The sequence below is a fragment of the Benincasa hispida genome, chromosome 9, assembly GCF_027475165.1.
Source record: "Benincasa hispida cultivar pf3 chromosome 9, pf3_genome.v1.1, whole genome shotgun sequence".
NCBI lineage: Eukaryota > Viridiplantae > Streptophyta > Magnoliopsida > Cucurbitales > Cucurbitaceae > Benincasa > Benincasa hispida.
This window is the reverse complement of record NC_143486.1, coordinates 11,409,547-11,553,725: the sequence shown is the minus strand read 5'-3', so window position 1 is coordinate 11,553,725 and position 144,179 is coordinate 11,409,547. Positions and strand designations below refer to the sequence as shown.

The window sequence follows — 144,179 nt, the reverse complement described above, 5'->3', positions numbered from 1 at the left end:
ATATCATTTATGGGACATCAACGTTATCTTCCAAAGAATCATAGTTGGTGTCGAAGTATACAACATGATGGAAAAGTTGAACGTAGACATCCTCCAGTCGTAATGAATGGAGAAGAGATCTTACAACAAATAAACACATTAAACTTTTATGTGCTTAGTAAACATCCATTGAAGCAAGATAAAAAAAGAAAACGAATTCTAAACTGGACTAAGAAAAGTATTTTTTTACAACTTCCATATTGGTCCAGACTATTGTTATGACATAAATTGGATGTAATGCATATTGAAAAGAACATATGCGACAATTTGATGGGCACATTGTTAAATATTTAAGAAAAGACAAAAGATACAACGAACGCTTAATTAGACATACAAGATTTAAAGATAAGAAAAGACCTACACTTGATATAGGTCGATAACATATTTGTAAAACCACATATAGCGTACACATTAACTAATGGTAAACGGATTTCATTTTGTAAGTATTTGAAATAAGTGAAATTTCCTGATGGATTCATGTCTAACATATCACGATGTGTGAATGACAAAGATGGAAAAATATTGGGGCTGAAAACACAAGACTGTTATGTGTTGCTTCACAGACTACTCCCTATTGGTATTCGAGCATACCTACCGAAGAACGTATCCACTACTCTTGTTCAATTGCGTACATTCTTTCGCGACTTATGTGCAAAGACAATATGTGTAAGTGATTTGAACAGACTACAAGCAGACATCATAGTCATACTTTGTAAGTTGGAGAAAATATTTCTGCCTACCTTCTTTGATGTAATAGTACACCTTGCAGTTCATCTACCATATGAAACCAAAGTGGTGGGTCCAGTTAGTTACAGTTGGATGTATCCTATTGAAAGAAGTTTACGAACATTAAAACAATTTGTACGGAACAAAGCACGTCCCGAGGGGTCTATAGCGGAAGCATATACAATGAATGAATCATGGAACTTCTGCTCGCGATATCTAAGTGGGATTGAAACTAGATTCAATAGAGATGAACGAAATGATGATAACATTCCCGATCATGAGATATTTGGTGAATTTGAATTATTTAGGCAGAGGGTACGACCATTAGGGGCGTCAACCTTACGGACGCTATCAGCGGAGGAAAGACGTATCACACATTGGTACATTCTCAATAATTGTAAAGAAATAACAGACTATCACAAATACATTTCAAACTTTATAAATTTCTAAGTTCTAGGTAAATCCTTTGATATAATTTTCAAATGATCAATTTTGTAGGCAACACTTGAGATTAATTTGTCGTGAAGCTCAAAGCGCCTCTGACTTATATATAAGACATCAACACAAATTTCTCGATTGGTTTAGATCTCAGGTATACATAGTATTGAAAGTTGAGAGATGATTCATTTTTCGTAGTCATTTTAATGTATAATTAATTATCAGGTTCTACAACAGCGTGATAGAGAAGATATCTCCAATGATTTATTTTCACTTACAATGGGACCTTCGTCTGAGGTGCGCTCTTACAATAGATGCATTGTTAATAGGGTACTGTTTCACATTGTAGAGCGTGATAATCGTCGAGCTACACAAAATAGTGGAGTCTTAGTGGTCGGGGAGATCAGTGGAAACGGAAGTGAGAATAACAATTTCTACAGTGTTGTAGACAAAGTATTAGATTTCCAATATGCGAACAAAATACATGTTTTTTTTTTTGTTGAAGTGTAGATAGTTTGACATGAATAACAACAAAAGTAATAGGACACATGTGGATTTAGGATACAAATCAATCAATATACGTCACACTTTTGGTATGTCGATGAGCCTTTCATCTTTGCTATCCAAGCACAACAAGTCTTTTACATTGATGACATCAAATATGGTAGCAATTGGAAAGTTGTTCAAGTAGTCCAAAATAAGCGAATATGGGATGTACCAGAAGTGGATGATGTTGAAAATGCATAACTAGATATACTAGAAATTATCGGTGGAGTCCGAGTGGATGAAACCATTGAGGAGGTTACTTTATGCAGAGTTGACGTTGATCCTATAGTTGTGGAAAGACCAATTATTGGACATGACGATGATGATTTCATAAACGATGATGATGAAGAACAATTATCTCTCAATAACAGTTTCAAGTGCTGATGAATAATTTGATTTAGATTACGATGATGAGTAATAATGTATCTACTCAATTCTCTTTTTCTCTGTTTACACGTATTTCATATTAATTTAATATTGTTTTTTCTTTTTTGTATTTGTATAGATACAATGTCAACCCCTAATAGGCAACAGGAGGCTGATGAAGAATTCCAGGAGATATATCTAGGCAACACAGGATCTTCCGTGAGTGACACTTTAGGTTAGTATATTTTGAAATATATTCTGTTAACTGAAATACATCATAAACTGTTTTAAAATTTTTATTCCTCAGATAGTAACTCAGCATCCACTCAAAGGAAATGCGAGCATTCGCGGAACATCGAGTTGGAAAAATACATCAAAAAACATGGCAGAATTACAATCATGATAAATGAGGGGGAGACGAAGCCGATTTCTCAACATTCGGTACGATTTAGTAATGCGATTGGTGTCGCTGTAAGATCTACATTTCCAGTACGATGTTGTACTTTTGCTGAGGTTCCAAACAAGTTTATAGAATTGGCTAAGAGTCAATTGTTGGTAAGTGATTATAAGTTTATTCTTTTAGAGTGAATTGTAGACTAAGAGTCATGAAAATCATATATGCTAATTCTTCCTTCATTCTTTTGTAGCCTTATTTCGTAGTTGATCTGTTCAGTTAACAACTTAACCATTTTATAGAACATCAAATGCAAAACTCCTGCAAAGAATTTAGAGCAGATTTGCACAAACATTACAGGAAATGTGGAGATCCTCAACAAGCACGTGCCAACTTGCCTAGTTGGCTTAAAAATAGGCCAGAAGATTGGTACTTTTTGTGTGACCGCTTCAAGAGTGAAGCGTTTCAAGTTAAAATAATTTAGGGTGTGTATCATTTAGTGCATTTACTATTATAGAATATTTGTTATTTATTTTTTTGTTGAAATGTAGGAAATGTAGGAGACAAACAGGAAGAATATAGAGAAATTACCGTTCGACCACGTAGGCGGATCGAAGTCATTCCTACAAATTCATGCAGAGTTGCAGGCAAAGGAAGGTCGAGAAATAGGACGTGTTGACCTATTTAAGGAAACACACTCTAAAGGTGGCAAGTTTGTGAACAAGGTAGCTGAAAATGTACATGTAACATTTTCTGTTTTATTTTTGTGTTGTTTTTCATTTCTAACTTTAGTCGCTCATACTTACACATTTAATTAATATGTCTAAAATCAAATGTTAGAATTACAATCTAACCCCACTCTAGAAGGTTCTCAACTACTAACAGAAGATGAAATCTGTGAGACGATTTTGAGTAGACGACCCGGATATTCAAAAGGCCTAGGTTGGGGCCCTAAATCTAAGTTAAGAAGAGGAAGCAACTCATCAAGTTCGTCATCTACAGATGAGCTTGCCTATAATAACTCTGAGTTGTGTTTAATGGACAGTCATGCTCAGAGATGTACTTCTTAAGCATCCACAACTCACTGTTCTTATATCAAGATATCCTAACATACCATTTGCAGCCTTCTTACAAACATTTGAACTCAATAGACTTTGAATTTGATCTTGTAGTCCTAAATTAAAAATGATTTTTCACTGCATTTATGTAAATCACTTTGAAAGTGTTTCTTTACTTTCAAATACACTTTTTACCTTAAAATCACCATAAAATGAATAAGAAGAAGAACATAAATGTAAAATTCTATCACTATTGTTACCTACACTACTGATAGCAGTAGAAAACTCTTCCAAAGAACAAACACTTACATGAGCAACTAATGGATGTCTACTGATTGCATCTTTAGCCAAAGTCAGATACCAAAAAACATATTTGTCCTTTTTTATTGGAACCATAGTTTGAATACTATTTTTATCAAAATCCAATAAAATTGATAAATGTACCAACCCATTCAATTGAATCTCTTCATATATTAAACCAACTAAACTAAAGTCTATACAGTCATCTACCAAAATCCCACCAACCTCATAATTCTCATAGTAATGATAATCATTCCACTATCCTCCATAAAAAACAACTATAGGAATAGCCATGGTATTTTGCAAAATGAAATAAAGATTATATTGGAAACTCATAATGAAATTCTATCATCAAGATTTTGTAAGAAACTCATAATTAAAATATCCAATAGTGATAGATAAAAATAGAGTTATATCTCTATCTATAAGTGATAGACAAAGATACAAAGTAATGAGTTAAATTTCAAAACAAAACAGGGAAAAAAGAAAGAGATAGACAAAGATAGGTGTCTTTCTCTATTTATTAAGGATAGATAAAGATAAACATCTATCTCTATCTATCTGTGATAGACAAAAATAGACATCTATCTCTGTCTATATGTGATAGTTAGAGATAGAGTTCTATCTCTGTCTATCAATAATAGACAAAGATAAAATTCTATATCTATCTATTAGTGATAGACAAAGATAGACTTCTATCTCTGTCTATCCCTATGTCTCTTCAATAAACCTTTGAATTCATCAACTAAATATATAATGAAGATTTAAAGTTAATTTTGGGTTGAACCAAGCCAAAACAAATTGCAAATTTGTGTTTGTTAGTTTGTATTTTTTTACAAGTTTTTATAAACATATCATGTGCCTATTAATTAAAATTTGATTTACTCATAGGATTCTAATGCTAATTGGAACGAGGAGTTCATGTAAGCTGCATTATAGATATGCATATTTTCTTTCAGTTGATTAAGATGTTGATCATGTTCAAAATTTTAAGAATCTGATGTTCCAATCATATAAGCTATTATAAATCGAGTGAAGATCAATCAATGATAGAGTTCTATCTTTGTCTATCCCTGATAGACAAAGATGGGTGTCTATCTCTGTCTATCAGTGATAGACAAAGATAGAGTTCTATCTCTATCTATCACCATGTCTCTTTGGTAAATCTTTGAATTCGTCAACTAAATATTTAATGAAGATTTAGAGTTAATTTTAGGTTGAATCAAGCCAAAACAAATTGCAAATTATTGTCTATTTGTTTGTATTTTTTACAAGTTTTTATAAATATATCATGTGCCTTTTAATTAAAATTTGATTTACTCGTAGGATTTTGGTGTTGATTAGAACGGGGAGTTCATGTAAACCACGTTATAGATATGCACATCTTCTTTCAGTTGAATAAGATGTTGACTGTATCTAAATTTGTAAAAATCCGATGCTCCAATCACATATGCTATTATAAATCGAGTGAAGATCAATCAAAAGATAGAGTTCTATCTTTGTCTATCCCTGATAGATAGAGATAGGCATCTATATCTATCTATCTGAGATGGACAAATAATAATACAATTGATCATCAATCATTTATGCACTTTCGGTAATAAGATGGTGATCATGTTCAAAATTTTAAGAATTCGATGTTCCAATCATATAAGCTATTATAAATCGAGTGAAGATCAATCAAAGATCTATCTTTGTCTATTCGTGATAGACAAAGATAGGCGTCTATCTTTGTCTATTTGTGATAGACAAAGACTATCTTTGTTTATTTGTGATAGACAAAGACTATCTTTGTCTGTTTGTGATAGACAAAGATAAAGTTCTATATTTGTCTATCTGAGGTAGATAGAGATAGAGCACTATCTCTATCTATATCGACTCTTTTCGATCCAATCCTCCATAAGATGAACAACACGTACTAATTTCGAATTTTTGACGAACTGGCTTCCAAAATAACTTCACAATGTTGTATGTAACAATTTGTTGGAATTATGGAGCAAAAAATCAATAACTTGGTTGATGAATTGGGGCATACAAAACAGTTATTGTCCTCTGAGTTTTTATTCCTATTTTTTTAAATGTTTTTTTTTTTTGGCAGAATAAAGCATTAGAGTGAATAGAATACTATCAAATTCGAAGAAGAAGAACTGTTCTTCACTCAGCAATGCAGTGTGAGACATTATAAAGTAACAAAAGAAGAAGAAGAACTGTACCTGTGTGATCGATGGAATCGACGAAGAAGAATGAAAACCTCTGAGTTGTGTGGTGAAGAACAATGAAATCGATCAATGATGAAGAAGATGAATTGGAATTGAACGAAAATGAAGCATAATAAGAAGAAGAGCGCAAAATCGGCATAGAAAATCGTGAGGGTAGTTTGGAATTTTTTTTAAATTTTTTTTTGTTGATATTAAATTTTGCTATAGTATGTAAATAGTTTGTGTTTTTTTTTTTTTTTTTTTTTTCCATTTTTGATAATTTCCCATTACTTTTTTTGCCATATGTCCAAAGAACCCATTTATAAACTCCAGTAAGTGGGCCAAACCATGATTTAGACCAACAAGTTTTAACCCAGCCGAAGGCCCCAAAATATTGTTAAGCGTTGGGCTGTTTTGGGCTCATACATTCCTTAAGGAACAAGCCCATCAGGCCCACAAACAACTTCCAGATTGGTCGATCGGCGTAGCCACAGCCACAGATCGAGTGGCTTATCTTCTTCTCCGCCACTCACTGCATCATTCTGCTTATACAATCCCCACAACAATGTCTTCTTTACCTCACCTGGTTAATTTCCTTCTCAGCCATGGCCGCCGCAATTTCCTTCACAATCTCTAAACCTTCTCTCTGTTCTCAACTCTCTAAACCCGTTTCTAGATTTGGGGCTCGCCGTCTGAGAATCATGGCTGCGGCTACCGGAACTAAGGTGGTGCCCGCGGTGATTGTTGGAAGTGGCCGCGTTGGGAGGGCGCTGCTGGACATGGGAAACGGTGAAGATTTTTTGGTGAAGAGAGGCGAGTCCGTCCCCCTTGATTTTTCGGGTCCGATTCTTGTATGTACCAGGAATGATGATCTTGAGGCTGTTCTTGAAGCCACTCCTCGATCGAGATGGAACGGTATGATCACTTAATGGAGTCTGTTCTTTTGTTTTTTCTATTTTAATTTGAATCTAGTCTTTATAATTGAGATGGCAAGAATATGCTTCACTTCCCTTCCATTTCGTTTTGTGAGTATTTTAGGCCAACCATTTAGTTTTTGATTTTTAGTTTTTGAATAAAGCTCCTAAACACTTCAACTTAGTTTTTAAAAATTTGTTATTGTTTTTGAAATTTGGTTAAGAATTCAACTTTTGTACTTAAATACGAAATAGGCTTCATTTTTAAAAACCCAAAAAACGAAATGGTTATTAAAGGCTTTAATTTTGTTTTTGTTCGAAGTTTAAGCAACTTGGACTTTCTTGTTTAGAAGTTTTTCATTTCCTAGGCTATAAACTCGAATTCAGCTCAAGTTTTTGGTTCAGTGGTTATGGTTATATTGATAGTTCACATATTGACTTCGTGAATCAATTTAATATCCAACTGTACATGAAAGAACCTTGCATAACCTATACTATCAACTTTGGGATGGTGGTACTTCAACATTTCTAATACAACATTTGGATTTAGAATGAAATAAGGGTGTTCTCATTTGGAAAATGTCATTATATAATGGCTTGTGCTCTGTTTGTTCTTGGCAATGGATATCGACAATCTAGCAGATTTGGTTTTTTTCCAGAATGGAATGTTGGACCCTTGGTATGAAAGCAAAGGTCTGGATGATGCTAATCAAGTCTTAGCATATTTTGCTATCTCAAAGCTCGGAGAGGCTCCTGTGGATGGAATAACGGATACCAATCCTGAAGGACTGACAGCAGCGTACGGAAAATGGGCGTCTGCCGTAGCAGGAAGGCTCAATGCTGCTGGCCTCTCCTGCAAGGTAAATCCATAAAAGAAATGTGCTTCTTATGTATAAACTGCAAATTGTTGTGAAAGCTTCTTTCTCTGCTGTACGTGCATTTGTGCGAGTGGTGTAAGATTGAAGTTAACCTTGGCTGTTTGAATCTTGTCAATCTTGATTCATGTGGAAAATTATGCTTCCTTCTCAAATTTTTGGAAGAAACATAAACACTGAGTTGTTTCATGAATATTCTTTAGAGAAACTTATTTATGTTATTTAGGGTTTTGACTCTAAGGTTTAGTGGAATGTGCTATATATTCTCTAACTCTATTGGTGTCTCTAAATCTGTAATCTGATTTTCTCTCTAATAATAAAACTGGTCTCTCCCTCTATCTATGAACCTAACTTACACATTGTTAGTGAATCATATAAATCTTTGTGTTGATTTCTCTATTGTTCAAGTTTCCAATGTTTCTTTGATTGTTGATTTCTTACTAGAAACATGGGTCATTTTTAATATTTTTTTTATCCAATGTAGACAATAACTTTGAAGGTTATTTTCTAGGTTCTTGGCAAGGAAGCCTTTGAGAAACAAATGTTGGAGAAGCTGATTTGGATTTGTGCATTTATGCTTGTTGGAGCACGTCATCCAGGTGCGACAGTGGGTGCCGTGGAGAAGGATTATCGCTCTGAAGTAAGATGCCTTCTTCACACAATAAATTGACTGCAAAATTCTTCAACTATGTTTTTCCCCCTTCTGAAATAAAAACTGATTTTTTTCATTTAGAGAATGAAAAGAGACTAATGGCATGGATAACAAAGAATCAAAATCAAAAACAAAACTGTCTATTTAGTTCAATATATCTGTTAGATATTATACCAAAGAGGTCTTTCTTGGTCTATGTTCAAATTCCCAACTAATACAATTATACTGAATGATGAACTTTCCATCAGATGTAGTGCTTATTTCCTTGGAAATCTCTTTAATTCTTTTGCAACAAATGATTACTCAAATGATGATGACCGTTAAACTGGGGTGGAATGAACAATCTAATCCAAATTTATAATTGCAGGTTTCTAGCCTCATTGCAGAACTTGCATCTGCAGCTGCAGCTGAAAGGCAGTTGGTGTTCGAAGAAGGTATAGAGGAAAGATTATGTGCGTATTCTCGTGCTGTCGCACACTTTCCAACGGCAGTAAAAGAGGTAGATTAGAATCAAAAGGGAACTATTGGAGCTCCTGAATCCATTCTGTTTTTGAGGCTAAAAATTCTTTTATTTCCACAGTTCAAATGGCGAAACGGGTGGTTCTATTCTCTGTCTGAGAAAGCCATTGCTGCAGGAAAACCTGACCCTTGCCCTCTGCATAGTGCTTGGCTTAAGGAGCTGAAAGTTGTCGAGGAATGATCCAGTATTGCCGTTACATGGATTTCCTATTGCACAACCGTTCTCCAATCCAAAGTGTAAAACCTTCTTTTTGTTCTAAAAAGTAGATTTTGTGTATGTGTTGTTCATCATCTAGAAATCACCTCCAGTCACTTGTTTTAGGAGGGGATAACGTTAACTGAGCCCTACCCTCGATCATCTGTACCATCCTGAATTTGTTGACAATAAATAAAATGCATCGATAATGCTAAGAGATCACCTCACATCTATTATTTTTCTTTTAAAAAAGAAATGAAATTTAACTAACACCAGTATTAGAGCATGTGGAGGGAAATTGTAACACTGTGGTGAAGAAATATGGAGATTGGGTAGGAAATTTGAAAATAGAAATTTAAATGTCTTTTTGGATTGATTATTGAAAAAAGTGTTTTTTTAGTTTTCTTTTATTTAAATTCTTTTGATAAAAAGGATTTGAAACGAACACTATAATTTTTCTAAGATGATTTATTTTCAAAATTAAACACTTAAAAAATTAATATAAATATATCCTTATAAACTAGGAGTTGTAAATTTAGCAATTATATCCAAAATATTAATAAATATACAATTTAAAAGAATTTGTAAATATAACAAAATTTAGTTTAGCTCTTTGAATTTATTAATGATAGGTTATATCGTTGATATGAGTCTATTAATAGATTTTACTATATTTGTAATTCTAAAAATGTTGCTATACGTTTGATGATTAACTTTAAATATGTTATTCATAACAATTATCTTAAATTTGTATCTGACAAATTCCATTTGCTCCATGATGGGCAATGGAAATATTACTGCATTTTATTTAGAGAAATAGTTACTCAAAGATGGGAAGTACATACAAATTATTTATAATTATTACACACCACAACAATAATGATATTCCAAATTGCTTCGAGTAGTAAGCAATCCTTCAGCATAAAGGCCAATTCTTTTTCCCAATATTTCTTTGGCAATCGGAAATTCAGGAGCTATCTCCACATGTACCTGAAATTGCAAGGTTGATGAGCACTAGAGTTAGATAGTATAACATTGATACAATATTAAATTTACAATGACGTATTCGTTTAAGTTTTAAAGTTCAATGACGATTTATGAGAGTTGAGATAGAAGCTAGAGAATTTGGTCTCTTGTTCGTTTTCATATTTTCCATTGGACTTCAATTTCGAAGATATTTTGTAACTATTCTATAGACATGATTTTACATAGTTGGGGTCCCTTCCCATAGAGAGAATCTCTCTTTTTTGTGGGCTTGATTTTTGTCTCACTGTTCCGTGTATATTTTCATTTTTTTCTCAATGAAGGTTGTTAATTATTATATATATATAAAAAGTTCAATGGTGAATAGAAGGGTAAACTTCAAAATGACATGGTTCATATAATTCTACTCAATAATCTACATTCAATATTCAATAAATATTATAATATATTATGAGTAATCACCAACCACCATCTTGACATCAACTTGACAACTATTTAGTCAACTCGGTATACTAAATATCATAGTTTATCGAATAAATTCAAAACCATTTAATATTATTCAATAATTTATCAAGAGAAGTCGATAATTATAGAGGGTGTATTAATTTGCAAAAGATTAAGGTATATGGTCTTATGTAATTATTGGAATTTTCAAGCTTTGAATGTTATAATGCCTCTCATCTTTGTTTATACTGAATTTGTTCTTAAGCAGTCTCACTGTCTTTTCTCTAATGGGTCCAACCCTTTTCCTTTACATAACCAATCAAACTTAGAACCCTAATTATATATCCAGAAAAAGAAATGAGATAATAATCAAATATATCAAAATAGAAGATTTATGGTACTAACCAATCTCACGGTAGATTTCCTACGGGGTGGAGACGATGGAGCCTTTCGAGCGAGCGGGTTGCTTCTCCAGAGAAAGATGGGCTGGTTAGACTGACCAAAAGACGTAAAGAACGCGGAGCGTGAAGTGCAATTAGATCCATTTTGAGGACGAGTTTCAGGCAGAATGGAAGGTTCCTGCCCGGTTGTGGTCCGACATGTTGATGAGCTTGAAGCAAACAGGTTCCATACTTGTTAGAGAATCTGCCACATCAGCTATTAAGGAAGAGTCAAGAAAACACACAAAGAATGTCATGTCGTAAGTCATGAAGGATTATTCCCTTAGTGCTCCAGATTTCTGTTTGGACTGGGTGATAACAAACAAATATTCTTTCTCCATGTATTGGATCATGTGTCCTCATTTCATTAGTTATTCGTTATATAATTTTTTAATTCTTTATATCCCTAAAATAGGGAGTAGTGTATAAATTGGGTAGGTTGCCCCTTTCCATGTAAGGAAAGAATACGAAGAGGCAAGTGAAAAAGTTCTCTCTCTATCGTTTAGTATTTCAGTCCTATCGTGTATAACGAATAGCTAAACGATTCAATATTCCATTCATCGTTTAGTGTTGAGCATCCATCGTGTACAACGAAGAGGTAAACGATAGCCTCTATTGCGTAGCTCTCGAATTCTGTTGTGTACAACGAAGAGGTAAACGATCAACCGTTTCACTATCGTTTAGTTCTGAGACTCCATCGTATAGAACGACGAGGTAAACGATAAGATATACTTTCCATCGTTTAGCTTCCTGACTCTATCGTGCACAACGAAGAGGTAAACGATACCAATCCCATCCGTTTTTATTTTCGTAACTATTTTTTACCATCCGGACATGTTATGATATGAGGTCCAATGCCATGGCAACACTCATGGCAAATTGTATGAGTAAAGTAAGAATCGAAATCCAGAAACTTACGTTGCTCATTCGTAATACAAGCATCAGCAATAGGCTGAAGAATATGCTTGAACCTACAAAAATGTGTAATAAGTTTGTTTTCATATGCAATAATTTTCCATGAAAGTAACCCAAAGTTGGATAAAATGATGAAACTTAAAAAGAATGACCCATTTCATAATCAATTTATTTTTGGTTTTCTCATTCTTTTTAATTAAATTGTAGTAGTTCAAATTTAACTTAATTTTGGGTTTTTTTTAATTATTTAATTATTTTTTTATACTTAAAATCACTTGTAATGAGAATAACATAATATAGAAAAATACTCAATAAGAATAATTTTGTCCTAAAAAAAAGAGAGAAGAATAAATCAAATGCAGACCAATAATCAGATCAATCTTGACCATGGAAAACGTAGTCAAGTAAAGTGCTCAATTTTGTAAAATGACTATGAAAAATGTTTTTAATTATTATAAATCAATTTTGATGATATAAAAATTGTATTTAAAAATATAAAATTGAATATTAAATTAATTTCGAGTGATTAAAGACACATTGTGGAGTGATTTTGAACATGACAAAAATGATTTTAATCATTTTAAAATCATTTCTACATGCATAAAGTTGTCTACAAAAATCAAATTTGTCAATGAAACTATCAAATGCAAATTTTTTAGACCACGTTTGATAATCATTTTGTTTTTTTTTTAGTTTATGAAAATTAAGCATATTTTCTCTCAATTTCTTACAATGATTCGTATCTTTCTTAATTACAATAGTTGAGTTCTTTGCCAAATTCTAAATTTTTTTTTTAAAGCTATTTTTTTTTAGTTTTCAAATTTTAGCTTGGTTTTTAAGACCATTGGTAAAAAGTAGACAACAAAATAAAAAATTTAGAGTTGAAAATAATATCTATAGGCCTAATTTAAAAAAAAAATCCAAATAATTATCAAATGGGACTTACCTGTTTAAAGGCCATTTGATAATTAATTAGTTTTCTATTTTCTATTTATATTTTTAATTTTTTTAAAAATAATTTTGTTTGATAACCGGTTCATTTTTCTGTTTTTAGAATTTTAAAAGGTTTGAGAGAAGTTAGAAACGGAACTTTTGGTTTTTAGAAACGGTTTTTGGTTTTTAATTTCATGGATGCGTGGTGGTAGTGGGCGTAGGTGCGTCTTACTTTTTCCTTCGTTATTCTGTGATTTTTTTTTCTTTTGTAATTTGTTTGAATTTTTTTTTAAAATAATGTTTTTTTAATAAAACAAAAATAGAGTTGGGGAGAAAGTGTTCCAAAAAATAGGTGTTTAAATCTTGTACCGGGTACACGATTTCCTGGCCACCTGGCACGCCCACTCTGGCGTGGCAGTCATGCAGGTTTGACTAAGAAAATCGTGTATCGGATACACGATTACCCTAAGTCGTGTACCGGGTACACAACTTCCACGCCCTAAAAGCTCCGCCCCAACCCTTCTTCTTCCTCATCGAAACGCCTATTCATATTCTTTACCGCCGATTTCCCTCACTCAAACCGTCGATCCCTCACCAAATCATCGATCCCTCACCGAAACCATCGTTGATTTTCCTCACCGAAGCCTCTATTTCACCGAAATCTTTCAAAACTTTGATTTTGCTCGACTTTCAGTCCTCCATTTGATCTTCACCGAATCTAGCGATCGTGGTTCTCGATTTTCCTACATTTTTTGCTGTCGAATTTTGCTTGGTATATTTCTTTCTCTAGTTGGGCTGATCTGTATTTATATGTATGTTTTTGCATCTTTTTGGGCTGAATTTTGCTTGGTATATTCCTACATTTTTGTATAGTTTATGTATAGTTATAGTTTATGTATATATAAATAGTAGTTTATGTATGTATAAATAGTTATAGTTTAAGTATGTATAAATAGTTATAGTTTATGTATGTATAGTTTATGTATGTATAATTTATTTATGTATGTATGTATTTATGTATTTATAGTTTATGTATAGTTATGTATGTATAGTTTATGTATGTATAGTTTATGTATATATAGTTATAGTTTATGTATGTATGTATAGTTTATGTATGTATGTATGTATGTATAAATTTATTTATGTATGTATGTATAATTTATTTATGTATGTATAAACTATAGTTTATGTATAGTTTATGTTTATTTATGTATGTACAATTTATGTATATTTTATGTATGTATAATTTATGTATAGTTTATGTATGTATAATTTATGTATAGTTTATGTATAGTGTATTATATAGTTTATATATGATTGATTTAAATTTAGAAAACTTAGAAATTAGAGTTTGATGGGTTCACATATTAACATATTTTTTTTGTCAACTATAACAGTTGAAAAAAACTTAATAAATATGTTGATGCGTCCTGAAGATTTCGTAATTCTTGAACCTAGAAATGATGGAGATAGTGACATCGACGTTGAAGTGGATGAATTATTTGGAAACGACTGTAGTGGTGAACAAGATCTTGAGTTGGTACCGTTGGAAATGTTCAACCAAATAGATTGGAAAATGACAAATTCAACGTTTGAATTAGGGTCTACTTTGGAAGAAATGAATGTAGTAGTAGATAACTATAGTTTAATACGAAGGGAATGTTATTTAATACCAAAGAAGATTTACAGCTTGCTGTAAAAAAATATTGTGTGACGGAACACTATGAAATTGTCGTAGTGGAATCAAATCAGGACCTTTGGTATGTTAAATGTAAATCCTAGAGTGACATGTGTGCTTGGAGGCTACGGGCATGTCGGCGCAAAAGTCATGGGATGTTCGAAATCACAAAACTTCAAGGAGAACACTCATGTTTGTTTTCGGAGTTGACACAGGATTATTCACAGCTGGATTCAAATTTCATGAGTATTGAAATTCAGAATTTGGTTAGAGCTGATCTTGGAGTACCTGTGGCCCTACTTCAAGAAGCCATTAAAAGACAATATGGCTATAATGTCAATTATAGATGGGTGTGGCAAGCCAAGAGAAAAGTGTTAATTGCTGTGTTTGGTGACTGGAAGAAATCATATTCGGAGCTTCCGTATTGGCTAAGTGTTGTTGTTCATTACAACCCAGGAACACGAACAAACTGGTTTTTCCTTCCCTCTGATGTGCCAGATACGACTATTTTTGGATGAGTTTTTTGGTCTTTTGGTCCTGCAAGAGAAGGTTCAACCATTGTAGGCCATTAATCCAGATTGATGGAACTCATCTATACGTAAAGTATAAGGGGAAATTATTAACAGCTTTATCTATTGATGCAAACGGACATATATTTCCACTTGCTTTTGCTATCGTAGGAGGTGAGAGTTTGTCCAGTTGGTCATGGTTTTTGTGGGCATTTGTTACCAAAGAGAGGGTATTTGCTTGATTTCTGACAGAAATAAGGGCATTCTTGCTGCAATTAATAATGAAGAAATTGGTTGGAGTGAACCCAGAGCGTAACACTGATATTGTCTTCACCATGTTGCTAGTAATTTCAAAACAAAATAAAAATCGAAGCAACTAAAAAATTTGGTGTTTAAGGCCGAAAATCAACACCAAAGGCGTAAGTTCATTCGGTGCATGAAAGAATTGAAACAAATGCACCCTGAATATCTTGAATTTTTTTCAGACATTGACTTAGAAAAATGGACACAATCACATGACGGTGGGTACTGCTATGGGTGGATGACTAGCAATGCAGCTGAATGCATGAACGACATTTTTAAATGTGCTAGAATGTTACCCATTACTTCTTTGGCTAGGCTAACATTCTATCGCACAATATTGTATTTTGAACGCCAGAGACAAGAAATCAGTGAAGCACTTAATCGTGGGGATATATATACAGAATATGCCCTAAAGAAACTGAAGAGGTGGAAAAAAGGAGCATCGGCACATACGGTGACATCCATTGACAGGGAAAGTCAAACTGACATAAGTATGCTTACAAAGGACAACATACCCAAGTTTTAAGCTTGAAAGAAGGGACATGTTCTTGCAATAAGTGGCAATCATTCAAGATTCCATGCTCTCATGTAATTTCAGTTTGTAATTACATGCGTATAACATACCTACCACTTATTGATGAATGCTACAAATTGTCCAATTTCAAGCATTGTTACGAAGGCCGCTTCCATCCAATTCAACACCCAGATTATTGGCCGGAATTATCATTTACAAAAGTTCATCCAAATGCGAACTTACTTAGAGAACAAGGTCGGCCAAAAAGTATGCGAGTTTATAATGAAATGGATTGGAGAGAAGCGAACCAAAAAGTGCGATGTACAATTTATAAAAGAGAAGGACATAACAGACGCACTTGTCCACACCGTACACTGGGTGCTTCGTCGTCTTTGGGTCATTATTTATTAAAAAAAATTATTTTAAAAAAAATCAATTTGTTTACATATTTGTATTACATTATTTTAAATTTATCGAAGAATAAGTTTAAGTAGATTTTAAAATAGATATACTATAATATAATAAAGAGAATTATTTAGTAGTTGAATAGAAATCAAAATATTCCAATCTGGCCAAACAATTCTAAATTGAGTTTCTTCTCTAAAATTCACTTTTGTAACTTTTGTTTTTTATATACATATCCCTAAAAAGTAAAATTTGTAGAAACAAAAATTTTAGACAGTAATTATCTTATTATAACATAGAAGTTATAAAGGTCGAAATGCTAGAGAGAGAAGAAAATTACGCTTAACTTTACCCTCGGTAAAAATTTCTATTTTATTTACCTTTTTTCTCTCTAAAATCTATCCTTTTTTTTATTATTTTTTTTATGACTTGTATTTCTTTAATTTCTGTCTAACTAATATTCTCTTTTTAACGGTCTCTTTCTAAATATTTTTCTTTCATGTTTCTAAATTTATTATGTATAACTTTTCTCACTTAAAAATTTATATTTTACTTTTATGTCTCTACATATTTCTCTCTCTAAAGCATTTCTCCATCTCTTTAACTTTTAAAAAACTGAAAATAGAAAACAGTTGTAAAAACAATTTTTTTTTAATAAAAAAAATATTAAATGTTTTTGTTTAAAATAGAAAGCGAAAACAAAAACAAAAATAGAAAAAATGGGAAACTTTCACAAATAGAAAATAAGGAAAGCAATTTACACATAATTGTAAAATTTAATCATTTTAGACTTCTATCACTAATTGATGCCGATAAAAGCCTATCAATTCGTATTTTTTCTATTTTTGTAAATAGTTTGACATTTTTCTATATGTGTTTGGAAAATTTTCAAACAGTCTCAAAACCCATTTAAAACATTTTTCCAAACCTCAGAAACTTAGGCCCTGTTTAGTAACTATTTTGTTTTTTGTTTTTGTTTTTTAAAATTAAACCTAGGGACACTATTTCTACTTATAAATTTCTTTCTTAGTTATATATTTTTCATCTATGGTTTAAAAAACCAAGCCAAATTTTGAGAACTAAAAAAAGCAACTTTCAAAAAGTTGTTTTTGTTTTTTGAATTTGGTTAAGAATTCAATAAATCATGATAAGAAATGTGGATGATATAAACTTAATTTCTAAAAAAAAAAGTAAAATAGTTACCAAATGAGGTCTTGATGTGTCACTATTGAAACCACACGGATAAAAGTATATTTCTCCCAATAAAGTAATAAAAAATAATAATTATTGGAAACAAACTTCTATAATAACTTAATCTAACTAATTATAGTTTACTAATTAAATATATTTGAGATCTTTTAGTTAATTAATTAATAATTTATGTAAATAAGTAATTGCAATCCTTTATAAAAATAAATTAAGTAAATATTTTAATAAATTATTATCAATTTAACAAAACAAATAATTCTACTAATTTTGTCCAATTAACATCAATTAGTTAATTAATTAACTAATTATATCCAAAATAAAATTATATATAAAATGAAAAATAAAATTAAAGAAGAAAAGAGAAAATCCATAATTTTGGAAGGATAAAAAAATCTCTTGTTAGAAAAAAAGATGTTCGGAAATAATTTATCCCTAGGAGTGTTGAAAAATGTATAACAAACACGGGTTTAGCATGTTTGTATCAATTCACATTTAAAAAAATCCTTCAACAAAATTATCTTTCAAAGTTGTTTTTAATAATTCAAAATCATGTGAATTGTATTTAAAAATGTAAAATTAAATATCAAATTAATTTTGAGTAATTAAAAACATGTTTGAGAGTGATCTTAAATATAACAAAAATGATTTTAATTTTTCTAAAATCACTCGGAAATATTTACTTATTCATCGAGGGTTGTTTCACGATCATGGTAGATATATTGATTAAAGAACTTAGTCGTATATACTCTCTAATAAAGGGGAATAAATCAAATACAAAACAATAATCAAATCAAGACTTACCACTCAATAAGTAGTTATGTAGAATGATCAAATTTTGTAAAATATCTTGAACTCAGAGTTTAGCTTTGACAAAGTTGTCTAAAAACACCAAATTTGTCCATGAAATTATCAAACGCTAATCATGTAGGTCTAAGTTTTTAGTTTATAATTTTTATTTTTTGAAAATTAAATTTATTTTTTCTCAATTTTTAGAAGAAATTGAATTGCATACACTTTTTCTAAGTAAAATAATTGAATTCTTAATTTTCAAAAACAAAAAACAAGTTGTAAAAATATTATATTTTTATTTTCAACAAATAAAAATAAAAATAGATAAACAAAAAATTTAGAGGTGAAATCAATATTTATAGGATTAATTTTAAAAAACTAGAAATCAAATAGTTATCAAACATAACGATAATAATAATAATGTCTCATACCAATTTGCGAGTTCTTGCTATTTTTCAATATTCTTTCAAAATGCTAATAATTTTGATTTTAATTAATGGAAAATTATTTTAAATGGTAACACTATTGACAATATTTATAAGATAGATATTGATAGACTTTTATTAGTATCTATCAATATCACTTATAGAAGTCTATCCGTGTCTATTAACGTTTATCATTGATAATTCTAAAATTTTGTTATATTTTATAAATATTTTAATTTAATTTTCTATATTTAAAAAGGGTCCAAAAGAGAAATTCTGTTACGTCTATTGGTTGTAATAAAGATGGAAAATAAAGACCTTATAGCGACGCACATACTGTCAATAATTCAGCCCTTAATTATTCGCGGAATGTGCAATAAAGAAATTCTTTCATAAAGAATAAAGAAGAATAATTAAATACAAATCAATTATCAAATCTAAGACTTATCATGTAAAAGTAGTTATGCAAAATGCCTTTGAATTACAAAAGCTAATTTCGACGAACAAGCTGTCTCAATTTAAAACCAATTTGGTCAATGAAAAATTATCAAACCCCAATCATAACATGCTTATTGTCTTCTTGACAATGTATAAAGTGGGCTATTGTGTTGTTATTCTTCAATATTCTTCAAAATGGACTCTTTAGAGAGAGAATAAATAACTTATCACCACAAACACTCTTTAGTTTTCCTCTCAAATCTACACGTATAAGCTATATTTTTATTTTCCATATCACAAAATCTATTTTGAGTTTAATTGGAGAAGCCAGCAAATCTTTTTTTTTTTTTTTTTCATTTTTTTTCGGTTGATAACCATTTCGTTTTTAGTTTTTGATTTTTTAAAATTAAACCTATTTCTTTCTTATTTCTTACAATGATTTGCATCTTTTTTAAATACAGTGATTGAATTCTTAGCCAAATTCCAAAAACAAAAACAAGTTTTTAAAAGTTACTTTTTTAAGTTTTCAAATTTTTGCTTAGTTTTTTAAACCATTGATAAAAAGTAAATAACAAATGAAGAAATTTGAGTGTGGAAGTAGTGTCTATAAACTTAATTTTAAAAAAAAAAATGATTACCAAAACGAGCCTTAGAAACTAGGAATTGAAGCAAAAGTTTTTAAGCAATAAAAGCCACGTGAAAAAAATATCTATTGCTCGGGGACATCTTTTTAATATTTTAAGACAAGAACAAGGTTCTGGCTCACAAAAATCGGGATTCTTGTTGAGGATATTCATTTTGTTGGGAACTTTGTTAATATTGTCAATTTTTGTCACATTCTTAAAAAGAAAAACTAAGTTGCCCATGCATTAACAACTTTAACCTCTTCTCAAGGTTGTTCTTTGATCTAGAAAGATATTTTTTTAAATAGTACCCTCCTCCTCATTCATATTGATAAAGTTGGGGAATAGTAAAATGTTTCTTTGTATTGTTCACTTGTCTCAAAAAAAAAAAAAAAAAAGCAACAAGTGACGACCGTTTTTTCAAGAATACATCATATAAGGGAAATTTCAATTAGTATTCGGGTTTTTAATAATCCAAAATCAATTTTAGTGATATGAAAACTGTATAATTAAATATTAAATTAACTTTAAAACCAATTTTGGTGCTATGAAAAGTGTATAATTAAATATTAAATTAACTTTGAGTGATTAAATATATGTTTTAAAGTGATTTTCAATATGCCAAAAGTGATTTTAACAATTTCAAAATCACTCCCGAACGTGCACGTAATATTTTTTCATTAATTGATTTGTGGTGGAGTCCACTACCATTAAAAAGAATATGGTTAAATTACAAATTTGGTCCCTATAATTGGGAGAAAATTAAAATTTAATCCCTATATTCTTAAAAGTTACAGTTTAGTTCTTATGTTTTGATAAAATCTCACAAATAGTCCATATGATTTGATAAAATCCTTATAAATAGTCTTAAAACGTTAATAATTTATAAATAGTTATAGAACTTTATCAAACTATGAAGATGAAATTCTAATCATAAATCATAGGGACTACAAGTCAAAGTAGCTGAAAACAAAAAATGGTTGATGAAGGACAGGGAAAGAGGTGAGATAGAGGAGCTTTGCCGAGGAAGGTAATTTCTCTTCCTTGTTCTTTATATATGAATATGTGTTATTTCCTTCTCTTTTCTTGTATCATTTACAGAATGAATAGGAGAAATATATATATATCAATTGAATATGAGAAACGAAAAAATGGGAAGGAATCAAATTTAACAGCTTCTGTCCTTTTTTTGGTGTGCAGGTGATCGGGCAACAATTGGTTATACCAGAAACGGTTTGGGGAGAGAAAGACGCCACTGTGGTTGCTGAGGTAGCTCCAAGCTGGCCTTCTTCTTTTGTCAAAGGAGCTGATGTGTCATCCTTGTCATCCCCCTCAAGCGAGAGCTTAACTGAGTTAGGTCGAGCTTGCTTTGCAAATAAGAGAAGGTTTGAATTGGAAGTGCTTTGGTGAGGCAATCCGCAAGTTGCTCTGTTGTAGGAACATACCATACATGGAGTTGATCACTGAGAACGAGATCTCGAATGAAATGCACATCAATTTTAATGTATTTAGTTCGAGCATGGAAAACAGGGTTAGCGGCCAATGCACCTGCTCCCATATTATCACACCAGAGAACGGGAATGCCGGTTGGAGAAAAGCCTATTTCAGTGAGTAAGTTGCACACCCAAATGACTTTAGTGGCAGCATGAGCAAGAGCTCTGTATTCGGATTCTGTGCTAAAGTGTGCCATAGTTTCTTGTTTCTTAGAGGACCAAGATATCAGAGTGGAACCAAGATAAAGACAATAGGCAGCAGTGGACTTTCTATTATCAAGGCTTGAGGCCCAATCAACATCAGAATAGGCTGAAATGGTAAGGTGTGGATCAGAGTGGATGGTTAATCCAAGCTGTGTTGTTCCAGCTAGGTAGTGAAGTACTCTTTTGACAGCTGACCAATGTACATTAGTAGGAGCTTTGAGAAATTGGCTTAACTTGTTGACAATGAAGGCTATGTCTGGGCGGGGATTAGTTAGATATTGAAGAACACCAACTGTGCTTCGATAGAGAAAAGGATCAGGGAGAGGTTTGCCTATATTGATTGATAACAAGGTGCCAGGGGCAGCAGATGTTGGACAAGGCTTAACATGCTGAAGATTTAGCTTGGCTAATAGGTCAATGATGTATTAAGCTTGATGAAGGTGAAGACCAGTTGTTGTATAGCATATTTGAATGCCAAGGAATTTGCTAAGTGTGCCAAGATCTTTAAGGGAGAATTGTTTATGGAAGATGGATACAAGATGGTCAATATGAGCTGGATCACTGTCTGTGAGGATTAGGTCATCCACATAGACAAAAGCATGATAATGGATGATGAGGTTCGCATATAGTATAGGGAGGTGTCAAGGGAACTTACTTTAAAGCAGTGCGACAGAGGAAACCTTTTAGCTCATCATTCCAAGCTCGAGGGGCTTGTTTAAGGCCGTAAATAGCTCGATTGAGCTTACAGACATAGTGAGGGTGAGTTGCATTTTCAAAACCAGGAGGTTGAGACATGTAGACAGTCTTTTTGAGTGTGCCATTGAGGAAGGCATTGTTGAAGTCTATTTGACGAAGTGGCCAGTGATGTGAGACTGCAAGTGTGAGGATAATTCTGATGGTAGAGGGCTTGACAACAGGGCTGAAGGTATCGAAGTAATCAAAATCAGGATGCTGATGGAAGCCTTTGGCAACAAGACATGCTTTATACCGTTGAACTGATCCTTGTGCATCATGTTTTAACCTGTAAACCCATTTGCAGCCAACTATAGTGGTGGCAGAGGTAGGAGGGACTAGTGTCCAAGTGTTTGTACGCTGCAGGGCTGTAAGTTCTTCAACCATTGCTAGTTTTCATTGTGGAACTGACAGGGCTTGAGAAATAGTGTGTGGTTCAGCTTGAGTGAGATCCGTGACAAGCTCGGCAAACCAGACTTTGGGCTTGAAAACACCAGCCTTTCCCTTAGTGATCATAGGATGAGTGCCTAGTAAAGGCTGAGTAGAGATTGGTTGATATTGTAGAGAGGACTGTGGAGGAGAACTTGGTGGAGGTGAGTCTGTAGGAGAATTTAGTGAGTTGTGTAAGGCCTGAGGTGGAGACATGAGTGGAGAGCTTGGAGATGGTAAACCAGAATATGAGTGTGGGGTGATTGGAGTCAACAAAGGATCAGGACAGTGATGTTGGACCTGAGATGGATGAGGAGGGTGGGCAACTGGTGATTGACAGGGTGGAGGCAAGTTTATTGATGGTTGAGGGAACCAAGTAGTGATTGGAGGAGCTGAGGTGAGAGGGCTGGAGGGCTGGTTATTGGCAAAGCCAGTTTAAAATGGGAAGTCCTCTTCATTAAATACCACATGGCGTGAGATAATTATCTTTCCATCATCAGTGAGGCAACGGTACCCTTTGTGCATAGGTGAGGGACCAAGATACACACACTTTTTGCTGTGGAAGTCAAATTTGTGAGACTGATAGGGTCGAAGATGTGGGTAGTAGGCACATCCAAACACTCTGAAGGATGTCAGGTCCAGTTTCGCCTTAAGTAGTGCTTCCATTGGGCTGATGTTCTGAAGAACAAAAGAAGGAAAGCCATTAATAAGGAGCAAAGCATTTTGAAAAGCATACCACCATAGATGCAGGGGCATCCGAGCTTGAGCAAAGAGAGTTAAACCGGTCTCAACAATATGCCGATGTTTGCGCTCAGCACGACCATTTTGAGCTGATGTGTGAGGACAAGACAGTCTGATATGAATTCCCAGCTGTGTGCACATTTGAGCAACAGGTTGGTATTCTCCTCCTCCATCCATTTGCAAGGTTCCAATAATTCTATTAAACAGTGTGCGAGCAAGAGCTTAAAAGTTTTGGAAGGCAACTATTGTATCACTCTTTTGTTTTAGGGGGTAAAGCCAAGTGAACCTGCTAAAGTCATCCACAAATATTACTAGTATCTATAGCCATCTGCTGACAGTATTGAGGCTGGTCCCCAGATATCAGTATGAACTAACTCAAAAGGTTGTTTAGCACGAGAAAGAGAATCAGAGAATGGTAGATTATGCGACTTTTCGAATTGGCACGCTTCACAAAAGAACTTTTCATTAACAACATTTTCCAGATTACATCCACTAATTAGTTTAGACAAAATTTTAAGGGATGGATGGCCTAATCGCCTATGGAGGAGTAGTTTGGAGACAGTAGTACTGGTTGCAAGAGCAGAATGTGAGGAAAATTGGTTTGACCAAGTTGTCAAGTGAGCACATGAGAGTCCTGATGTGGAGGGTGCTTTATTTATCAGCTGGTTGACATTGTCCAAAAGGTAGAGTCCATCTTTAAGTCGTCTGGTCAGAAGTGCCACCCCCGAGTCCTTGTCCTTTACCACACAGAGATCAGCATGAAATTCAACCACAACATTATTATCATTGGCTAATTTGGATACACTGACTAGATTTTTGGTAATTGCAGGTACATATAGTATGTTTAGTAGGGACAAAATGTCATTCTTAGTATGTAGATTGGAGTGTCCAGACTGAGATATATTAAGAGGAGTACCATTACCAACAACAACTCTGTCATTACCTATGTAGCTGGAGGAAGATTGAAGGAAGGTTGGGCCACTGGTTACATGTGTTGAGGCTCCATTATCAACATACCAGTTGAGGTCAGCTACTATTTCAGGGGAGGCAGCTGTTGAGTGAGCAATTAAGGCTGAGGTAGGCTGTTCTTGGTGTCTATTTGATGGGAGCTGAGTGGATTCAGCTCGAGTGTGTGTCCGTCTAGGATTATTGAACTCTTTATTGTACCTGAAATAACAAATATCAACAGTGTGGCCTATTTTTCCACAAGTTTGGCAGGTAGGCCTGGTTGTAGAGGCATTGTTCCATCGACCGTGCCCTCTATTTCTTCCTCCTCTACCTCTGTAGTTTGAGGATTGATTGTATCCATAGGAATTTCGATGGGAGTTTGATGGAGTGTTGGGACTATTCTGTACTACATTTACTGATGGAGAGTTTGAGGAGATAGACATATTTGTCATACTAGTAACACCAGTCTTGATGGCCAGCTGATACTCAAGTCTCTTCTCATAAGATAATAGGTCAGATTGAAGATCGGACCACCTGGTTGTGCCTTTTCTTTGAACTACTACAACAACCGGATTGTACTCTTTATCCAGGCCAGCTAACATTTGGGATATAAGGTCAGAAGGAGACACTGGTGAACCTGCAAGAGCAAGACTGTCAACATATTTTTTCATCAGGGTTAAGTACTCACTCATCTTCATGGCAGCTTTGCGAGTTTGTTGGAACATTCTCTTCAGGTAGTTAGTTTCTACCCTCGATTGAACTCCAACAAGCTATTTGACATCTTCCCATAACTCCCTTGCTGTTTGGTATCCCATTACTTGTGTAGCAATGTCTTGGTTCATAGAGTTGTAAAGCCAACCTAAGAGTAGTTGGTCGACTGCTAACCATGCTTCATAAGCTAGATTGGGTTGTAGCTCAGCTCCTGCTGAAGTTCTAGGGCTCGGATCAACACTTGAATTTTTAACTGAATGTTCATTTGCTTGTTTGACAATGAAACGACTTGAGCAGGGGTTTTCTCCAGTTAGGAAGCCTTCCAGACGGTAGCTTCTTAGTATTGGCCATGCTAGGTTTTGTCAGAGGAGAAAGTTGGACCTATCCATCTTAATGGATGTCACCTGGTTTAGTAGCTGATTGAGGGGTGGATTTGTGATGTTTCCACTGTTAATGATTCCAGGAAAAGTAGGCTGAGAGGTAATTATTGGGTTTGCTATTTTAGGATCGGTTTACTTATCAAGAGAGCAAAGAGTAACTAGTAGCTCTGATACCAAGTTAGAATAGCTGAAAACAAAAAATGGTTGATGAAGGACAGGGAAAGAGGTGAGACAGAGGAGTTTTGCTGAGGAAGGTAATTTCTCTTCCTTGTTCTTTGTATATGAATATGTGTTATTTCCTTCTCTTTTCTTGTATCATTTACAGAATGAATAGGAGAAATATATACATCAATTGAATATGAGAAACGACAAAATGGGAAGGAATCAAATTTAACAGCTTCTATCCTTTTTTGGTGTGCAGGTGATCGGGCAGTAGTTGGTTATACCAGAAACGATTTGGGGAGAGAGAGACGCCATAGTGGTTGCTGAGGTAGCTCCAAGCTGGCCTTCTTCTTTTGTCAAAGGAGCTGATGTATCATCCTTATCGCTACATTCTAACATTCTTCAAACCATAAAGATCAAATTTGTAATTTAACCAATTAATATTCATCAAATAGAGTTTACTTTGTCAGCATCTGTTTTGAAAATGATATGAAATTTTGAGAAATTGGGTAACAAAAATTAGAAGTAAAAAATGGGAAACCAAAAAAATAAAAAATGAAAAAACAGGCTGATCAATTGGGAAAAATTTTCATTCTAACTTCATTGTTTGTCGTAAAAAAATCTTCAATGAGTATAAATGGAGAAATAAAATAATATATCTTTTAATGACAGTGTTAAATATTAACCAATGTACTAGAAATATCCTCAATAATTTGTTTTTGCCTCAGAAACTGGGCTCAATAAGGCCCCGTGATGGACAGTGGAAATATTATTAATGTATTTTATTAAAAGAAATGGTTACTCCTTAAAGATGGGAGCTACAGCCAAGCATTACCAAACAATAACATTCCAATTGCCCTATGCTGAGCAATGGAAATATTAATGCATTTCATTTATATAAATAGTTAATCCTAGGAGTGTACATGGTTCAAGATATTTCTTGAACCAATTCAGTTAGATGGGTTGTTGCATTATAACGTTTTTTTAATTAAAATATGTAAATTTATATACAACAGGACTAATAATTAAAATCTCATAAAATTCAAATGCTAAATACCAAACATCTATGATATTTATTGTAAACTTTAAACAAAGACAAATATCATAACAATTTAAAAAGAAAAATATTAAAAATTCATAAATTAATCAATACAAAGTAATCAAATTTCAAATAAAAGAAATAAATATATTTTTTTTATTAAATAGATAAAATTCAAATTGGGTTAAATCAAACCAATTTTTTTTAGCCAACACACGACCCAACTTAACCTTTACATTTTTGTTTGGGTAGTCCAGATTGCTCGGGTTGTCGGATTATTTGGACATCCCTAGTTAGTCCACAAAGATGGCAGATACATGCAATTTATTATTACAAACCACAACAATCATCATATTCCAAATTGCTTCTTCCCCAATATTTCTTTGGCAATTGGAAATTCAGGAGCTATATCCACAGGTACCTAAATTGGTTGAAGAAAATTACTTAGTATAATATTGATATAATATTAAATTTACGATCGTGAATTTTTGATCTCAATAGTGATATAACATCATATTCGAATGTGTTCTATCTTCAATTGTGCTTGCCCTAAAATCAACTTCTTTGAAAATTTCAAAATTTTCCTAATGGAATATAAGCGTGAAGGATTACATTAAAGTTTAACATAGTAAATTAAGAGCTCATTTGGGTTAACTTTTTAAATACTTAAAAACATTTTTTGTACTTTAAAATAAAAATATAAAGATAAAATCCACCCCTAAAATATGTTGGTTATTGCAATTATACCCTCAAACTTTTGAACTTTATACAGTGCTAAAATTGGAATCTCAAACTTACATAATTGTAGAACTTATAATTGTATAAGTTTGAAGGTTAAACTTTGATTCTACCACTATTATAAGTTTGAGAGTTCAATCTTAACACTTATATAAGTTTGAGGACTCAATTTTTACAATTGAAAGTTTAATGATGATCTTGCAACTACCATATACTTCAGGAATGTTTTTGTAACTTGCACAATACATTTTTAAACACTTAAAAAGTCAAATGGACAATAAATAAGAGATCAATTTCAAAAGGGCATAACTCATAGTTTATAAAAAATGGCAAAATCGCTTGTTAGATTAACTATTTGATTCTACTCAATAACCTATATTTAATAAGAAATAGAATCCAATAATACTATTACATAGCAACCAATTAAGGTGTTTAAATAGTAAGGGTGTGTTTAGTTTAACTTTTCATATGTTTAATTTTGAAATTAAGTTATTTGAAAAAAAAAGTGAAGTATTTGGCAATCACTCAAATATAGCTTTTGAAACACTTTTAAAACGCACTTTAAATATTTTTTTTAAATAAAAATAAATAAAAATGATTCTTTTAAAAAACATTTTTTCTGTCTAAATTCATGGTGTTTGTCAACATTTACCTGGATTCGTTCTAAATTATGCAATGCTAAATTCAATGGTTCTGACATGACACCGTATTTCTGAAGAAGCAGTTTTGCTGATTCCTTATCACCTCTTGCCTGAATGGTTAGTATCTCCCTACTCAGGCTTTCAACTGCATCTTCCACCTTAAAAACAAAAACAAAAGATTCGTAGAATTTAACTCACGAAAACCAACTCATTTGAAGATGAAATTTTGTCAATGTCTAGGGCTGTACCTTGTCAAAATTAACAGAAAAAGTTTCATCTGGATTTAAAACGAAGGCTTCTTTCTCGTATAGCCAATTGAACTGCAATGCCTGTCCTTTTCTGCCAACCGAAAGTCTAAGGTGCTAGGCAAGGAAACAAAAGTGGAAGAAACAATGTCGTATTGATAGCTTACCCATGAGCCTCTGATAAGCCGAATCGTACGGACCGGAAGCATCCTGCAAGGAAAGTAGCATACACGGACTTCAATGAAGCTCCTGGTAGCAGGCCCTGGTCGAGATTCCAACATATAAGATAAGTAAATAAATGATCAGAGAATACAAGAATTTCTTTTGTAAAATATTGTATTTAAGGTCGATTGACTCAAATATCAACTAACCTGGAGGGTAAGGAACCTCAGTGCCCAAAGGCCTACAATGTCTGCTTTTGCCTCCTCCAAAGCTGAGTGGAGTTCTTGCAGTTCCTGTAACAAAAGATAAATAGAAGATACTATTACCACTAGAAAGATCTCCAATAAAACCTGAAATAGAAAATAGAAGTCAGAGTCTGAAGCGAAATTTGTCCCTTCTTTCCCCCATTGACATTTAAGACAGTTTTATGTTCAACAGGATCAGGACCACAAGATTACTCAAATTAGAAAATAACTAAAGAATTGCACAGCTCCATTTATAAAGACAAGCCAAACGTATAGTCTTGGGAATCACAAGGCACACCAACAAAAGTAAACATGTAGGCTCCATCTCACCCAAATTCAACAACCAACAGCCCAACGTTCTCTTTCTATCTGAGCCAATAAATTCTCCATTCACAATACAGACTTCCAGAAGAATAAACCAAATTTCCCGTCTTAAGAATTACGAGATAGGCCAAGAAAGTTCGGAAACAAACATCTTGTTTTCGGAATGAACACTATATGAAAAGAATACCTAGCATATACATAGATGAGAGATATTACATTCTATCGTCATCTTTCAAAGTGTCCAACCCTTTTCCGTTACATAACTGATGAAATTTACAACCTAATTCCTCTATTAACCAAGTCTAAAATTTATAACCTTAACATATTTTTTTTGTAACTCAACCTTTAACACATGTATATATTGAAACAGAAAAACTCATCCTGTAACATATTCTTATAAACAAACGTCACTAGATGTAATTTAGGCAATTAGTATAGCTTTCAGAATAAGGGTGGCTCCATTCATTATTAGTATTTTATACTTCAAAAAAATGAGGGCAACATGTGAAACAGTGATTTTATCCTCAATATAAGAGCAACATTCACATCCAGAGTATAAAATAAAATATATTAAACAGAAAATTTTTAGAACTCAACTTACCAATCTAACCATGATTTTTGTCATGGTATAAGAGTAATATCCGTATCCAAAAATAGAGAAATAATAATCAAATATGTCAAAACAAAAACTCTATGGTACTCACCAATCTCACGGTAGATTTTTTACCATTCGGAAGAGTAATGGTATGAGGCCCAATACCGTGGCAACACTCATGGAAAATTGTATGAGTAAAGAATGAATCGAAATCCACAAATTCACGTTGCTCATTTGTAATACAAACATCAGCAATAGGCTGAAGAATATGCTTGAACCTAGAAAAATGTGAAAACAAGCATATTTTTAATGTTCAATAATTTCCCATCAGATAACTCAAAGTTAAGATAGAAATTAGTCCATGACAAGGAAAGATACAGTACTTGGCCTCTGAAACATTCTTAAGCATAACCATTGATGTTCCTCGGTCTTTTACAATTCGCTCGTCATTTGGCAAATTGAAAGCAACAGTCTGAGGACCCTTTACATCCTGATAAAATGTCAACAGATTAACCACAACTTCTTACAGATCTACTTTATAGATTATCATGGTTTGCCTCTCTAAAGGTATTGAACAATTCACGTAGATAGTAGAAACTACTGGTCTCCACGATAATCAACATCCAATTTCTTGTTGATGATAATTCTCAATTCAGCATAGTTAGCCTCTGTAAGAGTGAGAATAATTCATGTCTCGAACTACTGTTTCCTATGCTGAATAAACCATAATCCTGAGGTAAATTTTGAAAAATGAAAAAGGAAAAGGGAAATATTAGATAAACATGAGTTCTATCTCAATCAACTATCAATAAGATGAGTAACTCATGTATCTTAATAACATTGTGAGGTCGTTTCATAGTTCTAATATAGGATCCTCCTCAAAAATGGTGCCTATTTGGACCCACCATTCTTCGATCGAATCTTTTTTTTTTAATAACTAAATACTCGTTTTTATGAGCTCTGATACCATCTTAATTTTGAGACAATATCAATATCTTAATTATTTAATATGTGCAAATTAGTTCTTAGATAGGAAAAAGACATATTACAAATATGGGGGAAAAAGCCAAAAAAGACTATATTCCACAAACAATAGTAACACATAACCATTCATAAAAGTAGAAATTCCAACAAAAAAAAAAAACAAAAAGTTCTTGGAGGAAAAGGAAAAGGAAAAGAGCCGAACCAAGCAGTACAAAACAAATCCAAATTGTAACATGTTTGAATTCATCCAAAAAAAGAATAATTAATAGAAAATAAAAATCTTGGTTACATAAAGAAAATCATACCACATGAAGCTGCAATTTTTTCAGATGTTGTCCATCGGCAATCAATAAAAAATTGCCATTTTTTTTAAATGGAAACAAGTCTCTTCATTGAAAAAATGAGATGAGACTAATGCTCAAAGTACGATATCTAGAAACTAAGAGCAACAAGAATTAGAACAAATGATCAACATATGCACCCAGGCATCTCAACTAGGTTGACATCCCCATAGCACCCTCATCATATCCAATATCTATCCAAGTGGACAAGAAATTGCAACAAACACTCGAAGACCAATACAAAAAAGCCAAAAGCACCATTCATCGAAGCTACAGGGGAACTAAGCAAAAACAAAACAAAACAAACTAAAGCAAGAAGGATCACTAGAAGAATTAGGACTAGTAAACTGGTAATATAAATGCCCTCCAGTTTAAACTTATGTCTTGAACCGAGAAGTCTGCAAAGATCTTGGACAAGGTGCCCTAAGATGAAGCTTTAAGACTTGCTATCACAAACCGGTCCAGCCAGGAGTTGATCTTTGAATTTTTTCTAAACCAAGGATCAGCTAATAAAACTTTGACTTTGATACAATATTTTAGGGCCAGATTTCAGTAAAGGATCAACCAAAACCTACAAAAATGATCACGAAAGGCGAAAGGGGACAAGTTGAGGGAGCCATTCATGGAGAAGGAAGCTTTTGATGCGCTAAAGCCAATGCTGAACAATTATAGATTCTATGACTCATTAACCAATCCATGATAATAACTCGTCATGGACTCTTGGATTTCCAAAATGCTTTCTCCAACTCCTTTTCAAGAAACAATTTTCATTTCTGAATTATAGGTAGAAAAGTTCAAACAAATTCTGACAAGGAGGGTAGAGTCAACCGAAGACTAAACCCCATTCTTCCACAATAGACTCCAAATTTGATAGGAGTTCCAAAGTGTTATAATTCTATAGTTAGGGTTTTCCATTCTTGTAAATATTTTGTGATATTTTCCTTTTATATGCTTTGCACACTTGAATATATTCATATCTTTGGTGAATGAATAGAGTATTCTGATTCTTTCTCAAACCTAAGAGTTTTACATGGTATCAGAGCTCTCTAAATAAACTTAGGGTTTTTGTGAACCTTAGGGTTTGAGAATTTAGAACCCATTTGTGATACGTTTAGGGTTTTGTGGAGAGGTGAGTTTACACTTTTGCTCACAGTTGCCGTCTTCGGTTCATTCGCCATCGTTAGCCGCTGCCGCCGCAGTCATCAGCCGCCAACGCCGTCAGTCGCCGCAGACGCGGGAAAAAAAAAAGCTTTTTTTTCGACACCGCCCAGTCCAACGAGAAGCCCAGCTGCCGATCTATAAAACCCCAAAGTCTGGTTGCCATCTGACCAGTGCGTAAGGCTTACACGCCGATTGTTCCAGTTTGCTGTCCGTCCACGCGCCGGCGCGTGTAGGCGCGTGTGCCGCCGTTTTTCGTCCGTCTTCTGTGGGTTTCCTCAGTGTTGTTGGCTCTTCATGGTGGTATGTTTGTTTGGGATATATAGATATTCTCACTGCTTGTAAAGACATCTCTTCAGTAAATTAGGGTTTGATTCTCTGCTGTCCGATGTCTTTGTTTTTGAGGTAATGGCTGATAAGAAACCAGTAGTCATGTCTGAAATAGTTCCTATGGTGTCAAAAGTAACTGAACACAAGTTGAATGGATCCAACTACTATTCATGGAGATCAAATGTCCGCCACTTTATTAGGAGCATGGAGATAGATGATCACATCACAGAAGAGCCACCAATTGATGCTAATAAGAAGATTTGGTGGTGGAACGATTCAAGGATGCTTCTACAAATCAAGAATTCTATTGACCGTGAAATTGTTGAACTAGTAAATCACTGCGAATCAGTCAAGGAACTATTGGAATATCTGGATTTCCTTTATTCAGGGAAAGAGAATATTAATAGAGTGTTTGATGTTTGTAAGACTCTATATCAACATATCAACCTGATCAAGGAGAAAAATCTCTTACAGGCTACTTTATGGAGGTTAAAAATACATGCGCGGAATTCAATGCCTTGATGCCAATTAGCAAGGATCCAAAAGTTCTAATGGCTCAACGTGAAAAGTTGTTTATCATGAGTTTTTTAGTAGGTCTTGCACCTAAATATGAGATGGCCAAAGATCAAGTGTTGTCAAGCTCAAATATCTCATCGTTGGAAGAAGCTTACACTCGAATACTTCGTACTGAAAAGACACAAAGCAGTTACATCATCTGATTCTAGCGGTGCTTTGATTGGGCGCACAAATGATTATAGAGGTAATAAGGGGGTTGAATCAAATAGCTTCAAAGGTCATTCAAATAACCAAAGATCAAATTCAGGAGGTGTCATTTGCTATTATTGTCATAAACCTGGCCATATGAAGCGTGAATGCAGAAAATTGCTGAATAAGGGTCAGAGGATGCCATCACCCTCTACACATGTCGCCTCTACTTCTGATAATCTTGACAAGTCAATTACGATTTCTGCAGAGGAGTTTGCTAAATTTCAGCAGTATCAAGAGTCATTGAGGGCATCATCTTCTACTCCCATTACGGCCATCGCAGAGACAGGTAACATTTCTAAATGCCTTTTTTCCTCCACGTCAAAATCGGTCATTGACTCTGGTGCTACAGACCATATGACAGGTAACCCCAGTTTATTCTCTAACCTTTGTACATCTACCTCTTCACCTAATGTCACTATAGCTGATGGAACCTCCACTCCTGTTTTAGGATCAGGAACCGTCCATCTTACTGAATCAATTTCTTTGTCATCAGTTTTAAATTTACCACATTTCTTGTTTAATTTGATTTCGGTCAGTAAACTCACTCATGATTTTCATTATTATGTCTCATTTTTTCCTGGTTATTGCTTATTTCAGGATCTTATGACGAAACAGACTATTAGTAAAGGGCGTGAATTTGGAGGTCTTTACATCTTTGAACCACAAACACCGACGGCCATCACATGCTCAAGTGTGTCGTCTCCCTTTGAAGAGCATTGTCGTTTGGGTCATCCGTCTATCTCTGTGTTGAAGAGTCTTCGTCCAAAACTTCAACATTTGTCTTCTTTAGATTGTGAGTCATGTCAGTTTGCTAAATTTCATCATTTGAGTTTGTATCCTCGAGTCAATAAACGAGCTAGTGCTCCTTTTGAATTAGTCCATTCTGATGTTTGGGGTCCTTGTCCTATTGAGTCCAAAAGAGGGTTTAGGTATTTTGTTACATTTGTCGATGATTATTCTTGTAACGTGGTCATATTTAATGAAAATTCGTTCTGAGTTACTTTCTCATTTTCGTAACTTCCATGCTGAAATTCAAACTCAGTTTAGTGGTGCTTTTAAAATCCTACGAAATGATAATGCTAAGGAATATTTCTCTCATACACTCAAGTCTTATTTAGATGCCCATGGCATTCATCATCAATCTTCTTGTGTCGATACTCCATCTCAAAATGGGGTTGCAGAACGAAAGATTCGTCATCTCCTTGAGACAGCCAGAGCTTTGATGTTTCAGATGCATGTTCCAAAATCCTTTTGGGCTGATGCTGTTTTCACAGCTTGTTTCTTAATAAATCGCATGCCTTCTTCCATTCTTAAGGGTGAGATACCTTTTCATACTTTATGCCCCAAGCAAAATTTGTTTCCCATTCCACCCAAAATATTTGGTTGTACCTGCTTTGTTCGGGATGTTCGGCCTCAGCATACCAAGTTGGATCCAAAGTCCTTAAAATGTATTTTTCTTGGTTATTCCCATGTCCAAAAGGGGTATTGGTGTTATTGTCCTAGTCTAAATAAATATTTAGTCTCTCCTGATATCACGTTTTTTGAACATACCCCATTTTTTTCATCACCATCATTCTCTCCGAATTAGAGGATGATTTCCTTGTCTACACAGTTATTTCTCCCCTCGATCCTCTTCCTGATTCATCTCTATCTGTGGCTACCTCTACTCTTCCACCCATTGTTAAGGTCTATACTCGACGACAACCTCCTTCAGTTCCATGCCCTGTACCAGAGTCTTCTTCGTCAGTGGATCCAGAAACGAGTGATGATCTCCTTATTGCTCTTCGTAAAGGTAAACGTATATGTGCTCATCCTATTTCCTCTTTTGTTTCATATAACCATTTGTCGCCTTCCACATGTTCATTCATTGGATCCTTAGAGTCAGTATCCATCCCTAAAACTGTTCATGAGGCTTTGTCTCATCCTGGTTGGTGTGCCGCAATGGTGGAGGAGATGACTGCCTTAGATGATAATTGTACTTGGGATTTAGTTTCTCTCCCTGCAGGAAAGAAGGTTATCGGTTGTAAATGGGTGTTTGCAGTTAAAGTCACTCCTGATGGTTCTGTTGCTCGGTTAAAATCGCGCCTTGTAGCGAAAGGCTACGCACAAACTTATGGCATTGACTATGCTGATATTTTTTCTCCTGTAGCAAAAATGGCATTTGTGCGGTTGTTTATTTCATTAGCTTCAATCAATCATTGGCCTTTACATCAACTTGATATAAAAAATGCATTTCTTCATGGTGATCTTCAAGAAGAGGTGTATATCGAGCAACCACCAGGGTTTGTTGCTCAGGGGAGAATGGAATGGTGTGTCGCCTTCGTAAATCCTTGTATGGATTAAAGCAGAGCCCACGAGCTTGGTTTGGTAAATTTAGTCAGGTGATTGAAAGCTTTGGAATGCGGAAGAGCAGGTCAGATCATTCAGTCTTTTTTAAGAGATCTGAGGGTGGTGTCATCTTGTTAGTTGTATATGTGGATGATATTGTGATTACTGGTGATAATGCTTTAGGTATCCAGCCTCTAAAGACCTTTCTTCATAGTCAATTCCATACAAAAGATTTGGGCATGTTGAAATACTTCTTAAGAATTGAGGTAATACCCGAATGATGCCCAACTTACAGCTCACAAAAGATGGAGAATTGCTAAAAGATCCTGAAAGATATAGGAGGTTAATGGGAAAACTTAATTACCTTACAGTGACTCGACCCGACATAGCCTATTCAGTAAGTATTGTGAGTCAATACATGTCATGCCCTACGGTTGATCATTGGGCTGCATTGGAACAGATTCTTTGTTATTTGAAGGCTGCTCCCGGACGTGGTTTATTATATAAGGATTATGGTCATACTAATATAGAATTTTTCTCAGACGCTGATTGGGCAGGATCTAAAGAAGACAGAAGATCAACTTCAGGGTATTGTGTTTTTGTTGGTGGTAATTTGATTTCTTGGAAGAGTAAGAAGCAAAATGTGGTGTCACGTTCAAATGCAGAATCAGAATATAGAGCAATGACACAATCTGTGTGTGAATTGATTTGGATATATGAACTTCTTGTTGAGTTGGGATTTGAAATTAACGCATCGACAAAGTTGTGGTGTGATAATCAAGCAGTACTTCATATTGCGACTAATCCAGTATTTCATGAAAGAACTAAACATATTGAAGTTGATTGCCATTTTGTATGTGAGAAAATTCAACAAGGGTTGGTATCTACAAGATATGTGAAGACTGGAGAACAACTAGGAGATATCTTCACGAAAGCATTGGATGGAAGACGTATAGATTATCTATGTAACAAGTTGGGCATGATTAACATATATGCTCCAACATGAGGGGGAGTGTTATAATTCTATAGTTAGGGTTCTCCATTCTTGTAAATATTTTGTGATATTTTCCTTTTGTATGCTTTGTACACTTGTATATATTCATATCTTTGGTGAATGAATAGAATATTCTGATTCTTTCTCAAACATAAGAGTTTTACATGAAGGATGTAGTGGAGAGAAACAAGCAGCAACATTCATCATATTATCTTCCAAATCAACTTCATTCTGAAACAAAGCATTGAGATCCATCCCAAAATTATCCTCTTGACTAGTTCATCATGATCAACTCCATTCTCATAGTCATTTGAATCTTCACTAATAGAAGATTCATTATCTGATTCAAATTTCCCTTTTTGAGAAGAATCTGAAGGAAGGCATGGCATACCTCTCAAAAATTGAACCTTCAAATTAGGAAAGGAGAAAACAGTGTGTTTAAACTGTTGGGTTGGTGAGGAAAGACTTACTGACCTCTTGGATAGAGCAGGGACTTGAGCTTGGGCACAACACACTTCTAACAAATCCGGATTGCTGTCTGAAACACTTGACTTGAGGATGGGTCTTTTCTTTTTGCTAGCAATGGGTAGAATCTGTGCTCTCACACAACAATTCTTCAACAATGCTGAATTTTTAATCACTACACTTACCTTGAAAATAGGTCTCTTCTTCCTCGAGCATGGGCTTGAACTCGAGAACAACAAACTTCCAACTTATCATTATTGTTTTCTATTGCCCTTGGCCTGAATAAGAATCTTTCTTCCTTGAGAAGTGCTTAGGGAATGGCTTCAGGAGTGTCGAGAACTTTTGCGAAACCGACGGAAGCTTTGGGGCAATGTCTGAAGAAATAGACGTTGAAGACAGATGGTTAAGCGCACGACCGTTCATGTTAATGTTTTCGCCTGTATTGGCTAAGTTTTCCTTAGAGGAGAATACCAACGGTTCCTTGTTAGTCGTGGAATTTGAGACATCCAAAGTAAGAGCAGGGGACCGTTGGATTATTACCATTGGAATATCAACGGCCTTAGATTGAGAAGCTTTCAAAATTGCATCGTCAGGGGAATTATTACAAGGCGCGTCATTGGGCCCAATAGAAAAACCGCCGACTAAATTCTCTCTCCTCATTAAACCTAACTCTTCTGATTCCATTGTTGTGTTCACACCTTTCTGATTGATCTTCATCTTCAATTTTGAATTTTGATGGTCGGCCGGTGAAGGATTGTTGCTGTTCTTTGGTGAAGAAGACTTAGTCTCTGATTGGATTTTTTATTTTTGTAAAACATCTTGCTTGAGTGCCGCGAAAGGGGTTTCTTGAGAGCTCTGGCTTGGACTATGATGATGTAAGGAAAAACCATTTCGATTTTAATATGCAGACATTAAAGCCTTCATCCTGTAACACTTGATTCAAATGGACTAGATCGATTGGATTTGTAAAATCTTTGATAAATAAATTACCACGACTTATGCTTGGAGCTTCAACTGATTCTATGTCCCCATAATTTAAAAAAATGCTGTTGCGCTTTTCATCCCTGATTTCTATGGTCGCAAAATGAATTCACATAAGTTTTTCCTCACCTGAATTTTGGCTTCCGAACACTTTAAAAGATTCAACGTTTCAATTGCAATACTTTCAAGACCTCCAAAATGAGCTCCAATTGCTTCAAATGTGCTATGAGACAAGTAATCCAATGGAAGTTTTTTAATTGAAAGCCAACCCCCATATCCTTTCACAAAAGGTCTGCTATGACTGAATTTATTCTATTTTTCAAAGAGCAAGTGAAATGGACCAAATGCCTACCATTTGCCTGGGACCTCAAGTAGATCTTCTAACTTGCCCTGAAAAATTTTGATCAAAGCCTTAAATAGAGGATTGATGATTACTCTAGTTTGAAAGAAGTCCTCAAAGTACTTTAGCAATCTCTATCCACTCACTAAACACAAACAACCTTGATATAATCCATAGATTGCTAAAATCTTCCTCGAACACTTCGAAATTCTTTTGAACCCAACATAAATTCGTACTTTGCTCTGCTGTCACTAAAATAGAGGACTGTGACTTTTTGCTCAAGTTCTCAATTGTCAAAGAGGAAGCATTGGACTATGTGTTCCTTTTCACCTTTAGTATTTCCACATAGCTCTGGTTATGGCTTTTTGATTTAAATTCCATAACAACCAAGTTGGAAGGGGTATCTTTCGGAGCCTGACTCTTCAAAGTCTGCCGATCAGCAAGCTCGGTCTTGCTCAAAAAACCTTTAAGCATTCCAAGAAATGAATACCATCCTTTTTTAGATGAACCCATCAGAACGTGGATGAAAAAACGACTGCCGGTAGTTGGCCAGACCACACACCTCATAACCCAACCTGTAATATCTCTGAATTTGGAAAACCTCATTACCCCCGAATCATCTCTGTTCCTTTTGAGAAAGAAACGGCTGCTTGGGCCCTGAAGTAGTTCTGAAATTTGCTCCACAAGCCACTGAAGGTGAGCCTTGGCCAGAGGGAGGAGCTTGTTGATTTCCATATCCTCAACGTAGAACCATTCGGATTCGAACTAGATGCAGAAGAAGGAACCATTCACCTTGCAACTTTCTACTTCCACGATTCGTCTTGCCGAAATCGGACTGACGATGGCTAGAACCGAGACCCACGGCAGCAACAACCCACAAAAGAAGTCGGAGGAGCAGTCGCGGCTGAGGAACACCGCCGATGATGGGTAGCGACATCTTCCGATCGGCAGCAGCAATGTGAGAATGCCGGCGGCAGTGACAGCTGGACGATCTGCAATGTGGTGGCCGACGGCGGACGAGTGGTGATTAAAAATAACCTTCCATTAAGGATATTTGTCTTAATTGGAACGTTTTTATCTTTTCCTTACAATTCACTTTTATCTAGTTGTGTTAAAAAAATTGCCATCTTCAAAACAGGATTTATTATGATTCATTACCAACCATGGTTTGATGTAACGATATTTAACAGCGAGGAGAGAAAAAGTTTTGAACATGTATGAATAATAAGTTAAAAAAAAAAACCATGTATATAAGAATTCAAGGAAATTCATAAAGCAAGGTCATAGAATGCCTCAGGTATAATGCTTACTGAAAATGAGAATAACAGCTGAGACATTAAGCTAAAAATGCGAAACAATGAAACTCAAGCAAATTGATTCAACCCAACCAGCTGTTAACAGTGACAAGTTGACTAATAGAGAAAAAAAAAGTCCCCCAGAATTCCGAAAGAGAAGGACATAATGATCTCATTATTAAAGGAAGCCAAAGATGTACAATTCAGGTGAACTATATGGTATTTAATGAAGATTTAAAGTTACTTTAAGGCCATAAACCACTTTATTTAACATAAATAACAATACTATCGGTGAACAAAACAACATAATAGATGCATATACAGCCAAAGTTTTGTTTCAGAAGTTTTAAAATTTCTCCTAATGTGAGGATTAAGTAATGCAAAAACCACTTTATGAGACATTTTGAAACAGATAAAACTAAGGTTCTTGTCAGAGATCATTTTAAATTTAACCAGAAAGAAAAGGTTAGAGAAATAGCAAAATCCTCTAACTCACCAAAATTAACAAACCAAGGAAAGTGACAAAAACTCTTAGGTATTAGATGTTCAGAGGCGAGACTTTCGAAAGACTTTTCAATATAGGTTTGATTGACATTATCTTGTGCATATGATAGGTGCTTCATCTCGTCCTTTGGTAGTGATATAAGAGTTTCAATACTTTCATAAATCTGAGTTGCTATCAATTAAGTCCCTGCTCAACTTTCTTTCTAAAGTTCATTGGAAGGTTGTTTTATCAAACGATTTTTTTTTAGTACTACAACTATAGGGATGAAGGATCAAACCTTCAGCCTTTAGGGAAGAAGGCCATGTCAATTACCATTGAGCTAAGTTCACTTTGGTTGTTTTAAGGTTTAGGGTATAGGGTTTTGGATTATTACTAGCAAATATGGTCCTCTTCCTTTTGAGTGATTGTCATGTGGGGTTAAAAGCACATACCAAAATTTGTGGAAAAATATCTCTTATGAGCTCCTTTCCTTCTCTTACATTGTCCATTTTGTGATGAGGGAAGGAAAGGAAACGTATTTTTGGGTGGATCCGTGGGTGTGGGATAGACCACTCTGCTCTACGTTTTCTCATCTTTATCATTTGTCTTCCTTTAAAAATCATTTGGTGGCTGATTTTTTTGGTCTGGTTGATGAGCTTTTTCTCCTTTTCTTTTGGCTTTTAGGTCCTTGTCTGATCGAGAAGTGGTGGACATTTGCTTTCTCAGTCTTAGATAAGAGCAATTTAATTTTAGGATTGAGAGAAGAGATATTCATGTCTGGAATCCTAACCTTTTGGGAGGCTTTTCTTGTTATCCTTCTTTCATTGCTTGATAGACTCTTCTTCCATTAGAGAGATTGTTTTGTCTGCTGTTTGGAGGATTAAGATTCCAAAGAAGGCTAGTGACATCAGAGTTTTAATACTTTCATAATCTGAATTCCTCTTGAGGTCTTGTCTTTTTTTGTATGTCATTGTATTCTATGTCAGAAATTTCGGTTCCTTTTGAGGGTATGTCCTTGTATTCTAGGTCATAAATTTTGTTAAGCAATGGGAAGCCATCAGCCTTTCTATCTTCGTTTGAGTTTCTTAAATCTAAGATCTTTTGTAATTGTTCTCTCAACACTCAATCCCAATCATCTCCTCTATATAAACATCATTTTTACGAGTGCACATTTTTGCTAGTGATGGAATCGAGCTGCCACTTATCTTTCCCTTAGAGTTAGGACATGTAAAACACACAAGATATCCATCTCTATCCAATTTTTCTAGTAAATAATTTATGTACAAGTTTTTTTTCATAGAAGCAATTGCTTTCATTGAAAAAAAATAAATAAAAGAATACAAGGGCATACAAAAAAAACCAAACCCATGAGAAAAACCTCACTAGATAAAGGATGTCCAACTAAGTAAAATGTTGCCTAATGAATAATTACAAAATAAATATATAGTGTATAAGATAAATGTTCCCTAGTGTACAAAATTTATGTACATAAAACTACGGAAAGCACGACTTATAATATAAATGGACATAATATTTATGAGAACCTGTGAAAATTGTGAAAAGTTAACTTACCCCAGCATTGTAGAGAAGCTGAACAACACGAATGGGAGCAGCACTAACATCTTTTGATTTGTATGCATTGTCCATAGGAAGATTTTGTTCCAAGACCTATAATAAGAACTTCATTAGAACCATCTCCCAATAGGGAAAAAACTTCTCTCTTTCCTAAGAAAAGATCAGAAAATCATCCTTTTTTTTTTTTAGACAAATATCAATTTATACCCTTGAACTTTAGGGATTATATAATTTAAACCCTAAACTAATAACTGTATCAATTTAAACTCTAAACTTTCATAAATATATCAATTTAAACCTCAAATATTTATAAGTATCAATTTGAACCTTGAACTTTCATAAGTGTATCCAAATAAAACATAATGTTGGTTTAAATTGATTACATTTTTTAAAGTTCGGAGTTTAAATTGATACAACTATTAGTTTATGGTTTAAATTGATACAACCCCATAGTTCAGGGTTTAGATTGATACAATTATTAGTTTAGGGTTTAAATTGATATAATCCCTAAAGTTCAAGGGTATAAATTGATATTTACCCTTTTTTTCTTTTGGATAAGGAACTTGGATGTGTATTATAACAGCAATAAAACCAATATGAATAGATACATGTCGTGACTTGGACGGTTCAAAAAACATTACCTGCAAATTATCACCAAAAAATTTTACTTGAGCAGTTCCTTTATCATCCCGAATTCCAATGAAAGCTTCAAATGTAGCCTAATGCAATCCAAAAAATTGGTTTCATTAACATATGAAGGTTGTAAATTGACAAGAACTGTTACTTTTATAAAACCAGTAGATTCAAGTTTCATATATAAATTAGTAACAATCAAAATACTAATTAATCCCCATTTTACGGAAGGTATTGCACCAATCAATAAATTCAAGTCCGATATCAAACCTGGTGCTAAATAGAATACACACTATGGGACGTATCCCAACACCATGCTTTCATTTTAAAGGAAAAAATAGTTTGTTAAAGGAAAAGGAAGTTCTCGAAGGAATGTCAAGCCACCAAACAAAGACATGGCTGGCTGAATCCGGCTTATTCTTTTCATTTTATTTTTAAATTTCAAACAAGAGACATTTCATTGATGCATGAAATTTACGGGGGGAAAAAAAAAAGCCAAAAAGCCAAAACCATAAAAGTTACAATAAGCTACTTCTCCGGCTTATTCTAGTAAGGTAAAAGCAATAAATGTCTAAGCAAAATAAACAGCTGAGTTAATAAGTACCTTATACCCAAAAAGTGTATCTTCATAGGTCTCATACGGACCAATGGTTACATCCAGCTTAGAATCCTAAAATCAAAGACACCAAGATTTGGAATGAAGTATCAATTAGAAATTTGTGGGTCAGTTTTTGTAGCGGGGAGAAACACAATGTGAGAGAAAAGGAACAGGAAGTTCAAATGGTCTACTACTTGCATATACACATTGTTAATATTGAAAACATGCAATCTATTGCAAAACTCGAAGACTCATATTTATACAAAGAATACTAAAACAAATCTAAATCTAGGTGTGGTGCTGATAATACTCGGTTACATTCATTATTAAATTCTAATAATTAGATAGATCAGATGTGGCAATGATAAAATTGATATAGCTATATTTCAAGCTAAACAATTCATCAATAAGAAAAAGAAAAATGTACAAAAACTATAGGAGAAACATGCTTTGGTATAAACATTCATTTTTACATTGAAGAATGTGGAATATGCTTTTAACTTTGCAAACTATTGAAAAAAAAAGTAGAAGAGAGAAAAGACACAGAGTTACGTGGAAACCCTAGATCAGGGTGAAAAACCACGATAAGAGATTTTTATTCTTAATTTTCTGATACATAGTACTCAACACAGGAGAGGTATAAATAACCCAAATGAGAGAAACCCTAGACAGTAGACGCTAAATAAAAGACTAAAATGTCTTTAGGGCTAAATAACAATTTCAACACTTCCCCTCAAGTTGGGACGTAAATATCAATGAGGCAAATGCTACCGTTGTCTAGGTAACCCCTTGGTCAGGACATCCACAATCTGTTGATTGGACGGGACATAGGGGATACAAATGCTACCGTTGTCTAGTTTCTCTTTGATGAAATGTCGATCTATCTCAACATGTTTGGTTCTGTCATGTTGAACAAGGTTATTAGCAATATTAATGGCAGACTTGTTGTCACAGTAGAGTCTCATCGGGTCATGACTCTCTTGATGAAGATCTACTAATACCTTCTTCAACCAAATTTCCCCACAAATGCCCAAGCTCATAGCTCTGTATTCAGCTTCGGCACTACTTCTAGCCACGACACCCTGTTTCTTACTCCTCCATGTGACTAGATTTCCCCATACGAAGGTACAATACCTCAAGGTTGACTTCCTATCAATAATGGAACCGGCCTAGTCTGAGTCTGTGTAGGCTTCAATGCATCTCTTATCATTTTTCCTGAACACCAAGCCCTTTCCAGGTGTCGATTTTAGATATCTTAGAATCCGAGTAACAGCCTCCATGTGTCTCACATACGAGGCCTGCATAAACTAGCTCACCAAACTCACTACATATGAAATATCAGGTCTGGTGTGTGAGAGATATATCAGCTTCCCTACAAGTCATTGATATCTTTCCTTGTTCACCAGAATGTCGTCTACCGATTCTACCAGATTGCTGTTAACCTCTACAGGCATATCTGCAGGTTTACATCTAGTCATCCCAGTCTCTCGTAACAGGTCTAATGTATATTTCATCTGAGACACTAAGATCCCTTCCTCTGATCTCGTTACCTCCATGCCAAGGAAATGTCTCAAATTACCGAGATTTTAATCTCAAACTCTTCTGCCATCTTCTGCTTCAACTTGTCAATTTCTACAGAACCATTCCCTGATAGAATGATATCGTCAACATATACAATTAACACAACTACTTTCCTTGGTACTGATTTCTTAATGAACAGGGTGTGATCAGAATGCCCCTGAATGTATTCCTGGGTTTTGACAAAGGTAGTGAACCGATCGAACCAGGCTCTAGGGGACTGTTTCAGACCATATAGGGACTTCTTTAACTTGCAAACCTGACTCCCAAACTGCGCTTCAAAACCTGGAGAAGGAGTCATATATACTTCTTATTCCAGCTCACTATTCAAAAATGCATTTTTCACGTCCAACTGATGTAGGGGCCAGTCTAGGTTCACGGCAACGGAGAGGAGAACCCGAATAGTGTTGAGTTTTTCCACCTACGAGAAGGTTTCTGAGTAATCCACCCTATACGTCTGAGTGAATTCTTTCGCAACCAATCTGGCCTTATATCTATCGAGAGTCCCATCGGACTTGTATTTGACGGTGAACACCCATTTGCACCCGACTTTTCTGTGACCTTTCGGAGGAGCAACTAGATCCTATGTTTTGTTGGTCTTGAGGGCTCGCATCTCCTCCATAACTGCAGCTCGCCATTCAAGGATTTCCAGAGCCTTGTACACATTCCTTGGAATTATCACGGTGTCCAAACTAGTGGTGAAGGCCTTGAATCTTGTTGACAAGCTATTGTAAGATAAGAAGTTTTTCATAGAATACTTGGTGCATGACCTCGTGCCCTTTCGTAGAGCAATCGGTAAGTCCAGGGTAGCATCAATCTCACTGGTCCTGTCAACCTTTTCCTTCGCATTCATCTGCTGCACATTTTCAGTTTCCTGTGCATCATCAGGTGGAAATTCATTGCTCTCATCCTCCCTAACTTCACCAAAGTTCGTTGCATCGCCAGAGTTCACTGCATTACTTTCAACATATTTATTATCATCAAGAGTATGGTTTCCTTGAGTTGACTCTGGTTCCGACTATTGAACACCTTCCGGCGGAGAAACAGGGGAACTATTTCGGGGACTATTTCCTTTCGGAGATTCTTCCGATAGTAGGTTATCCAAGGAACTTGTTTTGTAGGAAGAACAGGATCATTAGTGTCTAGAATGGGTTTAAGAAACAGGTCTACGGGAATGGAATAAACGGACGATGTGTTAGCCTCTTCACTCGGAGTCTCCCCCTGAAGAGGACTAACGGGAAGAAAGGTTTGTCTTCTTGAAAGGTGGCATCCATGGTGACAAAGTACTTTCGAGAAGAAGGTTGGTAACACTTGTAGCCCCGTTGATAGAGCGGATACCCAACAAAGACACATTTTTGGGCCCTAGGAGCGAACTTACTATGGGTACCGTGATTATGGACAAAAACCGTGCACCCAAACACCCGAAGAGGAACATCTGGGAAAAGATGGGTAGAAGAGGACTCTTTGAAATAAACTAAGGGAGTTTGGAACTTGAGCACACGGGAAGGCATCCGATTTATGAGATGGGCTGCAGTGAGTACCGCATCTCCCCATAGGTACGAGGGTAGGGACGCAGGGACCATGAGGGCCCGAGCAACCTCAATAAGATGACGATTTTTCCGTTCGGCCACCCCATTCTGTTGTGGTGGATAGGCACAGGAGTTCTAGTGAATGATACCTTTAGAGACTAGAAAATCACAGAAGGACTGGTTAACAAACTCACGACCATTGTCACTCCGAAGGATAGTAATTTTGGCATTGAATTGGGTTTCGATGGTGGTGTAAAATTGTTGAAAGACTGTAGTCACTTCGAACTTATCCGCACCCATGTAAGACGGGTGTGATCATCTATGAAGGTAACAAACCACTGTTTACCCGACACGGTTGTGATATTAGATGGGCCCCACACGTCACTATGTATTAGGTGGAAAGGCCGGGAAGATTTGTAAGGTTGTGAAGTAAAGGACACCTGAGGTTGTTTTGCACGAATACACACATCGCAAGATAAAGATGAAACATTAACATTACGAAACAAATGAGGAAACAGACACTTCATATAATGAAAATTTGGATGTTCAAGATAAAATGCCATAATAAGAAATCAGTTTCAGAAATAATAAGAGAAGACAATAAACAAGTGCTAGATGAACTTCTAGAGGAAGCATCCTCCGAGAGGAAGCAGAGCCCCCTATTGTGTCAGCTGTCGAGCAGTGCCAATCGTCTTCCCTGAGCTCAAGTTCTGAAATAAAACATTGTCAGGTGAGAAAACGACATTGCAATTCAGATCTCTGGTTATTTTATTGATGGACAACAGGTTATAAGATATCTTTGGCACATGCAAGACATTTTGTAAAATTAACCCTTGAATTGGAGATAAGTGACTCTTCACAGCAACGGAGGCAAAGGACCCATCTGCAATTCGTATTCTCTCGTTCCCCGCACTTGGATAATAAGAGAGGAATTGATCAGATGATCCAGTTAGATGGTCTGTTGCTCCTGAGTCAAGAATCCAGGATTCATCTCCTTCAACCAAGAAGCTAAACGACTGATAAGTACCTGATTGTGCGACATTGCCGGTTCCAATCGTACCTGACTCCACCTGGCTGGTGACTGGTGATGTACCATCCCCTATTTCACTGACAAGGGCTCGACCAGTTTTAAACTTATCATTTGGAGGGCGTCGCTTGCCATTCGGTGGACGACCGTGTAACTTCCAGTACTGATCTTTGGTGTGCCACGGTTTCTTACAGTGCTCATAGATTGGTGGTGATTTTCCGATCTGTTTGTCACTCTCTGATCCAGAGGACTTGGTCCCAAACGCAGCAGTCTAAGTGGGTGGTGCTAGTACCACTCATAGCACTGGTTCTGTCCTCTTCTAATCTGACTTCTGAGTACACTTCCATCAGAGACAATATTGGTCTTTGTCCCAAAATTCGACTTCGGACACTATCAAATTTAGGGTTTAAGCCAGCTAGAAAATCATATACGCGGTCCGCCTTCTCAATCTTTGAGTACTGAACCTCGTCGACTGAACAATTCCACACGACTTTGCGGCATAAATCCATTTTTTGCCACAACAAGGACAGTTTATTGAAATAAGACATTACGTCAAGAGTCCCTTGTTTGCACTCGTGTACATGTTTCCTCAAGGTATAAAGACGTGAGGCATTTTGCCTCTTCAAATATAGCTTCTGGACAGCTTCCCAAATATCCCGAGCGAAAGCTGAGTACAGAAGCAGCTTCCCAATCTGGGGTTCCATGCTGTTTATCAGAATCAAGAGAAGAAAGGAATCCTCCCCTTTCCATATACGTTCTTGGGGATCCCAAGGGTTCGGTCTTGGTATCTCTCTAGTTAGATACCTGAACTTGTGTTGTTCCTCAAGGACCATTTTCACCGATTGAGACCAAGAGAAGTAATTTTGGTTGTTAAGTTTCTCGCCAATAGAAATACCTACAGAGTTTCCCCACAGAACCAGACATAATATTTGCTAAAGGTAAAGTAGAGTAAGCATTTACCGGTATTTCTGAGCATAAAGGGAAGTCTTAATGTGTATGTGGATGAAAGCCAGTCGAAGGTGTCGTGGATCTAACAGCTGTCCCAAGTGCCGATATCTGTTGCTGTAAGTTTGCCAGTTATTGTTGAAAACCAAAGGTTCCACCAAAATTTGCCGTAGGTTGGTTTTGCCCATATATCCCCCAAAAAATAGTCTCATTTTGGCTGGAGGATGGATCAAAGGAGGGGCTAGGCTGGAATGGCACGGTCTGAATATGCTAGTTTGGCTGGACCGGGTGGTTTGGTTGGACCAGCTGGACCGGTCTTGGCTGGACCGGCTGAGACGGCAAGAAGGTCTGGGTCATCCACGTGGCGAAGGATCAGTCCGACAGGAGGGCTGTGGCTGGCGGTTGATTCGCGAACAGGGGGTGCAGATCAGAGATTGACAGCTAGGTTGCGAACAAGGGCTGCGAGGAAACACCCATGGCTAGCAGCTGCATCGTGATCGATGGCTCCGTGGTGGAGTTTCCCTGCACCGGTTGGATCTGAGGAGAACAGACGCGCGAGGGATCGGCTGGGTCGCGGGCGAAGAAGTCGCGATCGACGACTGCGTAAGGGAGGGACAGCGGCGACTGGATCGCGGCGCTGGAGCTCAAATCCGTGCGACTGGAGCTTCGATCGGCTCTGTGGGTTTGACCGGTCGGATCGGCTAAGGATGCCCAACGGCTAGAGCTCGGATCTGACATTGATTGGATGATTTGAGGCAGCGCGGCATGGAAATAATGCTCAACGGCTTCTCGTATGGCTGCGGCAACTTCGGTGTTCATGGCTCCACCCATTCCAACGGAGATTGCTGTCGGAGTCTCTGGTTTGTTCTCATCGATGACGGCCAGGGTTTCGTCGCCATGCTCTGATACCATATTGAAAAAAAGGTAGAAGAGAGAAAAGATACAGAGTTACGTGAAAACCCTAGATCAGGGAGAAAAACCACGATGAGAGATTTTTATTCTTAATTTGGGGGGACTATGTAGAGGGTGAACAGGGAAGAGAACCCTAACAAGTCAAACGCAATGTAGGATCTCACATTTTGAGATATTTATTGTCATGCAGATTGGAAAATCAGACAAGTTCATGCTTTTTGACGATTCAAAGTATTCAACCCAAAAAAGAAAAACAAAGCAAAACAAAACTCACTAAAAAAATCAAGGAATATTTGAAAATAAGTTGAAACATCAAAATTTTTCGTAATAGCGTATAATTAACAATATACATCTTCTTGGTATTGTTCAAATAATAGGAAATTCTTCTATATTTCCAGTCTTTTAATGAACTGATACATTAGAAATGAGAACTGTACCTAGAAATTCATATACATTCACTTTCAGGATCGCCAAGTGCAAGCAATCCATGTCAAAAAATCAAGGAATATTTGAGAATAAGTTGACAGATCAAAATTCTTTGTTATAGCGTACAATATACATCTTCTTGGAATTGTTCAAATCATAGGAAATTCTTCTAAATTTCTAGTCTTTTAATTAACTGATACATTGGAAATGAGAATTGTAGCTAGAAATTCCTATACATTCACGTCCAGGATCCCAATTGCAAGCAATACATGTCTAACAAATTAACTAAATATATAATGCATTCACAGCATCACTTTGCAAATGTAACGGACTTGCTAAACTAACCAATTCCATCCATGCTATATCTGATTCATAGTAATCATTTGAGAGGAATGCGTCAGCCTTGCTATGCAGTAACCTCTGCAAACTATAGAAAGGAAATAGATTTCAGAAAACATTGTAAGCATAATGGTATAGATTCAGATATTAAGAAAATAAAAGTGAAATGTAAAATTATGAAAACTCTTACCTGGGAGAGCTAGTTATATCTCCTGCTTTATGTAATAACTCAGCAGCTTCTGATAGAAAAGAATTATATTCTTGGGAAAAAGGTACATTATACAAATTATATGTAGAACCCTCCAAACGATTTATGCTACCAAGACTACTACTGCCAATAGACAAATCTGAACTAGATTCACTATGTCTTCTAATGACGCTGAAGAATCCTGCAACAACATTTTGCTGGTCCTCCGTCAGACTGTCCTTCCATCGTATGAATTCCTACAAGATTGTAACAAGAAGTTGCACTCACTGCATCTTTTTTTTTTCTTTTCTTTTATATGAATGCATATCAATTTAAGTCCTAATCAAGCTAAGTATAATCATTGCATACCATCTTGTCCATGTCAGGAGGGTAGAAGTTTGCACCAGGAGGTTTCTGAGATGGAAATGCCGCTTTATATTCCAGACCCTTCCAACCATTAACTGGCCTAGTGGCTTCAGAAAGCAACTTTATTGCTGAATCTGCAGTAGTCAGATATGCCTCATTTTCATCAAGGCATGACCTGTTGAAAATGGAACGTATTCATAGGGGAGAAATCAATCCATACACAGCATTTAAGAAAGCAAAATAGCTAAAGAAGACTTATCATGAATTTTTTTTTAAACAAATTAAGATTTAGCACAGTGCAGAATACAGAAAGCAGCAACTTTCAACAAGCCCAACCCTGACTCCACATTAGTACACGCATAAGCAGAAAGAGCATAGACGTTCAAAAACTATAACTAATCTGCAGAAGACATACCATGGAGTCTTATTAATCAGATAATAGGCCCACTTCAGTTTGTCCAACTGTGATGCAGCAGCATGCTTCTCCAACCAATCTCTTAAATATGGATTACTGTACCAAACCTGGAAATAATAATATGAAACCAAAAATTCTAGACAAAGTCATCACCATCAATCAACAATTTAAAGAACAAAACAGCTTCATTTACAGCTTTCTTATTTAGGAAGGTCCGATGAAAAAGATAGAAACAAGGAAAGGATAAAGTCGATCTTCTCTTTACAGTGAAAAGAGAAAGATGGAACGGAGCATTCTCCCACATTCTCGTTCCTATAGTTTACTAAATTCATGAAAGAATGAAAAATGATTTCCAATTGGTGAGTTCCGCAATAAAATTGAATGGAAAATGGAAATATTTCCATTAACCATTCAATTTGGCAGATGCTACCACTCTGCAATAAATATTATATAGGTTATTCTTCAGCTTTTTAGTTGTACAAGCTGTTATGTGGTTAGGATTGTTTACGTGGCCTTTGTTATTGCCCCTCTCTTGTAAATTTTAGGGTATTTATACCCATTCGCTGTAACACAAAATCATCAAGCATTTACAGTCAACTGTTGCTTCTCATTTGCTCTCTGTCACTTTAAGTTATCGTCTTAATCCTTGGTTTTTAAGTCTAGTGGAGCCAAAAAGTCTTAGGACAGTATTTAATAATCTTTGGAAAAGTTTTTCACAAAACGGGGAGCCTTAGCCTTTGGCTCTTTATACATGGGGTAATAGGCTTTAATTACAAAGGTGGTTAAATAAAAGACACATGTTAGATTACAATGATAACCCTAAATGATCTAACCAACCTACATCAATCCCATACCAATTTAAATGTGGTTCTATTGATTAAAATTAGAAAACAATAAAGTACTCTCCATTCAAACTTCAACTTCAAAATAATTTTAGTAAGTGTGATATCAGAAATTTTGTTCTCACCATACAAATTTTTTTCCCATTTTGTTTCTCCCTCATTCTTCCAACTATTAAGTAAAACGGGGTCTTAGCGTATCTCCCTTAATCAACCGTGGGAAAGTATGACTTTCTATAACCCTTCACTGCGAAACGATTCCCAATTCCCATATTGGGTTCATAGAAAAAATTAATAAAAGGATCCTTAACATTCAGGCGCTGCCTTTGCTGGAAGTTGATAAAGCTAACGGCCACAATTAAGCATCAGGGACATCTATAAAGTAATAATCTGATAGGAATCAAAGTCAAACTGAAGAAGAAATTGGAGAGCCTTTCCCCAAGGCCCCTACCCCAATCTCCCAATCCCAATCATCAAATATTAGCTCAATTTTTACCCAACCTGGACTCCCTTAACCCACATATTTATCATCACTCCCTTCTTAACACATTTACTACATAATGATAAATACACCACGCCAATCTACCTATCATTACTCGATCCTTGAAACACACTTTGTACCAGGAGCAAAATCCGTAAAAGTTGGCAACCCTCTCTTTTTAATTTTCATCTCTTAGATAAAACAACCATTTACATGGAATGGCCCATAGCCCAGCCCTAATTCTTCCAAGTCTTTCAGCCCTTCCTTTTTGCGGGGTTGAACTCTAACATGCCCCATGTTGTCTAATGTCCACTTTATGATGGGTTTTTGCTTGTTCATAAGCACAGAGATTTTTTTTTTTAATGAAAAACCAAGCTTTCATACTCGAAATAAAATAAAACTAATACTGCCAAGCTTTCATTGAGGGATAAAAAAAAATATATACAAAAAGATTTAACCCCAAATCTATTCTCTTCCATGTGAATTCAACTTCAGTGTGAGTACTTTCTAGTTTCTTCTTTGCCCCCAAATCACTTTTGCAAATCGGACCAAGCATTTTTACCTCCAACAGATTTTTTTTTTTTTTTTTAATTCTCTTTTTGTTTCTAGAAAAATTGATTTTTATTGAGAGGAAAATGAAAGAATACACAGCAAAAACTTAACCTACAAGAAAAGACTCCTGTCAAGAGAAAAAACCTGGCGAATAATTAAAACAACTAGGAAATGATAAATATGCCCCTGACAACCAGTCTATACAGGCTTAAAATATCATCCTTGAAGACATTAGCTTAAATTGGAATACATTTACTTCTTCTATCAGTTAGTAATTTAGTCTACTTTTCTTGCTAAGTCCTTGCACTGTTCTTGAATTTCATATGTTGATTAGTCTTTTGTTATGTTGCCTATTTTGTATCTTGAGCATTAGTCTCATTTCATTAATTCAATGAAAAGGCTTGTTTCCATATATATATATCATCCTTGTCTTAATGGTATTGCTTAGTATGCTAAAACATAACAACCTTGAAGTAGATATAATCCTGCTTAAATTATGTCAGCCATCTATGTATATAGAATAAATTCAGTGTCACTTGAGATACATCCGATCATATAACATATTTTGTGATTGGATTCAATGATGGAAAGGAATTCTCACCATGAGATGAGCATTATTCTTTTAATCAAAGAACATTGTAGATCTTTTCAGCACAGCCTCTTAAGTCTTAACCACATATTGTATGTTTCCTAGGCTCACAAAATTAAAGCAAGCAAGCTGTAAAAGTCTTCCCTACAAGATTACTTAATAAAATGTATATGCGAACCTGCAGGTAGAATATTTCATCCATAATTGCCGCAGCCTTGATTAGTAAATCCAGAGCCCCTTTATCTGCATCTGTAAGCCCTACCAACTACAGAGAAGAAAACATACTCATTATTTAAGATAAACATGGGTAGATAGAAAACCAGACAATAAAAGGTTATTGGAATACCCGGTCAACATAAGGAATGAATTTCTTCAACGAATCACTGTATATTTTTCTAAGTTCCTGTTTGTATTGAGAATTGACAAATTTCTGTTTCAATACCAGTATTTCCATGTCTAAGTTGTTTTCTTTGTTTTTTTTTTTTTTTTTTGAAAGGACATAACTTTTCATTGATAAAATGAAAAGAGACTAATGCACAAATTACAAGAAGACAAAGCGAAGAACCAGAAAACAAGAGAGTACAAACCCAATAGGAACGAGAAAGGGCATGAAAAATACAGGGCCTCCATAAAAACAAATCTGGAGAGAAAACTCTTAAAACAAAGAAGAGGAACAACGATAAGAAACGATAATCTTGAACTTCAAGACAAGCAAGCCAATTGAGCTCCCAAAAACCCTCTACAGATGGAGAGAAGACTACAGTTTCAAGCACAAAAATTGATTGATGAGCTGATGGAAAGAGATAATGTTAAGAACTCGCAAAACTCTTAGGTTTGAGAGAACTAGAATACACCACTCCGTTCACCAAAGATATGAATATATACAAGTGTACAAGAGTGACCAAAGAAGGAAAGTATAGAAGAGGAAAATATAACAAGATATTAACAATAATGGAAAATCCTAACAATAGAACTATAACACTCCCCCTCAAGTTGGAGTATATATGTTAATCATGCCCAACTTGTTACATAGATAATCTATACATGTTCCATTCAATGCTTTCGTTAAGATATCTCCTAATTGTTCTCCAGTTTGCTTCTTACTCTTCCAAGAAATCAAATACCACCAATAAAAACACAATATCTTGAAGTTGATCATCTGTCTTCTTTAGATCCTGCCCAATCGGTGCTTGAGAAACATTCAATATTAGTACGACCATAATCCTTATATAATAAGCCACGCCCAGGAGCATGATATGTACCGATTCACAATACTCACTAAATAGGCTATGTCGGGTCGAGTCACTGTAAGGTAATTAAGTTTTCCCACTAACCTCCTATATCTTTCAGGATCTTTTAGCAATTCTCCATCTTTCGTGAGCTATAAGTTGGGCATCATTGGGGTACTACATGGCTTAGCCCCTAACTTCTTTGTTTCAGTCAACAAGTCAAGTACATTTTTTCTGTGTGATAATATTATTCCTTTCTTGCTTTTTATTACCTCAATTCCTAAGAAGTATTTCAACATGCCCAAATCTTTTGAATGGAATTGACTATAAAGAAAGGTCTTTAGGGACTAGATACCTAAAGCATCATCACCAGTAATCACAATATCATAAACAAATACGACTAACAAGATGACACCACCCTCGGATCTCTTAAAAAAGACCGAATGATCTGACGTGCTCTTCCACATCCCAAAGCTTTCAATCACTTGACTAAATTTACCAAACCAAGCCCGTGGACTCTGCTTTAATCCATTCAAAAATTTACGAAGGCGACACACCATTCCATTCTTCCCCTAAGCAACATACCCTGGTGGTTGCTCCATATACACCCCTTCTTGAAGATCACCATGAAGAAATGCATTTTTAATATCAAGTTAATGTTAAGGCCAATGATTGATTGAAGCTAATGCAATAAACAACCTCACAGATGCCATTTTTGCTACTAGAGAAAAAGTTCCAGCATAACGCCATAAGTTTGTGCATAGCCTTTCACTACAAGGCGTGCTTTTAACCAAGCAATAGAACCATCAGGATTGACTTTAACGGCAAACACCCATTTGCAACCGATAGTCTTCTTTCCTGCAGGGAGATAAACTAAATCCCAAGTATAATTATCATTTAAGGCAGTCATCTTCTCCACCATTGCGGCACACCAACCAGGATGAGACAAAGCTTCATGAATAATTTTAGGGATGGATATAGACTCTAAGGATGAAATGAATGAATATGTGGAAGACGACAAATGGTTATATGAAACAAAAGAGGAAATAGGATGAGCACACTTACATTTACCTTTACGAAGAGCAATAGGAAGATCATCACTTGTTTCTGAATTCAATGACAAAGAAGACTCTGGTACAGAGCATGGAACTAAAGGAAGTTGTCGTCGAGTATAGACCTTAACAATGGACGGAAGAATAGAGGTAGCCACAGGTAGAGATGAATTAGGCAGAGGATCGAAAGGGGAAACAATTGTGTAGACAAGGAAATCATCCTCTAATTCCTTGTACTCCCTCTAGCTCTTATTCGAAGAGAAAGATGACGATGAAAAAAAATACGGAATGTTCAAAAAACGTGACATCATGAGAGATAAAATATTTATTTAGACTAGGACAATAACATCGATACCCCTTTTGAACACGGGAATAACCAAAGGAAAACACATTTCAAGAACTTTGGATCTAGCTTGGTATGTTGAGGCCGAACATCCTGAACAAAGCAGGTACAACCAAATATTTTGGGTGGAATGGGAAACAAATGTTGTTTGGGGCATAAAGTACGAAAAGGTATCTCACCCTTAAGATGGAAGGGGGCATGCGATTTATTAAGGAACAAGCTGTGGAAACAACATCAACCCAAAGGGATTTTGGAACATGCATCTCATCAAGGCTCTGGTTGTCTCAAGGAAATGACGATTCTTTCGTTCTGCAACCCCATTTTGAGATGGAGTATCGACACAAGAGCATTGATGAAGAATGCATGGGCATCTAAATAAGACTTGAGTGCTAGAGCATGTGATGACCCAAACGACACAGAGATAAACGGATGACCCAAACGACAATGTTCTTCAAAGGGAGACAACATGCTAGAGCATGTGATGGCTATAGGTATTTGTGGTTCAAAGATGTAAAGACCTCCAAATTCGCTCCCTTTACCAATAGTCTACTTCGTCATAAGATCCTGAAATAAGCAATAACCAAGAAAAAAGGAGACATAATAATGAAAATCACGAGTGAGTTTACTGACCAAAATCAAATTAAAAGAGAAATGTGGTAAATTTAAAACTGATGACAAAGAAATTGATTCAGTAAGATGGACGGTTCCTGATCCTAAAACAGGAGTGGATGTTCCATCAGTTATAGTGACATTAGGTGACGAGGTCGATGTACAAAGGTTAGAGAATAAACTGAGGTTACCTGTCATATGGTCTGTAGTGCCAGAGTCAATGAACCATTTTGATGTGGAGGAAAGAAGGCATTTAGAGATGTTACCTATTTCCATGATGGCCGTAATGGGAGTAGAAGATGATGCCGTCAATGACTCTTGATATTGTTGAAATTTAGCAAACTCCTTTGCAGAAATCGTAATTGACTTATCAAGATTATCAGGAGTAGAAGCGACATGTACAGATGGCACCCTCTGACCCTTATTCATCAATCTTTTGCATTCACGTTTCACATGGCCAAGTTTACGATAGTAATAGCAAACAACACCTCCTGAATTTGATCTTTGGTTATTGGGATGACCTTTGGAGCTATTTGATTCAACCCCCTTATTACCTCTATAATCATTTGTCAATCAAAGCACTGCTAGAATCAGATAATATACTGCATGTGGCTTCTCTATACGAAGTATTCGAGTATAAGCTTCTTCCAACGATGAGATGTTTGAGCTTGACAACACTTGATCTTTGGCCATCTCATATTTAGGTGCAAGACCTACTAAAAAACTCATGATAAACAACTTTTCACGTTTAGCCATTAGAACTTTTGGATCCATACTAATTGGCATCAAGGCATTTGATTCCGCACATGTATTTTCTTTACCTCCATAAAGTAGCTTGTAAGAGATTTTTCTCCTTGATCAGGTTGATATAAAGTCTTACAAACATCAAACACTCTATTAATGTTCTTTTTCCCAGAATAAAGAAAATCCAAATATTCCAATAGTTCCTCAATTGATTTGCAGTGATTTACTAATTCAATGATATCATGATCAATAGAATTCTTGATTTTTAGAAGCACTCTTGAATCATCCCATCATCAAATCTTTTTAGTAGCATCAATTGGTGGCTCTTTCGTGATGTGATCATCCATCTCAATGCTCCTAATAAAATGGCGAACATTTGATCTCCATGAATAATAGTTGGATCCATTCAACTTGTGTTCAGTTACTTTTAACACCATAGGAACCATCTTAGACATGACTACTTTTTTCTTATCAACCATTACCTCAAAAAAGAAACACCGGACAGAAGAGAAGCAAACCCTAATTTACTAAAGAGATGTTTTTTTCTTCAATGAACCACAAACAGTGAGTATATAGCCCAAACAAACACACCATCAAGTAAAATCAATAAAACCGAGGAAACCCACAGAAGACGAACGGGAACCGACGGTGCACGTGCCGGCATGGATTGATAGAAAAAGGAAAAAGGCGGCACGTGAGCCTTACACGCTGGTCAGATAGATACCGGACTTTGCAGTTCTGTAAATCGGCGGTTGGGCTCCTCGATGGACTGGGCGGTGTCGAAAAATAGTGAAGAAAAACGACCCTCTCTTTTTCTCGCGGCGGCTGTGGCTAACGGCGGCAAACAAACCGAAGATAGCAACGGTGAGCAAAAGTATAAACTCACCCCTCCATAAAATCCTAGATGTAATACAAACGAGTTCTAAATTCTCAAACCCTAAGGTCCATAAAACCCTATTTTTTTAGAGTGCTATGATACCATGTAAAACTCTTAGGTTTGAGAGAACCAACATACACCATTCCATTCACCAAAGATATGAATATAAATAAGTGTACAAGAGTGACCAAAGAAGGAAAGCATTGAAAAGGAAAATAACAAGATATTTAAAATAATGGAAAACCCTAACAATAGAACTATAACTTAACTAAACAGTTGCCAAGAAACTTCTGATCCATAAAACCAGCTGCTGACAAATGAAAAAGTGAGGTGAAGAACAAATAAAATTCAGACCGCACATCTTGAAAGGGAAGAACCCCTAACTTTGAGCTTCATAGAACAAGAAACCGCTGCTGTGAAGCCAAAACTACAACTTTGATGCCGATCAAATAAAAAGGCCATGACATGGAATCAGAATGCCAAAGAAATGCAAAGGATCCCAAAGACAAAACATTCTAACCACCTTCTGAATGAAACACTTTAAATCATTTTAAACTACACCAGCAACTTCAGAAGAACAACCACAAGAACTCTTCACTCTTCCGGATATTGAAGACTTGCCGAGATTCCAATTTCCAACAAAATTAAATTGATTTGTGATGAATAACCCTACTGTGCTTCAATCCACAAGCTTCAATTATGGAGGAAAACTTAGAAGGAAGTCGATGAGACTTAATTAAGGAAAACCTACAAGAAAGCACCTGGAGTGACTTTTTGAAGGAAGGAGTTTGAATGAAATCTGCGACCTCTTTCCCAAAACTAATATATTCCTGTTCTGAGGCCGAATTTGGAACCAATATTTCTGGTTGTTCACTGCTAACACTTGCCAAAGAATCATCATCAAAATCTTCCTCAATCACATGACTTTTTGGACTTGCAATGGATGGAATTTCCTTTATTAATTGAATTTTCCATTTGGAACTGGAATAATCGTTCTAGTGACAGCATGGTTAGAGCAAGAAATCTTGGGCTGTTTTCTAATTAGTGCTGGAACTTGGGCAAGAGTGCAGCAAACTTCAATTACATCAGGATTAAAATCAGCATCTTTTGATATTAATGAAGTCTCACGTTTACGAAAATAAAACTTTTTATAAGGGGGCATGAAGGTAGGCCTTTGTAACTTATGTTGAGGAGTTTTGAAAGCTTGAGAATCAGATCTTTATTTTTCTGTCACCTTCCACGTCTAAGTTGTTTAGAAACACTAAATTTTAAATCTATAAATGATAAATCAACGAAAAACACTCATGTTCTCTTTTCTAGAATAAAGAAAATCCAAATATTCTAGCAGGTCTTTGACAAATTCGCAATAACTAACTAACCCAATGATCTCATGCTCAAATTATTGATTTGTTTAAGCATTCTTGAATCATCACATAACCATTTTTTTTTAGTAGTAGCAGTCGGTGGCTCTTCAATTATATGATCATCCATCTCAATGCATCTAATAAAATGGCAAACATTTAATGTCCATGAATAAGTCAACTAATGTTTGATAACTTTCGACACCATTGGGATCATCTCGAACATGACTACTGTTTTCTTGTCAGCCGAAATACATATTAAAATCTAAAAGAAATCTGTATTAAAGAAAACCCTAATATTCCAAAGAGGCTTTACTTTAACCAACCACAAATCATTGGGCATACATAACCATCTACCCAGTTGAATTCTTCATTGGGCATACATAACCATCTACCCAGTTGTCTCCTGGTTCTATTCATTTGAAAATGTTAGATCAATGGTAATTTCATTTCTCTTAGTGAAAAAACTAAACAAACAACAATGTAGGTACAATAAACCTTAACATTCGACATTAGATATTTTTCCTATTTCGTAAATAAAAAGCCTTCCATAAAATTAAGTGATGGCAAACTCATAATCGTTAAAATCAAATATTATAGATAAAACACGTAGGCATCTTTTGACATAAGTCAGAAAGTCTAAATTCAAAAGAACAGCTACCTCAACATTGAGTGAAACAGAAGCATAGCGTTGCAATTGCTTTTGTAGAGTCAAACTCCGTGCCACATTGTCAACTTTGTACCTAAGTAGATTTACGGGGAGGGAATGGGGTCAAGTGCAGAAATAACTTTGTCAATCCGAAATCAAGAAAGGCCTAGAAGCTTCAAGCTTGTGTGCAAGTCATAGGGGGAATTTTCAATAGCCTCGAAATCTTGGTAGGGGGAATTTTGGTTTTTTCCCTCATTTCGAGAAACTTCCGATTTTTTTTAGGAATTAGCTACATTAACTCAGTTCAAGTTTTTTCAGTTTTTTTGAAACGGAAACAATTCATTAATTAAAGAGAATGTCGAGCAAAAGCTCAAAGTACAAGAGAATTATACAATGAGCTGAGTAACATCAGAAAGCCAAAACGGATCAGCTAGCGCACCCGGGCAACTAGGTTGACACCCCCTTAGCGCCCTCATCATATCCAATAATTATCTAAGACTAGCTTAAAATGGAAGCATAGCTTCTTTACAAACCCAAAAGGACAAACAACGGGGCTAATAATTAAATGAACATTCTGAAAAATACAATGAAAAAACTAAGAGAAGCACTGGATGCTGAAGAGGCTAAATCCCGTCACTTGGGAGGGAGGCAAACACCCTCCAATTAAGATTAAACTCTGATAAACTGTAGGCATTAAAGTGCTTGGAGAGGATACACCAAGAAGAAGCTAGCCAACGGGCTGATTCGAACCGATCTTGACATCCAAGCACCTTATCATGGAACACCCTCTGGTTTCTTTCAAACCAAAGATCAGTCAGCAGTGCCTTTACTGCATTTAACCATAGAAAATTGCTGGGTTTGTGAAGGTTTATACCAACTAACAGCTGCTGCAAGTTTCCTTTAAAGTCATTACACATAACCCATGAGATGTTGAAGAAGGACAACAACTTATTCCAACACCAAGCTGAATAGGAACAATGAAAGGAAAGGTGGAGGGAGTCTTCTGACCAATTTAGACACAAAGGGCAAATTGAGGGAGAAATATTGTTGGCTGCCATCTTACTTTGCAAAACTGAGTCTACGTTCAACTGCCCACTAAGCATTATCCCGACAAGAATATTAATTCTTCTTGGACTGCAAGTCTTCCATAGGGCCTAGAATAGCGATTTATCCATTGGGGCGGAGTGGGAGAGGTATGTTCTAAGTGAGCTGACCGTAAAGAGACCCGAGGCGGAGATAGACCAAACCTTGCTATCAATAACTTTTGAAACTTTCTGTGCTGCAATGACCCCAAGCAAATCTTGAAAGGAGGCGATATCTTCACCTTTAAGCAATCGGCAGAAGGTGATTGACCAAGCTGCCAAAATTAGTGTCCCAATGGTCAACAACCGAACCGTTTGGTAACAAAGATATTCGGAAGAGATTTGGGAATAAGGAACGGAAAGGAGTTGCTCCCACCCAAGGGTCCAGCCAAAAAGCAATTCTTCTACCATTTCCAAGCTTCAGAGTGGCCATCGATTCAACTTTTAGCCAAGATTTAGAAATACTAATCCAAGGGCTTCTTAGACTTCTACCCCCTTTACCTGTCGTATGCCAATTGAAAGGGTCCGTGCCATGGATGCTTCTGATAACTTGCCCCCAAAATGAGCCTTCTTCTTTGAAGAACCTCCAGCCCCATTTAGCAAGAAGGGCTTGGTTCATAAGTTTGAACCCACCAAGGCCGAGGCCTCCATCTGTCAATGGATTTTGAACCATAGCCCACTTCACCAAATGATTGAGCTTGCTGCCATTGTGCCTTTCCCAAAAGAAATTTCTTGTGATTCTCTCCAATTTCGAAGCAACTCCCTCCAGCAATATAAATATAGATATGAAGTGTGTTGGGAGGTTAGATAGCACTGACTTACATAATGTGACTCTACCTCCTCTAGAAAGATTGAAGCGCTTCCACTTATCTAATTTGGCTTGGAAGTTATCCAAAACTGGTTGCCAAAAGGACAGCTTCTTTGGGTACCCTCCAAGAGGCAGCCCAAGATAGAGGATTGGAAGTTGATCAGCCTTACAATTTAATGCAGCAGCCATTGAAAACAGCTCTTTATCATCCACATTTACACCATAAAGGGCTGATTTCTCCCAATTTACCTTCTGCCCTGAGCACCATTCGAAAAACTCCACCATTTGCTTTAGTCTTGCAAGCATGTTGCTGCCATACTTACAAAACAATAGCGTATCATCCGCAAATTGAAGGATGGAGATCTGTATTTTATCTTTGCCAACCACAAAACCTTCATATAGACTGGCTTGAATGATCTTAGTCACTAGAGCACTTAAAACTTCACTTACTAGAAGGAAAAGGAAAGGTGAGAAGGGATCACCTTGCCTAATGCCTCTAGTGGCAGCCACTCTTCCCCTTGATTTTCCATTGATGAATACATAAAACATTGGATTTTTAACACAGCCCAGAATCCAATCAATCTATTTCTAATCAAAGTTTTTACTTTTCAACACCTTTTCTAGGAAATCCCAATCCATACGGTCAAAGGCCTTCTTCAAATCAAGTTTGAGGATCCATCCTTTCTTCTTTTTCACTCTATACTCTTCTACATCTTCATTAGCAATGAGGATGGGGTCTAAAAGTTGCCTTACTTCAATAAAGGCACTTTGGGAAGAGGCTATAATGCTAGGCATTACCAATTTTAATCTTTTAGCCAGCACCTTTGCAACAACCTTATATATCACTGTAGTTAAGCTAATTGGCCTGAAATCACTTACTTTGATTGCTAACTTCTTCTTTTGAATAAAACAAATGAAGTTTTCCTTTATACATGCATTTAGCTTACCATTCTTATAAAAATCTTCAAAGGTGGAATGCAGATTATCCTTGATCAAGTGCCAAAATTTCAGCAGATTGGCTTGGTCTATAAAGCTGTTAAACTTCCTCATTCCTTTAGTGCTTCTGCGCAATGGATATCTTTCATGTGCCCATCTTGTGATATTAAAATCTCCCCCAATGCACCAAGCTTTTACATAATAAAATGAAAGAGATAACAGCTCTGGCCACATGAATTTTCTCTCTTTGTAATCAATTGGTCCATAGTCATTAGTGATCCAGCAAGTCTTATTGCAAGCAGTGATGCATTTTCCTGATAATGAATACCCCCCCCCCCCCCCTCAAAGTTTCAATCACCGAGATTAAACTCTTATCCCATAGAGTCAATAAACCACCTGAATACCCATAAGATTCCACAAATTCCCAGCCAATATCTTTAGAACTCCACAAGCTTTTGATGAAACTCACTTCAAAGCTGTCTTTTTTTTTCACTCTTGAATTAGAACTACCGTAGGGTTAATTTTCTTTAGAAAACGGTTGAGAGCTAACCTTTTGTTAACATCTTTTAGGCCTCTAGTATTCCACGACACAATTCTCATGATTCGGACTTAACTCAAGGATTGTAACCTCAATTTCTAAACATTAATTGAGGATGAGATGGCAGTCCTTGACAATTGAGGTTAAATGAGCTGGAAGATCACAAGGAATAGCTGGAAAAATTGAACTAACAGCCTCTAAAATAGTGTCATCCTCTGTCTGAAACAGGGGGTTCAAATCTTGAATAATAGGGTCCTCTTTACTTTTTTCTTCTGAAAAACCAACTAGATTTGCCCAAACTTCTTCTTCACTACTCACACGGAAAGGAGAATCAATGAGGACCTCCCCTTTTTCTGTTGGGAACTCCCCCGGATGGGTTGTGGAACCTCTCAAGAATGTAACCTCTGTATTAGATAATGAAAAAACAGAGTGTTCAAAGAGAGTAGGGAGAGGAGAAGGGGAGCCTGACCTGGAACATTGAGGTTGTCCTTGAATTTGGGTGCATTGGGCTTCTAATAAATCCGGGTTGTGAATTGCCACGGACTTGGCTTTAAAGCTTGGTTTCTTGGATGAGTCCTTGGCTAACTTTCTTTTAATAAAATGATTAGGGAATGATTTAAAAAGGCAGGGGGGATGCTTGAATTTTTGCTGACGTTTAGCCCCTGTTTTGCTTGCCTTTGGCACTTGCTTACTGCAGGGAGGGAGGAGGAGTGCCGAGGAGGAGGCATGGACTTTTGGGGCTGTCTCGGGGGCCGGCTGAAGCAAAGGCGCCTGTTTTTTAGTGAAAACAGGGAAGGGAAACTTACCCGGACTGGAACAAGGGAACAAAGCAGCAGCCTTGGAAGACGAAGGGTTCACTTTTGCTGTTTGATAAAAATGTTGCTGATTGCTTCGAAAAACAATTATCATTAATTCCTTGTGACTTTTCATTTTTTTGAATAGGTGACTGTTCAAATTCTTTGGCCAAGGGACTGGATACCCCATTAAAATCTCCCTTCTCTCTCTTCTTAAAGGCTCTAGGCATCTTTTCAACTTTTTCATTAAAGTGTAGTGACTCTTCGACTTCTTGCACATTAAACTTTTCACGAACAGTGGGCTGTATATCTTCCTCGGCAGTAAAGGAGGTAGGGGAAGTTGGATTCTTTGTAATTAAACACCTTGCAAGGGGGGGATAGGACTTTTCGACTTCCTCTGAATAAATTTCATCTCTTTGCAGGGGGTTCTTGAACCGGATTCGGGTTCCTTTGAAAAGGTGGGTTTGGAATGTGAAGAGACAAGGAAGTTCCACTCTGAAATATCCAATTTGAAATTAACTCCTTCATCTTTAATTACATCATTTAACCTAACAAGGTCAATAGGATTAGAGAAGTCCTTAAATAATAAATTCCCCACTGCCTTAGAAGGAGCTTCTAAACATTCCACATCTCCAAAATTTAGAAAAAAATTCCCACGAATTGCATCCTTTATTTTGATTGTGGCTGGCATAAATCCACATAGGTTTCTTCTAACTTCAATTTTGGCTTCTAAACAATTAGTTAGGTTAAGAGTTTCTGAGGCAATTGATTCCAAACCCCCAAAATAAGCATCTATGGCTTCAAAGGTCTTTCTTCCCCAATAATCAAATGGAAGATTCTTGATTGAAATCCAACCACCAAAACCTTTCATCACAGAGGCTCTTCCATGTATTTTGGGATTCCACTTTTCAAACAGCAAGTGAAAAGGACCAAAAGACTGCCATATACCCGGACTTGAGATCAATGTGGCCAAATCACCATTGCTGACTTTGATTAGAGCTTTATCTGCAAACAGAGGATTGATGATGACACCGGTTTTAAAGGCCTCACTCAATACCTTCGAAATATCCTTCCAATCATTGAAGACTAAAAGCCTTGAGATGAGCCATAAACTACTAAAATCTTCTTTGAGAACTTCATGATCTTTTTGAATCCAATAAGAACCCTTTTCTTGATTTAATTGACCTTTACTACAGGATTTTTGAGCTGCAACATTCCTAAACTTTGAAGGCTTTAGATATGGTTGAGAGAACGTACCTTTCACCACTTCTGAGAAACTCTTCACTTGAGGGGCTTGCTGAACTAAAATATCTTTGAAGATATGGATACTAACATCAATCATTTCCTTGAACTCTTGCCAGCCTGAACATCCAACCCCATAAGGAACATGAATATTCTTTCTTCCCCCTGTGGTAGGCCACATTGCACATTCTACAAACCAATTGTCTTTGACTCTGAATTTGGCTAGACGTATGAAACTCTCATCTACTCTTTCTTTTAACAAAAAGAACTCAACCGTTGAGGCAAACAAAAGTCTTCTGAAGCCTTCTTTTAGCCAAATGGCTGCTGCTAAAGAGAGGAACAAGGACTGTCCTTTTTTCAAATCTTCTACTATGAATCCTGGACCCTCTTGCCACATACAAAAGAAATGACCCAAAATGTTACAGCTTTTAATCTCCATGACCAGAAAGCACTCCTATCAAGGAGTCGAAAGGTTTTTGCACAAAAAAAAAAAAAAAAAAAAAACTGCCTTTTACTCGAAGCAGCAAGGGTTAGAATACAGGGCTGGAAAACAGAGCAAGAAACAGGGCAAGAAAGGAGATCGGGGAAGGTGGAAGTGCCGGAAGAGGGGCAGGGAGAGGGGTGGGAGAGACGGTCAGAAGGAAGGAGGGCTAGGGAGGGCATGATGAATTCCGGTGGGGTGGTCAGGGGGGGAGGGCGGGGGAAGAGAGAAAAGGAGGAGAGAGGGGAGAGCATTTTTTTTTTCCTCCTTTCTCTGTCCTTTGTTTAGTTTTTTCAGTTTTATGGTCCTGATTACACGCAATTGTTTAGTTTCACATGTCATGACTTTCCACCAAATAGTATTATCCATAAGGAAAAAGATCATCAATTAATGAAATGTATCCACCAATAGGGTCTACATGTTGGCGTACAAGTCCTACCATTTTCATTTGAGTAATATTGTAATTTTTATCAGAATTATCAAGATTTTGGATTAGATGCTCCAAGGTCAATTTTTTTAATATTAGACATGTACATTCTATAATAAACATTTTGCAATTATTTTGTATGCAAATATTTCATGTCTCCTTTAATTTTGAAATTAATTACCAATATTTTATATTATGTAATGATTTTCCATTTCTTTTTTAAATTTCTGCTCTCACGCGACATTTATACAGATATTAATGATATACATCTAAATGTTGTCTACTTTATAGAAATAATTATTAAAAATGGTCAATTATAGTCTAATTGAGTCATAATCAAAGTTTCATTAACTAATTATAACAATTGCCATCAACTTCCATAAAGTTTCCCGAACCTTTCATTGACGTCGATATTTTCATAAAATCAAGACCTATTTTCTTTTAAAACTACTTTTTTTAGCTTTCAAATTTTGACTTAGTTTTTGAAAATATGGATAAAAAGTAGATATTAAAGCAAGAGATTTAAAGGTGTAAGAGGTGTTTGTAGGCTTAATTTTCAAAAATCAAAAACCAAAAACGAAACAAAATCCAATAGGGAGATTGAAGATCTTATATTGAGTTTTTATACCTCCTTTTATTCCAAGTCATTGGATGCAAGATCTATTCCTCTTAATTTGCAATGGAATATTGTCTCTCAAAGCCAGAATGCCATGCTGGTATCTAGCTTCACTCAAGAAGAAATCTGAGGATTTTGGGAAAAGAACAAAGCCCTGGGTCAGATGGATTTACAGCAGAGTTCTTCATCAAATTCTGTGCCCATTGCAGAGGTAATTTCATGAGCTTATTCGAAGATTTTTATGAGAATGGAAGGTTGAATTCTTGCATCAAGGAGAACTTCATTTGCTTGATTCAAAAAAGGAGGATGCTGTTTATGTAAAGGATTTTAGGCCCATTAGCCTAACAACACTTGTTTATAAGGTAGTTGCCAAAGTGTTACCTGAACGCCTCAAGAAAATAATGCCTTGCATAATTGCCCCTACACAAATCGCTTTTACTGGGGGAAGACAAATCCTTGAACCGATTCTCATTGCCAACGAGGTTGTGCAGGAGTATAGATCCAAGAAGAAAAATGGGTGGATTCTAAAGCTAGACTTAGAAAAGCTTTTGACCAAATGGATTGGGCCTTTCTTGAGAAAGTTTTAGTTGGTAAAAATTTGGATTCTCGATGGATATCTTGGATTATGGGCTGTGTTACTAATCCAAACTTCTCAGTTTTCATTAATGGAAGGCCAAGAGGAAGAAGAGTTCACACTTCTAGGAGTATTAGACAAGGTGACCCTCTCTCACCTTTTCTTTTTCTACTAGTAAGCAAAGTGCTAAGTGCTCTCATCGCAAGGCTCCACGAGAGCGGCAAATTCAAAGGTTTTTTCATGGGGGTAGACAAAATCCACGTTTCCATCCTCCAATTTGCTGACGACACCTTGTTATTTTGCAAATATGATGATGAGATGCTGGAAATTTTAAGGAAGACTATCGATCTTTTTGAATGGTGTTCAGGGCAAAAAGTTAATTGGGAAAAATCCGCACTTTGTAGGATTAATATAGATGACAGCAAGCTGTTTTCAGTGGCTACCAAATTGAATTGCAAGGCTGTCCACCTCCCTTTTACGTATCTCGGTCTTCCTTTGGGTGGATATCCCAAAAAATATCTTTTTACTAAATTGAATTGCAAGGCTGTCCACCTCCCTTTTACGTATATCGGTCTTCCTTTGGGTGGATATCCCAAAAAATATCTTTTTACCAAATTGAATTGCAAGGTTGTCCACCTCCCTTTTATGTATCTCGGTCTTCCTTTGGGTGGATATGCCAAAAAATATCTTTTTGGCAACCAGTTATTGACAAAGTACAAAGAAAATTAGATAAATGGAGGAGATATAACCTTTCAAGATGGGGTAGAGCTACACTTTGTAAGTCCATCCTTTCTAATCTCCCTATATGTCTTCTTTTTTAATGCCAAAAAAGGTGCTCACAATTTTGGAACGAACAATGAGAAATTTCTTCTAGGAAGGGCATAAAGGAGGCAAACTAAATCATTTAGTTAAATGGGAGATCGTTATAGAAACACAAGAAGATGGAGGCCTTGGTTTAGGTGGTTTAAGAACAAAAAATCTGGCACTATTAGCTAAGTGGGGTTGGTGCTTTGTCAATGAAGGTAATTCTTTATGGATCCAAGTGGTTAAGAGCATACATGGCAGAAGCTTGTTTGAGTGGCACACAAATGGAAAAGTAAGTTGCAACCTTCGTAGCCCTTGGATTAGTATATCAAGGTCTTGGTTAAAGGTGGAAGCATTGGCTGTCTTCAAGATTGGTAATGGGAGAAGAATTGCTTGATCCTTAGTTGGATAAAATTCCTTTGAAGGATTGCTTTCCCAGATTATTCAGGATCTCTTTGAATCGTAATGGTTCAGTCTCGGATCATTGGGACCCCTCTACATCTTGGTCTATATTCTTCGGAGATTATTAAAGGAGGAAGAAATAATAGATTTCCAGACTCTCCTTGGCATTATTTCTGCCAAAAGAGTCTTGGAAAATCCTGACAAGGAGGCAATGGTCTTTAGAAGCTAATGGTGCATTCTCGGTCAAATCTCTAGTTACACATTTATCTTTGGCTTCCCCACTTGAAAAGCATTTGGAGAAAGCATTATGGAAATCAAAGAGCCCTCGTTGGGTGAACATTTTGGTGTGGATTATGCTTTATGGTTTGTTAAACTGTGCTTCAGTTATGCAGCAGAAACTTCCCCTTTACTGTTTATCCCCATCTATTTGCCCTCTATAGGTATGGCTGATTCAGAGGACTTGCAGCATTTGTTCTTTACTTGCGGTTGAAAAGTGTTGGTATCGCTTGTTCGCTTGTTTCAATCTTAGCTAGGCATTTGGCAATGTTTTTGGTGGCAATGTTTTTGGTGACAATGTTTTGCAGATTTTGATTGGCCCAAAGCTAAAAAGCTTCCACAATTACTCTGGACAAACGCAGTCAAAGCATTACTTGCAGAAATTTGGTTTGAAAGAAACCAAAGGGTCTTCACGGGCAAAGCAACTTGCTGGTTAGATCGTTTTGAGATTGCTCGGCTCAATGCATCCTCGTAATGCTCTCTTTCAAAGCCATTCAAACATTTCCCCTTCCAAGATCTAAGTCTCAACTGGAGGGCTTTCATTTTCCCTTCCACCTAGTCCAGAATGTTTGCTTCTGTTTAGTTGGCTATTAAAGTTGTTTCTAATTGCTTGACTCTGTTTTGCATTTTCCTAGGGGTTCTTGTATGTGAAGCTGTTTTTGAATATTGGTTCTTTGTTGTTTTGGAGCTTTGTATTGTTGGGTTGTTTATTATTGTACTTTGGGTAGTTAGTTTCATTTGTATGGATATGATGAATTCGGATGGGGTGTCAACCACTAGTTGAGATGTCCAGGTGCACTCACTGCTCCTTTTGTTCTAGCTTCCATTGTTTATATATGTTGTACTTTAAGCTGTTTTTATCTTAATGGAGAGGCTTATTTCCTTGTTAAAAAAAAAAAAAAAAAAAAAAAAAGGAACAAAATGGTTACAAAATGAGGCCTTAAATTCCGTAGTAGTTGACTGGATTCTTAATTTTGGTTTGATTCACTCTCAATTCTTTAAGATGGTAGACTTTGGTCTTTGGAGCCATCAGGATTATTTTCAGTGAAGTCTTTATTAATTTAATTAACCATTTGAATCATTCACCTCTCAACAGGCCATCCTTCCCAGCTCTAATATTGTTAATGGCGGCTCAGATTCCCCTTCTCAAGAAGCTACATCTCCTAGGCTTAATAATGTTGGCGCATTTAACAAAGAAGAGGTATCTCTCTCCAAAAACCTTTTGGATAAAGAGATTGCCACTACTTTATCCACGGACTCCTCACATTCTCCCAAGAAGTACTCAAAGTTATTAAAGCCACATCCTATGCAGTTATCAAGGAAAAGATCCTCAACCTACAAGGCTCTCTCTGCATTTATTAACTCAGATTTTCTAGAAGAATGGTGTGTTCATGCCCAGGTACCGAACTTAGTTACTAAAAAGTTGGTAAAACCTCCACCTCCCTCTCAAATTTTCCAACAATCAGTGCTCAAATTACCTAACTCAGAGGTACACTTTGTGAGAAATATTCCGTGCAACATTCCAAAGTCTTCTCAAGAGAGGTAGATTGAATCAAATGATGAATCAGCAATAAGTGTTAGTAGTGAAGATTCAGAGTGCTTTAAGGTAGAGGCTGACCAAGAAGATGTATTTGTTGATAACTCTGGAAAGGAACTCAATGATCTATTTCAAATTTCAAAAGAGATGAAGAACGAAGATTAGTAGCAAGAAAGTCTTCACCCACAGAGAGTTATATTTTCTCTCCATTAAATAAGTCTGATATCCCTTCCAACCTTTTGTCAATTGTTAAAGGTTGCGGTTTAGTGTTCGGTTGATTCTTAATTTGTGCTTTAGCCTTAATTATGTAATTTGAGGTTTTCTGAGTGGGTGGCATTTCTTTGTCTTGATGATCTACAATCAAAGATCTCAAGATGTAAAGTTGCAAGTTTTGCCTTTGTTGGAAGCCTCTTTGTTTTGAGGATTCAAAGGGTCTTTCATGTTAATTTTCCGCTTGGTGGGTTCGTTTTGAGATTTCTCAGCACAACGTTTCTTCATGGTGCATTCTTTCTAAGGTATTTGATGCTTTCTTCATTCAAGACCGTTGTTGATTTTGGGGAGCAATTACTTTTTCCAACTGTTTGTTTTTTGGCTTGTATTGTCGCCTTTTCTGCATCTCTGCTACTTGGTTTATTTTGTTTTATGATCCTTGTATCGTTTGGTTTTTGGTTGTTTTTTGTATCATTTTTGGAAGTTGCTGAAAGCGCTAAAGTTGTGCTTTGTTCCATTTGCACTTCTTGTTCTTTTCAGATTTTTTCCTTTGTATCTTGAACTTTAAGCATTAAACTTATTTCATTAACTCAATGAAAAAATCTTGTTTCCGTTTCAAGAAAAAGATTGCTATCTTGTTGTTTTATTTGTACTCCTTTTTCTTCTACTTTTTCAGTTTGAAGTTTTTTCTTTGGGGGGGGGGGAAGGGAATGTAATGGTCGCCTTTTCAGAGATATATCTTTTACTTTTGACATATTTTTAGATTCTGTGCTTACTCATGGTTTCAATTGGTGTACTTTCAGTCTCCTTTAAATTCACATAGCTTATCTTTCTTTCTTTTCAACTAAAAAGACTTCTTGCAATTATCTATTTCATACATCAATGAAATATTTCTATTTGCAAAAAGAAAAAAGAAAAAGAAGAAAACATAGTACTACTGCAGACCATATCCTATCCAAGCAAGATCGATCATCATTTTTCTATTTGAAAATTGGATAATACAAATTTCATAATATAGAAAGTAATATCTACTCATCGAAAATATTAAGCTTGTCAACAGCATACCTTCGTGCAATTATGTCAAAAAGTTGACCATATTGTTGCGCATTTACATCATATGGGACATACTCAGGATCTTCATTTGCAAGTAAGTTTTTATACTCCAGATAATGTATATATTTAACAGCAGACACTTCTGATTCCTACATCAAATTTAAAGCAAAATATATATTCACTGTCTCATACAATTTAGTTTCTAACATGTTATGGTCATTAACAGCAGACACTTCTGATTCCTACATCAAATCCCCTTTGAAGCTTAAGCATGGACTTCAGTGAAGCAACAAGATGTACAAATACATAATCTTTTTATTTTCTCTTTTTCTAAGACAATTATCTAACTTACTCCATTTGATTGTTAAGGAAATTTGTAAAATATTAAATTTTAGATGGGCAATCATCATGGTGTGTGAATTCAGTTCCCCCTAAGCCATTTACTATTTTATTGGCTCTAATTGACCAGTAGACCTAGTGGTTGAAATATTATGAATCTTTTTTTTTTTTTTTTTTGGGAAAGGAAACAAGTCTCTTTATTTATTAAGAAAATGAAATGAGACTAATACTCAAGATACACTGATACTACAAGATAAAACATTATGAATCAACAAAATATTATGAATCTTTTAACAATAATGAATCAACAAAATTATATATATTATATATATATTTCCAAAACCTAAAAGTTAATTTTCATCATCCTCAACCTCATCGTTAGATCACCAATTCACTCCGAAGTTTAAATTGATGAGTTACAACAAATTTAATTATATTAACACTTTAACACTTCTCCCTCACTTATGGGTTTGACAATTTGTAGAAAATAACATTACAAGAGTTAGAACACATAACCTCCTACTCTGGTACTATGTAAATGTAACAAAGTCAAATTCCAAGAAATTTCATGTATTTATCTTGATTATTTAGTTTTGGACTACGAATTTTAGAGACTTAGAATTTGTTTGTTTTGGTTAAATCGATTTAAATTAATCTTGATCAAGATATGGAATTAATTCAATTATTGGGAGTGGGATTTAATTTTGGTTTTGGAATTCTAATTATTGGGTGGAAGTGAGATTAAATAAAATAACTTCAATTTTCTTTGGTTGTTGGAGAAAAAGAGATATTTATTTTTGGTTGAGGAAAAAGGGGAAATTAGGGTTTAAGAGTTTTATTTATTTAAATGGGAACCTCGGTTTGCATGCAATTAAAAAAAAAAGGAAAAAAACATAAAAGAAGAAAATCCTTCTTCTTCCGTCGTCCCCCCCCCCCCCCCCCCCCCCCCCCCCGAGTTCGTGCACACCCGCCGACCAGACACCGTCGCCGATTTAAGCTGTGCACGCTTGCCAACCGGAAGCCGTTAAACGCGAGCCGTGCACGCTGTCGCCAATCCAGCCGCGACTGAAGCTCTGCCAACTGAAATCGTCAGCGTCCACGGCAGTTTTCGTTAGGACAGCTTCGAGCCTTCTCGTATGGCCCTCTATTCGCGCACTGTTGGGTAAGAATTTGGTTGTTTTTGGTCAGTTTCTTGGGTTTCTTGAAAGATCTTAGCTATTTTGTGTGATTTTGGTCTTAGTTTTTTTTTAAAAAAAAGGAAACGATTCATTATATTAATATATAGAGAAGAGCTAAGGCTCAGAGTACAAGAGGGTTATACAATGAGCAAAAACGGAGATACTAGGACTTCTTTTAGGATCAAGAGGTGCACCCGAGTGTCTCAACTAGGTTGACACCCCTTTAGCACCCTCATCACATCCAATGTAACCACATAGGGGAGAAAAGACATTAACAAGAGTACAACTCGAGGAAACAATAACCGTAAAACAAGCAAAAACATTGGCCTAAAATAGAGCGAAAACAATGGCCTAAAACTAAGGGAAAAAAATTATAGAGATCAAAGATATTGGGGGATGGGAGGGGGGGGGGGAGGTTTAGAATAAGAGAAAAACTAATATCCGGCACTAATTAATGTTGTCCGAAGGGGGAAGTGAAGATGATAGCCCCCCAGTTGAGGTTGAAATCCGACAGACTAGAGGCATGGAAAGATTCGGAGAGTATGCACCAGGAGGAGGCTTGATGGCGGGCGGCTTGATGGCGGTCTTGGCATCCAAGAGCTCTGTTGTGAAAAATCCTTTGATTTCTTTCAAACCAAAGTTCTACCAATAGGGCTTTTATTGCATTACACCAGAGTAAACGGGTGGGGTTGGAGATTAGGGCCAACTAGAAGTTGTAACACATTGCCTTTGAAGTCGTTGCACATAATCCATGAAAAGTTGAAGAAGCACAGCAGTTTTTTCCAGCACCAAGCTAAATAAGTGCAGGTGAAAAAGAGGTGAAGGGAGTCCTCATTGTGTTGGAGACAGAACGGGCAGATTGAGGGTGAAAAGGAGGTTGTTGGCTGCATTCTTTGAAGAACTTCAGCTACATTCAATTGACCGAAAAGCATAATCCATATGAGAATATTGACTCGTCTAGGGCTTTTTGTTTTCCAAATGACCGAGTAAAGGGACTTATCCAAAAGAGAGAAAGGGGAGAGGTGCACTTTAAGGGAGTTAACTGTGTAAAAACCAGTGGCTGAAATAGACCAAACTCTTTTATCAAAAGAGTGAGAAGGACTTCTACTTGCAATTTTCCCCATCAATCTTGAAAGGCCAACACTTCTTCATCTTTGAGCAGTCTTCGGAAGGAGATGGACCAAGAAGCTAAGCTGCTATCCCAATGATCAGCAACTGAACCATTGGGAAGCATGGTGATTCAGAATAAGCTTGGATAAAGGATGTTGAAGGGGGAAGATCCTTCCCATGTATCTAACCAGAAAGCAATTCGACTGCCATTACCGAGTTTGAAAGTGGCCAAGGATTCTACCTTAAGCCAAGTCTTTGAGATGCTAATCCATGGACTTTTCAAGTTTCTACCTCCTTTCCCTGTTGTGTGCCAATCAAAGGAATCTTTACCATGAATAGTTCTTTTCCTCATTGAAATATCTCCATCCCCATTTAGCAAGGAGTGCAATGTTCATAGATCTGAAACCACCGAGGCCGAGGCCACCATCTATTATAGGTTTTTGAACTAAATCCCATTTAACCAAGTGATTTTGCTTGCTGCCGGTGTTGCCTTCCCAAAAGAACTTTCTTATTATCCTTTCCATTCTAGATATTACTCCTTCAGGCATGAGGAAGATGACCAAATAATGAGTTGGAAGGTTTAGGAGGACTGAAGTGCATAGAGTGGCTCTTCCTCCCCTAGAGAGGTTAAATCTCTTCCACTTGTCAAGTTTAGCTTGTACTTTGTCTAGGACCGGCTGCCAAAAGGAGGCTCTTTTCAGGTATCCCCTAGAGACAACCCTAGGTAGTAGAAAGGAAGGTTGTCGCTGGTCAGCCGTACAATTCAAGGATGTTGCTGTGCTAATGAGTTCACTGTCGTCCACATTGATGCCATAGAGGGCTGATTTTTCCCAATTTACTTTCTGCCTTGAACACCATTCAAAGAACTCCACTGTATGTTTAAGTTTTACAAGCATGGAGCTGTCATATTTGTAAAACAGTAAAGTATCATCCGTAAATTGGAGTATGGAAACGTGAACTTGCTCTTTGCCTACTATAAAACCTTCAACAATGCCGGATTGGATGAGTCTGGAGATTAATGCACTCAATACTTCACTGACAAGGAGATAAAGGAAAGGGGAGAAGGGATCACCTTGCCTTAGGCCTCTTGAAGCAGCCACTCTTCCCCTTGGTCTACCATTAATGAAAATCGAGTATAGTGGGTCTTTGACACAGCCCATAATCCATTCTATCCATTTCTGATTGAAATTCTTGGATCTTAACACTTTTTCTAAAAATTCCCAGTCTACTCGGTCGAAAGCTTTCTCCATATCAAGTTTAAGAATCCACCCCTTCTTCTTTTTTACTCTGTACTCTTTAACAGCTTCATTGGCAATAAGAATGGGATCCAATATTTGTCTACCTTCTATGAATGCACATTGGGAGGGAGCAATGATGCTAGGCGTTATCCCTTTCAGTCTCTCGGCTAGCACCTTAGCAATGACTTTGTAGATTAAGGAGGTTAAGTGAATGGGTCTGAAATCACTGACCTTGACTGCTACTTTCTTCATTTGAATTAAGCATATGAATTTCTCTTTTATGCAAGCATTGATCTTACCATTCTTATAGAAGTCATCAAAGGTGTCTTGGAAGCTTGACTTTAGAGGAGTCCAAAATTTCAACAAGAATTCTGAAGTGAAGCCATCGGGGCCTGGAGCTTTGCTTTTGCCGAGAGCTTTTATAGCTGAGAAGATTTCTGTGGCTGAAAATTTGGCTAGTAAGGACTGATTCTGATTTATATTCACGCATGACCAATCTAGATTTATTGGAATGTGCCTCCTCCCTAGGGATTTTAGGAAAAGATTGTTGTAATAATTGATTATTAGGCTTTCAATTTCTGAACTCGACTTTGTTGGCACTCCTTGCTCATCAACTAACTCATTTATGAAGTTTCTCCTCTTCTTTGCTGCTAAGAATCTATGGAAAAAGCTTGTATTCTCATCTCCCAGCTTGAGCCAATTTAACTTGCTTTTCTGAATTAGGTTAATTTCTTCCAACCTATATAAGGCCATAAGATCTGATTTTGATGATGACCATGCTGCATAATCACTGCTGGAAAGGGGGGAAATCTCGGCAAGAGTATCTCATTTTTCAATTTCTGCTAACAGCCTCTCCTCCTTTTTTATTTCTTCCTTGTAGCTATAATGCCACTTTTTTACTGCTGTTTTGACTTCTTTTAGCTTCTAATTGAGTACAAAACCAGCCCAGCCGTATACTTTACTGTTAAACCATGCTTTCTCAATGATTTGGATGCACTCTTTGTTAAGCAACCAGCTGTTGTAAAACCTGAAGGGGGAGGGTCCCCAGCTGAAAGAACCAGCCTCTAGTAAAATTGGGTAGTGATCTGAGAATATTCGGGCTTGTCTATTGGCTCTTGAATTTTCAAATAACTCATCCCATTCTTTTGATATAAAAAACCGGTCTAGAAGGGATCTTGAAACTAAGTTGCCTTCCCTTGACCAAGTGAAACTCCCATTACTCAACCGGACTTCCAAGAGTTTTGCTTGTTCAATGAAACCATTAAATTTTCTCATGCTCTAGTACTTCGGCCCAAGGGGAATCTCTCATGTGCCCATCTTGTGATATTAAAATCACAACCAATGCACCATGCCTCTTCACAGTAAGCTACAAAAGAAAGTAGTTCATCCCACACAAATTTTCTTTCTTTGTAGTCAGTTGGCCCATATACATTAGTGATCCAACAAATCTTTTTACAGATAGTGGTACATTTTATTGAAAGGGAATATCCTCCTTTGAGGGTTTCTAATACCGAAATCATGTTTGTACCCACATTGTCAACAATCCACCAAAAGGTAAAACATTATGAAAGAAAGTCCCAACCGACCTCTTTGGAACTCCAAATAGATTTAATAAAGCTTGCATCAAAATTTTCTTTCTTGGATTCTTGAATTAAAACTACTAAGGAGTTAATTTTCTTTAAGAATCGTTTAAGGCCCAGCCTTTTATTACTATCTTTGAGACCTCTTGTGTTCCAAATCACTATTTTCATCTTTTCGTACTTAGGGTTTAAAGGCAGCCTTGGCAGTCATAAGTCAATCCAGAACTAGGTTGCAATCAGTGACTATGCTTAATAGGTGTGCTGGGAGGTCAGAAGGGATTGCTGAGGGGGTGGGGTGGCCAGGGCTGAGAGCTTTTACCTCGGAGGTCTTGTCCACCTCTGTCTGAAACAGGGGATTTAAATCAACAAGCAAGGGTGCTTCCATTTTTGACACTTCTTGTTCTTCTAATGTGCTGTTCCAATCAATTTCCTCACTACTCACACTGAAAGGGGAGTCTAGAAGGCCATCCTTCTTTTCATTCACTGAGGCGTTTGGGGAAAATCTTGGAGTTCCTCTCAGAAATAAACACTCCGGGTTAGGTGGGGGGAGGGAGAGTTGGTTGTCTGACCTGATAAAATGAAAGTGCTCTGGTGATAAGGGACTTCTGACTTCTTGAATCTGAACAGTCACTGATTTCAAAGGCTCTTAGAATGTTCCTTCAGATACTTTCTTATGATAAAATGCTTAGGAAAAGTCTTGAAAAGGCATGAAGAATGGCGTGCTCTGTACAGCCGCTTTGTAGTTGTTTTGCAGGGTTTAGATAGTGGTTTAATGCTGAGGGGAGGAGAAGGCTTGAGGGTTGCGCAGGCGAAGGATTCAGCTGTCCTGTTAAAACGGGGGGGTGGCGCAGGGTGGTTGGGGGGAATGTGGTTGCTTGGGGGTAGTAATGGCAGAGGATTCGATTGATCTGGCAGAACAAGGAGGGGCAGGGGAGATGTGTTAAGCTAGGGGACGGGAGAAGAGGGCTTGAGGGACGCTTGGACTTCAATCGTGGTTAAGGCATTCTCAAGTGAGGTGAGGGAAACACCAAAGGGAGTAATAACTTTGTTTTTTTTTTCTTTTTAGCACGAGTGGCTTTTCAACTTCTGAGTGAGAAAAGCCAGCTGGAACTCCTTTTTTTTTTTATTCTCTTTCTTCTTAATGGCAGAGAGGGAGTTAAGAGCAGGCCGTGGAACTCGAGGAGCCTTATTACTTGCACTAGGCGCCTTTGCTGGCAAAATACTTAAGTCTAAAGACTTTTCGACTTCCTTCAGTTGAAATTTTTTTCCCTCAGAGGGCTGAAGCTGCAAGGCAGGGGATAAAGACTTTTCAACTTCCTTCCTTGACAGATTTCCCCCGTCAGGACTTAGTGGCTAGTTGACTTCCTCTTTCAAAAATATAGGCCTTTGAAGTTCTGAGTTAACGCTGTTAATACCCAAAGGGGGTGACTTTTCACCTTCCCCTGATGCTCCCTTACTGATTTTCGAAGCCTGTGGCTTTTGGAACTCCTTCTTCTTCTTTGCCACCGCGTTTGGACTTCTTGAGAACTTTGGCTTGGACTTGGCTAACAATAGGAAGGACCATTCGGATATATCAATTTGGGAGGTGGCATCTTCATCCTTCAAGACCTCTTGTAATCGAACTAAGTCTATTGGGTTGGAGAAATCCTTAAAAAGTACATTATTAGGTAGACTTGTAGGTTGATGAAAACAAGTAATATCACCAAAATTTAAATAAAAACTTCCATGAATTTCATCTTTAATTTCGATGGTGGCTAGCATGAATCCACAAAGATTTTTCCTGACCTGAATTTTAGCTTCTAAACAATTGATGAGATTAAGCGTTTCTGATGCAATTGAAATGAGTCCACCAAAGTAAGCCCCGATTGCCTCAAAGGTGCTTTTACACCAATAATCTAGAGGGAGTTTTTTGATTGATATCCATCCCCCATATCCCTGCATTACTGAAGGCCTTCCATGACTAAGGGGATTCCATTTTTCCAACAACAGATGAATGGGGCCAAACTTGTTCCATTTTCTTTTGGGCTGGCATTTTTTCGCTTTAAGTCTCCTTGGTTGATCTTGATGAGAACCTTGTCTGCAAACAGAGGATTGGTGACAACATTGGTGCCGAGAAACTTACTTAACTCTTTGGCGATTTCCTTCCACCCATTTGATGCTAATAATCTTGAAATAATCCATAAATTACTAAAATCTTCAAGCAAAACATCACAATTCTTTTGAGTCCAAAAAGAACGGTTACTCTGTTTTTCGGGGGTGGAACAGGGGAGAGTGAAAAGGTAGAAGCTAAGGGATTCAGGGGCTTAGAGGCTTGTAAAGCTTCGGAAAAGGTTTTACCACAAGGAGGGAGAGCAAGGCTACGACTACTGACCAGCCTCTGATTAGGGGAAGGACAAGGTGGAGGAGAACTAACCTGGATATCAGGGGATGCTCTGAAATTTCGGATGCAATCTTCGATCATGTCCTTAAAGTCTTGCCAACCTGATTTTTCATTGTCAAAAGGGATGTGGATGTTCTTCCTTCCTCCCGAGATTGGTCAAACAACGCATTCTACAAACCACTTCTCCTTTGCACGAAATTTAGCCAGCCGAATGAAGCTTTGATCAACTCTTTCCTTTAATAAGAAAAATTCAAAGGTGGAAGCAGACAGAAGTCTGCGAAAACTCTCATTAAGTCATTTAGTTGAGGTTAAGGAGAGGAGAATGGATTGTCCTTTCTTTAAGTCTTTTACGAAGGAACCGGATCCTTCTTGCTCTATATGGAAGGAATGGTCAAGAATGCAGCAGGATTTAAATTCCATGGCTGGATACAGAGCAAAAGCAGGGTGTAAAAAATGAGAGGAGGGGAGGTGCCGGAGGGTGAACAAGAGGGAGAGGGTGAGAAGGGCGGGGGCGAGTCACTGGAAAGGTGGGAGGACATGGTGAGCTCCGGTGGGGTGGATGGAAAGATGGCCGTGGGAGGAAGGGGAAGGGGAGGAGAGAGGGGAGAGAGTTTTGGGAGTCATCTTTTTTATTTTGGTCTTGGTTCAATCTTGAATTTAGGAGGTTGAAGTTGAGGTTCTAAGGCGTTTTAGAGGCTGCCCAATTCTTCATTGGTTTAATTTTGGCCAGTTTTGGGGTAAGTTATGTGAGGATTATTGGTTTAAATTGTGTAAGTTTTGGAGATTGGCCCCACAAGTTGAACTGTGTGTTTATGGTTGGTGTCAGGGACTTTGATTCAAGCCTTCGCTAATTTAAAAGGAAGGTCAGCTGCTTGATTGCTATTTTGCTTAGGCCTAAATCAGAGGTAGGTGCTTCGCTACAGGTTCGCCCTCGAACCCAAGTTGTTATTAAGTATGAGATTGTAATGTAAGCATGATTCTGTGTGTTGGTTTGCACTGTTATGAGTTACTATGTGACTAGCTATGTTTGACGGTCGAGGGGGGGTTACAGAGGCTTATGCTTATGCCATTAAAATTTATATACTCATTCTTTTCTCTTCATGTTTTTCAGGTAAAGGTAAAGATAGACCAACGAATGACAAGAGGGATCCGTGACCTAGTCATTGGAGCATGACGATGCTTCCGCACTTACATTTTATGTTATTTTATTTTTGGCATGATTTAGATTAGGTGTCTGGCATTTAAAACTTTTGATATTTCATTTATTTGTTACCTCATTTATTGATTTATTTAATTTGTTCTAAACCAGAGTCAGGGGTGCCCCGAACAGTTTTATGATATTAAATTTTAAATAAAAGTCTCAATCTTTTATTTAAAATTTTCCCTCTTGAAATATATATTACCAAGCTTATGCATGCACGTAATAGCATCCTGGTAGCATGGTAAAAAGTCGGGTTGTTACAGTTAAATCCCTAATCAACCCAAAAGCTTAAGCTTATGAGTTATGATATATTTACCTACATCAACACTTAAACACTCATCAAGGTGGATGAGCATACGAGCTTGTTTGTTTTATGGTCATGTACCTTTTCAATGTGACATCAATGTAAATAAATTTTTTAAGCCATACATAGTAATTTTGATGTTAGGTTTTCAAACAAACCAAAGACTTATTGTCAAAAGCTAATTTAATAATTGTCCATAAAGTTAATTTTTTTATAGAATTAAATAGACTAAAAATAACATTTGAAAGTTGAAAGAAGTAGAAACAATAAAGTTTAAAGATTGAAAAATTAAATTCTTTTTTGAAAAAGGAAACAAGCCTCTTAATGATGATGAATAGACAATACAAAGTGAATGGTAATACAATGAAGAGACGATAACAAAGCAAAGCAAAGCAAAAGGATCAGCTAGTGCACCCGGACATCTCAACTAGGTTGATACCCCCATAGCATTCTCATCTATCCAATAAAAAGGAACAAACCAAGAACAAAGTCCCAAAAACAGCTTGGGACCAGTACAATGCCAAATTAATACAATCAAAATCCGAAAGCTAACACAATGACATTGTTGAAATGGTGTTTTAGCCCTAAGGGCGTTTTAGTCTTTTACTCAGTGTCTACTGTCTAGGGTTTCTCTCTGTTTGGTTATTTATACCTGTCCTATGTTGAGTACTGTGTATCAGAAAATTAAAAGAATAAAAATTCTCCTATCGTGGTTTTTCTCCCTAATCTAGGGTTTCCACGTAAATCCGTATTTATGTTATTCTCTTCTTTTTTCAATATGGTATCAGAGCATGGCGACGAAGCCCTAGCCGTCATTGATGAGAACAAACCAGAGACTCCAACAGAAACCTCCACTGGAACGAAGGAATCCATGAACGCTGAAGTAGCTGCAGCCATAAGAGAAGCCGTTGAGGATTATTTTCACGCCGCCTTGCCTCAACTCCTCAAATCCATGTCTGATTCAGCCTCAAGCCAGACCTGACCCGATCCTCAAATCTATACCCAGTGGCCTTCCTTTGCAGATCCGACCACCGGAGCTCCCAGACTCGAGCCCATCCATGACGCATAGACCACAGATCCCGTTAGTACAGCTTCAACCAGACCAACAGATTGGCAACAAGCTTCAATCGATCGCGATCCATCTGATTTCCACCATTTTTTGCCTCAGAACCCACCAATGCACAGAAAATCACCAGCCTCAGGAGGTTTTGCACAGCCCGATAGTACCACACGCGACTGGCGATCTTCAGCCGATTTCCAGCCTCCGTTTTCAGGTCAACCGCCAGCCCTAGCATACATTCCAAACCGATCGTGGATGACCCACTCTTCCCAGCCGGTCCAACTGAACCAACTGGTTCAACGGTTCAACCGGGTCCAGTCGAGCCAGTACAGTTAGCCTGTTCCCAACTCGTCGTTTGGTCCGTCCTCGAGCCAAAATGAAACTACCTTTCCAGGGATCTATGGGCAAAACCAACCTATGGCAAATTCTGGCGGAACCGTTGGTTTTAAACAGCAGTTGGCAAACTTACAACAACAAATATCGGCCCTTAGATCCACGACAAATCATACAACTAGTTTTCATCCACATTCAGACTTCTCTTTATGCTCAGAAACACCAGTAAATGCTTACTCTAATTTACCTATAGCAAATATTATGTCTAGTTCTGTGAGGAATTCTGCAGGGATGTCTATTGGTGAGAAACTTAACGGTGAGAATTACTTTTCCTGGTCCCAATTCGTAAGTATGGTCTTTGAGGGACGTCACAAGTTTGGATATCTAATTGGAGAAATACCAAAACCAAACCCCGTGACCCCCAGGAACGTATATGGAAAGGAGAGGACTCTCTTCTTCGCTCAATTCTGATAAACAGCATGGAACCCCAGATTGGGAAGCCACTTCTGTACTCACCTCCGCTCGGGATATTTGGGAAGCTGTCCAGAAGCTCTATTCACAGAGGCAAAATGCCTCACGTCTTTATACCTTGAGGAAACATGTTCATGAGTGCAAACAAGGGACCCTTGACATAACGTCTTATTTCAATAAATTGTCCCTGCTGTGGCAAGAAATGGACTTGTGCCGTGAAGTTGTGTGGAATTGTCCTGTTGACGGAGTTCAGTACTCAAAGATTGAGGAGGGGGACCGGGTGTATGATTTTCTGGCTGGCTTATACCCTAAATTTGATGGTGTCCGAAGTCGGATTTTGGGACAGGGACCAATACCATCTCTAATGGAAGTTTGTTCAGAGGTCAGGTTAGAAGAGGACAGAACCAGGGCAATGAATGGCACTAGCAACAACCACATAGATTCTGCTGCGTTTGGAGCCAAGTCTTCGGGACCAGAGAGCGACAAACAGAACAGAAAATCCCCACCAATTTGTGAGCACTGTAAGAAACCGTGGCACACCAAAGATCAATGCTGGAAGTTACATGGTCGCCCACCGAATGGCAAGCGACGGTCTGCGAATGATAAGTCAAAAACCGGTCGGGCCCATGTCAGTGAAATAGGGGATGGTACATCATCAGCCACTAGCCAGGTAGAGTCGAGCATGGTTGGAACCGGCAATGTCGCACAATCAGGTACTTCTCAGTCCTTTAGCTTCTTGGTCGAAGGGGATGAATCGTGGATCCTTGACTCAGGAGCAACGGATCACCTAACTGGATCATCTGATCAATTCCTCTCTTATTATCCAAGTGCGGGAAACGAGAGAATACGAATTGCAGATGGGTCCTTTGCTTCCGTTGCTGGGAAAGGTCACTTATCTCCTATTCAAAGGTTGATTTTACAGAATGTCTTGCATGTGCCAAAGATATCTTATAATCTGCTATCTGTCAGTAAAATAACCAAAGATCTGAATTGTAATGTCGTTTTCTCATCGGATAATGTGTTGTTTCAGGACCTGAGCTCGAGGAAGACAATTGGCACTACCCGGTACAATAGGGGGTTCTACTTCCTCTCGGAGGATGCTTCATCTAGGAGTTTGTCTAGCACTTGTTTACTATCTTCCCTTACTATTTCTGAAACTGATTTCCTGTTATGGCATTTTCGTCTTGGACATCCGAATTTTCATTATATGAAGTATTTATTTCCCCATTTATTTCGTAATGTTAATATTTCATCTTTATCTTGCGATGTGTGTATTCGTGCAAAACAACCTCGGATGTCTTTTAATTCCCAGCCTTATAAACCTTCCCGACCTTTCCACCTGATACATAGTGATGTGTGGGACCCATCTAATATCACAACCGTGTCGGATAAGCGGTGGTTTGTCACCTTCATAGATGATCACACTCGTCTTACATGGGTGTTCCTTCTTACGAATAAGTCTGAAGTGACTACAGTCTTTCAGCAATTCTACACCACGGTCAAAACCCTGTTCAATACCAAAATTGCTATCCTTCGGAGTGACAATGGTCATGAGTTCGTTAATCAGTCCCTCCGTGAGTTTTTAAATTCTAAAGGTATCATCCACCAGAACTCCTGTGCCTATACCCCTATAACAAAATGGGGTTGCCGAACGGAAAAACCGTCATCTTATTGAGGTTGCTCAGGCACTCATGATTCCTGCATCCATACCCTCGTACCTATGGGGCGATGTTGTACTCACTGCAGCTCATCTCATTAATCGAATGCCTTCCCGTGTTCTCAAGTTCCAGACTCCCTTAGCCCAATTCAAAGAATCCTTCTCCTCTACTCGGCTTTTCCCAGATGTTCCTTTTCGGGTGTTTAGGTGTACTGTGTTTGTTCATAATCATGGTTTCCATAGTAAATTCGCTCCTAGGGTTCAAAAATGTGTCTTTGTTAGGTAACCGCTCCATCAACAGGGCTACAAATGTTATCAGCCATCTTCTCGAAAGTACTTTATCACCATGGATGCTACCTTTCAAGAAGATAAACCTTTCTTTCCTATTAGCCCTCTTCAGGGGGAGACTTCGAGTGAAGAGACTAGCACGTCATCCACTTATTCCATTCCTGTAGACTTGTTTCTTGAACCAAATCCTGACATTATCCTGACCCTCCTATTCCTGACAATCCTATCCTTCCTACAAAACAAGTTCCTTGGGTAACCTACTATCGGAAGAATCTACGAAAGGAAATAGTTTCCCCTGCTGCTCCACCGGAAAGTGTTCAAGAGTCAGAACCAGAGTCAACTCAAGGTAACCATATTCTTGATAATAATAACTGTGTTGAAAGTAATGCAGTGAACACTGACGATGTAGCGACTCCTGACAAAATTAGGGAGGATGAGAGTAATGAATTTCCTCCTGATGATGTTCAGGAGACTGAAAAATGTGTAGCAGAGGAAAAAGGTAACAAGACCAGTGAAATTGATGCCACCCTTGACTTACCAATTGCCCTGCGAAAGGGAACAAGGTCCTGCACCAAGTACTCTATGAAAAGCTTCTTATCTTACAGTAGCTTGTCAACAAGATTCAAGGCCTTCACCACTAGTCTGGACACTGTGACTATTCCAGGAAATGTGTACAAGGCTCTGGAAATTCCTGAATGGCGAACTGCAGTCTTGGAAGAAATGCGGGCTCTCAAGAACAACAAAACATAGGATCTAGTTGTTCTTCCTAGAGGTCACAAAACCGTCGGGTGCAAGTGGGTGTTCACAGTCAAGTACAAATCTGATGGGACTCTCGACAGATATAAGGCCAGATTAGTCGCGAAAGGGTTCACTCAAACATATGGGGTGGACTACTCAGAAACTTTCTCGCCAGTGGCAAAACTCAACACTATTCGGGTTCTTCTCTCTGTTGCTGTGAACCTAGACTGGCCTCTATATCAGTTGGATGTAAAAAATGCGTTTCTAAATGGTGAGTTGGAAGAAGAGGTTTATATGACCCCTCCTCCAGGGTTTGAAGCACAGTTTGGGAGTCAGGTGTGCAAGCTAAAGAAGTCGTTGTATGGTCTGAAACAGTCCCCTAGAGCCTGGTTCGATCGGTTCACTACCTTTGTCAAAACCCAGGGTTACATTCAAGGTCACTCTGATCACACCCTGTTCACTAAGAAATCAGCATCAGGGAAAGTAGCAAGGTTAATCGTATATGTTGATGATATTATTCTGTCAGGGAATGATTCTGTAGAGATTGACAAGTTGAAATAGAAAATGGCAGAGGAGTTTGAATTAAAGATCTTGGTTCCTTGAGGCACTTCCTAGGAATGGAGGTAGCAAGATCAAAGGAAGGGATCTCAGTGTCTCAAAGAAAATATACGTTAGACCTTCTACAAGAGACTGGGACGACTAGGTGTAAACCTGCAGATACTCCAGTTGAGGTCAACAATAATCTGGTCAACTCAGTAGATGACGTACCAGTGAACAAAGAGAGATATCAACATCATGTAGGCAAGCCCCGTGTGAGAGACACATGGAAGCTGTTACCCAGATTCTGAGATATCTAAAATCAACACCTGGGAAGGGCTTGATGTTCAGGAAAAATGATAAAAGATGCATCGAAGCCTACACTGACTCAGACTGGGCCGGTTCCGCTACTGACAGGAAGTCAACCTCGTGGTATTGTACCTTCGTATGGGGAAACCTCATTACATGGAGGAGTAAGAAACAGGGTGTCATGGCTAGAAGTAGTGCCGAAGCTAAATACAGAGCTATGAGCTTGGGTATCTGTGAGGAAATTTGGTTGAAGAAGGTATTAGTAGATCTTCATCAAGAGAGTCATGACCCGATGAGACTCTACTATGACAACAAGGCTGCTATCAATATTGCTAATAATCCTGTTCAGCATGACAGAACCAAACATGTTGAGATTGACTGACATTTTATCAAAGAGAAACTTGACAACGGTAGTATTTGTGTTCCCTATGTTCCATCCAGTCAACAGATTGCAGATGTTCTGACTAAGAGCTTACCTAGACAAATGTTTAACACTTGTATTAGCAAGTTGGGTCTCATTGATATTTATGCCCCAACTTGAGGGGCAGTATTGAAATGGTGTTTTAGCCCTAAGGGCGTTTTAGTCTTTTACTCAGTGTTTACTGTCTAAGGTTTCTCTCTGTTTGGTTATTTATACATGTCCTGTGTTGAGTACTGTGTATCAAAAAATTAAAAGAATAAAAATTCTCTTATCGTGGTTTTTCTCCCTATAGGGTTTCCATGTAAATCCGTGTTTCTGTTCTTCTCTTCTTTTTTCAATAGACATAATAGCTTAATACAACCAACAGAAACACTAAACAAGACCATCTAAATACTATGAAAAAGGAAAGATGAAGGCCTTCCAGTTAAGACTAGTGTCTTGAATGGAGAAATCTTCAAAAGCTTTGGAAAGTGAACACCATGATGAAGCATTAAGCCAGGCTATCTCAAATTTGAACATCCAAGGGGAGGCTTTGTCATGAAAAACCCTTTGATTTCTTTCAAACCACAACTTGGCTAACAAGGCTTTTACTGCATTAATCCAAATTAATCTTGGTTTTTCTTTGAGCTTAGGGTCGGGTCAATAGTTGAAGAACATTATCTTTAAAAACATTACCAAGAGCCCAGCTAAGGTTGAAACAATTAAACAATTGGAGACAACAATTTTCAGCATAACCGCAACTGAAAACCAAGTGCTGCAAATCTTTAGAATCTACCAAGCAAAGAGGAAAAACTTGAGGAGATAAACTATAACAAGGTAGTTTCATTTGCATTACAGCTGCTCAGTTGATAAGCCCATTTAACATTATCCAAATTGTGATATTTATCCTCTAAGGGCTTTTAGTTTTCCACAAAGCCAATTCCAACCGTTTCCCAATGGGGGAGGCCATGGAAAGATGTTTGACAGGGGATTTTACCGAAAATGAACCAATCGCTTCTAATTCCCAAAATCTTTTATCAGGATTTGTTGTGAGTGATTTTGTAGATACAAGACCAATGAGGATTTGAAAATCATCTATTTCTTCTTCCTTGCGTAATCTTCGAAAGTTAATGGACCAAGAGGCAAGTGCGAAATCCCAAAATTCATAGGCAGCTCCATTCGGATTTAAAGAAACTTTGTAAAGTCTTGGAAAGGATTTTTTTAGAGGTATTTTATCCACCCAAGGATCATGCCATAATGCAGTTCTTCTACCATCACCAATTTTGTAGGTTGCCAATGATTCAACTTTTAACCAAGTCCTTGATATGCTAATCCAAGGACTACGAAGGCTGCAAGTAATTTTTCCATTGGTATGCCATCCAGACAAGCTTCTACCATGGATACTTTTTACAACTTCGCTCCATAAGGAGTTCTCATCGTTGATAAGTTTCCACCCTCACTTAGCTAAAGGACTTAAATTCTTAATTTTCAGTCCTCCAATATCGAGCCCGCCATCTTCTTGTGTTCGGATAACTGTGTCCCATTTAACTAAATGGCAAAATTTGCCTCTTGAATGCCCTTCCCAGTAGAAGTTCCTCATAAATCTTTCAACAGTTAGGATTACCTTTTCTGGCATCAAGAAAATAGACATGTAATAAGTAGGGATGTGCGAAAGGACAGACTTACAAAGAGTGGCACGACCTCCTCTAAAGAGATTGTATCTCTTCCATTTATCCAATTTTCCTTGAATTTTATCAATCACCGATTGCCAAAATTCAACCTGTTTGAGACACCTCCTAAAGGTAGACCAATATACATAAAAGGAAGGTGAACAACCTTTGCAATTCAGTCTGGACGCCACTGAAAACAGCTTGCTATCATCAATATTGATGCCACATAATGCAGATCTCTCCCAATTTACCTTTTGCCCTGAGCACCATTCAAAGAATTCAACTGCCTTCCCTAAGTTTTCTAACATCTCATCATCATTTTCACAAAAGATCAAGGTATCATCTGCGAATTTCAGGCAACCTTAGGCCATTGCAAATTAAGAGGAATAGCTCTAATACCTGGTGGTTTGGAGTACAAAGAAGAGTAGAACCCAATCTTAAGTCTTCAATTTCCTTAAAAGACCTTGTTGATACTCCTTGCTCGTTGATCAGTTCTGAAATCAGATTCCTCCTTTCCTTTGTGTCTAAGAAACGATGGAAAAATTTAGAATTTTTATCTCCCAAATTCAGCCAATTTAACTTGCTTTTCTGTCTTAAATTTCTTTCATCTAGTCGGTAAAGTGATAGCAATTCAGCTTTCAAGGAGAGTCTCATATCCCTTTCCAAAACAAAATTTTATGGATTTTCTGCTTCTAAGTCACATCTTTCAATTTCTTTTGGCAAAGCTTCCTCTGATCTTTTCTTTTTATTCTCAAAATCAGCATTCCAATTCTTCAAGGCAGCCTTGATTTTCCTTAACTAGAGGAAATAACGAAACCAGCCTTGTTGAACCTACAAACTCAATACCCTTTCAATAACTCTACAACTTTCTTTAATGTCTAGCTAGCTATTGCAAAATCTGAAGGGAGAAGGCCCCCACTCAAAGGAACCGGCTTCAAGCAAAATAGGAAAGTGATTTGAGAATATGCGTGCTTGTCTTGCTACTCTAGTGTCTGCAAATATCTCATCCTAGTTATGGGACATTAAGAATCTATCAAGAAGCGAACATGATACAGTATTTCCTTCTCGTGACCATGTAAAACGATCGTTGCTTAGTGGAATTTCCATTAACTTTGCCGAATCAATGAAGTTATTAAACTTCCTCATTCCTCTTGTTAATCTCCCCAGAGGAAAACGTTCTTGAACTCTCCTAGTGATATTAAAATCCCCTCCAATACACCAAGGTTCATCACAGTAATCTAAAGTGAAAGTAATTTTGGCCAAATATATTTTCTCTCTATAATTAGTAGGTTTGTAGACATTTGTGATCCAACATGATTTCTTGCAAACGGTCAAGCATTTCACGGGATATAGAATAGCCTCCTTTTAGCACTTCAGTAACTGAAATTTTGCTTTCATCCCACATAGTTAGAATTCCTCCAGATTTTCCAAATGCATCAATGAAGGCCCAACCAATGTCTTTTGAGCTCCATAACTCCTTGATAAAGCTAACGTCAAATGAATCTCTTTTTTTTTAACAAGAAACAAGTCACTTCATTAAGGTAATGAAAGCTGATACAAGTGAAAGAAAGGAAACAAGTGCTAAAGTAAAACACTAGAACATAACATAACAAGGATCAGCAAGTGTACCAGGACATCTCAACTAGGTTGATACCTCCATAACACTCTCATCATCTCCTAACTCTTAAAGCAACGAGACTTAAACTTTGAACTAAGCTGAAAGAAATCATGCCTGATACACAGGCTTACATCAGATGCAAAACTGAAAGATAAACTTAAAGCCAAAAACTAAGCTATTACAAAATCATGAAAGCGGGAAAATGAAGGCATTCCAATTGAGATTGATGTCTTGAATGGAGAAATCTTTAAATTCTTTTGCAAGGGAGCACCAAGAAGAGGCGTTGAGATGAGCGATATCAAATTTGAGGGGGCTAAGAGATACTTTATCATAAAACACTCTTTGATTCCTTTCAAACCATAATTCTGATAACAAAGCTTTTACTGCGTTGTCTCTTTTAGTTTCTTGGATCGATACCAAATCCGTGTTTATTTTCTTTAAGCTTCTTCCTAGAGCCAATCGTTTGGAGTCATCTCCTAAACCTCTTGTGTTCCACAACAGAATCTTCATGCTAGGACAACACTATAAAGGAACTCTTGCGCTGGACTTCAATCGAGGATCAAATCGCAATTTTCCACCATTGATAATAGTATTTGTGGAATTTCCTTCTTATCAATAGATTGAATGGGGTGAAGCACTTGCATTTGCCGTCACTTGTCCATCTTCTGATTGAAATAGGCACTATAAAGCATTATAATGACCATCATAAGTTTCTTCCTCCTCTTGGAAAGCCTCTGAATCTGATTTTTCTAGCTCTTCACTACTGAAACTGGCTATAGAATCTCCATCTAAATCATATTTTCGATTTTGAACAACAGCTCGTTGAGATTCCAGGGTACTCACACAAAGACTACATTTGAGCCAGCAATTTTGAAATCAGAATAAGAGAAAGAACCAGATTTAGAATGAGAAATATCTGACCTGACTGGCGATGACCTAGGAATTTGGACTTTAATGCAGCATTCTTCAAGCAAATCTGAGTTTACCATGGCTGTTTAAATATTGCAAAAAGTTGTCTTCTACCTTACGAAATGCTTTCTGAAAGATCTGAACAAGTGAGGTTTGCTTTTGGGTTTCAATGCGCAATCAGAAGATGGCGATACACCTTTCTTGGAGTAGGGGAACGATGAAACATTTGTCGGAGACTTCTTTATCCCTTCGTCGAATGATGATCCAAGGACGTGGTGATTAATAGATGGAAATGACTATTGATCTTCTTTGGATATCTTTTCACCTGGCAAGAAATTTTCTGTTGACTCAATTGGCAAGAAGTCGAAACAATGAGAAACTACAGGAATGGAAATATGGTTTAAATCTTAGATGTTTCTCTTCTTGTTAGTGTCTATACCAAAGGAATTCTGTACTTATAAGCTTTTGCAGAAGCATTGAAACTTAGCCTTTACTGCCACCACCAATCCCAATCAACATTTGTAAGTTCCGTCTAGTCAAAGTATGAAAGATCCATTGTAAACTCAATGCACTATAGCCAAGCTCCAGCATTTCTTACTTTGTCTCCTGATGGTTTAATTTTTCAACATTGGAATTAATCTACTTTATCATGGTCAATTAACTTCAGAAGATTATTAAAAGATGAAGAAATGCAAGATTTTCAGAATCTTTTACTTTTATTAGAAGGGAAAAGGATAGTTGAAAGGCAAGATTGTAGATCTTGGTCTTTAGATGCTTCTAGTGTAATTTCAATGAAGTCATTATTCTGGCATTTAAACTCATCTTCCCCGTTGGACACTAAGTTGCACATAAACTTATGGAAATCAAGTTGCCCAAGGAGAATAAATATCATAATTTGGGAAATGCTTTATCGTTCTCTCGATTGTTCACAAACTCTCCAAAGAAAGCTGCCAAACCATTATCTCTTGCCCTCAATCTGCCCCCTGTGTATGCAGAACTCTATAGACAAACAGCATATTTTCTTTGATTGTCAGTACTCTTTGGAAATATGGAGGAACTTATTGGCAACATTTAATCTTCATTGGGTTTTTAGCAATGTTTACAAGGAGAATGTGGCTCAGATTGTCATTGGTCCTTCTTTAAAAGCTCATCACTTCAATTATGGATTAATGCAGTTAAAGCAGTTTTGTCAGAAATTTGATTTTAGAGAAATCAGCGTATTTTTCAAGACAAGTTGCTTCAATAGTTTGATTGTTATGAGATTGCAAGAGTTAAAAGCTTCTTCTTGGTGCTTCCTCTCTAAGAAATTTTCGGATTATTCTGTTCAAGATATTTGTCTTAATTGGAATGCTTTCATTCAATGTAATGATGTCTTTAAGACACATAGTTTTATATTTTATTTGACTATTTGTCATATTTTGTTTTGGGGTGTGATGAGGATGCTATGGTGTGTCAACCTAGTTGAGATAGCCGAGTGCATCTACTGATCCCTAGTTCTTGATACTTCGTAGTTTCTTGTAATTTGAGCATTAGTCTCTTTTCATTTCATCAATGAGAAGTGTGTTTCCTTTTCAAAAAAAACATTTACAACAATAGAATAAGTGCTGAAGCATTGAAAATGACAGTTTCTAGTATTAAATCATCCTACCGCATTCTAGTTTCTTGTTACTTTTCACTATTAGAATAGAAAGGAGAGGCATAACCAAGTTTATTAGACACTATAAGATGTTAGGAGACGCTAGTTTAGGATGAAGTTCACAGGCTCACGGCCCATGCAATCTTACCATTGGAGCGGATAAGTTTATATTTTTAGATAAGAAACACTTTCATTGATGTATGAAATATTCAAAGGATCTACAAAAGATCCCTACGATAGGGAATACAAAGATGGGTCCAATTTGCAACAAGAAAACATAAGCTGTGATATTTAAGAGATTGGTAATCTTTACACCAAAAAATAGCATTATAAATAAAAGAGTCCATAATGTCCTTGGATGACTTCGATTTATTGTTGAAAATGAGACCATTTATTTCTTCCCACATCTTTGACAAAACCACACAAATGATGTAGTTGAAATTAGGAAGAAAATAGTGTAATATTATTCTTCTCTAATATGAATCAAATACAAGGTCTTCTTATATAGAAGAAAGACCAATTACAAATAAGGAAAAAATCTTACAGACATAAACGATAAATATACACAAAAAAATCATATTACAAGAGAGAAAGGAAATCCAACACTCCTCCTCAAGCCGGTTTGTAGATACCATCTATAGCCAGCTTGTTGAGAAGTTTATCAAATTGTCTTTCGAAAGCTCTTTAGTTAGTATATCCGTTGTTTATTCTGTTGTCGGAAGATGAGTTATGCATATAACACCTGCATCTAACTTTCTTCTTTATGAAGTACTTGTCAACTTCAATGTGTTTTGTCCTATCATGTAGAAATGGAATATGAGTTATAGCAATGGCAGCCTTGTTATCACAATAAATCCATATACATGTCATTTGAGACACTTTCGGTTCTTCGAGGACCCTGTTAATCCATATACCTTCACAAATTTCATGGCTAAGGCTCTAAATTAAGAAGCACGGACACCGACACGACGACACGCCGATTTTCAGAAAAAGTAGGACACAACACGTCAAGGACACATTATTTTTTTATTAAAAAATTAAATATATGTCGTGCAATAAACATATTGTGAAATATTCCATTTATAGCAAATCGCCGGCGTGTTTGGGCGTGGAGGTTTGGCCGACTGCTGTGGAGTGCATTTGGGAATGGAATTTTGGGTGTGGAGATTGTTTGCTGTTTGGAAGGTCGAAGGAATGGAGGTTGGTTGGAGAACTGGAATCTGAGTTGAGATTTTGAGAAATTAAAATAAAAACACAATAACCCTAAAAGCTAAGTTTTGGGCTGGGCCGATATTATAAGCTGTTGGGCTTAGAAATGGCAGTTTCATTGTTTTTTCATTCTAATTTTGCAGGTCTTGTGTCCTGAACGTGTCGCAGCCATGTCAGGCGAGTCAGAAATGAAAAAAAATAAAAAGATAATCAACATACTAACTAACGTGTCAAACACATGTCGGCGGCATGTCCGACACCGACACTTGGCCATCTTAGGAGTGTCGGTGCTTTATAGGCTCTAAATTCCGCTTCAACACTATTCTTGGCTACTACATTTTATTTTTTACTATGCCATGTAACTAAATTTCCTCCAACAAAATAACAATAGCCAGAAGTAGATCTTTTATCGTAGTACTCCCAACCCAATCTGCATCGGTGTATACTTCAACTTGAAAATGATCGTCTTTCTGAAATAATATACCTTTACCTGGAGTTCCTTTCAAGTATCTTAAGGTTTTGTACACTGCTTCAAAATGAGTGGGTCCAGGTGAGTGCATAAATTGACACTAGTTGGGTGTTTAGAGAAGTTTTTAAAGAAAATGTGTTACAGGTTCTCATGGGGCCAAAGTTTAAGCCAGCACCAAAATTCCTTTGGATTAATGCTCTTAAGGCTTTGCTTACAGTTTTATGCTTTGAAAGAAATTAAAGTGTTTTCCATGATAAAGGGACTCCTTGGTTTTCTCATTTCGAGACATCTAAACTGAATGCTTCCTCATAGTGTTTTCTATCCAAGGCCTTTGCAGATTATTCAATTCAAGATATATGTCTCAATTGGCGAGCCTTCATAAACCCAGACCTCTAAGTTTCTGCCCCCTGCCTATATAATATGCCATTCTTCCACCATAGAATGCTCTATTCATTCACCAAAGATATGAAAATATACAAGTGTACAACGCATAGAAAAGGAAAATATCACAAAATATTTACATGAGTGGAAAACCAAAACTAAAGAATTATAACACTCCCCCTCAAGTTGGAGCATATATGTTAATCATGCCCAACTTGTTATATAGATAATCTATACGTCTTCCATCCAATGCTTTCGTGAAGATATCTCCTAATTGTTCTCCAGTCTTCACAAATCCTGTAGATACCAACCCTTGTTGAATTTTCTCACGTACAAAATGGCAATCAACTTCAATATGTTTAGTTCTTTCATGAAATATTGGATTAGATGCAATATGAAGTGTTGCTTGATTATCACACCACAACTTTGTCAGTGTGGTGATTTCAAATCCCAACTCAACAAGAAGTTCATATATCCAAATCAATTCACACACAGATTGTGTCTATATTCTGATTCTGCACTTGAACGTGACACCACATTTTGCTTCTTACTCTTCCAAGAAATCAAATTACCACCAACAAATACACAATACCCTGAAATTGGTCTTGTGTCTTCTTTAGATCCTGCCCAATCGGCATCTGAGAAACATTCAATATTAGTATGACCATAATCCTTATATAATAAACCACGCCTGGGAGCAGCGTTCAAATAACAAAGAATTTGTTCCAATGCAGCCCAATGATCAACTGTAGGGCATGACATGTATTGACTCACAATACTTACTGAATAGGCTATGTCGGGTCGAGTCACTGTAAGGTAATTAAGTTTTCCCACTAACCTCCTATATCTTTCAGGATCTTTTAGCAATTCTCCATCTTTTGTGAGCTGTAAGTTGGGCATCATTGGGGTACTACATGGCTTGGCCCCTAGCTTTCCTGTTTCAGTCAACAAATCAAGTACATATTTTCTCTGTGATAATAGAATTCCTTTCTTGCTTCTTATTACCTCAATTCCTAAGAAGTAGTTCAACATGCCCAAATCTTTTGTATGGAATTGACTATGAAGAAAGGTCTTTAGAGACTGGATACCTACAACATCATCACTTGTAATCACAATATCATCCACATATACGACTGACAAGATGACACCACCCTCAGATCTCTTAAAAAAGACTGAATGATCTGACATGCTCTTCCGCATTCTAAAGCTTTCAATCACCTGACTAAATTTACCAAACCAAGCTCGTGGGCTCTGCTTTAATCCATACAAGGATTTACGAAGGTGACACATCGTTCCATTCTCCCCCTGAGCAACAAACCCTGGTGGTTGCTCCATATACACCTCTGCTTGAAGATCACCATGAAGAAATGCATTTTTAATATCAAGTTGATGTAAAGGCCAATGATTGATTGAAGCTAATGAAACAAACAACCGCACAGATGCCATTTTTGCTATAGGAGAAAAAGTATCAGCATAGTCAACGCCATAAGTTTGGCATCCTCTGACTCTTATTCAACAATTTTCTACATTCACACTTCGTATGCCCAGGTTTATGACAATAATAGCAAACAACACCTCCTGGATTTGATCTTTGGTTATTTGGATGACCTTTGAAGCTATTTGATTCAACCCCCTTATTACCTCTATAATCATTTGTGCGCCCAATCAAAGCACTGCTAGAATCAGATGACAAAACTGCATGTGGCTTCTCTATACGAAGTATTCGAGTATAAGCTTCTTCTAACGATGAGATGTTTGAGCTTGACAACACTTGATCTTTGGCCATCTCATATTTAGGTGCAAGACCAACTAAAAAACTCATGATAAACAACTTTTCACATTGAGCCATTAGAACTTTTGGATCCGTACTAATTGGCATCAAGGCATTTGATTCCACACATGTATTTTCTTTACCTCCATAAAGTAGCTTGTTAGAGATTTTTCTCCTTGATCAGGTTGATATAGAGTCTTATAAACATCAAACACTCTATTAATATTCTCTTTCCCTGAATAAAGGAAATCCAGATATTCCAATAGTTCCTTGACTGATTCGCAGTGATTTACTAGTTCAACAATTTCATGGTCAATAGAATTCTTGATTTGTAGAAGCATCCTTGAATCGTCCCGCCACCAAATCTTCTTATTAGCATCAATCGGTGGCTCTTCTGTGATGTGATCATCCATCTCCATGCTCCTAATAAAGTGGCGGACATTTGATCTCCATGAATAGTAGTTGGATCCATTCAACTTGTGTTCAGTTACTTTTGACACCATAGGAACAATCTCAGACATGACTACTGGTTTCTTATCAGCTATTACCTCAAAAACAATAGACACCAAACAGCAGAGAATCAAACCCTAATTTACTGAAGAGATGTCTTTACAAGCAGTGAGAATATCTATATATCCCAAACAAACACACTACCAAGAAGAGTCAACCACACTGAAGAAACCCACAGAAAACGAACAAAAAAATGATGGCACACGTGCCTACACATGTCGGCGCGTGGACGGACGGCAAGTGGGACAATCGGCGCGTGAGCGTCACGCGTTGGTCAAATGGCAACCGGACTTTGGGGTTTTGTAGATCGGCGGTTGGGCTCCTCATTGGACTGGGAGGTGTAGGAAAAAACAGCTTCCTTTTTTTTGTTTTCCGGCGGCGGCGGCTAACGACGGCGAACGAACCAAAGACGGCGACTGTGAGTAATAGTGTAAACTCACCTCTCCACAAAACCCTAAACGTATCACAAACGGGTTCTAAATTCTCAAACCCTAAGGTTCACAAAAACCCTAAGTTTATTTAGAGAGCTCTGATACCATGTAAAACTCTTAGGTTTGAAAAAGAATCAGAATGCTCTATTCATTCACCAAAGATATGAATATATACAAGTGTACAAAGCATAGAAAAGGAAAATATCACAAAATACTTACAAGAATGGAAAACCTTAACTATAGAATTATGATAGTATTAAATTCCTTTGTTGGTTTTGCTGATTGTATCATTTTGTATTAGATGGACCCTTGGTGTTTGGGCCATGTTTTGATTTCTAGTTGTATTTTTGTTTCTGTTGTTCTCAAGAGAGGTGATGAGGGTGATATGGGGGTGTTAACCTAGTTGAAATGCCCGGGTGCACTTCCTGATCCTAAAGTTTTGTTTTGCTAGTATCTTGTTGTACTTTGAGCATTAAGTCTCATTTTATTACCTTAATGAAGAGGCTTGTTTCTTGTTTCAAAAGAAAAAAAAAAAAAAAGAACAATCCATATTTTTTTATCAAATTTGGAAACAAATGTTTAAGATTGTGAAAACTGGGATGTCCTAATCGCCCATGCCAAAACTTGATTTGTTCATGACCATAAACGAACTAATACTAATAGATCCTAAATTATTTTATTACTAAAAGAACATCGATCAAAGTAGTAGAGACCATCAAGCATCCTAGCACTCCCAATTTATTGTCCCGACTCCTGATGTTGAAAGATACAATGAAAATCAAAGAAGATAACATGACAATTAGAATTTTGACAAAATTTATTAACAGATAAAAGGTTACATGGTAGTTTAGGAACATGGAGAACATAATGCAAAGAAAGTTTATAAGTCATTTAATGGTTCCTTTTCCTGCAATAGGAGAGAAACTGTCATCTGCAATTTTTTTAATTATTTTCATAAGAAATATAATACAAATCAAAAAATTGAGATGAACCGGTCATGTGATTAACAGCTCCGAATCAATGATCCAAGGAGATAAACTATTACAAGAAAAGGCTTGAGAATAGTTACCTACTTATGCCAAAAAAATACAAAAATTACCAAATGATAAATTGGATTGTAACAGTGTCCTGAGTCGATGAATTTAGGTAACTTAAATCAACAACCATTAATAGGTTAGAGAAAAAAAAAATCCACACTAGGAAAATACTTCTAACTGAACCACAAATATGAGTAGAACCAGACCAAACCAAACCAAACCTTAAATCAGACTAGCTGAAGTGAACTAACCATACTTGAACCAAACCAAGCCAGATGTGAACTGAACCAAGAAAACCAGACCAGAAAAAGCCAACTTTCAGATTAGGTTTTTAACAGTCGCGCAAAATCTTAAACCCACAATATCCTCGAAGTGCGATGAGCGAACAAAGAAACTCTGAACGGGCGATGGGCGACGGGCGACGACAATTATTAGTGGTTGCAATGATTGCAGCGGCGGTTTCAATAACTTTCAGTGGTGGTGCGACAATTGTGGATGAGGTAACAACGTGCGAACAAACCCACGAAAAAAAATCAGCCTCGATCATCTATGAACACACACAAATCGAGTGGTCTTAGGGCATTTCAATGGTCAAACAAGGACAGGGACTTTCAAACACATACCAACAAAAGGAGAGGTGCCATTTCAAGGTGATAGCTAGGATTTTGATGGTACTGAGGTGATGGCTAGGGTTTCTAAAGATCAGGGTTCTTTCCCTACTATATACCAAGTTGAAATTAGGAAGAAAATAGTGTAATATTATCCTTCTCTAATATGAATCAAATACCAGGTCTTTTTATATAGAAGAAAGACCAATTACAAATAAAGAAAAAATCTTACCATCATAAAAGATAAATATACACAAAATAAATATCCAATATTACAAGGGAAAAAGGAAATCCAACAGATGTTGATCCAAATATTAGCTTTTTGACCCTTGAAGGGGTGATCCAAAAACATGAGATTGGTCCAATCCATGGCATCTCGAGGCAGATCCAAATTTCATCCAAAAGCATTGATAATTGCAGCCCAAATTAGTTGAACAAAACAGCAATGGATGAAAAGGTGGTTCACGAATTCACTGCTATTTTGACACAAGCAGCACCATGATGGAGAAAGAGAAATCAAGGGCATCTAACCCAAACTGGTTGAACAAATCCAAGGGCACCACGATGGAGTTGATGAGTTAATGGTTCAATCCAATTAATAAATGTTTCTTATTCAAAAAAAATCCAATTAATAAATGTGGTGCAGGGGCAACTAATGATAATAAATCCAATCAAACCTAAGCATATATTGGGTTACTACTACCTTTCTGACCTCCAACTCCTTACCAAAACTTAAAACTTCAATCACAAGTTTATGTCTTATGTCTTTCAAGCAAATAAGAAAGCCCAAAAAAAAAAAAAAACACCAGCCTATTTTTTCAAGAATCGTTTGCTGTCAATGTAGATGCAAGCAAAATTGTATACATTTGGGGGGTGGTATCAAATAAGAGAATAGATGATTTACCACCAACCTGAACAGTAAAAGCCTCCAAAGGGATTGGATCCAATGTTGTTACCAAATACACGTCCTCAAATTCATTATTGATAAATTGTCCACCATTTGTGATGCTGTACATCAATCCAAGGCTAAAAATTAGAAGAAATAACATGCAATGCAGGCGTCAACTCTTGGTTTTCTTTAAATAAAAAATGAAATAAAATGCCGACTTTGAAAAATCATGGACCAAAATACTACCAAATTCAACCTTTAGGGACTGAAGGTGTAATTTTTCTAAAAACAAACACACACATGTCGGCATTGAGCTGATCACAAAGGGAAATGTAGCTACAAAATTCGTTATTTGAGAAATAAACAAAGGATATAATAAACCATATCATATGCATTGTCTAATTTTATCATGGTTACTTGGAACAATCCACTCACGTCTCATGGAGAAAAATGAATATCAATTCAAATGCATCATTTGGAAGAATAACGCCAAGCTCTTCTTGAAGCTCTCTCCTGAAAGAATACGTGTAGATTCCTTTGTTATTCTTTCAGTAATAAATGATTCAGAAAGCAGTAAAATGAAATACAAGGAAATCGCAATTCAGAGCTAACAAATGGGGCCATATGGCCCAAGCCAGAGAAAATAATAAAAAGAAAAAAAAAAAAAAAAAAAAAAAAAAAAAAGCTGAAGGCCTTGAACGGGTAACCAAGACTAATCAGGTCATTTCGAGACCAAAACTATGAAGCCTTTCCATAGTATTTATCTAATAGCCTAATTTCTCGTTGATAATAAAAAGAAGCAAAATGGCTCAAGGACGCGAACTCTCAAAGTAGAGAAAAGGAATATTAAAAAAAATAATAATAACAAAACAAATTAGGAAGAATGAATAAAAGCATTCCACTTGAAGAATAATGATCAAATAAGCTGGGGAGTGAGCACAATTGAGAAGTCTTGACTCTTGAGCCATTTAAACCAAATACTCAGAATTGGAATCCAGCTATTTAGTTTGCTATCCTGTATGCTAAGAATTTATTGGAACTAAGGGGCATCCAGAAAAATTATCTTTATAATTATCATGCATAAAACATTCATTTAACCATTGGATTCAGTCAACTCCTTGATTCTGTTGACATACTTCATAAGGTGTTTTCTACATTCTTATTTCTCCATTGACAAAGCTGAAAACGTGAATTCAAATGATAATGTGTATGAAATTATATATATGCATCCAATAGAGCATGCTTGTATCTTTTACAGAAGCTTCTTTGCAGTCATACAACCTAAAAGAGGAGCAGTAACTGATCAGTGAAGTGAAAAATGATGATGATTAATCATCAATAGTATTTTAAATTACCTAGCTGTCTCAAGTGATGAATCGCCAGCAGATATGTGACCGGCACTGGATATATCCCACAACCCAGGCCATGAATCCTTGCAGTCAGCACGTAGTTGGAGAAGTAATTCTTGTGTACTTTCAGCAAAAATCCACATATGAACAGCCCGATGGTAGTCCCCATCTCTATGAACATCTCCCCTGCATTGTCAAGTAAAGTATTTACAACGAACATGGAGAAATATTTAGCATATTTAGTAAAAATAACCATATGGTGATTTCTTTTTTCTTTTTTTTTTTTTCCCTCTTTATAACAAACTTGTTTCCCAGACGATGTGTGAAAGGTACAAGACAGACAAAACTCAAAGGATCTGTTGAGCCACTCCAATAGTTGGCAATAAAAAAGGTACCATATGTTAAAATATATAGAAACACTAACTAGTCTAGAAGATTCTTGAAGTATCTACAATATAACATTAATGTGTAAATGAGATTTCTCTAGAATTATGTTGAAGTATGTAAACAAATATCTCAAAGAAAAATCTAGAAATATCCTTGGTTTTCTTTAGGTTTAAGGAATTCTAGAAAATTCCTTCAGATAAGAATAAACCAAAAAATATCTAGAATATTTAGAATCTGATGAATATGAATGAATATAATTCTCTTCTTCAAAATGAGGGGAGATGCTTTATTTATAGATGAAATGATTATATGCTTGTAGAATAACAGACTACCTACCTATTTTAACTAACTCACTCTTAGCTCACTTACAAACTCTCGGTACACCATATTCCACCGCCCTAAAATCAAACTCGGCCTCGAGGATGACAATTAGGACGCCAACTGGTAGTCATCGAGGGGAAAATAAGGTTTGAGATCAGCAACATTGAATACTGGATTAATACGTAGGTCATAAGGTAACTCAATGCAGTAACTTGGTTTGGCCACCAATCTGCGAATGAGAAGTAGGGCTTAAATGCAGTCTTCCACTCATCCCTCGACCTCATTCTAATCTGGTGGTATTCACTCTTCAAGTCCTCTTTTGAAAAAATCAAGGCTCCTCCAAGTAGATGAAGTAAATCACTTATTCTAGGGATTGGGAAGCTATACTTCATTGTAATCCGGTTGATAGTTCTACTATCAACATACATCCTCCAACTACTATCTTTTTAGGGGTAAGAGTTAGCACCGCACATGTGCTAAGGCTTGGTTGAATGTGCCCCCTTTCAATAATTCTTCAATATATTGGTGGAGGATCTCATACTCAAACTCATCCTATAGTGAGGAAGATGAAGGATTGTAGCATCCGGAACCAAGTCAATGTGGTGCTGAATGTCTTCACTGTTTTTTGTACTTTTTCTTTTCAACCACTACAAGACCCACTCTCTCTCTTTAACAAACATTTTGCAATGTATTTGAGGATTACATCCCCCCCCCCCCAACACTCTCTCCTCTCTCCTCTCCATTTCAAGCTCTTTCCCTTCCTTCCGATCTTTTTCTTCCAGTCCGACCACCTTCCTAACATCTCCGTTTATTTCCCCTTTTCTATCCTTACCTCTATTCTTTATTCGGAACTATGGAGGTGAAAAGTTGTACTATTATTGATCATTTCTTCTGTATGTGGCAAGATGGCAACGAATTTTTTGTGGAACATATGAAAAGAGGTCAGAAAGTATTCTTCTCAGTGATGATGGCAAAGTGGCTCGATATCAGCATGAAAAGGTTATTAAGCGGTCTGACTTTTGAGTTCTTTTTACTTAAGGAAAGAGTAGATCAATATGTAATCCGACTTTCAAAGTTTCGTAACAAAGAACGGTGGTTTGTGAAGTGTGCGGTCTGGCCTTCAACAGAAGGAAGGAAGAACATTCACATTCCTTATGGAGATGACAAATCTGGTTGGCCAGAGTTCAAAGAAATGGTTAGTTTTTGTATTAATAAACCTCTGGCCTTGACTGATCAATCTGAAAATATTCAATATCCAATCACGAGGAAATGGCTAGAATATGATGCTGAGATGGGTAAACGAAAGTTTATTGCATCAACTGATGTTTTGGACAAAAAGAGATCATATGCAGAAGTAATTAAACAAGGTGATTCAATTTTTAAGCATACCCATGTTAGTCCTTCATCATTTTGGGTTAAGAAGGAAACAGAAGTGTTGAACTTGAGTTTCAATTCCTTATTTGTGGTTTCTAGATTGTTTGCTCACAGTTCATGGTTGGATGTGAAGACTGCTTTGGAGGATCATCTTCATAATAGAGTTTTAATCAATCCATTCATGGATGACAAAGCATTACTGAAAATTGATATGAATCAAAAAAATTTCAAAAATATTGGAAAGTGGCAGCGATTTGGCAATCTTCATCTAAAGGTGGATGTGTTGGTCAAACAGGGCATTTTCTAGACCAAACTTGATTTATAGTTATAGAGATTGGATCCGTATAAAAAATTTACCTCTGGCATATTGGAAAAGTTCAGTCTTCAATGCAATTGGGCAACAATTAGGAGGTTTGGTTAGCATTGCATCCCAAACTCTTAATTGTTTGGATTGTTCTTCAGCTATAACCAAAGTTGAAAAAAATGTTTGTGGTTTCATCCCAACATCGATGAATATAAAAGATTTTAATCGTGGAGATTTTACCATCATTTTTTAGGCATTAGAAGACCAAAAAAATTCAAGCTTTAAAGTGTTCAAACTTTGTTAATTTATTAGAGTTTGATTCTTCAAATTCTATTGACCAAGATCGAATTTTAAAAGCTTTGAGAGATGAAATGGATTTAGAAAAAGAGAAGTTCATGGAGTTTGTTGTGGGATCGATGAAAAAGTTGCAAATTCTCTTGATGCGGAGATGGTTCATATGAGATGCACCAAGCTTTTGATCGAGTAGATTGGGATTTTTTAGAAAAAGTGCTGAATTTAAAAGGCTTCACTGCTAAATGGATTCAATGGATCATGGGGTGTGTAAAAAATCCAAAGTTTTCAGTCTTTATTAATGGAAGGCCACGTGGAAGAATTTTTATTTCTAGAGGTATTAGACAAGGAGATCTTCTCTCTCCTTTCCTTTTCCTTTTGGTTAGCGAACGGTTGAGTATCCTTGTTGATGTAATACATGAGAAAGGGAATTATGAAGGCTTTTTAGTTGGCAAGGAAAAAGTTCATGTTTCAATCCTCCAATATGTTGATGATACATTACTATTTTGCAAAGACGATGAAAAAAGTTTGAAGACATTAATTAATGCCATTGATTTATTTCAATGGTGGTTGGGACAAAAGGTTAATTGGGAAAATCTGCTTTATGTTGAGTTATTTATTTCAAGTTATAAGGAGTATTCATGGCAGAATTTTTGGTGATTGGAACACTCTAGGAAAGTCCTTTTGTAGTCTTCGAAGTCCTTGGATTAGCATATCAAAAATCTGGTTGAAAGTAGAAGCCTTGGCTGTCCTCAAACTGGGAAATGGTAGCAGAATTGCCTTCTGGCACGACTCTTGGGCTGGTAATTCACCCCTTAAACTCAGTTTTCCCTCTTTATTTAGAGCTGCCTCTATCCAAAATGGATCATTGGGATTCTAGAACCCTATCTTGGTCTTTACCCTTCAGAAGATTGCTAAAAGATGAAGAAATACCAGACTTTCAGACTTTGCTTCTCTTGATTTCCAATCTAAAGCCCTCTCTCAGACCTGACTATCGTTCTTGGTCCTTAGAAACAAGTGGTTTATTCACAGTAAAATCTATGTCTAACCATCTTTCCTTGGCCTCACCTATTGACACCCACCTTTTAAAAGCTTTGTGGAAGACCAATAGCCCTCGAAGAGTGAATATTACAGTCTGGATCTTGCTGTTTGTATCCTTAAATAGCGCATCAGTTCTGCAACACAAGCTGCCCTCCCATTTTATTTCTCCGAATCAATGTGTTTCATGTAAATCAGCAGGAGAAGACTTGCAACACTTGTTCTTTGACTGCTTCTTCGCAAGAAATTGTTGGTTAGTCCTTTTTAAATCTTTCAACATCAGTTGGGTGTTCGACTTTACTTGTAAACAGAATGTTCAGCAGTTACTCACGGGTCCTATCCTCAAAAAAGCCCCAAATCTGATTTGGTGCAATGCAGTAAAAGCAATATTAGTTGAAATTTGGTTCGAAAGAAATCAAAGAATCTTTCAGGATAAAGAACACACTTGGTTCTTCCGCTATGAGGCCGCCAAACTTAATGCTTCTCAATGGTATTCTCTTTCAAAACACTTTGAAGCCTACTCACTTCAAGATTTATGTTTGAATTGGCAAGCATTCATCTTCCCAGTTTGATTATGTTTCAAAGAGAAGGATCATTACTACCCAAATTTGAAGACTCAAGTAGCTAGGTTTATTTTATGATTCTCTTGTTTTCCCTCTTGGTTTGTAATTTGGCCATCAAAAGAGGACGTTTTTTCTATTTTTCAAATCTCCTGTAAGTTTCATATTTTCCATCTTTGTCTGAGTTCTATGGATATGATGAGGACGCTAAGGGCGTGTCAACCTAGTTGAGATGCCCGGGTGCGTCTCCTGATCCCGTATCTTGTATCGACCCCATTCAAGTACACATCTCTTGTACTCTCTTTTTATGAATTAATAAAAAGTTTGTTTCCCTTTAAAAAAAAAAATCCAAAAGAAATTAGAGGCAGTCCCAGTGAAAGACTTCAGACCTATCAGTTTATCTAGCCAAAGTTCTTGCAGAAAGACTCAAGAAAGTAATGCCTAGCCTTATAAGCCCAACTCAAAGTGCATTCATTGAAGGTAGACAAATACTTGATCCAGTCTTAATAGCTAATGAGGCAGTAGAAGATTACAGAAGCAAGAAGAGAAAGGGTTGGATTTTAAAGCAGGATCTTGAAAAGGCTTTTGATAGAGTGGATTGGGATTTTCTTGAAAAAACCCTTCATGAGAGGAACTTCCACCCCAAGTGGATCTCTTGGATTTTGGGTTGTATCTCTAATCCAATGTTCTCCATCTTCATAAATGGAAGACCAAGAGGAAGAATTAAAGCTACAAGGGGAATTAGACAAGGTGACCCCCTCTCTCCCTTCCTTTTCCTTTTGGTTAGTGATTTGCTTAGTGTATTGGTTGACAGAATCCAAGAAAAAGATCTATTTGAAGGCTTTATGGTTAAGAAAAATAAGGTTCAACTCTCCATTTTTCAATTTGGTGATGATACTCTACTTTTTTGTAAGTATGACGATGACATGCTAGACAATCTTAGAAAATCCATTAATTTGTTTGAATGGTGCTCCGGTCAGAAAGTTAATTGAAAAAAATCTGCCATTTGTGGGATAATATTGAAGATTCCAAGTTGAGGGCAGTAGTTTCAAGGCTGAATTGTCAATTAGCACACCTTCCATTCTTATATTTGGGCCTTCTTCTTGGGGGATATCCAAAGAAATTGGATTTTTGGCAGCTGGTCATAGATAAAGTACACAAAAAACTTGACAAGTGGAGAAGATACAACTTACCAAGGAGTGGAAGAGCTACTTTGTGTAAATCAGTCCTTTACAACCTTCCAACCTACTACATGTCCTCTTTTTTGATGCCTGAAAAAGTGATATCAGCCATAGAAAGGACCATCAGAAACTTCTTTTGGGAAGGCCATAAAGGTGGAAAGATAAACCATTTATCAAAGTGGGAGCTAGCTTCTAAAAGACAGGCAGATGGGGGTCTCGGGCTAGGAGGCTTGAAAGCTAAAAACTTGACTCTATTAGCCAAATGGGGCTGGCGGTATATGAAAGAACAACCCTCCGAGTGGAATCAAGTTATTACAAGTATCCATGGCAGCAGCCAATTTGGTTGGCACACATCCGGCAAGGTTCATTGCAGTCTTCGAAGTTCTTGGATAAGTATTTCAAGATCTTGGTTGAATGTTGAGAATTTGGTAGCTTTTAAATTGGGAAATGGAACCAGGATTGCATTTTAGCAAGACCCTTAACTGGATTCTTCTCTTCTAAAAGACAAATTCCCTTCCCTATTTGGCTTAACCACCCATCCCAATGGTTCAGTATCAAACTATTGGGATTCTCACACCTCTTCATGGACACTTAACTTCAGAAGAGCCCTAAAGGAAGATGAGATTCTAGAGTTCGAACGTATTGATTAGACCCCATAAGCGGGACCACCACCCCATAGCATGTTGCCACCAGAAGCAGAACCCCATATTTCTTCTAGCCTTGTTGGTTAAGCAAGATTTAAACAGTAGGCAAGATACTCGCCTTTGGTCCCTTGAAAATAATGGCCCCTTCTCAGTTAAAACACTAGTAAACCACCTTTCTTTGGCCCCTCCAATTTCAGCCAGCCTTCAAAAGGGTCTTTAGAAGACCAACAATCCTAGGCGAGTTAATATAACAATATAGATAATGCTTTTTGGAGCCCTTAATTGCTCCTCAGTGCTGCAACGAAAGCTGCCCTACTACTATATTTCCCCCAATTGGTGTATCCTTTGCAAATCAGCTGAAGAAGATCTCCAACACCTATTCTTCGACTATATTTTTGCCTTTAATTGCTGGAGAGAATTTCTCAATTGCTTCAACACCTCTTGGGTCTTCGATAATTCATTTAGAAGCAATGTGCAACAACTACTTTCTGGTCCATCTCTCAAGAAATACTCTAATTTACTTTGGATTAATAGGATAAAAGCAGTGCTGGTTGAAATTGGGTTTGAAAGAAACCAAAGAGTGTTCAATAGTAAGGAAACTCCTTGGTTTGCTCAATTTGAGGCGACAAAGCTCAATGCTTCTCTTTGATGCTCCCTTTCTAAATGTTTTGAAGCCTACTCCTTACAAAACATGAGCTCAAATTGGCAAGCGTTCTTACAAATGGAAGCTTAGTTGAAGATCCGTTGGATGTGGCAGCAGATTTAAACTTTCTTTTGTAATCTCAATTGTTATAATTTCCTTGCTGTATTCTTAGTTCTTTGCAGCTTCAGTTTGTGAAGCTTTTACTTGTCTTTTTCTCATTAATATTAACTTTTTGCTAGCTTTTAAGGGCTCATCAGTTTTGTTGGATATGATGAGGGTGCTACGGGGGTGTCAACCTAGTTGAGATGCCCGGGTGCGCCTACTGATCCTTTGGTTTCCTTCTTGGTTATTTGCATTCGCCTTTATTTCCAAGTACACATCTCTTGTACTAAATCTTAATGATTAATAACGGTCGTTTTCTAAAAAAAAGCTCACTCGCTTCAGTTATGGATTAATGCAGCTAAAGCAGTTTTGACAGAAATTTGGTTTGAGAGAAATCAACATATTTTTCAAGAAAAGTCTCTTCAATGGTTTGACCGTTATGAAATTGCAAGAGTTAAAGCTTCTTTTTGGTGTTCACTTTCCAAGAATTTTTTGGATTATTCTATTCAAGATATTTGTCTTAATTGGAATGCTTTCATTCATTCTATGTAATAGTTTTTTTAGACACATGGTTTTCCATTGTATTCGAAATGTTCATTTTGGAGTATGGAGAGGATGCAATGGGTGTGTCAACCTAGTTGAGATAGTCTGGTGCATCTGCCGATCCCTGGTTCTTCTTATTTTTAGTAGTTTCTTGTAATTCGAGCAATAGGCTCTTTTCATTTCATCAATGAAAAGTGGTGTTTCCTTTTCCAAAAAAAAATGTATTTGAGGATTAAAATCTCCTTTAGGAGCAATCGGCACCATTTGAAGAACACAAGACACCCTATCACCTTCATCTGTGTCAATATAATTGGCTTCTTCCTCATTATCTTCACTGCATTCAGCCAACGAATCCCCTTCTTCATCCATATATGCTGCTGTTTTTTGTTGGGGACACTCATTAGACAAGTGCCTCGCTTGGCCACACCTCAAACATTTTCCCAATGTAGGCCAATTATAAGGATTTTGAACTTTATGCTCATAAACAACCTTTGTTTCCTTCTCACCAACCTCTTCTTGCCTTTCTTTATCCTCCTTGGATGAAATTGGTGGAGTAGGATGGTCCAAGGTACTATTTGCTCTTCTACTTACAGAAGCATCCCAATGAGCTTTTCTTGAAATTTTCTTGGAGCGTAAATCATTCAACTCCTCTATTGTTTCAGCACAATAAATTGCATCATCCAAAAAATGAAAATGTTGTAATTTTACCTTCTTTTTTATGTCCACCTGTAGGCCACCAGTGAATCTTGTAATTAGATGTTGTTCATTCTCCACCAAATTTGTTCTTGCTCCCAATCGGTGGAATTCTTTCACATAATCTACCACTTGTCAAGGCCCTTGACTATAGTTTTGGTATTGATTGTAAAAGGTCTGCTCATAATTGGGAAGAAGGAACCTCTGTTTCATCAACCCCTTCATTTTTTCCCACGTTTGAATTAGCCTCTTGCCTTGCCATTGCCGATTGATCTCCAATTGATCCCACTAAGTGGAAGCTCCCTCTTTCAACTTGAAGGCTACTGATAACTAATAGAAATGTAAATTATTGTAGCCTTTTATTTAGAATTATGAGGGCTAACAAGTAGAATATGCGGTGATTATTCTAAGAACTCATATGAAAAGTGAGCTTGCGTCGATCAGCATTGAAAATCTCGGCTAACCCAATATTATGCGTTATTCTGCGACAAAACGTCTATTTTCATAGCTATCGCAGGAACCGATCGCATGCGGTAAATCCCAGACCATCGCAAGGGTGATCGCGTACGTTCATCGCATGGATATTGCGGCTATTAACCGCATGCGTCCATCGCATAGAGGTTGCGGTTACAGGATAATAACCATAATAGAAGGGTGATCGCAAGGTTGGTGGAATGCGATGGTACTTCGGAAACCAAGCATGAATGCATACATTGGGAGTATCAAAAAGATGATGTTAACATTTCACCTACCACGCCGTTTGTAGCAGAGATTCAGAGTAGGTCCATCACGCCGTTAGTAGCAGAGATTCAGAGCAGGACCATTAATGTTGTCGGTGATTGAGCTCTATAAATAGAGCCTTAGAGCCCAACTGCAAATCATCCGAGCTTCTGCCTTAGAGCAGATCCTTGTGATCACAAATGAGAGCGTGAGAAGACATTCTTTGAGAGTTCTTTATTCCTTCAACTATTCCGAGTGACAACTGGAGCTTTGCCGAAGTTAGATCTCAAGAGAGACTACTCCACCGCCCATCCATGGCACCACCGACAGCCTTGACACACATCTGATGGAAGCAAGACATTGCCTACATCTAGCCCTCCATCTCTCTTCTATCTCTGTATTGTATTACATTTTGACTTAAGACATTAATACAATTTGTAATCAATGCATCTCTTTATTTCCTTCGACTCCATCTTCATTAACTTCTTCTTTATCCTCCCTTACTTTCATTGCAACGAACTAAGTAAGATTGCTAGAGTATTGCATACTTAATCATGCAGCATAGACATATGAAGCATGTAGCAAACCACCGAGAAGTGTACGTTGCGCGAGTATAGTGAGTAAATCCTCTTTGCTTAATGTAAGGCTATAGCAACGCTTGTCTATAAGCGGTCGCAATGCTTGTCTATGAGCTGACCAGCGACGACTAACTGCCCGAGAGGGTAAGTAGTAGAACTCACTAAGCAAAGTAAGCAGTGTTTCTAGAGATAGGAATAATCTTATGTCAACCATGCTTTGTGTGATCATCTTGTCTTATGAGTGCATCATTCATCATTTGGAAATACTTGAGAGAGTAGTCTCTAAAGACCAAATCTAGGCTTGAAAGAGTCAGATTCGATCGCATAAGCAAGAGTAGAAACTTAGGAATAAGTTCTATCTGCTATCTACACATCACATGCACCCTAGAAGTAGGATATGGTGGTATGCGGTCACCTTGTTTATGTGTTTAGATCGCATAAGCAAGAATAGAGACTTAGACATAAGTCCTATCGACATTATCACATATGCATCGCATGCGTATATATTTGTGTATAGCATGATCGCATAACTTGCGCTGGCTGGGGTTACCCTTGCTATCAAGCTTAATGATGCGGTGAAGTCATCCCCTCCACCATTTTATCTAGCATCTTATTACGCGTTAACAGTTGTTGCGTCTCTACCAACTCTCATAGTCATACTTCCATCGCTTAATCTGTTTAGCTAGGAGTAGGAGTAGCGCATAGTCCTTTAACTTCATTTTTATTCATCGCCGCAGACGCATCACTTCGCAACATTAGTTACAAGTCCCTGAGTTCGACCTCGGATCACCCCAAGAAACTTGCGATCTCATTATACTTGGCGAGAGAGCAAGAAAACTTGTGACGGGAGCGCATGGTCATTGCATATATTCTTAAACGCATATTGCATATCCCTTAGTCCAACTCATGACCATCGACGCATGGAGATCAATGCATATCATAAGACGCACACATATTTATTCTCCATTTTGCCACCCATCAGCTACCAAACGTACCTTTTTGTGATCCGGCGTATTCATAAAATCGAAAAAAATCTTAATGTTCTTGATCCAATTGAGGAATGTATTGATGTCACGCTTCCCATTGAAAGTCGGCAAGTCAATCTTCATTTTGTAATCATATGAGTCACCTTTATCTCTATACCTCTCTTCTCGTCGCCTCCTTGGAGCATATAACTCTTCTTCTTGATCATACTCACTCGAATAATCCCAATCTTGAAATTCTTGCTGCCATTCTTGCCTATTCAAACGTCTTCTTAGAGCTGCCTATGTAATCTTGGAGCTCTTGATGAATTTCTGGTTGAAATTGGAAATTTCTTGGCTGTTCAATGCCACGCTTACCTCTTCTTCCCCATTCTTGCACGAATGGTTGAGCGTTCTCTTGATTTTGAGGTGCTGCTACCAGCCTCTCAACCCTACGAGTGTGGGTTTCCATACTTTCTGGAATGCTAGTCATCGTTCCATGAATTCCCTCCAAAGAGTTCTCAACAGACAGCAAGTGTTGTGTTGTTGTTCTAGGAGAAAGTGTGGGGGTTTCTTCCATCTCTTGATCTTGCCACAGGTTCTCCTCCTCTCAGATGGGCAGCCCTTCTTCCCACCATCAGCCCAGATTCTTGGAGTGCTCGGATACCAATTTGATGTAATATACCAAAGGACTGAATTTGAATGAATGTAATTCTCTTCCTCAAAATGATGGGAGATGCTTTATTTATAGATGAAATAGAGTTACCAATTCAATAAAATTGATTAAATAAATCTTCTTTATCGTAAATGAATTGAATACATTAAATTTATTAAAATTGATTAAAAAGGTTAATGATTGATGTGGAATATCCATAGTGACTCGACAAGAGATATAGAATTACCAATTCAATTGAATTTATTAAAATAAATCAATTAAATAAATTTAATTTATTAAATTGATTAAAAAGGTTGCTTCTAATTTGGTGACTAAAAACCTAATTTGGAATATATGATTACAAGCTTATAGAGTAACAAACTAACTAACTACCTATTTAACTAACTCGCTTACAAACTCTCGGTACACCAGAATTCAAGAACAACCAATTCTCTAGCCTAGATAGTGTCATTTTCTTGGCTGTATTGTTGTGTCCTTATTCTATTATATTGAGATAGTTTGTATGGAAATGATAAGGACGCTAAGGGGGTGTCCACCTAGTTGAGATGTCTAGGTGTGTCTCATGATCCTTAGGCTTTTTTTGCTCATTGTATAATCCTTCTATACTTTGAGCATTAGTCTCATCTCATTACATCAATGAAGAGACTCGTTTCCATTTTAAAAAAATAATAATAATAATAATAATAAATTCCAAGAAAAATCAAGAGAGATCCTTTTGCTTGGGCTCCAAGGATGTGATGCCTATAAATAGGAGATGTGGTCTCATATGTGAGCCAAGCAAAGTAAGAAGAGTTAGAGAGAAACTTAGAGTGAAAAGTGCGTGAGTGTATTTTGAGAGAATGAAAGAGTATTCTCTCCAAACTGTCTTTCCTTGTAAATTTTTAGTAAAAGTTTTGTCTCTCTTCCTTTTGTTCCAATTTCTTCAACACCATAATCACACATAAAGAAGAAAGACTACCACCGATGTTTATGATCTTTCATTAAACTACTTTAACTTTTGATCGCAAAAGGCCCTCCTTAATCAAGAGTTGGGGAGTTGGCCTTTCTCTTGTCTTCACATCAGTTCACATCAATTGGTTGTTCTTTCTCCTAGTTATAGAGATTAACATTTACAACCCCTTGAAGCCTTGATTGATCAGGAACTTCCTTTCCTAAATCTTTGTATCCTCATTTGGCTTGTTCTCCAGTCTCCTCAATCTCTCATTATTTCTTCCATCCTTTGGTGCAAGCTCAAAATCCCCAAAAAGGTTTGATTTTTTGTTTGTTACATTAACTTGGGAAAGAATAACACTACAGATGTTCTACAGAAAGCCTCAAGTTCTAGGCTCGAATTACTGTGTTTAGTGTACTAGTGAGTTAGACAGAGAGGATCTCAATAAATTTTATGGTTGTGCCCTTTTACTTCCATAATTTGGAGTTGTATGTGTCAGAGTCTTGGTCTATCTATTACCTTTTGTATTCTTTGTCAGAAGACAGAGGAAGACCTGGATTATCTCCTTTGGGATTGTCAGAATGTGCGGGCTGTTTAGAGTTACTTCTTGCAGGAGTTTGATGTTCGAATTACCGGCCAAAGGGATGTTCATACGATGATCGAGGAGCTCCTCCTCCATCCGCCTTTCAGAGAGAAAGGTCGTTTTTTGCAGTTTGTTAGGGTTTGCGCGGTTCTATGGGTTATTTGCAGGGAGAGGAACAATAGAGTGTTCAGAGGTAGGGATAGGGTCTCGTGTGAGGTTTGGTCTTTAGCGAGGTTTCATGTGTCTTTGGACTTCAGTTTTGAAGCTTTTTTGTAATTCTTCTCTTGGTAACATTTTACTTAGTTGGAACCCCTTCCTTTAGTAGAGGTGTTTTGGTGGGCTTGTTTTTTGTATGCTCTTGTGTTCTTAATGAAAGTTGTTGATTCTGTCAAAAAATGGGGGGAAATCTATTACTTTTTAGATGATAAATGAGAACATTTAGGATCCCTCTATTCCATGGACTGGTCATATAATTTGGCAGACTAGATTCTGTAGTAACTCTAATTGAAATAGAAAATGTACTGATAACTTGGGGAATAATAAAATAAAGAAGAATAACTTTTTTCCAAAGTTTTCCAAACTTGTTGACAAGTAGTGTTGATATTATAAGCGAGAGCCTGAGAGCATAGATTGACCAACGCCATAAGCACCTAATCTTTTTGTGAATCAATAGAAGACAGAAGATTCACTAGTCGGTGGGTAAATCGTTGCAGCAGGGTTTCGATTGTGATCCATCAATGAAACCAAGTAACCTGTGAGCCTTCAGGATAGTAGTAAGTTGAAATTTTAAGAGTACGAAGTTCGAAGAATCGAGACATATAGACAACGTATTGCATATGTTGGAGAGAATAAAAATTGGAGAAAAGGCATGCATCTCGAAGAGCTCATCATTGTAGAGCTTATGGAAATTCATGGAAGGAAGAAGAAGAGAATCGTGGAAAAAGATAAAGAAAACCAAAGAGCCTGCATAAGAATATTTCACAAATTTAAAATACTTACAGCTGTATTATTAGATGAAGGGATGGGTTTGCAGACTCAATATACATAAGGACTTACAGAGACTTAACCAACAGCCTACATTCATATTCTAACAGAAAAGGAGACTAACAGATAACAGAGTACACAACTAAAATACAACTGATAATGGGTTACATGATACTCCTGAGCAAGCTCGAATCTAAACAACTACACGAGGTGCTACATATCCTGTTTGCAGCTGAGGGGAAGAACAATCCAAGGCAACAAGAAAGTAAATGACTTCTTCAGGTGTTCTAGCACTTGGTAGTGGGCGCAATTGAGTTTTACGCTGGAAGCTAGAAAACCAACACGTTCAGGGAAAGTCAGACACGAATTCCATCTAATAACTCAACCAAAAGGCCAACAAACATTAAGGGAATAAGACGAAACGTGTGATCATCACTGTCCCACCGTCTTGGTGGGTATGGATGACAATTTGGAAATTAATGAACTTGCATCAATCAGCAGTTTTGCGGTCTAAAATTTCAGGAGAACCAATCGAACATGAATGAAAAAAGAAAAAGAAGAATAAGCATACTAAAGAAAATCATGCCTGGGTTTGGAAAATCCAGTTTTCTCTCCAGTTTTGGTTAGGACGTCGAAATGCTCTTCCTGCGTATGAGGCTCCGCCATTGATGAACGTCAATTGAAAGGTCTAGATAGTAACCTTTGAATAAAACGTTGACACTTTTCAACTTTCACGTAACTTTATCGAATTTGGCAGATTCCTTTACCTATCCATCCTTCTCACTCTTTGTGAAATAATTCCATTGGATCAACTTGGGAAATTTATTCGGATGATCTACTTTTTGGATCCAAAATGTCAAATGACCCATTTTTAAGATAATGTCAATTGATTCTTGTCGATGTCATCGTCATATCAAATTACGTAAATTGTCCTCACCTCTTTGTCTTCTTACCCTTTTACTGAAAACCAACCAAAACTAAAAACTCTTCAAATTTCCCTAATGGCTTCATATTGATCATAAGCTCTGGACGGTTTTGCTGCGTTCTAAAATCCATCATTTGGGCTTGCAAACGATTTTTCTGCCACCAACAAATCGAATATGATCGGTAAGTGATTTCAATATATGCCTGAAAATGATCGGTAATGGGGCTTCATGAGTCGTTCTGGGTTTAGAAATACTGTGAACCTAGGTTTTTTTTATTCGTTTTTTGGTTTTCGATGTGTTATATGGTTGAAAGCGAGTAAAAAGAGATAATGTGAGCGAGATAAGTGAGAGTGAAATCGGCGAGAGCGATACTAGAGAGAGCGACCGGAAAGGGTGGGTTGTTCTAGGGTTTATAAATACTATGAATCTATGGTTTTTTTGTTTATTTTTTGGTTTTCGATGTGTTCTGTGGTTGAAGACGAGTAAAAAGAGAGAATGTGAGCGAGATTGGTGAGAATTACTAGAGAGGGTGACACCAAAGAGAGCGATACCAGCGAGAGCGATACCGGAGAGAGTGATACCATAGATAGCGATGCCAGCGAAAGCGATACATAATGTTTTTTTACAATTTTTTTCTGAAAGAGTTTACTGATTGAATCTTTATTTCATGCAGGAGTGATTTAAGATGTCAACACGTTTTCAGAATACCTGTAGTCGATCGATTTCCCGGTCAAGTAACGAGCTTGGCCCACATTGCTAATGTGAACAAGACTGTGAAGGAGAAACTTACCCCAAGGCAGCTAGAGATGTTCAACAGAACAGTTTTTGGGCGATTTGTAGACGTTGACATGGTGTTCAACAGCCCAATTATACATCATATGTTATGGAGATAAGTGAAAAGTACGAGAGTTAACTCAATCTCATTCTCTGTTGGTGGAAAGGTTGTCACTTTTTCGAATGATGATTTTTTGTTGATGACTAGTTGGTGGCGATCCCCTACGCGTTGATCAGAATGAGCAATCCTCATATGAACTTGCAATCAAGTATTTTGGTAATCGAGTGACAAAGGACACTTTACATGTTCGTCTACTAGAAGAAAAATACAAGGAGTTGGAGTTTGAAAATGACGAGGATGCTGTGAAGATCACTTTAGTCTACAACACGAAGGTTACAATAATGGGAAAGAATAAGCAGAAAAATGCAGTGGACCTTAAACATTTTAAGGACGTTCAGAACATAGAGTGCTACAACAGTCTAGACGGGGGTACCATTATTTGGGAGGGGAAATTTGATGCCCTAACGACTGCATTGAATGACAATGGTAGTTTATACAAGACGAATGTCAAAGGAAATAAAAATTATGTCATGAAATACTCTTTGCATGGATTTCCACAAACGTTCTAGGTAAATTTGCTTAACATAATAATCGTGTTGTTTGATTTAACATTACTATTATTCTTAATATATGTTAAATTTTATTTAGGTATGGACGTATAAAATCTTAGCAGCATCGATAGCTGGGAACATTGCGGAGCGAAAGAGCAAGGTAGCTTTGCCTTGCATATTACGATGGTCATGCTTCCACTCAGTGTCCTTCAAAGTACTCGAGAGAGACATATTCGAGTCTAACAATGTACATTTACTCTATGCACAATATGTTTATTTGGTTGTTCAATTGGCACTAGCCATTTTACTAGGTTGTTAATGCAGACAAAGCTTAAAGAGGGTATTGTCATGACCGACATTGAGAAGTTTGGGGATACCCCAATGGACAGATGACCTATATTCGATCTAGGTTCCAATGATGATAGTGCTGAAAGTGGCAGTAGGTCAAGTAGTGGGAGTAGTTCTGAAAGCGACGGTGATGATCATCGTGGAGGTAACAATGATGAATGTCGAAGGATGGAGGGAATGGATGAACATGAGCATTCTAAGCACGAGGATGTTGAATGTGGAAGGGTGGAGGGAGGGACATACACACTTAGTGATGATATGTTCCAGATGAGGAGGTACCAGACATAATCAATCCTCCCCTATGACTTGAAGACACAGACGGTAGAACCACTAAAGCTGCTATAGAACAACGCACATCTCTATGATCACGATCCATTTCATTCAATCCTATTGGTTGCTCATTAACATCTACCGAAGGACCACAACGTTGCTTTATATAACCACAATCTATATAATCAAGTCTAGATGATCTCTTATTACCAACAATTGAAATACCACCCAATTTTGTATCATCATAATTCATTTAATTCAATCTTGTTGGATTAGTGCAGTCGTTGTCTAGTGATAATGTTGATGGTACAATGTTGGTAGACAATGGAATATCATCCTCTTCCCGACGAAACTGATATGGTTCCTCGTATTGTCTATCCACAGTTGTATCATCATAACTCACATTTCCAAACCTCATTCTAATATGTTCATCTTAATTCGATTTTAGGGTTACAGGTAATTGAAGTCTACTAAGCTTTTCTCTGAAAAGAAGAAAGCGAACATCATCCTCGTTCCTTATGTATTGAGGAGGGGCTTCATATTCAAGCTTATATTTAACTCTCATTATAAGATCAAACTCTGAAGAACTAACATGTTTAACCTTGTAAATGTGAGATTTAAGTTCTTCATACTTCAATGTAACAGGCACAATGATTCCTGTCAACTCTCCCCCAATATACAAACTTTCATTATCATTCCAATCACCTCCATATTGAATAACTAGACACTTTTCTGTCATCCTACAAAGCAAGAGAACATTTGTCATTAAGTGTACAAGCAATTGAAGTGTACTCCCACTCTCTCTTAATCTTACTCTTTCTCTTAATTTCGCTCTCTCTCTCAATCTCGCTCTCTCTTAATCTCGCTTTCTCTTAATCTCTCTCTCTTTTACTCTTGCTCTCTTTCACTCTCGTTCTATCTCTCGCTCTCTCTCTCTCTCCCAATACAAAATTTCGTAATGCTACCTTTCCATAAATAACATGGCAAAAATAATGAAATAGACTCAAAATAATGAAACACCGTTTTGAAAAACCTGTTCCATTTTAAAAAAGCCTCGTCTTGGAAATCCTAGTTCAAAAAAACTCCGTTAAAAAAAAACACAGTCGAAAACCAGAGAAGTAATCACCGTTGAAATGGAGTTTAGAGTTTAAAGAAATCACCATTGTATTGTGTTTAGGTATTATTGATTTGAGACTTCAGTCGTGAAAATTGTCAAATTATTCGTACACCGACGAGTAATCACATCAAACTAGGTAATTTCAAGCGAGAGCGAGAGTGTTTAACCAGACGAGATAGAGACTTATAACGTGAGGCACTTGTATGGGAAATTTAGTAATTTGGTATGGCGATGATGTTAGCAGAAGGACAATTGCCATTATTTTTTAAAAAATAGCTCATTTGACATTTTGGGTCCAAAAAATGGGTCATTCATACAAATTTCCCGTCCAACTTCTTCTGTTTGTAATTCAATAAAAAAAAATCACAAAATAACCCAAAACCAAAAATTTTTCTACTAATGATCTCTTCCTAAAAACTTTTCTAGCACTGATCTTTTGCTCATGCGAAATTCCAAAATTGTCCCCAGTTTTAAAAATCCTTCAGACCGCTTGCGCGCCTCTACAAATACTTTGCGACAGGTCTCTTCACTTCATTTCTTTCATTTCCTTCTCAAAGCATTTATCTTCGAAGAATTTTCTCTCAAATTTGCTCTCATTTTCTCCTCAAACTCCAGTCGAGAACTTCTCGTAGGTTTCTCTTCGAACTTCATTGCCACCATCGTCGTGATTTGAAAGGTATGAGACTCTTTTCCTCGAAGAATGCATGTTGATATTCGAGGTTTGACTATCTTTTAGGGTTTAATCGCGTATTCGTTCGTAATCGATCATTGAGAGATACTAAGTGGTCAGATAGAGAATACTAAGCGAGCGTTTAAATAGTTATTGTGTGATCGTTTAGCTAACTGTTAGTATCGTTTAGATGTTTAGGGTTTATATCATGTGATCATTTAGCTAACTGTTATGCGATCGTTTAGATATATATTGTGTGATCATTTAAATTTATATCATGCGGTTGTTTAGTTTTCATTATGCGATCGTTCAGTTTTTGTTATGCAATCGTTTAGTTTTTCTAGACGATTGTTTATATTTGCTTGTAATGTACACGATTGTCAGATTGTTAAGATGGTCGTCCCTACTGAGAAATATTTTCCTACTACAATCGCTTGCCAAGTCCATAAAATTGCCCCTATGATTAAGAATAAGTTGACAAAAGAAAGATGAGACTGTATAGGAAAACAACTTTTGGTCCACTGTTGGATATAGATCTTGTTTTTAATGGACAACTTTTGCACCACTTTCTGTTAAGCAAGGTAGCATATGCGAACCCTAACATTATATCATTCAACATTCTATGGAAGAAGGTAATAATCTCCCAAGAGGATTTTAACTTGATAACTGGGTTGTGGCCGACTAGGAAAATAGTAGAAAGAGAAACAAGCGATGAAAGGCTGTGAAAACTCATTATTGGACCAAGGACCCAAATGGAAAGGATAGTTCTTGCAAGGATGTGGAGACTGCGTTTGAGAACTTCAATTTTACTGATGACGAAGATGCTGTCAAGGTTGCATTGACACTATTTATTGAAACGACGATGATTAGGAAAGACAAGAAAAACCCAGTTCGATGTGAATATATTTGGGATTGTCGATGACCACGACGTATTCATACATTACGACTAGTCTTCTTTCTTTTACCAACGTACATTGAATAACATGAAGACTATCATGTGTGGGAAGAAGGAGGCACATGATTCAAAGAAAGCAACAGGTGATCACCATGCCTCACATTACTGTATAAAGGGATTCATACTTGCTTTCCAGGTATGTACTTTTGTTTCTGATTCACTTTAATATACATTGAACCTATGTGTTATGTACGTGTAACAAAGTTTCCATATCGTAGGTTTGAGCTTACGAAATTTTTTCCACATCAAGTAAGTTCATAGCCATCAAAGATGAAATTCTTAAAATTCTTAGATGGACTTGTTCTCGTGCTCCATCTTATAAATCATTGAGCAATAAAGTTTTCCACCCAAAAAAAGTAAGTAACGATCACTTCTGACTTGTTCATTTGTTTATAGTTTCTTGCATTCTGACTTGCTCATTTATTTATGTACAGACTATTGTTGTGTCGAGACTTGTACCTAGCGTAAAAGAGATAAGGTACAAGAAGGACCAACCGGAATGACTTAATGTGGTTCCGGTTGTTGGAGCAAGAAGGATTGAATAGGTTGAACACTCAATCGATACCCATGAGTCCTTTGGGGGACACGAAGAGCAGGAACCCCATGTAGAAAGCTCTGAAAATGTGCAAGGTATAGGACCAAAACCACATATGCCGGTTCAGACTAACCCAATAGAGTCGGAACCACGTAGGCAATAGAAGTCTTCAAGGCATCGTCATTCTAAATCATACAAGATTCTCGGGGAGGAAAGAAGTTCGCAAAGATTTGGTGAATTTGACTACCATGGTCCATTAGATGGTAGATACATTTACTATCCAACATCATCTGATGGGCCAACAATTGAACAAAATAAAGATGATGGTCCATCGTCTGAATGAGGTTTCCATTTCTAGACGATAAGTTAATAATATTAAACAATTGTTTCGATTTTCTAGATGATCATTTAGGTTTTGTAAACGAATGTTTAGATTTTTTAGACGATCGTTTAGATTTTTTAGACGATCGTTTAGATTTCCTTTACGACCTCCCTCGACATAATAGTTCGTCCGATTTGTTCAGGATAGTAATAGTAATGAGGGACCTCGTGATGATAATAATAGTGATGGTGACAATAATGAGGGACCTCGTAATAATGATGATCCCCCTCAAACTAATGCAGGAGATCCCCCTCATACCCACCAAGAAACCCACAGTGTAGATGATTCCCCTTAAACTGATGCAGAATAACATGTCAATGAACAGCTAGTTGGGACGATCAATGAAGTCCCCACTGAAGCATTCAGTCTTAGGGGCCATTTCATTGCGGATTCAACAAAGGTTGTGGGAACATCAACTCATAAAGATGCTACTGAAGTCGAGGTACGACTATTGCATGAATTAGTCTTCTTAATATTGTATTGTCACTAGTTTATAATTTAAATATAGAAAATAAATGACCGAGAGCGTCAGAAAAGGAAAAAATTAGCCAAGTTCACACCTGAGTTGGTGAAAAGAGGGAAGAAGGGAGATTTTCATCCCTAATATTCTCAGCCATAATCTTCTCAGCTCCAATATTTTCAGCCCCAATTGCCCACAGTTAATCTCAACCCTTTGGTCCCTATACCTGACTTCCCCATAAGGACCGTTAGTTCCTATGACCCATGCTTCCTAGTCCCAGATGTTCTATGTAATGCATACAAAAGATGGAAAAACCATCATAAAACCAAAAAACGAGAAGCGGACGGTCATATATACCTTAAGGACCAAGGATTTCTTCAAAACGCTTGAGCAAAACACATGAGTGCTTGGAGACGTGAGTATTTCTGTTTATTCATTAATTAAGATCGATCATTCAGAAAATTAAGCCCGAGTCAGCCCAACTAGGCCCGATAGCCATTTGGGGCATCAAATGAGTTCTATTCGAAAAATCCTCTACGCGCACAACTTTCCATCGTTCTTAACTCCTGGTTTCGTTTTCGCGTTTCCGCCCGCCGGAAAGTTCGCGCACAAAATTTGGGCCCCAGGACACCCCCACCGGGTCTGATAGCCATTTGGGGCACCAAATGTGCTCCGTTCGCAAAATCATCTGCGCACACGACTTTTTTCAAACGTTCTTAACCCCTGGGTATGTTTTTGCGTTTTCGTATGCCGGAAAGTTCCGCACAAAAATTGGGCCCTGGGGCAGCCTCGCCGGGCCCGATAGCCATTTGGGGCACCAAATGAGCTCCGTTAACAAAACCGTCTGCGCACACACCTTTTTTCACCGTTCTTAGCCTCTGGGTCCGTTTTCGCGTTTTCGCCGGCCGGAAAGTTCGCGCATAAAAATTGGGCCCCACGGCAGCCCCGTCGGGCCCGATAGCCATTTGGGGCCCCAAATGAGCTCCGTTAGCAAAACCGTCTGCATGGCCAGCGTTTTCCATCGTTCTTAACCCTTGGGTCCGTTTTTGCATTTTTGCCCGCCGAAAAGTTCACGCACAAAAATTGTGCCCCAAGGTGGACCCGCTGGGCCCGATAGCCATTTGAGGCACCAAATGAGCTCCGTTCGCAAAACTGTTGCGCGCACAGCTTTTTTCCATCATTCTTAACCCCTAGGTTCGTTGTCGCGTTTTTGCCCGTCGGAAAGTTCGCTCACAAAAATTGGGCCCCGGGGCAACCCTGTCGGGCTCGATAGCCATTTGGGGCACCAAATGAGCTCCGTTCGCAAAACCGTCTGCGCGCACGACTTTTTTCAATCGTTCTTAACTCCTGGGTCCGTTTTCGCATTTTCGCCCGCCGGAAAGTTCGCGCACAAAAATTGGGCCCCAAGCTAGGCCCCGCCGGGCCCGATAGCCATTTTGGGGCATCAAATGCGCTCCTTTCCCAAAATCGTCTGCGCGCAGGACTTTTCCATTGTTCTTAACCCTTGGGTTCGTTTTCGTGTTTTCGCCCGCCAGAAAGTTCCTACACAAAAATTGGGCCACGGGGTAGCCTCACCGGGCCTGATAGCCATTTGAGGCACCAAATGAGCTTCGTTCGCAAAACCGTCTGCGCACACGACTTTTTGCCATTGTTCTTAACCCCTGGGTTTGTTTTCGCGTTTCCGCCCGCCGGAAAGTTCGCGTCCAAAAATTGGTCCCCGAAGCAACCCGCCGGGACTGATAGACATTTGGGTCACGAAATAAGTTCCGTTCGCAAAACCGTCTGCGTGCACGGCTATTTTCCATCGCTCTTAACCCCTGGATCCACTTTCATGTTTTCGCCTGCCGGAAAGTTCGCGCACAAAAATTGGGCCCCGGGGCAGTCCTGTCGGGCCCGATAGCCATTTGGGGCACCAAATGAGCTCCCTTCGCAAAACCATTTGTGCGCATGACTTTTTTCGATCGTTCTTAACCCATGGGTCCGTTTTCGCCCGTCGGAAAGTTCGCGCACAAAAATTGGGCCCCGAGGTACCCTCGCCGGGCACGATAGCCATTTGGGGTACCAAATGAGCTCCGTTCGCAAAACTGTCTGCGCGCACGGCTTTTTTCCATCGTTCTTAACCCCGGGGTCAATTTTTGCGTTATCGCACGCGAGAAAGTTCGCGCACAAAAATTTGGTCGCGGGGCAGCCCCACCGGGCCCAATAGCCATTTGGGGCACCAAATGAGCTCCGTTCACAAAACCGTTTACGCGCCCAACTTTTTTCCATTGTTCTTAACACCTGGGTCCAGTTTCCTGTTTCCATCCGTCGAAAAGTTCGCCCACAAAAATTGGGCCTCGGGGTAGCCCCGTCGGGCCCGATAGCCATTTGGGATACCAAATGAGTTGCGTTCGCAAAACCGTTTGCGCGCACGACTTTTTCGATCGTTCTTAACCCTTGTGTCCGTTTTCGCGTTTTCAACCGCCGAAAAGTTCGCGCACAAAAATTGGGCCGCAGGGTAGCCCCACCGGGCCCGATAGCCATTTGGGGCACAAAATAAGCTCCGTTCATAAAACCGTCTGCGCGCACGACTTTTTTCCATCGCTCTTAACCCCTGGGTCCGTTTTCGCGTTTTCGCCGGCCCGAAAGTTCGGGCACAATTTTGGGCCCCGTGGTACCCCGCCGAGCCCGATAGCTATTTGGGTCACCAAATGAACTCCGTTCATAAAACCGTCTGCGTGCACCACTTTTTTCCATCGTTTTTAACCCCTTCGTCTGTTTTGCGTTTTCGCCTGCCGGAAAGATCACGTACAAAAATTGGGCCTCGGAGCAACCCCACTGGTCCCGATAGCCATTTGGGGCACTAAATGAGCTCCGTTCTTAACCCCTAGGTCTGTTTTCGCGTTTTCGCCTGCCGGAAAGTTCGCCCAGAAAAATTTGGCCAGGGCAGCCCCACCGGGCCCAATAGCGATTTGGGGCACCAAATGAGCTGCGTTCGCAAAATCGTCTGCGCGCCGACTTTTTTCGATCGTTCGTAACCCTTGGGTTCGTTTTTGTGTTTTCGACAACCGAAAAGTTCACGGACAAAAATTGGGCGCCGGGGTAGCCCTGTCGAGCCCGATAGCCATTTGGGGCACCAAATGAGCTTTATTCGACAAACCGTCTATGCGCATGGCTTTTTTCCATCGTTCTTAACCCTTGGGTCCGTTTTTGCTCGCCAGAAAGTTCGCGCAAAAAAAATTTGGCCCCGGGCAGCCCCGCCGGACCTGATAGCCATTTAAGGCACCAAATGAGCTCTGTTCGCAAAACCGTCTGCACACGACTTTTTTTCCATCATTCTTAACCCCTGGGTTCGTTTTCACGTTTTCTCCCGCCGGAAAGTTCACGCACAAAAATTGGGCCACGGGGTAGTCTTGTTGGGCCTTATAGCCATTTGGGGCACTTAATGAGCTCCGTTCGCAAAACCGTCTGCGCGCACGATTTTTTTCCATCGTTCTCAACCTCTTGGTCCGTTTTCGCGTTTCCGCTCGCTGGAAAGTTCACACACAAAAATTGGGCCCTGAGGAAGCCTCACCGGGCCCGATAGCCATTTGGGGCACCAAATGAGCTCTGTTCGCAAAACCGTCCGCGCGCACTGCTTTTTGCCATCGTTCCTAACCCCTGAGTCCGTCGGGCCCGATAGCCATTTGGGGCACCAAATGAGCTCCGTTCGCAAAACCGTCTGCGTGCACGACTTTTTTCCATTGTTCTTAGCCCTTGGGTTCGTTTTCACATTTCCCTGTCGGAAAGTTCGAGTACAAAAATTAGGCCACGGGGTGGCCCCGCCGTGCGCGATAGGCATTTGGGGCACCAAATGAGCTCCGTTCGCAAAACGGTATGCGTGCACAGATTTTTTCCAAAGTTCTTAACCCCTGGGTCCTTTTTCGTGTTCTCGCCCGTCGAAAAGTTCGCGCACAAAAATTGGGCCCCGGGGCAGCCCCGCAAGTCCCGATAGCCATTTGGGGCACCGAATGAGCTTCGTTCACAAAACTGTCTGCGCGCACGACTTTTTTCTATCGCTCTTAACCCCGGGGTCCATTTTTCGCGTTTTCGCCTGCGAGAAAGTTCGCGCACAAAAATTTGGTCGCGGGGCAGCCCCGCCGGGCCCGATAGCCATTTGGGGCACCAAATGAGCTCCGTTCGCAAAACCGTTTACGTGCACGACTCTTTTCATCGTTCTTAACACCTGGGTCCATTTTCCCGTTTCTGCCCGCTGAAAAGTTCGCCCATAAAAATTGGGCCTCGGGGCAGCCCCGCCGGGCCCGATAGCCATTTAGGACACCAAATGAGTTGCGTTCGCAAAACCGTCTGCGCGCACGACTTTTTTCGATGGTTCTTAACCCTTGTGTCCGTTTTCGCGTTTTCAACCGCCGGAAAGTTCTCGCACAAAAATTGGTCCCCGGGGTAGCCCTATCGGGCCCGATAGCCATTTGGGGCACAAAATGAGCTCCGTTTGTAAAACCGTCTGCGCGCACGGCTTTTTTCCATCGCTCTTAACCCCTGGGTCCGTTTTCGCATTTTCTCCGGCCGTAAAGTTCGCGCTCAAAATTGGGCCCCGTGGTACCCCGCCGGGCCCGATAGCTATTTAGGTCACCAAATGAACTCCGTTCGCAAATCCGTCTGCATGCACCACTTTTTTCCATCGTTTTCAACCCCTTCGTCCGTTTTGCGTCTTCGCCCGCCGGAAGGATCGCGTACAAAAATTGGGCACTAGGGCAGCCCCACCGGTCCCGATACCATTTGGGGCACTAAATGAGCTTGGTTCTGAACCCTTGGGTCCGTTTTCGCCTGCCGGAAAGTTCACCCACAAAAATTTGGCCCCGGGGTAGCCCTACGGTCCCGATAGTGATTTGGGACACCAAATGAGCTGCGTTCGCAAAATCGTCTGCGTGCCCAACTTTTTTCGATCGTTCGTAACCCTTGGGTCCGTTTTCGCGATTTCGACAACTATTTAGGGCACCGAGGTAGCCCCGCCGGGCCTGATAGCCATTTAGGGCACCAAATGAGCTCTATTCAACAAATCGTCTATGCGCATGGCGCCTGGCCCGATAGCCATTTTGGTCCGTTTTCGAGTTTTCGCCCGCCGGAAAGTTCGCACACAAAAATTGGGTCCCGGGGCAGCCCCACCAGGCCCGATAGCCATTTGGGGCACGTGTTTGCAAAACCGTCTGCGCGCACCGCTTTTTGCCATCGTTCTTAACTCCTGAGTCAGTCGGGCCCGATAGCCCTTTGGTGCACCAAATGAGCTCCATTCGCAAAACCGTCTGGACTTTTTTCCATTGTTCTTAGCCCCTGGGTCCGTTTTCGCGTTTCTCCCCGCCGAAAAGTTCAAGTACAAAAATTGGGCCGCGGGGCAGCCCCGCCGTGCCTGATTGGCATTTGGGGCCCCAAATGAGCTCCGTTCGCAAAACTGTTTGTGCGTATAGATTTTTTCCATCGTTCTTAACCCCTGAGTCCTTTTTCGTGTTCTCGCCGGTCGGAAAGTTCGCGCACAAAAATTGGGCCCTGCGGCAGCCCCGCAAGTCCCGATAGCCATATGGGGCACCGAATGAGCTGCTTTCACAAAACCGTCTGCACGCACGGCTTTTTTCCATCGTTCTTAACCCCGGGGTCTATTTTTCGCGTTTTTGCCCGCGAGAAAGTTCCGCAAAAATATTTGGTCGCGGGGCAGCCCCGCCGGGCCCGATAGCCATTTGGTGCACCAAATGAGCTTCGTTTGCAAAACCGTTTATGCGCACGACTTTTTTCCATCGTTCTTAACAACTGGGTTCGTTTTCCCGTTTTCGCCCGCCGAAAAGTTTGCCCACAAAAATTGGGTCTCGGGGCAGCCCCGCCGAGCCCGATAGCCATTTGGGACACCAAATGAGTTGCGTTCGCAAAACCATCTACCCACACAACTTTTTTCGATCGTTCTTAACCCTTGGGTCCGTTTTCGCGTTTTCAACTATCGGAAAGTTCGCGCACAAAAATTGGGCCCCGGGGCAGCCCCACCGGGCCCGATAGCCATTTGGGGCACAAAATAAGCTCCATTCGTAAAACCGTCTATGCGCACGGCTTTTTTCCATTGCTCTTAACCCCCAGGTCCGTTTTCGCATTTTCGCCGGCCAGAAAGTTCGCGCACAAAATTGAACCCCTTGGTACCCCGCCGAGCCCGATAACTATTTGGGTCATCAAATGAATTCCGTTCGCAAAGTCGTCTGCGTGCACCATTTTTTTCCATCGTTTTTAACCCCTTCGTCTGTTTTGCGTTTTAGCCCGCCGGAAAGATCGCGTACAAAAATTTTGCCCCAGGCCAGCCCCACCGGTCCCGATAGCCATTTGGGGCACTAAATGAGCTCTATTTTTAACCCCTGGGTCCGTTTTCGCGTTTTTGCCCGCCGGAAAATTCGCCCATAAAAATTTGGCCCCGGGGCAGCCCCACCGGGCCCGATAGCCATTTGGGGCACCAAATGAGCTCCGTTCGCAAAATCGTTTATGTGCAAGACTTTTTTTCATCGTTCTGAACCCGTGGGTCCATTTTTGTGTTTTTGCCTGCTGGAAAGTTCGCGCATTAAAATTAGGCACCGGGGCAACCCCGCCGAGCCCGATAGCCATTTAGGGCACAAAATGAGCTCCGTTCGCAAAACCGTCTGCACTCACGACTTTTTTTCATCGTTCTTAACCCTGGGTCCGTTTTCGCGTTTTTGCCGGCCGGAAAGTTTGCGCACAAAAATTGGGCCCCGGTACAGCCCCGCCGAGCCCGTTAGCCAGGCACCAAATGAGCTCCGTTCGGAAAATCGTTTGCGCGCAAGGCTTTTTTTCATCGTTTTTAACCCCCGGGTCTGTTTTCGCGTTTTCGCCCGCCGGAAAGTTCGCACACAAAATTGAGCCCCGTGGCAGCCCCGCCGGGGGGGATAGCCATTTGAGGCACCAAATGAAATCCGTTCGCAAAATCGCATGTGCACACGACTTTTTTTCATCGTTCTTAACCTCTAGGTTCATTTTTGCATTTTTTCCTGCCGGAAAGTTAGCGAAATTGGGCCCCGGGGCAGCCCCGCGAGGACCGATAGTCATTTGGGGCATCAAATGAGTTCTGTTCGCAAAACCGTCTGTGCACACGACTTTCTTTCATCGTTCTTATCCCCTGGGTCCGTTTTCGCGTTTTCGTCTGTCAGAAAGTTTACGCACTAAAATTGGGCCCCGAGCCAGCCCCACCGGGCCCGATAGCCATTTGGGGCACCAAATGAGCTCTGTTCGTAAAATCGTCTAAGCACACGAATTTTTTTCATCGTTCTTAACCCCTAGGTTCGTTTTCGTGTTTTCGCCCGTAGGAAAGTTCGCGCACAAAAATTGGGCCCCGGCGGGCCCGATAGCCATTTGGAGTACCAAATGAGATTCGTTCGCAAAATCGTCTACACGCACGGCTTTTTTTCATCGTTCTTAAGCCCTGGGTCCATTTTCGCGTTTTCGCACGTCGGAAAGTTCGCGAAAAAAAATCAGGCTTCGAGGCCTCCACGCCGGGCCCGATAGCCATTTAGGACACGAAATGAGCTCCGTTCGCAAAACCGTCTACGCGCATGGCTTTTTTTCATCGTTTTTAACCCTTGGGTCCGTTTTCACCTTTTCGTTCGCCTGAAAGTTCGCACACAAAAATAGGGCCCCGTAGCAGCCAGACCGAGCCCAATAGTCATTTGGGGCACCGAATGAGCTCCGTTTGCAAAACCGTCTGTGCGCAAGGTTTTTTTCATCGTTCTTAACCCCTGGGTCCATTTTCGCATTTTCGCCCGTCGGAAAGTTCGCGGACAAAAATTGAGCGTCGAGGCAGCCCCGCCGGGCCCGATAGCTATTTGGGGCACCAAATGAACTCAGTTCGTAAAACCATTTGCGCGCACTACCTTTTTTTCATCGTTCTTATCCCCTGGGTCCATTTTCGTGTTTTCGTTGCCGGAAAGTTTGTGCACAAAAATTGGTCCCCGGGGCAGCCCTGCCGGGCCCGATAGTCATTTGAGGCACCAAATGAGTTCCGTTCGAAAAACTGTCTGTGCGCACGACCTTTTTTTTTTTTTTTTATCATTCTTAACCCTGGGTCCGTTTTCGCGTTTTCGCCCGCCGGAAAGTTCGCGCACTAAAATTTGGGCCCAAGGCAGCCACACTGGGCTCGATAGCCATTTGGGGTACCAAATGAGCTTCATTCGCAAAATCGTCTACGCGAACTGCTTTTTTTCATCATTTTTAACCTCTGGGTTCGTATTCGCGTTTTTCTCGCCGAAAAGTTCGCGCAGAAAAATTGGGCCCTGAGGCAGCCCCGCCGGTCCCGATAGCCGTTTGGAGCACCAAATGAGCTCCGTTCGCAAAACTGTCTTCGCGCACGACTTTTTTTCATCGTTTTTAACCCTAGGTCCGTCTTCGCATTTTCCCCTGCCAGAAAGTTTTCGCACAAAAATTAGGCCCCAGGGTAGCCCCGTCGAGCCCGATAGCCATTTGGGCCACCAAATGAGCTCCGTTTGGAAAACCATCTTCGCGCATAGCTTTTTTCCATCGTTCTTAACCTCTGGGTCGGTTTTCGCATTTTCGCCCGTTGGAATGTTCGACACAAAAATTGGGCCCCGAGGCAGCTCTGCCGGGCCCGATAGCCATTTAGGGCACCAAATGAGCTCCATTCGCAAAACTATCTACGCGCTTCAGTATCCCGTTGGCTTAGTACCTTCTCAAACGTACTTCAGTACTAATAGATACCTTCTCCTTGTACTTCGGCATTGCATTTTACCAAAACTATTTAAAAACAACTTTTTTCTTTAAGGCATGTACAATATAACACATATACAACACGAATTTAAAGATGTTAACGCATGCTAAATAAAATCAATACATATACATATGTAAATAGTTTTTCAAGAATACGCATGCGTTCAAATCACAATTCAAACTTGCTTGGAAATCACTTTATAAAACTAGTAGGCATGAGAATATTTTCGCAAACATGCTTTCTGTAAAACGTTTGAAATCAAAACAGTTTAAAAGCGTTTTAGTTCGAAAACATTTTAGCCACTCACCTCGATTTCTTAGGAACTTTTCACTCTAGTAGCTCCCCGGGTCCCCTTTTCACCCCTAGAATCCAGATTCAACTTACAATTTTGATTACTCATAGTTTAAACCTTTTTTGGAAATACTTCCTTCTACAAACTTATTCTAAAATGTCTTATAAATCTTACCCTAAACTTTCAGCTCAGAATTAATTGTGGTTTGGGTGGAATCTCAAAATATTCAAGACTGGCCCAGACTGATCTAACAGTCTGACCCTTCTAACTTCTTCTCAACCTCCAGCCCAGTTCATTTAAGCTTTTCCTTCGGCAACTCTACTATGAAAACTAGACTTCCAGAGCTTTCAGATGGCTTTGGAATCACTCCAAACGCACGAGTAGATTGGAAGATCTCCTCATCCAAAATTGACACATTCCTCTGAACCCTCACTGCCCTCTACTTTCTCTACGAAATTTATGATTTTTGTGTGATTTGAAAATGAAATCCCAACTCCCTATTTATAGGCGTTCAAATTGCTCGTGGGATTGACAGCACCTACTTGGCTGCATGGCCAAATGTTTAATCCTCCCTTTATCAACGTAAGTTGACTTCACCTTGGTTCAATGTGTTCTTCCCAAACACATCCAACACAACTTCTTAGGTTTTAAGAATTTCTCTTAATCGGACACCTAGATTTTAATTGATGTTTGCCCTTATGTCTTCAAGTTTTGTTTGTATTCAAATTAGGGTTTTTAAATGCATAGGTGCTCTTGCTCTTTTCGCTCTCGGCAGTGTCGCTCTCTCCCACTTTCTCGCTGGTCTCCCTCTCTTCACTCTCGCTCTCTCCAGCAATCTCGCTGGTCTTGCTCTCTCCAATCTCGCTCTCCCTCTCGCTCTCTCTAACTTTCTCGCTGGTCTCACTCTCTCCCATCTTCTATCCAATCTCGCTCTCTGCCATTTCCTCTCCAATCTCACTGGTCTCGATCTCAATGATCTCACTCTCAACGATCTCACTCTTAGCTACCGCGAATTGTTTGTCTCCGTGCAACTTCTACACGTTTTCTTTTCCAGATTTTCCCCAAAATAATTTCCCATATCTTTCTCAGTTCTTCAATCGTTTCTTCATCCATAATGCATTTCACATAACTTCTCTTAGCCGAAATTTCCCAAGTTCAATTTCCATATTTTTCTTTTTCAAATCCCCATCCCTTCTTCACTATTTCATACTAATTTTCTCATCAACCTACTCAACTTCTTATACAAATTTAAATAGGGACACACAATTAAGTGGAAAATTAAGACAATTTAAATAAGAAAACATACTTAAGTGTAAATTTGGGATTCGGGGTTCACAATTTAGGGCACCAAATGAGCTCCGTTAACAAAACTGTCTGTGCGCAAGGATTTCTTTCATCGTTCTTAACCCCGGGGTCCGTTTTTGCGTTTTCACCCGGCGGAAAGTTAGCGCACAAAAATTGGGCCCCAGGGCAGCCCCATTGGACACGATAGCCATTTGGGGCACCAAATGAGCTCCGTTCGAAAAACCGTCTACGCGTACGACATTTTTTCATCGTTCTTAACTCTTTGGTCCATTTTTGCGTTTTCGCCGGCCGAAAAGTTCGTGCATAAAAATTTGGCCCCAGGGCAGCCACGTCGAGCCCGATAGCCATTTGGGGCACCAAATGAGCTTCGTTCGCAAAACTGTCTTCGCGCACTCCTTTTTTTCATCGTTCTTAACCCCTGGGTCCGTTTTCGCATTTTCACCCGCCGGAAAGTTTGCGCACTAAAATTGGGCCCTGGGGCAGGCCCGCCGGGCCCGATAGTCATTTGGGGCACCAAATGAGCTTCGTTCTCAAAATCGACTGCGTGCACGGCTTTTTTCTATCGTTCTTAAGTCCTCGGTCCGTTTTCACGTTCTTGCCCACCAGAAAGTTCGCGCACAAAAATTGGGCCCCAAGGCAGCCCCGCCGGGCTTGATTGCCATTTGGGGCACAAAATGAGCTTCGTTCGCAAAACCTTCTGCGCGCACGACTTTTTTTTTATCGTTCTTAACCCCTGGGTCTGTTTTCTCGTTTTCGCCCGTCGGAAAGTTCGCGCACAAAAATTGGGCCCTAGGGCAGCCCTGCCGGGCCTGATAGCCATTTGGGGTACCAAATAAGCTCCGTTCGCAAAACCGTCTACGCACGGATTTTTTCATTGTTCTTAACCCCTGGGTCCATTTACGCGTTTTTGCCCGCTGGAAAGTTCACGCACTAAAATTGTGCCCCCGGCAGCCCCGCTGGGCCTGATAGCCATTTGGGACACTAAATGAGCCCTGTTCGTAAAACCATCTGTGCGCACGCCTTTCTTTCATCGTTCTTAACCCTTGGGTCTATTTTCGCATTTTCGCCCGCCGGAAAGTTCGGGCATAAAAATTGGGCTCCGGGGCAGCCTTGCCGGGCCCGATAGCCATTTGGAGTACCAAATGGGCTTCGTTAGCAAAACCGTCTGCGCGCATCGCTTTTTTTCATCGTTCTTAACCCTTGGTATGTTATCTCGTTTCGCCCGCTGGAAAGTTCGCGCACAAAAAATTGGGCCCTAGGGCAGCCCCGCCGGGCCCGATAGCCATTTGTGGTACCAAATGAGCTTCGTTCGTAAAATCGCTTTTGCGCATGATTTTTTTTCATCGTTCTTAACCCCTGGGTCTGTTTTCGCGTTTTTGCCCGCAGGAAAGTTCGCGCACAAAAATTGGGCCCCGGGGCAGCCCCGTCGAGCCCGATAACCATTTGGGGCACCAAATGAGCTCCGTTCATAAAACCGTCTGCGTGTACGACTTTTTGTCATTGTTCTTAACCCCTGGGTCCGTTTTCACGTTTTCGCCCACCGGAAAGTTCGTGCACTAAAATTGGGCCCTGGGAAGTCCCACGGGGCCCGATAGCCATTTGGGGCACTAAATGAGCTCCGTTTGCAAAACCATATGCACGCTCGACTTTTTTTCATCGTTCTTAACCTTTGGATCCGTTCGCAAAACCGTCTGCATGCACGGCTTTTTTCATCGTTCTTAACCCCTGGGTTCGGTTTCGCGTTTTCGCTCGCTGAAAAGTTCGCGCACAAAAATTGGATCCCGGGGCATCCTCGTCGTGCCTGATAGCCATTTGAGGCAACAAATGAGCTCTGTTCGAAAATCCGTCTACGCGCACGACTTTTTTTCATTGTTCTTAACCCCTAAGTCCGTTTTCTCGTTTTCATCCGCCGGAATGTTCGCGCACAAAAATTGGGCCCCGGGGCATCCTGGCGGGCTCGATAGCGATTTGGAGCACCAAATGAGCTCCGTTCGCAAAACCGTCTGCGCGTACGACTATTTTTCATCACTTTTAACCCTAGGGTTTGTTTTCGCGTTTTCACCCGCCGGAAAGTTCGCGCATAAAAATTTGGCCCGGGGCAGCCTCACCGGGCCCGATAGCCATTTAGAGCACCAAATGAGCTCCGATCGCAAAACCGTCTACGCACGCCTTTTTTTCATCGTTCTTAACTTCTCGGTCCGTTTTCGCATTTTCGCCTGGCGGAAAGTTCGCTTACAAAAGTTGGGTTCCGGAGCATCCCCGCCGGGCCGGATAGCCATTTGAGGCACCAAATGAGCTCCGTTCGTATATCCGTTTGCACGCAAGGTTTTTTTTAATCGTTCTTAACCCCTGGGTCCTTTTTCGTGTTTTCGCTCGCCGGAAAGTTCACGCACAAAAATTAGGTCCCAAGGCGGCCCCACTGGTCTCGATAGCCATTTAGGGCACCAAATAAGCTCCATTCACAAAATTGTGTGCGCGTACGAATTTTTTTCGTCGTTCTGAACCCCTGGGTTTGTTTTCATGTTTCCGCTTGCCGGAAAGTTCGCGCACAAAAATTAGGCCCTAGGATAGCCCCGCCGGGCCCGATAGCAATTTGGGTCACCAAATGAGCTCCGTTCGTAAAACAGTCTGCGCGCACGACTTTTTTCATCGTTCTTAACCCTCGGGTCCGTTTTTGCGTTTTCGCTCGCCGGAAAGTTTGCACACATAAATTGGGCCCGAGGTAGCCCTACCGGGTCTGATAGCCATTTGGCGCACCAAATGAGCTCCGTTCGCAAAATCGTCTACGCGCACGACTTTTTTTCATCGTTCTTAACCCTTGGGTCCGTTTTCGCGTTTCCGCCCGCTGAAAAGTTTGCGCACAAAAATTGGGCCCCTGGGTAGCCCCGCGAGCCCGATAGCCATTTGGGCACCAAATGAGCTCCATTCGCAAAACTATCTGCGCGTACGACTTTTATTCATCATTCTTAACCCCTGGGTCCATTTTCGCATTTTCGCTTGCCGGAAAGTTCGCGAACAAAAATTAGGCCCCAGGGCAGCCTCGCCGGGCCCGATAGCCATTTGGGGCACCAATTGAGTTCCATTCGCAAAACCGTCTGTATGCACGATTTTTTTTCATTGTTCTTAACCCCTTCATCTATTTTCTCGTTTTCGCTCGTCGGAAGTTCAGCACAAAAATTAGGTCCCGGGGCAGCCCCACCGGGCCTGATAGCCATTTGGGGCACCAAACGAGCTACGTTTGCAAAATCTTCTGCGCGCATGGCTTTTCTTCATGGTTCTTAACCCCTTGGTCCGTTTTTGTGTTTTTCGCCCGCCGAAAAGTTAGCACACAAAAATTGGGCTTCGGGGCAGCCCCACCTAGACCGATAGCCATTTGGAGCACTAAATGAGGTTCGTTCGCAAAACCGTCTTTGCGCACAGCTTTTCTTCATCGTTCTTAACTCCCGGGTCCGTTTTCACATTTGCGCTCGTCTAAAAGTTTGCGCACAATAATTGGGCCCCGGGGCAGCCCTGCCTGGCTCGATAGCCATTTGAGGCACCAAGTGAGCTCCGTTCGCACAATCTTCTACGCGCACGACTTTTTTCATCGTTCTTAATCCCTGGGTCCGTTTTCGTATTTTCGCCCGCCGGAAAGTTTGCGTACAAAAATTGGGCCCCGGGACAGCCCCGCCATGCTCGATAGCCATTGTGGGCACCAAATTAGCTCCGTTCGGAAAATCGTTCGGCGCACGACTTTTTTTCATTGTTCTTAACCCTTGGGTCCGTTTTCTTGTTTTCGCCCGTCGGAAAGTTCACATACAAAAATTAGGCCCTGAGGCATCCCCACCGGGCACGATATAATTTCTCGTTCTTCGAATATACTTAAGAATGTTTTTAATAGTAGTCCAATGTTCATATCCAGGATTGGACTGAAATCTGCTCACTATTCCTACGGCATAGCATTTATCGGGATAAGTACATAACATTGCATACATTAAACTCCCTACTGCTGATGCATATGGAATTCCATTCATCTCCTTAACAACATGAGGTGTTTTAGGACTATGTTCCTTAGATAGGTGAATTCCATGTCTGAAAGGTAATAATCATTTCTTGGAATTTTGCATTTTATACCTAGACAACATTTTGTCTATATAAGATGCTTGAGATAATGCTAATGTTCTGTTCTTGTGATTTCGAACTATTTGGATTCCAAGAACATACGGTTCTTCTCCCAAATCTTTCATTTGGAATTGTGAAGCCACGCATCTCTTAAAGTCACCTAGAAATTCCACCCCATTCCCAATGAATAGAATATCATCAACATACAACACCAGAAAAGCGACAGTTTTGTTAACGATTTTCTTATATACACAGGGTTCATCAACATTTTGTTCAAAGCCATAAGATTTGATCGCAGTGTCAAATCTCATATTCTAGGATCTAGAAGCTTGTTTCAACCCATAAATGGATCAATTAAATTTGCAAACCTTTTACTCTTGATCCTGCTGTATAAACCCTTTTGGTTGAGACATATAGATACTCTCTTCAAGATAGCTATTTAGAAAAGCTATCCTGACATCCATTTTCCATATTTCATGATCATAAAATGTAGCTATGGACAAGAGTATTCTAATTGACTTTATCATGGCAACCAGAGAGAAAGTTTCTTCATAATCTACCCCTTCTCTTTGGGTAAACCCTTTTGCCACAAGTCTTGCTTTGTAGGTATGTACCTTACCAGCTTGATCTCGTTTTCTCTTGTAGATCCATTTGCAACCAATGGGTTTTACCCCTTCAGGTTGATCTACAAGATCCTGGATAGAATAAAAATACATAGATTCCATTTCAAAGTCCATGGCTTTAATCCATTGGTCTTTATCCACATCATTCATTGCTTGGTTAAAAGACAATGGATCCTCTAAACCATCATCTGGTATGATGACTTGAGCTTTAGTCAAGCCCATGTACCGGTCAGGCTATTGCACAACCCTCACACTACGACGAGGCATTCTCAACTCGTAGAAGCATGTGAAGTCCCAGTTTCATCAATAACTCTTGTTGATGGACCTACTATATCAACAACTCTTGTTGAAGGACCTGTTCTATCAACAACTCTTATTGATACATTTTTCGTTTTTCTGGACATTTCTTCTATTACTAGCTTACTGCGAGGTTGATGATTCTTCATATGATCTTCCTCTAGGAAGGTTACATTTGTCGATACAAATACCTTGTCTTCCTGAGGATCGTAAAAGAAACCACCTTTTGTTTCTTTCTGGTAGCCTATAAATAGGCATACTTTTGAAGTCGTTCCAATTTTTTAGGATTTTGCACCAACACATGTGCCAGACAACCCCAAATTCTGAAGTGACGTAAGTTTCTTTTACGTCCTCTCCAGAGCTTGTAAGGTGTTTCAAAAACACTTTTTGACGGAAGTATGTTCAAATTATACATTGCAGTTTCAAGTGCATGTCCCTAGAAAGAATTGGGTAACTAAGCGTAACTCATCATGGAATGAACCATGTCCGACAATGTTTTGTTTCTCCTTTTTGCCATACTGTTTTGTTGAGGTGTGCCAGAGGCTGTGAGTTAAGATAAAATTCCATGTTCTATCAAATAGTTCTGGAATTCTAAGTCCATATACTCACCATCTCGATCCGGTCGAAGCGTTTTAGTCTTTTTACCTAATTGGTTTTCAACCTCAACCTTATACTCTTTAAACTTTTCAAAAGTTTCAGACTTTTGGTGCATTAGGTAAATATGCCTATACCTAAAATAATCATTTATAAAACTGATGAAATATTCATACCCTCCTCTCGCTCTAACATCTAGAGACCCACAAAGGTCTGAGTGAATTAGCTCTAGGGGTTCTTTGGCTCTAAGACATTTTCCAGAAAAAGATCTTTTTGTCATTTTACCCTCGAGACAAGACTCACAAGGTGGTAATGAACTGTCTTCAAACTTATTTAGATGACCCTTCTTAACCAATCTCTCAATCTTGTTGAGATTTATGTGACCCAGTTTCAAGTGCCAAAGATAGGCATTTGGAGAAAATTTTCTTTTCTTATGAGTCTCAGCAGTTTTAAACATCTTTATGTTTAATACGGCTTTAACCTCAGTTAGTTTTAACATATACAAGTTATTTTCTAATTTTACAGAGCAAATTTGTTTAGTTCCTATATTGATGAACACTTCATCATTTTCGAAATAAACTTTATAATTTTGTTCTAGCAAACAAGTGATAGATATTAGATTTCTTTATATAGAAGGAATGTAATAAAATTTTTCAAATACATGTACTTATCTCCTATAAATAACTTCATATTTCCCACTACTTTAGCTGAAACAACCTTCCCTGTCCCTACTTTAAAGATTGTTTCACCTTCTGTCAATTGTCTCTAGGAATTTGTTTCCTGTGAGATAGTACAAACATGATTAGCGGCACCTGAATCAATTATCCAGATCTTGTTGTTTTCCTAAACATGCTTCGATAACAAGTAAATCATATTTATCTTCTTGTTTGAATTCTACATTCTCATCTATTTAATTCAAAAAATTTTATGAGTTGGAAGATAGAGGACAATCCTCTGTTAAAACTCTTTTGGTGTAATCAACTGCTAGTAATTTGTTTGTTATTGATTTTACTGTTATTTAATTCGGAAGCGAGTATTCTAGAAGAATTCGACATGCTGATAAAATTTAAACAAATTCTAATCAGCAAATTGTAACTAAAGCCAAAATTAAGTTTTCGCCAAAAGTAATAATGTAGCCATAACCATTATTTATTTGCAACGATACTTTGTGAGTCAGAATATGTGCTACCGAGGGGCTGTCAGATACTCCTTCACTAAAGCAAACAATTTTGACCAAACACTATCTCCAGAATAACTCTTATTCCTATAGTCTCCGGAATAACTCTTATTCCTATAGTCATTTAGTTATCGTTTTCGGTCAGAAATTACTAACACTCTTAATAATTTTGTAAGTATAACCCTCCGTTTTCAGATGTTAGAGGTCGGCCCCAATTATGCTACCGAAATAGAGAGTCGAGGTTGGGAATGGACCTAAGAAATCCTATCCATTTCTGGAGTTTGAGTTGTTCCAAATCCTATGTTACAACCATCTGAAAAGATAGCCATCGTTAAATGAATAGCAAGGGCCAGCTAAAGCAAACCGGCACGCGCAACATAGAAATCTCAACGTTGTGCTCTGTCGCGATCTTCGTGACTATTATATCATCGCAATGCACAATCTCTCTGATCAAGTGGTATTTTCGCTCTATATGCTTGCCCCGACGATGACTCCCAGGTTCCTTCGAATTTTCCACAGCCCTGCTGTTATCAGAATAAAGAGTGATAGGAAAATCCATATTTGGAACAACTTCCAAATCTGAAAGGAATTTCCTCAGCCAAACAGCCTTCTTAGCTACTACACAAGCTGCAACGTATTTGACTTCCATAGTGGAGTATGTGATGCATCCTTGCTTGATGCTTTTCCGTACTATAACCTCTCCATTTAGAGTGAACACTGACCCCCGATGTCGATTTGTGAGAATCTTTATTAGTCTGAAAGTCAGAGTCCGTGTATCCTGTAAGGATTAGATCCTTATCTCCAAACACGAGCCGTCTTAACCGCCGTCCAGTGATCAAATCCTTGATTGGACTGATACCGACTGACAATCCCTATTGCATAGCAAATGTCAGGTCGGGTACACAAGATTGCATATATTAAGCTTCCTACAGCTGAAGCTTAGGGAATCCATCTCATCTCCTCAATTTCTTGAGATGTCTTAGGACATTGATCCTCAGACAAAACGATTCTATACCTGAAGGGTAACAAACCCCTTTTTGGAATCCTGCATTTTGTACCTGACCAACATTTGATCGATGTACGATGCCTGAGACAGGGCTAACCATTTGTTTTTACGATCCCGAAATAGCTGGATCCCTAGAACATACTGTGTCTCACCAAAATCTTTTATTTGAAACTAGGCAGCTAGCCATTTCTTAATGTCAGTCAAATACCCTACATCATTTCCAATGAGTAGGATATCATCTACATACAGTACTAGGAAAGCTACTGAGCTATTGATTATTTTCTTATAGACACAAGGCTCAACAACATTCTGATCAAAGTCAAATGACTTGATCGCAGTGTCAAATCTAATGTTCCATGATCTAGATGCTTGTTTTAGCCCATAAATGGACCTATTAAGCTTGCAAACTTTTTGCTCTTGATCCGAAACTATAAGCCCCTCTAGTTGAGTTACATACATGGTCTTTTCAAGATTACCATTAAGAAAGGTAGTCTTGATGTCCATTTTCCATATTTCATAATCATAAAATGTGGCTATAAACAGGAGTATCCTGATAGACTTGAGCATGACAACAGGTGAGAAAGTTTCCTCATAGTCAACTCCTTCGATCTGGGTGTAACCCTTTACCACGAGTCGAGCCTTAAAGGTTTGCACCTTTCCATCCACACCTCTCTTTCGCTTATAGATCCACTTACACCCAATAGGTCTTACCCCATCAGGCAGATCAATAAGGTCCCAGACGTTATTATGTTGGATTGTATTATCACGCAGCGGAAGCGACAAGGATCAATAAGCACTTTAATTCATTAATTTTGACAGAAACGAAAACATGCTAAAGCATAAATTAATGGGTTTCATGTCATACCTTTGAAGAACCTTTGAAATCTCGATTTCCAGCTGCAAATTCCTCCTAATCTTTGTGTAGACCAGCATAAGATCTTCCCTACTATTCTCTTGGTGCTCTAGATTGAGTTGTGGGACTTAAAATAAGCTGGAATCAAGGGAAGTTGGAGAATGCTCACATCAGCAACCCAATGAAGAACTTCTTCTTCTACCCGAATTTTCAGCTAAAATTCTATCAATTTCCTTGCCTCAAATTCACTCCAATCTCTTCAATATATTACAAACTATCATGCAAAGAGAATAGCTGCATGAGATGCAGCTTATGCTTGGAGTAATTTGAAGAAGAGATGGTGGGTTTAGTGTGAGCAACTTGAAGATAAAGTTGGAGAATCCCATTTTCCATTTTGTGTTTTTCTATTTCCAAAATCCAAATTTGATTTTAAAAACCAAAATTTATTAATTTTACAAATTAATTTCATAAATTAATTTTCTAATAAAATTAATAAATAATTATTTAAACAATTTAAACAATTCTAATTAATTTAATATCCAATATTAAATTAATTTTACACAAATCCATCTTCATATATTTTCATATTAAATATAAATTCTCCAATTCCGTTTGGTTCTATTTTGAACGTTTCAAATTAACTTATCACGCTACTCTAAAGCTAGTCCATTTCCAAGCAAGTAGGGGGATCTCGTGGACCTACAGATCATGGGCTCCAATGATCTGAGATTAAACGGCTAAACTCATTAGACCGAACTAACCCCAATTTATTAACTAATGGGTCATTCCATTAAAGCCCATAGTTGAACTCCCCTCATTGTAGATATTTTATGTCCACTGATATAACCATAATTAGTAAGTCAACCCTTCACAGATTGCCATAATAACGGTTGGGTCAAATCTTTGTTTTACCCCGAAATTACCTCTTGTTCCTTAAGTCCCCACTTATTCCCTAATGAACAATTGTTTTGTGATCCAATCAAGAAAATCGAGTCCCTCTCGAGCCAGTGAGAGGGCGGGGTGTAATATCCTACCCCTAATTTGGAAGGCATGAGGGAATAGGATATTAAAAACAAGAAATATAATTAAATTAAGATGAAATTTAGACATGAGAAAACCAAAGAAAAATGAATTAAGTACGAAATAGCGTGATGCCAAGCGAGATTGGAGAGAGCAGTTTTAACGTGCAAATGGGAGAGAGCGAGAAAATGGGAGAGAACGAGAATGGAGAGAGCGAGAGAATGAGAGAGAACGAGAATGGAGAGAGCGAGAGAATGGGAAAGAGCGAGAGTGGAGAGAGCAGGAGTGGAGAGAGCGAGAGTTTGAGTGAGAAAGTTGGAGAGAGCGAGAGCCACAAGAGCAAATCCAGCGAGAAAGTGAGAGAGAACGAGAGCCACGAGAGCAAAATCAGCGAGAAAGTTGGAGAGAGCGAGAGCCACGAGAGCGAAACCAGCAAGATTGGGACAGATGAATGCATTTGAGGAGAATTGGATGGGTTCATTAGTAAGTTGGATAAATAAATCAGAAATTAAGCAGATGAATTGGCAAAGGGAGATTTCATGTAAAAGATTTCTATCAACTTAAGTAGGTGGTATACGTTTGAGATTACATGCAAATTAAGATAATTTTGGTTGGCAAACCCAGAATTAGACAACTCAAAGCGCGACTAGCCTAAGGAAGAGCCATTTGTATGGTGAGTTGTCGTGAGGAAAGAGGCTGGGAACGGCTATAAATAGGAGGCCTCGGCATGAAGGTTAAACTCATTCCAAACAATTTCAGTAGTAAAAATCCTAAGTAGAGAGTGAGCATTTAGTGGAAAAGCTGCCGTTGGTGGTGGAGGCAAGGAATTTGAAGGAGGTCCTGCACAGATTCATATTCTGTTTGAGTAGGGAAGATATTTACAAGTAAATTGCATTAGGAGGATTTGCTGACGGTGAGTGGTTACTATGTGTTGTTTTGATTTATGTATGTATATGTATATATGAGCCTTGTATGTAGAGGGTAATGTCAAATGTGCATGAGTAGGGATGCATGATTTCTGTTGTGATTGCCTTGATATTGCATGTTATATTATGATGGAAACTAGAATTATACCCGAGATATGGTTAGTATGCTTGAAAAGGGTACTTGGCGGGGAAATATCGTCGGCTTCGGTCGGTGGGAAAATATCGTCGGCTTCGGTCGGCGGGAAATGACAGTCGGTGACGACCGACAGGAAAAAATGGCCAAGTTACCTAAGCATAACTAGCAGGAAAGAAATGGTCGATGTACACGTTGGCAGGAAAATGGGGTATAGGGAAAGTTTCCATAAAATTGTTGTTGTGTTGTTGTGTTGACAGTAGTTGACCGTTAACAGGAAATGATTCAGCGGCTTGGCTAAGGAAATGAATTTGAAATGGTATTAATGTGTTGTTGATTGCATGTTGTTTTCCCCAAAAGTTTATTTTTGATAAGCCAAGGTTTCGTTTATAAGAAAATATACCACTCACTAGGCTTATTAGCTCATGTTTTTCCAAATGTTTTCTTATATCCATCCCCCCCTCCCCCCCACCCCGGTAGCAAAGCAGAGCGTTCGAAGAGGAGTCCACCACCCACCACCACCATCTCAGGATTTGGTAAACTCTCAGGGCATAACTTAGACCATGTAACCAAGAATAGAGAGAAAATCTACTTATGTGTATAGAGGGATAGGGGGAAATACTGTAAACTTGTTAAAATTTGTAATAAATATGGGGGGAAATATTGAATATAAGTGTTGTCTTAAGATGTTAGTTACCCTCACGCTCCCTTCCTGTTCTTAGGGATTAAGGCTTGGGAAGGGGTGTGACAACTTGGTATCAGAGCAAAGGTTTACGTAAAACCTGGGGAAGGATTGAAAATGAAAGTTGAGTCTAGCCTAGGCATAAATGGGATATAGGAAAATAAGACAAAAATATAATAAAAGGGATAAGTTTAGAGCCACAACGGTCTTAGGAAAAGGCTTACCTATGGTAGGAAAATCCAAGTAATAAAAGTTAGGATAGGTAAACACTTGGGTATGATAAACTATATTAGGAAAACCTGACATAAAATCGAAAAGAGGTTAAGGGAATAAGGAAATCCTGAAAAAAAAAAAAAAAAAGAAATGCGAGAAGTGGAAAATGACTAGTAAGTAGTAACCTGAAAAATGTCTACTGTAGGAAATGGATCTGAGCGGAAGAAATTGGTGGGGGAACGACTCCAGAACGCAAGATGGGACCTGCGATGCTAACCCAGGGGATAACCCTAAGAAATCAGAAGCTAGCATAAATAA

The 144,179-nt window shown here is 38.2% G+C and overlaps 2 protein-coding genes across 5 annotated transcripts; one reads left to right on the top strand and one right to left on the bottom strand.

Moving 5' to 3' along the window:
* The first annotated feature begins 6,516 nt into the window (after positions 1–6,516).
* LOC120084958 (nuclear protein) lies at positions 6,517–9,443 on the top strand. Of its 2 annotated transcripts, none has more exons than XM_039040767.2 (5): positions 6,517–6,980; positions 7,622–7,839; positions 8,366–8,494; positions 8,874–9,005; positions 9,087–9,443. In XM_039040767.2, the coding sequence occupies exons 1-5, from the start codon at positions 6,671–6,673 to the stop codon at positions 9,204–9,206; spliced, it is 909 nt and encodes a 302-aa protein (XP_038896695.1). In that variant the 5' UTR covers positions 6,517–6,670; the 3' UTR covers positions 9,207–9,443. The 2 variants fall into 2 exon arrangements, with proteins under 2 accessions (XP_038896695.1, XP_038896696.1); XM_039040768.2 differs by having other exon boundaries at positions 6,558–6,980; positions 7,639–7,839.
* A 17,359-nt stretch (positions 9,444–26,802) lies between these two features.
* NUDT3 (nudix hydrolase homolog 3) lies at positions 26,803–115,645 on the bottom strand. Of its 3 annotated transcripts, XM_039042611.2 has the most exons (22): positions 115,434–115,638; positions 101,339–101,518; positions 100,419–100,496; positions 100,006–100,102; positions 71,735–71,871; positions 59,955–60,036; positions 53,425–53,481; positions 53,257–53,343; positions 50,618–50,724; positions 50,206–50,377; positions 49,840–50,093; positions 49,656–49,737; positions 42,900–42,965; positions 42,304–42,381; positions 41,660–41,755; positions 30,003–30,109; positions 29,729–29,897; positions 28,665–28,748; positions 28,461–28,555; positions 28,297–28,387; positions 28,060–28,206; positions 26,803–27,090 (listed from the first exon to the last, which is right to left on the bottom strand). In XM_039042611.2, exons 1-22 carry the CDS (start codon positions 115,511–115,513, stop codon positions 27,019–27,021), a joined length of 2,418 nt encoding a protein of 805 aa, XP_038898539.2. In that variant the 5' UTR covers positions 115,514–115,638; the 3' UTR covers positions 26,803–27,018. The 3 variants fall into 3 exon arrangements, with proteins under 3 accessions (XP_038898539.2, XP_038898540.2, XP_090173753.1); XM_039042612.2 differs by lacking the exon at positions 53,425–53,481 and having other exon boundaries at positions 115,434–115,645; XM_090317627.1 differs by lacking the exons at positions 53,425–53,481; positions 59,955–60,036; positions 71,735–71,871.
* Between the last annotated feature and the right edge of the window lie 28,534 nt (positions 115,646–144,179).

Bases quoted from the DNA above. Each gene is read 5' to 3' on its own strand.
- LOC120084958 (XM_039040767.2), top strand. From the start codon at position 6,671: ATGGCCGCCGCAATTTCCTTCACAATCTCTAAACCTTCTCTCTGTTCT. The intron at 6,981-7,621 runs GTATGATCACTT...ACAATCTAGCAG, and splicing joins TCCTCGATCGAGATGGAACG to ATTTGGTTTTTTTCCAGAAT. The intron at 8,495-8,873 runs GTAAGATGCCTT...TTATAATTGCAG, and splicing joins AGAAGGATTATCGCTCTGAA to GTTTCTAGCCTCATTGCAGA.
- NUDT3 (XM_039042611.2), bottom strand. From the start codon at position 115,513: ATGGCGGAGCCTCATACGCAGGAAGAGCATTTCGACGTCCTAACCAAA. The intron at 71,872-100,005 runs GTTGGTGGTAAA...AATTTGATGTAG, and splicing joins TGGAGGCTTTTACTGTTCAG to GAATCAGAAGTGTCTGCTGT. The intron at 28,207-28,296 runs GTACAGCCCTAG...TTTGTTTTTAAG, and splicing joins TTTCTGTTAATTTTGACAAG to GTGGAAGATGCAGTTGAAAG.